Source organism: Physcomitrium patens, chromosome 24 (assembly GCF_059467195.1).
Source record: "Physcomitrium patens ecotype Gransden chromosome 24, ASM5946719v1, whole genome shotgun sequence".
Lineage (NCBI taxonomy): Eukaryota > Viridiplantae > Streptophyta > Bryopsida > Funariales > Funariaceae > Physcomitrium > Physcomitrium patens.
In genome coordinates this window covers 9,545,821-9,689,290 of record NC_143433.1, presented here as the reverse complement: position 1 = coordinate 9,689,290, position 143,470 = coordinate 9,545,821, and the positions used below count along the sequence as shown (strand labels likewise).

Sequence of the window (143,470 nt, the reverse complement as noted above, 5' to 3'; positions counted from 1 at the left end):
ACCATGACTCCTTCGATCTCTGTTGTCCTATGTGACAACGAGGCAAGAGCATTTATGATGGCGTCTAGTTTGGATTCCAAACTTTCAGCCATTTTAACGTCTTAACCTTCGGCTAACCTTCAGAAAGAAGAAAAAAGAGTTTTGACAAGAGGACAATATTGGTTCAGAGGAGAGTACTCCGCAACCTCTAAAACGCCTTAAGACTCCAAGATGAGGGGTAATCCACTCTCTCCAAGAAGAATAAAGCTCCAATATTGAGAAAGAAGAGATATCAGTTTAAAGGAGGGTAATCCGCAACCTCTAAAACACTAGCACACCTTCAAGAAGAGGGGTAATCCACTCTCTAACAAGAAGGAACTAGCTCTGATACCAGTGAAAATGTAGTCTCGACAAACTGTCACGGACACAAAATACAGACTTGAAATCTAACAAGAAGTTCAAGAAGAAGTGGCAGAACTAGATTAAACAGATGAGTACAAGAACAACACCAGAAAGGTGAACTAGAACTCCAAGAGATGTGTTGTCGAGACTGAAGAACCCTTCAGCCTCGGCTCCTATATATACTACTGAATAGGAAGCTTCTCGAGCTACTTCCGCTAACTAGGACGCTTCTCCAACAACTTCTACTAATTAGGAAACTTCTCGAGCAACTTCTTAGAATCTATCAGAATATTCTAGAACCTTCTAAGAATATTCTAGAACCTTCTAAGAATATTCTAGAACCTTCTAACAGAATCTTTAGGGAATATTCTAAGAATCTTCTAGAACCTTCTAAAGGAATCTTTAGAGAATCTTTAGATAATATTCTAGAAGAATATTCGAAGAATCTTCCAATGTATGTCCATGACACTATGGTCTTCCATTCCTATGGATTTTATCATAGATCTTCTAATCTCAGGTTTGTATGATTCTATATTTGTAGTAGTAGATCATTTTATCAAGATGGCATATTTTATACCATGTACAAAATTTATTATAGGTGAAGAAATGATTAAGCTTTTTTTAATATCCATTGCTATCATAGATTGCGTAAAGATATTATATTAGGTATAGAGACTTAATTTATATCAAGATTTTAGAGAACCCTTTTTAAGATTTTAAAGATGAATATAAAGCTCTTTTAGCTTTTCATCCTCAAACTAATGAGCAAATAGAATAGGTGAATCAAGTTTTGGAGTAGTACTTGAGGTATACCATCAATTATCATTAAGATGATTGGACAATTCTTTTACAATTGGCAAACTTTACGTATAATAATTTGATATATTCTTCTAGTCAATAAATACCTTTTTTACTAATTATGGTTATTATCTATGACTTGATACTTTAATTTTTCAAAAATTAATAATCTTACGGTAGAAGATTTAGCAAATCGTTTGTCAAAGCTACATGCAACAATGAAAGCACAATTAAAGAGATCTTAAGAATGACAAAAGCTTAATGCAGATACCTATTGCAAGGAATAACCACAATTCAATGTAAGTGACAAGATATGATTACTTTGCTAAAATATCAAGATTACTTATTCTTGTGAAATATTATAAGCTTGGATCTTTTTTATTAATAAATATATCAATCTTATTGCTTATTTATTACATTTATTGGAGTCTATAAAGATCTATTCTATATTTTAAGTCTCTCTACTTGAGCCATATAAGATAGTGAATATCTTGGAAAGAAGATAAATGCCATCTCTTCTTATAAAAATAGATAATAATCAAGAATCCAAAGTAGAAGAAGTCTTAAATTTAAGGCAGCACCAAAATAGGTTAGAATATATTCTTCATTGGTAAAAATATGATATTAATAAATGCACATAGGAATCAACATAGAATCTTATAATTGCAGCAAAGAGAGTTGAAGCTTTTCATCAATGACATCCATCAAAACCAAAATAAAGAATAGCAAAACTTTGCTATTAAAGAAATAAGATCAAAAGAAGATAATACTCTACCTTCTATTTTTTTTATAGCTTTTGCATATTTGTGATGCTAAAGAGATGGAAAACCAATAACCAACAAATTCAACTCAAGAACTTTCATTTACTGCCTTATTAAATGAGATATTGTAATTGTCACAACCTTCAAAATCATGTAATGAAGATGAAGATCTTCAAGAATGACATGTACTTTCTTGAATAGATGACGAGATATAATGTGTTTGTTATCACAACCATAGAAGAAACTCTCAATGTTTGGTGATTTTATTAGAAGTAAGAACAACTCTTGATGGTGTTCGAAATATTTTCTTTGAAGGAAGTTATGAAGTTTATTTGTTGTGATTGATCTTGTTTCATTTATTAAATGAAAAATTTAAGTAGCTCTTCTTCATTGGTAAGTATTTTACATCTCTTTTTTATTAGTGTAGACAAAAAATTTCTATTTCTTAAATTATAAGATAGTCCAAATTTTATTATTAAATTGAATAATGATTTATTCTTGAATTTTTATTAATTAATTTTTATATATTATATATTTTAAATTAAAACTTTTTGAAGTTATATATCTTGATGTTAGCTTTTTGAAAAGTTATTTCATATTCAATTTGAAATTGATTTGAATTTTTAGTGAGTTTTAGATCAAAAAGGGATTCATTACCTTGGTAGTTTCATGTATTGAAGAAAATGAACTTTGAAGTTACAGCACATAGTATGAGCAAGGTTGCTCATAAAGAGAGTATAGAATAAGATAACTCTCACTTCTAATATCTATTACTTATAAGTAGTGGTTGTTATCTTAATAGACAACTTCTATCCTTTGATGAATATATCCATTCAACATTCTATTGATACTATCTATTGATATCCTATCTATTATGTGAATATATCTTTAGCATATTTTTTATACTCTTAAGATCTTTTATCCATTCATTTATCTTATTTTTTGGTCTTTTAATGTATCAAGAATCAATTCTTTGACTAATAGTGATCTATTTAAAGTAATATCCTCTATAATTTATTTTATTCTACTTTCACTTTTATTTACTTACTTTAACACTCTCACTTTGCTATTAGTCAAAAAGATTTTAATTCTATACTTTTGTCAACATGTGATGTCTATCTTTTACTAATATTGTTGTCAATAAATCCTTGAAGTTGATCTATATAGATGTCTACTTCTAATCTTCCATTTAAAAAAGCCATCTTCATATCCATTTGATCCATCTTCAAGTCCATTTCTGCCCTAATTGCCATAATGATTCTAATAGTGTTGAATTTGGCTACGAGAAAAAATGTCTCAATGAAATCAACACTAGCAACTTGTAAGTAGCCTTTGACAATCAATCTAACCTTATAACTCAAAATACTATCCATTATATCTTTCTTGATTTTAAACACCCACTTACAACCAATTGAAGATTGATGTAGTAGAAGTTGAATCAATTTCCATATTCCAATATTTATGAATGATTTTTATTCTTCTTCCATGGTCTTCTTCCACTTCATAGCATCCGTGGATTTTATTGCATCATACAAATTCAAGGGATCTATAAGAAGTATAATATTGATATGTTCTTTACTTATTTGAGGAAAAATGTGGTTCTTCCATCATTTATCATGTCGTCTTGTTTTTTTCAAAAGATATCTCCTTTTACTTGATGAAGATTCACCTTCTTGCATTCCAAGGTCTCTTGCAATCTTCTTCTCTCATGAAGCTTGTCTCTTTACAGTTAATGGTTGATATTCCTTATCATCATCATCTTCAACATCTTGATTTTTTTCATTGTTGGTTCTAGCAATTATAGACATACTTTGATCTACTTTCTTTGGCTCTTCATCTTCACTTATACCTCCACTATCTTCATTGTCATCATCTTTTTCTTCTTTTTTTATCGAAATTGAAGATGTATCCACAAACACACCATTATGCCTATTTATGCATATCTCCAAGTGCTCATAAGCACTCTTATTCTTCAAAAATTCTATATCACAACTCTTAATGATCTTCCTAGTTTTTAAACATACAAAATATGTGTTTGTTAGATATTATGAAGGTACCAAGTCATATTGTAAAGGTACCTTTACAATATCCAACAAACACATATTTTGTACTTTTGGCATCAATTTTGGATTGCTTATAATCTAGTACCTTTGCGTAAGCAATGCATGCAAAAAAATTTATGTATGAAACACAAGGTTTTTTACCACTTCAAGCTTTTTGTGGAGTCATTAATGTTAGTATACTTATAGAGTATCTATTTTTTATATACATTGCTATAATCATGGCTTCTACTCAATATTCATGCCCAAGATTTTGTGCATGAAGTATACTCCTTGTTATCTTTATAATGGTACAATTTGCTCTTTCAGCAACTCTATTTTGTTGTAGAATGTAAGGGATAGAGGTTTATCTTATAATGCCTTGAATCTTCAAAAATTCATCAAAATACTTTAATATATACTCACCTCCATTTTTGTGTACAATACTTTGATCTTGCACTCACATTGCTTCTCCATAAATGCCTTAAACTCCTTAAACCTTGAAAAACATTCATTCTTGGCTTTAATGATGTAAATCCATATCTTTCTTAAAAAAATCATTAATACATGTGACAAAGTATCTTGTTCCTTCAATTGATGGCATCTTCTTTGGTCTACAAATATCAAAATACATAATTTCCAATAATTTGCGAGTACATATTGCAACTCCTCTTGAAAATAAAGCACTTTGTTGTTTGCCTTGGATACAATCTTTACAAACAAGTGGCATGGCATTATAGTTGAATTGACCAAAGATTCAAGCCACTTACCATGATTTGGAGCTCTTTCATACTTTTGACATTCAAATGATTAAGTTGTTGATGTCAAATTCCAAACTTGTTTTGATTTTGTGGAAATTAAGCAAATGCCGCCACTTCAATCTCATTCACCTTCTTACAATTTATAAAGTAGAAGTTACCATCTTTTAGACCTTTGGCAATAAGTTGTCTATCTAATGTCTTCACAAAATATCTATTTATATCAAATTGAATCTTACAACTATGTGATATAAGTTTATTTATCGAAAGTAGATTCTTCTACATTTTTGGTATATGTAAGACTTCTTTCAATCTAATCTTCTTTATTTGGTCCTTCACAATAATCTCTACCACAATAGAACCAATTCCAATAGCTTACACTATGCCATTATTTTTCAACCAATTATAGTATTATGTGCTTAGTAACACTTAAATCTATAATCTACTTTGACATGGTAGCTATAAAAGCTCTTTCACTTGCCATGAAAGCACAGTCATTCCTATCAAAGTTATCGAGTATTGTTTCCATTCTTCTTATCTCATCTTTTAATTTGTAGCAATTCTTAATAAAATGACTTGATTTTCTATAAATATAGTAATTTTTCATGTTGCTTTTTGAATTATCACATTGATGAAAATATCTACCTTTGTCTTATCATGAAAATAGAACCAAATCATCACTTTGAAGCTTTTATTCTTTCCTCTTAGTCACTTTATGTCCAAGTCCTGATGTGACATAACTCATGATAAGCTCTTTTATATTGATAGACTCTAATGCCATAATGAGATAGTTGTAGGACTTTGAAAGGCTCAAAAGGAATGTCAATACAATGTCCTTATCATCAACTAACTTGTCAACAAGTACTAGTTGGTTTGCAAGTACTTTTACCTTATTGATATAAGCCATGAGGTCATTTTCTTCTTCCATCTTTACTATTAAGAAATTCCTCCTTATCTATAGAATATTAATAAGGTTTTTATTCTCATAGATGTTATAAAGAGTCTTCTATACTGCTACTAGTCTATTACAAGTAATTATATGTAAAAAATTGGCACCATCCAAATTTGATGTAATCATACAAAAAGACTTCTTTTCATGACATTTACTCTTTTACTTCACCTTGACATCAATATCATCACTTGGAGGTTCTTCTTTTTTATCAACAATGTATCAAAGGTCTAATAAAGCCAAAAAAGCTTCATTTTTTTCTTCCAATGGTAGAAATTTTTACTTCTAAATTTTTCAATCAATCTCAAGCTCTCATCTTTATTTGAAGCTATGTCTAATGAAGAGGTGCATCAAAGAAAATCAAGTAAAAAGAAGATAAAGCTTTCTAAATAAACAAGAAGGTTTTACTACCTCAGAAACCTAAAATACCTTTTTTGTGAATTAAGTAGTATAGAATAGATATTAATTTTTTTTTGAAAGATATTAATAAAATATATTAATAGTCCATATAATAAGAAATTCAAGAGGATGGATGAGTGATTTAGTTATTAAAAATGGTTAATTATAGAATTACGATTAGAATCTGGAGAATCAGGAGAAAATATATAGGAGTTGTAGAAGTTAATTAAGGTGCCATCGCTGTGATAGTTGTGAGCCGTGGTAAGCTTAGTACTACCTCTTTTCTTTTGTTTGTTATTTTCTTTGAATAAGAGGATTGAAAGTTTCTAAATATTGTGAAGTGAATTATGGAATGGAAATGTGATTGGTATTATTTGAGAAAAAGAAAGATTGATTGCTGAAATCTGATTGTAGTTCAGCAGAGAAAATGAGTCTGTGTTTGTGTGAAACATCGCAATATGAATGACAGTTCTGTGTGAAGAATTCCAGTGATTGGAATCAGGATAATTGTGTGCTGAAAGCTGTGAGGGCACAGTATTATAGTTAGAGATTATGAGGGTGAATATATTGGTGGAAATAGCAGTTATTGGTATGATTGAATTGCTGTAAAGAAGAGATCGATAAGGTGAAGGAGGAGATTATAGTTTCCTTATGTGTTCAGATATTAAAAATAGAGACGATACATTCAGAAGGTAATTGATTGTGTGACCCTAACGTGAACGCTTAAGCAACTAGTCATTCCCCATATTCGAATCTCCCTATATAGGTTTATTTCCATTAGATTAATTTGGAATAAGTAAAATGAGTAACCACAAGTAGTAATTTCACTATTTAATCACTTTCAATTCTTACAAGAATCCTTCTAATCTCACAAATATCTACTTATCACTATAAGAAGAATTCTTAAGAAATTTAGTATACAAAAAAAAATACAATACTAATACACAAATAATCTAAGTCAACAAAGAAACACAACATTAGTATTTTGTAACATCATTCTAAGGTGATTGATACCTTCTAAGATAATGAATGCACTCAAAAAAAAGTAAGAGCAATACTATATCAACAATTAGATGCAAAAAGGGATTTAAAAGATATCAAATCCTAACATCAGCAATAACAATAAGATCTATTGTTCACAATAAGAAAGACTTTAAAGAACTTCAAAACTCACAGCTAAAAGTAAGTGGATCCATAACCTATTGAAGAAAATAAAATTTAAAGTCATAACACATAGTATCTATAAGATTCTTCACAAAGAGAATATGAAATAAGATACCTCTCACTTCCAATATCTATTATTTATAGATAGTGGCTACTATTCTAATAGGAAACTTCCATCTTTTAATAAATACATCCATCCAACATTCTACCAAGACTATCCATTGATAAACCTTGCTTATAATGTAGATTAAAATGATAAAGTCCTTATCAATCAATTTTGATATGGATAAAAAAATAATTTTAAATATTTATTATTAAAAATATAAGACACAAACTTATTAGAATAATTTACTACTTAAGCCATTTCATGTAACAATGGATTCTTTGAAAGGTGTCAAGAATAAAGATTTAATTAACGATGAATAAATCAAGTCACAATAACTTTCAAGTTTTTAAAATTTTATTTATTAAGGCCAAAATCTATACAAATTGATACAATTAAATTCTAGTGGTTAATACAAAAAAAACAAACAAACAAATATTGTTAGAAAAACTTATGTTTACATTATAAAAAGAACATATTGTAAGATACAAGACTATTACATCAAATTTAGAACAATGAACATAAATTTGAATTTTAAAAAATTTGAAAGATAAAAATATCTAATTGTAATAGGAACTTTGTATTTAGATAACTATAAACCATTAAATATAAGTCTCATACTATCTATAGATCTTATATTCTATTTTAATTTTTTATAGTTATTATAACTTCAAATCATAAATTTTAAACTCGAGGACTTTTGGATAATAGAATCTTAGCATGTTCTATGGATAAAAGCTTTACATTATAAGAAGAATTAATAGTTTTAAAAAAAATTAGATTGTTTCCAATAGAGGTTATTAATAGGTAACCATTTACATCTTAAAAATTCATAAAAAAAACCAAAATATTAAAAATATCATTAAAAAATCAAGTATCTAATATTGTCTCTAATATCATTAAGTGTCTTTAAAATCTACTAGTACTTGGCCTCTTTTTTTTAATTTTAATTATATAATTTTGATATTTATTAAAATTTATAAAAGGTCACTTCTAAATCTAATTTCAATAATATCAAATCATCTTGACCTTATAGGAATCAAGATATTTATGTAAGTTACAAAAGATAAAAACATATTTGTTATTTTTGCAACATCAAGTCTTTATTCAAATGACAATTGCAATAGAATTTTGAAGTAGTAAAAAAAATGCTAAGATATGTTTAAAAAGAAGAATAATTATGTATTGCCAAAATATCAATTTTATTATTTTAAAATTGATCTTTAAATAAAAGCTTAATCACTATTAGAACCAATTTATAATTTTTTGTAAAATAAACTTTCTATTTAAAGAAATAAATTGATAAAAATCTTGTAAATAATTTTATCCAATATTAAAAATTTCTTAAAAATGTGTCAATTCTCTTTGTGAAGAAAAAAATGGATACTTAAAAATGTGTATTGATTATTGTGAAATTAATAAAAAAAAACATCAAAAATTATTATTTTTTGTTTTTAAAACTATGATTTTTTAACCAAATAAATAAAATTAAGTTTTATACTAAAATAGATCTATAATAAGAATATATTATAATATTTATTAAAAAAGAGATGAATAGAATACTATGTTTTTGATTAGGTATGGCCAATGCATAAATAATATTATGCCTTTTGAACTTACTAATACTCCAATTTCTTTCTAATATTTAATAACTAATATATTTTAAAAATATCTAAATAAATTTATTATATGATATATAAAATAAATTCTTATTAATTTTAAAAATATGAAAGAACATAAACAACATATCTATCTTATACTAAAAAAATTAAGAAATATAAGATTCTATGCTAAGATTAAAAAAAATATGTGTCTTTCATTCAATTCAAGTAAATTTTTTGAAATAAGTGCAATCATGCAATTACATAGTACAAAATCAATCACAATTTTTTCATTAAATTTTTATTTAATAAAAATTTAAAATGATATATTTAGATAGATAATTTTTTATATTTTTAATAAAATTAAAAATATATAAATTTAATTTATTATAAATATGTTATGATAGTTTAAAGATAAAATATAATTAATAAAAAAAATTAAATAGATAGTGTTCATCTTAAGAATAACTTGCTTAAGATATCATAATTTTTAGCCTCACTAAGGCTCACAAGTAGTGTGTAAGAGTGTCCCAGAGAGGTCTTAATGCCTTAGTCTTACCCTCTTACTTACAATTAAGGTGCTATTATCTATACAAGACTTGTGCACTTTTCTTTTAACAAGGACCAAATGAGCTATTGGTCCTCATATTTTCTACCAATAAAATTAATATTTTTTATTCTTAAATTTACAATGGCATTTAAAAACACTCAATTAGCCTAAGAATCTTGTATGACCTTCAAATCTTACTCCATTTCTTTATAGTGGCCTTCCAAAGTGGTAAATATTATTATATATTAAAATCTTAAAAATTTCTCTAAGATTCTAAATTAATTCTAAATAAGTCTAAAAAATCCTATAATATTTTTATAATACTAATATCAAATTAAGGCTAATTTTTTCTACCTTAATTATTTTATAGTATTATTAATTTAAATAAACTAAAAAACTTATTTCTTATAAAAATAACTAAAAAGACATAAAATTATTTTTTATGATTTTTTTAATTATTAAATGATATTCATAGGTTTTTTTATAAGTAATAAATATAGATAGAAGGCCAATCTAGATATTAGTCTCAATAACCAAATATTAATAATTAATAATAAGTAAAAATACTAAATCTCTTAATAAGTCTTAATTTAGCTTTTAATACTTACTGAGGTTATATTTTTATAATTATTTTTTTAATAAAAATATTTTAACTTTTAAATCCTTCTACATTCTAATAAATAATTGAATAATCAAATAAAACTCTCTAATCTTAATATTTTATATTTAAATAAGTTAAAATTATATTTTTAATAATTTTTTTGATTAAGATGCATTGGTAGGATGCACAATATTTATCAAGAACTTCTCATGAGTGGCCCCTCCAATTACTTGATTGATTTTTAAGGAAAAATTAAAATATAGTAAAGATGTTGATATAATATCCTATGGTTTGAAAATGGCTTTTACTTCAATTCCTATTTTATGGCATCCAAAGTTTTTAAAGATATTTTTTATCAAAATAAACACATCATATTTTGCAATGAATAAAAATTTATAACAAATAGACTCTATTCTATTAATTTTAATTTAAGAAAATTTTTAGCAACAAAAAAAATTATGAGGTTCACAACAAAGAACTTCTTGCTATTGCGGATTTATTCAAAGAATGGTGTCACTATATAAAAGATGTTTTTCATCCCATGTGAGTCCTACCAATAGATTTTGATTAATAGAATTAATAAAAAAAAATAAATAAATAAATTTTTAGGCACAAAAATATTAAGATTAGAGATTATATTTGATTATTTAAGTATTTATTAGAATTTATAAGGATTTATAAGTTAGAAGAGTCTTAATAGAAAAAAAAATCATAAAAATGAAGTCTTAATAAGTCTTAGAGGCAATTATCTTAATTGATTTGATATTTTTTCTTAATTCTTAAGAATTAGTTTCCATTTACTGAGACCAATATTTATATTGGTATTCTATCTAAATATGTTACTCAATCATAATATATAAATTATTATTTAGTAGGTCAAAGAAGAATAAAAAAGAATCTCATGTCTTTTTGGTTATTTATATAAAAAAATAAGATTTTAAGTTGATTTAAATCAATTTAATTTCTATAAAAAATCATCAAGATAAGAAAAATTAATCTTAAATTAATTTTTTAATTATAAAATTATTATATGTAATTTAAAGTTTATTTTAAAATTTATAATAGTTTTTAAAATATATTTTTAAGATCTTAATAAAAATAATTCTATCACATTAGAAGGCCATACAAGGTTTCTAAGATAATTAGATGTTTTTAAACATGATAATAAAGTTAAAAATATAAAAAAATAGTTTTATTAATAAAAAATATAAAGATTAATAGCTAATACAATACTTGTAGAAAAAGAGATGCACATGTCTCATATAGGTTTTAACACCTTAAATGTAGGTCAAAAGATTAGACTAAGGCCTTGTGGCCTCTTTGGATCATCCATATATACTACTTTTAAGCCTTGGTGAGGCTCAAGTCTTTAAAATCTTAAGCAAATTATCTTTAATATAATACATATTCACTTAATTTTATTCATTGTTATCTTCTATCTTTAAATTATCATAACTTAATCATAGTTACTTGGATTTTAATGTTTGTTACGCCATTAGAAAAAAATATCTACCTAAAAATATATTTTTTAATTTTAATTTTAGTTTTTTGTTAGATAAAAGTTTAATAATAGATTGTAATAGTTTTTTGATTAAAGAAGGTCAAAAGATTACAAAGAAATATAATCAAAGAAATATAATCAAAGAAAAAGTGACATTCTTTGATTATATTTCTTTCACTTGTTTTGTGCTTTTTTTAATGAATTATATTTCTTACTTTATACTACCAATTAAAAGTAATTTTTAATTAAGGTTATCTTATAATTTATATTAATAGGTAAATTTTGCCTTCACAATTATATGCCATGTTTTCATAGATGTTATTTAAAGATGACTAAATGGTCCTACTTCAATATCACAATTTGGCTTTAGCCTTTCTACCTTTAATCTTTATAATCTTAATGGAATAGTTTGATTTTTATTATATAGAACAAAAAGGAGTTTCAATTTGGACTAAATTTTTATCTTAAAAATTTATGAGACTTATTCCTTTTAATAAATTTAATTATCTTATTTATTTAATTTAACTATATATCTAACTTTTCTATTTCTTATATTTATTTTATACTTAATTACTCTCTTAATTTTGATTTTATTAGCTTTTAATAAGTTAATTATAATATTATATTCTCATACTACTACTACTCTATCCTATAACTAATTTTTTTTAATAACATCCAATGTCCTATTTTATTGCTTAATTATGCTTTCTTGACTAATTATTTGATGGCCATATAATCAACAAATAAAATAATATAATTTAAGAAAAATATCATATATATCCTTGAAATATGTTGAAATATTAAGAATATCCATATATTCTTAATAATAGAAAATTTATCTTCTCAACTAAAACCTGGTTTGTAAACAAGAATTTTGATAACATTAAATCTACATTCACATAATTCTAAGCTAGTAAATTCAATGGCAAAAAATTAATAATTTTGAAAGTAGAACTCCAAGCATTTTTGAAGAGCATAGTTGTTTAAACTTTTGGTGATGAATTATAGATAAGATAATACTCAAAACCTTTGATACAATTATCATAAAAATAATTTTAACATAAAAATTGTAATAAAAAAAAAAAAACTTATATAACCTTCAATTGTAGGCCATGAAGCAAGAATACATGAATAAGTGAATGAGATGAATCAAAGATAACGGAATTAGAAAAAATAAAAAAATAAAAAAATAATGGCTAAAGAAACATTCACTTGAAGATCAAAAAATTAAAAGAAGATAAAATTTAATATAGATGTGAATTAAATTAGTTTAGTAAGATCTTTAATATAGATGTGAGTTAGATAATTAATTCAGTAATTTTTTTTTAAGCTCTTTGAATCAAGTTGCCTATGCATTGGCCTAAAGATTAGCCTCAATTCTTATTTGAATTGTGGTAGTTTTTAATTTAAAAAATAAATAAATAAATAAATAAATAAATTATAATGCATTTTTATTTTTAAGAACCTCCGTTGCTTTTAACAATTTATAGAATTAAGTGAAATCTTTAGATATGCTAACTAATATAGCCATTTTAGTTATTATTCCTAATAATTCAAAGTAATTTTCTTGTAATTGGTCTAAGATGACCTATGCAACATTAAATAATTTAATTGGCTTTGATTTTTTTTAAATTTGAAGATATTTGTTTCTTTCCTTTTTAGTCTTAGATAGCAAGCTAGCTACTTGTATCCATTATAAAGAAGGTTTAATCTCATTAATTGTCCTTCATTATTTTTGTATTTTGCTATCTTTATTGTTAGATTCTCCAACCTATTAATTTACATGATAAGTAGAAGATCTCATTCATTTAGTTTTCCTTATATTATGTTCTCTATCATGATTCATACTACCTTATTGAAGAGTTCTTTGACTATAGCTTCATTTCAAAATTACCATGATAAGTTATATAAATGGCCATATATAAATACAATCAAATTTTTCTACAACTATGTCTTTCTTGCATTGTTTTTTAGATTAAGCAAATTGATTTTTTACAACTTAATTGTGTAGTATATTTCTTTATTGTCTAAAGCATGGTTGTCTCAAAGTACTTTCTACTTTGTTCAATTCTAATCTTCATATGTTTCAAATACTAAATATACTTAATATCACAACATCTTAAATATCTTGTTTAATTGTAATATTCTTTGACTACATAAGTCTAATAAATCATAAGTCTTGTCTTAATAGATGTTACCAAAGAGTGATATTATAGTCATATTTTCAAAGTGCAAGTTAGTCTTTTAATATTTAAACTTCTTATTTTTGATTTTATATTTTTTTATTATCAAGTAGAATAATATTGGAGCTAAAATGTCTCTTAATTCAAAAGTATTCTAATAATAATCCAAGTTCTTGTAATGACAATTCACATATTATCTAAGCTAATCCATTGTAATATTCTATAATTTTTGATTTTATAATTGGATTCTTTTTAATTAAATTATGCTAATAGATTTTAATTTCTACTATCTAAATAATTAATCTAAATTAATCTAAATTTATAATTAATCTAAATTTATAATTTTTATTTCAATATAATTATATTTTTCTTTATTTAGTCAATATTTTAATTTTGGTCTAAATAATTTTTAATCTAAGTTAATCACAAAAATTATATTTTTTCACTTGCCTTTCATTTCTCTTTAAATACAAGAGTTCTTCAAAAATGAATTTTTCTTAATTAATTAATATCTAATTTAAATATTTTAGTTAAAGATATTATCTATATGATCTCTATTAATTTAAGATCTATTAATTTGAGTATTTAGCCAAATTCTCTAAATCTCTTTTAGTCAAAGAATATGTTAACAAAAACTTTTACTGGACTATATGGTACAATCTAGTAAGTATAGAATTTATCCAAAACTTTAATATGTTGGTTTTTATACAGAATCATAAGCTCACATTCTCTTACCTTGTTATGTGAGGATAGCTTGTCATTGTATATTACTTTTTTCTTTCTTAAAGCTTCCTTGTTCTTATCTAATATTGCTTCTTTGTCCTTTTCTAACTCATCAATAGCATCTTTTATTGCATTTGGTCTAATTTTTCTCCCTTTGTGTATAATTGCTAATACTTAGTGTAATTTTATTTTTGGCTCAATGCTTTGTGATCTTTCTTGATTGTAGACTAAAAAGTACAAGATATGATATGTGGTTATTTTATAGATTTTATTATTAGTATATATCACTAAGGTTGACTTCTTACTCTAATCTTCTTTATGAGCAATCATTCCATTTGTCAATATCCTCTTTATTTTTTAATTAAATATTTTGGTAAGTTTATTTAGGTTTGAGTTATGAAAAGAGGCCTCATTAAACTTTAATCACTTATTTATTTGGTATATAAATAAGTTATTGTTAGTAAAAGTAAGTATGGTGTTGTTTAAAAAGTACAAGTCTATTAATTTTTTATTATTAAAATAAAACCTCATAGACATATATAAAAATAATAAGATAATAAACTAATAAACTAATAAAAAATACTTTTTACTACTTCTTTTGCTATTAAAAGCTTTAATGAAACTTTTTACTACTTTATTTATTTGGAAAGACAAAGTCAAGTTATATTAATTTTTTATTTTTTTTAATACATTGAAAGTTCAAACATGAGACATACATACAAATAATATTATATTATATGTTACATATTATTTACTTGCATCAAATTAATCTATATTATTAGTGATTTTAAAATAAAAATAAAATAGTAAAATTTAACATTTAACCATTAGTGTATTTATTGTTGTTATAAGTTTATTGTTGATATAAGTTGCATAGTTTTAAAGTTTGGGTTTCAAAATACTAAATATATGCCAATATATTTCGGCATTACTGAAAGATAAAAATAAGCTAAAAAATATTCTAAAATTCAATGTTAATGAAGCAAAATTTCAAATATTGTTTCACTCATAATAATTTTAATTAAATGCAAAAATATTATTGAGAAGAATTTTTGTTTGAAAATTTGAAAATTTTATGTATCACATATTAATCAGTAACTTATGTTAAGTTTCATTAATTTTTATATTACTTCTATAATTTGGTAGATTTGTTTTGTTCACAACTCAATGTTTGTAGAAACCTGTGTACACATTTCTTCATTTGTAAATAAAAAAACAGTGGTTTGCTCATGTTAAATGAAATGATTAATTAATATAACAACAAAAAAAATGTCTATCTACTATTGATTTGTAAACTCTTGAAAACACAATTTCAATAAAAAATTATCCATTTTTCAATTTACCATAAACTTCATGAAATAATAAATTACTTGTTCAAACTCAATAATCTTGGACTGTCAATTCGAAGATATTTAAATTTGCATTCACATTAATGTTTTTGAGTGTTGAATTCTTGGTATTAAACTGCAAATATTATGGGAATGGTTGAAGCAATTTTAATACCTTTTTCACAATTTATTTGATGGTACATATTTATTAAGTACTCCATTAATACAACTTTTTTCACTGAAATATATACAAATGTACCACGAATGTTAAAATTTATTTCAAAATGCATTTTCTGATTTCTTATTGCATATCAACGTATAAAAAAATATTTTGAAATATTTTTGTACGTTTTAAAGTATTTATATGATTGGTTCATTAAATCTATCAATAACATAAATTTATTATTTTGAAAAACTAAAACTAAAAATTATTTGTTTAAAATTCGTGCTATCAAAAATCAAAATTCATAAACAACCTATAATGAGAATTATATAATATAAGATAAGAAATAATAATGATATATAAATTTATATGAAAAGAAATTACATTGATTGACAATATTTATTTATTTATTTATTTATTTCGAATCATATTAACTTTTAAACCAAGGATTCAGAAAAAAATCAATTGAATCAAAAACATGAATGAATGAATAACATTCACACATTAGCAGAGCCACATTACCAACTTTTCTCTTCACAAAAAATCAAATTATTAGTTTCAATGTACAAACATTGTTTGTGGTAAACATAAAGAAAAAGAGAATTAAAATTATTATTATATTTTTTTACAAATACACACATATTGTTATTATTTTCTACAAATATATTCTAAAGCACCTTTTTATAAATTTCTTTACATGCACTCACTCTCTTTCTCTCACGAGAGACGGTAAAAAGGCCCTCAACGCGGTAACGGAGGCAACACCGATCCGGACCTAACGCCGCGAAGGGACACTGAACGAAAGCCGCGGGGTCATGAACGAACGAATTCTGTCAACTTATCCGTCCGTCAGCCCGATCCTTTTTCTTTCTCTTTATTTCTTTCTTCCTTTCATCTTGTTCTGCTTCGTTTGTTTTGTTTTCGATTGTTCGTATTTGTTTTGTACGTTTTTTATATTTCCCCTTTATTTCTACCAAAACGCGCGCCGACTTCCAGTCGATCGATCGCTTGCCATCGAGGCTGATGCCAAGCGCGGTGGCCATGGTCCTCATCGTCGTCGTTGTTGTCGACAGGGCCAGAATTTCCCTTTTCGAGTTCCGGGTAAATTCGTGTTTCTTCATCCTTTTGTGTACATTGACAGGGAGTGAGCATTGTTGATGGTAGAGTCTTCGTGGCTGGCTGGCTCGCTCCACTCTGAGCCCCATCCTCCCCAGGAACTCTGTGACGCGGCCAACGCTTAGCAGGAATCTGTTGAATCGTGCAAGCGCTGGACTTCTCTTTTATCGTTTTGGTTTTTTGATTTTCTGGTCCTTGCCATACGAAACGGTGCGGTTGCAGAGGGGGAAGGGGAATTGTATTGCTGCGTGTACCGGTGGAATATCCATCGGAGGTCTGGTGGATTGCGGGAGTGGATGCGAGATATTGGTAGTAGTGCCGCTTAGTTGTTTGTTTTTTATTTTTTTTTAAAATTGGCTTCTGAAGATTGTTGCGGACGTGATGAAGTGATTTTTGTTGGTGGTTGTTGCGATGTTCATTTTGCTTGCAGTGAGAGGATGGTCGTGGAGTGGAAGTTTTCCTTTGCTCTTTTGCTGTTAGGGAAGGAGGGGTGTAGTGCAGGGAGAGGTTTGTTGTTTCAGTTTTGAATTTGTTGGTGAGAATTGCGGAGTTTTGATTGTAGGCAGCATGACATGGCAGGATGTCTACTTCTTAATGCCAGAGTCGAGGCAGATTGGCGGTTATATCTCTGCTTTTTGACAGTGACACCGGAGGCTGGATTGAAGCGTTGTTCGGAGTGCAGAGAGCGCAAAGGATATGAAAACGCCGCGTTAGTCGCAGTAGGGGGAATAAGAAACCTCACGGTTCTTGGGCGAGTATGTTTGCTGTGGCTACTTCGAATGCTGGAAGATAAAGTTGAGCTAGCATCTGGATATTTGTGGATTGGATGCCAGGAGATGGGAGTGTCATCGTTAGGGTGCGGATTTGCTGATTCGTGGAATTTCTTGTAGTTTCACTAGAGGATTGAGCACAGTATTGGAAACATGAAGAAACGAGAAAGAGGGGAAGATGAAAGTATCCTTCCGCAAGGGAAGCGCATTGCTGGACCACGGGTGGGCGAGGCTTCTGAAGCCGCCGCCTCCAACAACCTAGCGCCTAATGGACAGCGGCTGACAACTGATGATGCGCTTGCGTACTTGAAAGCTGTGAAGGAGAAATTCAAGGATGACAAGGCCAAGTACGACGAGTTTTTGGAGGTAATGAAAGACTTCAAAGCGCAGAAGGTGGACACTGCCGGCGTGATCAGCCGCGTGAAGCAGCTGTTCAAGGGGCATCCTCAATTGATTTTCGGGTTCAATGCGTTTCTCCCTAGAGGGTACGAGATCACGCAACCTGAGGAGGAGAAGCCTGCGGTAGAGTTTGATCAAGCGATTAATTACGTTAACAAGATCAAGGCTAGGTTTGCAACGAACGAGAGTGTGTACAAGCAATTTTTGGAGATTCTGAACTACTACCGGAAGGGTAACAAAACCATTAATGAGGTGTATCAAGAGGTCGCTAAGTTATTTGCCGACCATCCCGATCTGCTGGAGGAGTTCACATACTTCTTGCCTGGGACGAATGGTGCGTCGATGGGAAATAGTCATCCCAGTGCCAAACACGTGCCTCAAAATGCACGCCAACGAGATGAGAAAGGGTTTGGAGGAAGCGGGAAGCCACCCAACGAAAGGCCAATTTCTCTGAAGAAGGACAAATTTGTAGCTATGCCAGGAGAACGAAGTCGAGAACGTGAGCCAGAGAGGCGAGTGGAAAAAAATCGCAAAAAGCTGGACAAGGACAAGAAGGATGTTGGGTATGTTTCTAACCACATCGTCATCTGACTTTCTATCGAAATTCAAAAGTTATCAGATGTGTCATTGTGGTTCTTAGATGTGACGAAGATGTCCTATGCAGGTGGCTGTATGTAGCGATTCTGAATTTGTTTCGTGAAATGTGAGGACAGGGACAGGAAGGACAGGGCAGACAGGGAAGGAGGGGGGGATAGGGAGAAGGATTTTGTGGAACAGAAGCCTGCAAAGAGGGCGTCTGCTCGCAATGCGAGCGATGCCATCAGGAGGCAGTCCCAGGCCGCGGAAAGAGCTGAGGGATATTCTGAACCTGCCCCTCAAGCGTCGATGGAGGATAAGAAGATGTTTAAGGGTGCTGTCGGCGTGCAGTACCCATTTTTTGACAAGGTCAAGGCTCGGCTGCGTAGCCGGGACACATACCAGGAGTTTCTGAAATGTCTGAACATCTTCAGCCAGGAGATCATCAGCCGCGAGGAGCTGCAGAGCCTGGTGGGTGACATTCTTGGGAATCATGCGGACTTGATGGAGGGATTCACCGAGTTTCTGACGCACTGCGAGAATGTGGAGGGGTATCTGGCCGGGGTGTTTAGCGGGCGCAAGCTGGGAGATTTTGCGGAAGGTGTACCGCTGAAAGCCGTGAAGACGGAGAGGGATGGTGAGCGGGAGAGAAACCGAGAGAAGGACAAGGAGCGTGAGAGGGAGAAGGACAATGAGAAGGATAGGGACAGAGAGCAAGACGCTAAGGAGAGGGAGCGGCATGTGAAGCCATCGCAGGCAGCGAAGGAGGGAAGCCACAAGGTAGCGTCTAACAGTGACAAGTACTTGAACAAGCCGATATCAGAGCTGGATCTATCGAGTTGCGATCGGTGTACTCCTAGCTACCGACTGCTGCCGAAGCAACATCTTCGGCCGGTGTCGAGTCATCGCACGGCGCTGGGGAACTCGGTGCTGAATGACAGCTGGGTGTCGGTGACGTCAGGGAGTGAGGACTACTCGTTCAAGCACATGCGGAAGAACCAGTACGAGGAGAGCTTGTTCCGGTGCGAGGACGATCGGTATGAATTGGACATGCTCCTGGAGGGGACGGCAGTGACGGCGAAGGTGGTCGGTGAATTTACCGCGAAGCAAGAGGAGCAGAACGGGAAAATGGAGCCATTGCCTCCGGTGGATGAGTTCTTGTCAGCGATCAATTTGAGGTGCATTGAGCGGATATACGGGGATCACGGTCTGGACATGTTGGAGGCTCTTCGCAAGAACACCAGCAGAGCGATGCCTGTGATACACTCGCGTCTGGTGCAGAAGGAAGAGGAGTGGACTCGATGTCGGGAGGAGATGAACAAGGTATGGTCGGAGGTGTACGCGAAGAACTGTTACAAGGCTCTGGACCATCGCAGCTTCTACTTCAGGTCGCAGGACAAGAAGGCACTGAGCACGAAGGGGCTGCTGGCAGAGATAAAGGAGGTGAGCGAGAAGAGGAGGAATGAAGACGACACGGTGCTGGCGATCGCAGGCATCAATCGGGGGCCTTCGCTGCCGGATATGCGGTATGAGTTCAGCGACCTGTCGATCCATGACGATATATACCAGACTATAAAGTATTCCTCGGAGGAGATTAGCAGCTCGCTGGATTACACGGAGAAGACGCTACGAACGTGGAGGATGTTCGTAGAGCCGGTCCTGGGCATATCGTCTCGTTCGCAGGGGGTAGAAGACGTGGAGGAGGGTGTGATGGTGAAGCCATTGGAGGGCAAAGGGGTTGATGGGAATGGTGGAGAGAGCGGTGGCAGTCAAGGAGATGAAGCGAGCAACCCGGAAGATGGGGACATGGCTTCGCATCGGGAGGGCACTGTGAATAAAGGTGTGGTGGTGGTGGGCGTGGAGGGGTCCGAGGGTCGGGTGACGGCAGGAGCGACGAATGAAGAGACCCTGCGAGCAGCGAGTGGCGGGGAGAGAAATATAGAGGAGAATGCGGGAGCAGAAGCGGTTGATCGAGGCAGTAATGGAGCAAGAGAAGCCTTCGTTAGAGGTATGGCAGAGGCGGGTGGGGAAGGCACGGCTGCACGGACGGAAGGGTCTGGATGGTTACATGATGGGAACAGAACGACAAAGCGGAGCTGCAGGGCAGCGGAACGAGGCGAAGTGGGAGGTCGGGCAAAAGTGGGGCTTGGTGAGAACTTGGGTAGCAGATCGGTGGCCGATATTGGCCCTTTGGTAGTTGATAGTAATGGCGGCGGCGGTCATGGGGCAATGGATAGAGAGGAAGGAGAGCTATCGTCTTATTCAGAGCAAGAGGACCGAAAGAAGTCGAAGTACAGCCCGCGGCAGGGAGAGGGGCACGGTGTCGTGAAGTCACTCGGTCGTGAAGAGAATGTAGAAGGCGTGGGTAGAGAGATGGAGCACGAGCAAGGTACGTGTGGTTTGTGTGCGTAGCTCATGAGTCGGAAGGTTAATGTTTAGGTTTCTGATGAAGCGATTATTGTGCAGGAGGTTATGGTATGCATTTATTTCGCCAAGTTGTGAAATGCGAACCATGGCGGGTATAAGACGTCATTGATTGAGGTGGTGGTTAAGCGGTGGTTGATGTGGTATCGGTTTGTGTGACTGAGCATGTGAATCAGTGCTTTGCAGTGGTTTGGGATGTGTAATGATCTTTATGAAGTTTTGGCAGCAAGAAAACTGATGTTGGGCTGCAATTTACAATGTTGGGTTGTTTTGTTGTATGTCTAGATGCAGACGATGAAGGGGAGGAAAGTGTTCAGAAGTCGAGTGAGGACAGTGACACTCCATCTGAAGCCGGGGAAGAAGTTTCGGCAAGCGAGCAGTCTGGGGAAGAGCATTCGGAACATGAGGAAGAGGAGGAGCAAGAAGAGAAGGCTGAGAGTGAAGGGGAGGCGGAGGGCATGACGGATGTGGAGGATGGAGACGTTGATGGGAATTCGTTACTGGCAGATTCGGAACACCCTTTTGCACACTGCCAGCCGCTGGCAGCGTATCCTGGGTCCGGTGTAGGGTTGGTGGGGGCGTCGCATTCAAAGAAAGTCGGAAGTATATTCTATGGAAATGATACTATTTATGTTTTGTTCAGGTTGGGCTCGGAATCCTTTGTTTGATTGTTTGGTACTGGTAGAGTGCGAACAGATTTTAGATATGCAGAGCTCTCGATTCTAGCGGGTGGCTTTGATTTGGGTAGTGTGGAATGGAGTGGGGATTGTTAAGTGGGCTGCTGGCTGTTGCGCACGGTGGCGGACTAGGGAGTTATGCGGATGTTGTTGTGATCTTTGTTGTAAGGATTGGAGTAGAATGTGTGGTGAGGAGGTATTGCATATGTAGATGTATTTGACGGGGATATTGTGTATGCACAGGCTATACCAAACTCTGTACGAGCGTCTGCTTTCGGCGAAAGTGAACGCAGAATTGGCATCTAAAAAAAAGGGCGGCGGCGATGGCGGCGCTCCTCCGAACTTGTATTCTCGGTTCATCCAGGTCCTGTACGGATTGCTAGACGGTTCTGTGGACAATTCGAAGTTTGAGGACGAGTGTAGGGCAATCATAGGCACGCAATCGTATATATTGTTCACGCTGGACAAGCTGATTTTCAAGTTGGTGAAGCAGCTGCAAGCGGCAGCGACGGACGATGTGGTACAGAAGCTGCTGGCACTGAACGCATACGAGCAAGGTCGGGAAACTGTGGATGCAGTTTACTATGCGGACGCTTGCGTGGTTCTGCACGACGAGAGCATATATCGTTTGGAAAAGAGGTCGAACCCGAACGAGTTGCTGATACAGCTGATGGAGAATTTGGATATTCCTGGGAATAGTTTCGAGAGCTCATTTCAGAAGTACTTGGATGGATTTCTAAAGTCCTTATCATCCGACAAGCGGGGGCAGGTGTTTTGTGCGCGAAATTTGAAGCGGATGCGTATTGAAGAGAATGCAGATTATGGGAAAGATGTGAACATAATGAACGGGCTGGAGATTAAGATGTCATGTCGGACGTCGAAAGTGTCGTACGTGCTCGACACGGAAGACGTGTTTTGGAGGTCATTGTCTGGGAGCAAGAGACGGAAGGAGAAGGCGGAGTCGAAGAGGTGGTGCCAGTTTCACAAGTGGATGCAAGAAATGGAGGGTTTGAAGGATGAGTAAGTGCTTTGGATTGAATCTTAGTGGTGAATGTGGTTAGGAATTTGGTGGCAGTTTTGGTTGGAATTGGGGCGTGGCCGCGAGTTGGTGATGACAAATCAAGGTTTTTCCTTATTGGTTCTTTTAACACTTCAAAGGTCTAATTGTTTTAGGAGTCGTTTGTGATTGTGAAAGGCCTTAAGTTCTTGCAGTCGATTTTGACTTTAAGGTTGATAGCTCCCGTTGTATTCCAGCCACGTTTCTACTACTCCTGCAATGTGCAGACATGTTCGATGTTTGTCCTACTTGGATTTTGTCCTCAGTTCGCTCCGTATAGTGCCGAGAGGGTATGTTTGTAAGGATTTGATTGAATTCGGTGAGCATCAATGGTCGTACGTGACGAGACTAACAGAGGTTTACTATTGTGGTTTCAGTGCATTGGGACACTTGAGAGTAATTCAGCAGCTTTAAGCGTTCGGAGCAGAGGTATAGTTTTTCGCCTTAGGTGTTTCTTTGTTTGAAGACACTGTGATGGAGGATGTGTTGGCGATACGTTGTTATTGGGTGTCAGTGAATTATGCATTGGGAGGGAGCTGTATGTAATGATTATGTGTTGGCAGATTTATGGTCGACACCGAAGGCTCTTTCTTGGATCTCTTTCTGCCGTTATGCAGAAGAGGGTTATCAACTCGGAGTATTGTGTTTTTTATAAGACGGGTATCGTGCCGAAGGATAGAGTTATTGGTTGTTTTCAGGGTCGTCAGGTATATTCATTACGCTGGGGAAGGTGTTTTGTGTTACTATTGGTTTGAATCGTACAGGGTTAGATTATGGATAGTTGCTACATGTCAGATGAAAATGAAGGGTAAACGTAGGAGCTTACCACCAAAATTGTTGGATGTTAAGAATCTTCTATCTGATCTTTACCATGTGTTTTCTGGGATGTGTAGGTTGAGTTGATCTAAAAATCTGGACCTGATTTATGTCCATTACTTTGCGATTTTGTGAATTTGGAGAACAGCTTCTGCTGGTTTCACAAGATTAAGTGCTATGCTTGTAATCAAATCATTTTCTTGCATCTAAACCTGGGCTTTTTTTTTCAGAAGCCCAATCGCATAGCGCATATGTCCTCTCAATATATAACACTTGGTATGAGCCCATTTTGAGGTTGATGTATTTCATTTAAGAACCGTATGTTTCTCTCATCAGAAACTTTGCCTGCTGCTATGGTTACAGGGAATCGAAACCGAGTCCATGTTTGACGCTTTTATGTTTAGAGATAGAAGCCAGGAAGTAAATTACAACATGCCATTAGCAACCTTGTTAATTGGTATCTCAGCCTCAGTAAGACATTACTTCTTGAATGTAATAGTAAAAAGTAGATCAACTTGGGAAAGTGATGGAATATGCATTATGCTATGTTCAACCATTCTATATAAATGTCAATTATATCCAACTAAATTCATTCGTCTGTAGATGTCATTCTAATACACCAAATCACTGCATGTGCTATTAGAACACATATTTATTATACAAATATCATGAGAAAAAGTAGGTTGAGCTCCACAATTCGATTGAATTGTTTGGTAAAAGTAAGATTGAGGTTGACTGCTTGGGTGCAATGTAAAGAAAACAAGTACCAAATAGTTTTAAAATTGGAAGAACTTGGTTTAGAAAATCAACTTGAGTCATATAAAATACACACATCTTTATTTTAACATATAATCTACAAACATTTGTAGTAATCTATAATTTATTTTTATTTTTTTACTAACAAGATAAGAGCTCATATTAGAGATTTTAAGTAGAGTATGAAATTCTTGGCTAAGTTTTCATCAATATATTCTTAGAGTGAAGCCAATTCATTTTGTAATAAATTATAGATTGATTTAAATAATAATTTCATTCTTTCTTATAGATCAATTGATTAATCATAAAAGAAATGCTATAGAGGAATATCTACATTCTTCTTCTAAAATACATCTTGATAATCCTTATATTGGATTAGAATGTTGTTTGAAGTTTTTACATTATTTAAATTAAATGTGGCATATATAACAAACAAAGTTACATCTTTTGTAGCATGTATAAAAATTCTTGCTCCTAAAAATAAATATTTGATTGTACTAAGATTATGTCTCATCTTTTAATTAAAAAAAGTTTTAATGATATTATGGAAAAGATTAAGATTATAAGAAATTTATTATATTTGAAGATTATATGTTTTTTTTGCCACAATGAACCTAAAATAACTAGATTAAAAGATAGAGTTTTAATAGTATTATATACCACTAAGTTATTTTGACCATTAGTTGTTACAATTTAAAAAAATAGTTTAATAGGTAACATCTCTAAAAATTAAAAGACAACCATCTATGATTTGTACATGCATGGATTTAGAATTATTCACTAAAGATATGTTATGTTTTATAATAAAGCCTTCATTTAAAAGATTAGTTGAAGCTTTTAAATCTAATAAGACAAAGGCTTTGTAAGTTTTAGATTGTAAATAAAAATCTATTACAAGGAGAGAGTTCTAAAGAGAAAATATGACCTTTATTAGATGTTGTATAAGATTCCAACGACATGGTTTTTCAAAAAGTTGCATAGGTTCTATATAATACAAGCACAATCATTCTTAACGATAATGAGATTTGTCTTGCTTGGTGAAAGATTTAAGATATATTGTATTAATTAGTATGTCTTTCATTGTCAAATGTTGTATTGATAAGATGTCGATATTACTGTTAAATTGTAAAGACATTGAAGTATACTTATGCGGCTCTTAAATTAAAAGTCAAAAAGCAAATTGTTATACTTTAGAGCAAAATCAATTCCTTGATTCAATGTTTGAAGGTCATTGTATGAGATGATATTGATATTGAACTTACATCAATATCATCTCATATTGCAATCTTTAGAAAAGTTGGTTGATAAATGCACCATCATTTTACTTGATATTAGGTGCAATTTGTCAAAATTGTAAAACATACAATGATGCTAAAAAATTGCTTTGATGGAAAATAAAAATCTTATTTGTTGCAATACAAATTACATAATATTTTCTATACATAGAATAGATTTTTTTTTTCAAAAAAAATCTTCCAAACCACTTAATAATTGATTGCAACTTTCAATAAAAATAAAACCTAAAAACAATATTCTAATAAACTTGACTTGTGATTTGGAAATTAAATATGCCATTGATGATTTAATTTGAGTATAGTATTTGTATAAGTTTGAATAATAAAAATCTTTATTTTCTTTTTTCATGCATGAACATCTTTTCTTTAGATTCATCTTATGATACTTTTAAAGTTTTTAAGTAGTTTTTTTCTTAATCTTAGTATTGTTATGAATCTTTCTTTATTTGGTTTTATCTTTTTGTTAATCTTAAAGATTAATAATTCTTCATAAAAAAAGAAATTACATCTTAATATTTGAATTTAACAAGTAATTAATTTTTATCTATAAAACATATGATTTTTATCAATAATAAGATTAAACTAATATATTAATTTTATTTCTTTTATTTAGAATTTCAATTCCAATATTTATCTTTGTATCAAATAGTTTGGATTACTTTCTATTTTATCAATTAGGTCTTCAATATTTATTACATTTAATAAGGTTAGTTTATAGAATTTTTAATTTCTTTTTTTAGTATAATCCAAGTTGATTTTTAAAGATAAATAAACTAGATGGATGATAAATAAACTTGATTAAAAAGAAAATATGTATAGTTGTGGTTGTACCTTTTTAGAAGGCTTTAATGTAGTGTATCTTTTGTTGGATTTAAAATGCTTCTTTTATATTATTAGGCCCTTGCTTGAATTAACTCCTTGATAAAGTATTGTAATCATAGGGTCATATTAGAAATCCAACCTAAATTAGAAATAATATAATTTAAAACAAGTCAATAAATTTATATTGAAGTTCTTTCTAAGTTTATTTATAAAAGAAAATAATTTATGTTCTCCACCTTGAATTAGTTACCATTCTTATTAAATAGATCTAAATATAGTAAAATATATTTTAAATAAAAAATTGCTAGATTATTATATTTAAAATTTTCTTATCACAAATTTCTTATTTATTTGCTAAGTTTCAATATTTATAAATGAAAAAATTAAATTAAATTAAATTAAATGCTTGAGATTATTAAGATTGTTGGCAAGATCTTCTTAGAAAGAGGTTAGAAAAGAATAAAATTAAAATTAAAATTAAAAAAACAAATCAAAATAATACAAAAATCTATTTATATTAAAAGAGGTATGTACAACATTAATACTCAAATCCTAAATATTGTATTATACTGCATGTTAACAATTTATTATTGGCATAAAATACATGAGATCCTAAAATACAATAAAATTTATTATTAGAATTTGATGATATTATGTTCTTATAAATATATCTATATATATATATATATATATATATTATTTATTAAATAAAAATATGACTTCAAATTTTAATTTGTTTCAAATGTAGTAAAAATAGTTTTGATTGATTATTAGAAATTACAATAATGACAAAAATTTATAAAGATTTATTTTTTAACAAAAAAACAATACGGTAGATTCTATACAATTTATTTAAGCCTCAAATTACATACATGTGAGTGTTTATACGTATGTGTATATATATATATATATATAAACTTCCTATACCTAGAGGTGGTTTTTTGGTATGTTTTTTGGTATGAAAAATAGGACTAAAGGAGTAATACAATTTCCTGTTTACAATAGTAGAATATTGAGAAGAAAAAAGAAATATATATCACCTATCCTGGTGTGTAACATGTCTTTTGTATAACATATAAAAATTAGTCGTTGCAGTGATGCTAAACCACATACTCTGCACAACTACACTTCATGGTCGATTACTTTAATGGTGCTTTTTTCAATGGTATCGCAGTTATAGAAAAAATAGCATTTCAGGGTTGAAGGTATGCTCTATGTTTTGAACTAGCAGACTTTTGGTACCTGACAATCAAGTAGATGCAACTCCCACAACTATATGTATTGTCTCAGAAGGTATGAAGGGAATTCATGCTATAGGTGTGTGTATATATATATTAAAATTTTCTATCATGTAGAGTTCGAATACATGAAAGAATACAAGGAATCATGGCATCCCTTAGTCCCTGATGGGTTAAATCACAATTTACTGGCAATGCGTATGAAGACAATTAGGATAATGTATCTGCTCAACATGAGATCGACTACATTACAAGAGACGCATTAGAGAGGATAGGTGAATCATATAAGGGGAGGGGGAAACGAACTTGAATCACTTACAAGCTACCAGCTCAGAGGTCTGAATCCTTTTACAAAACGAGAGTGCTCTGGGTTTAATTTTGTATAGAGCTCAACATGACTATGACATAATAGGATCAACTAAAAATATAAAAATGACAATATACAACTTCTATAGTACAAGATGAAAATTAGGTTTATCTACCATGACATGTCGCCTACAAGAGTAAAGCTTCGGTATGGCTCATTTGAGGTGGCAAAAAAACCCGCACTTCTCTCTCCTCCGAGAGTATGTTGTGCTTCGGGACCATGATCTCTAGTCCAGCGCACGCTTCCGCATAGAAAGCCTTCAGATCTGCATTCTCAGGAATTCTCGTAGCCAGTCCTATCTCTCGCACAAAATCGCCTGGCCCGCAATGTTCTGGATTGGGGTCAGTCAACTTGAAAGTCCTGTCTCCTCTGACCACTGTTGGAGTCCTGGCCGTGCTGGTACAATGAATCTTCAGAACACCATGAGTAGCAGTGTTACGCCATGACACCCTGAGCCTTTGCATGTCAATAAAAGGTAGGCTTACCATGACAAGGTAACCTTTATCATCCTCATAAATACTCTTGGCTCCAGTAACAGGCCCACAAGCATCGGTCATCACTCCTGAGAAGCTTGAGAGCCAGCAGGGTTCCGTTCCTGTGTGGAAGTTCTCTAGGCCCGCATAGCTCACTACAGGCACACATGAATCAGCCTCGTTGCCGCAGGGTAGGAGCCCAACAGGGAGAAAAGAATTGATCTTCTTTCTCTTACCTCCTGGACTCAGGCTGTTTGGACTACCGCTACTGGCAGGGCTTGGCAGCTGGCTCACAGCATTCACATTGTGATTACCCTCATTCATTCGTCCTGATCGCGCTGATGCTTGCTTCTTGGTGTATCCATTTGGAGGTTTGCTAGGAGAAGGAGAGCATGTACGCTCTAAATCAAAGTCTGTATTTGGAAGACTACGCCATTCAGAGAACCCTTCAGCGTCTGGGGGCATTGTAAAATTGATCTCCCTTCCCGTCAATTCCATCCACCGTTTTAAGTCATCCTCACTGACATTCAGCAAGTTCGGAGCTCTTACAACTTCGACACCATGCACACATTGGGGATTAGACAAGCCTCTATAATGCTTCCTTTGCATTCTGTGGGATCTGGCAAATCCTTTGTCCGCGCTGAAAGGAAACTGTGGCTCACCAAACCTTGCATGTCCATTCATGTAACTACGAAGTTGCATCTTCCCAAGCGCATTTTCGGGCCTCTCCTTAAAAGCCCACATATACATGTTTTCCATGTCATGCTGAACTAGGAAAAGGTCCAATCGCAGATCAGACTTGTCCAAGGGGGGTGCCAGAATGCCATCTCGCAGAAGCTTACCCTGACGTTCATCATTCAATGCAGGTCTGAAGTAATGATTAAAGAAAAACCAAGCACCCCAAATCGTATCACCACGTCGCACCCACCGGCGCCCTTTAGAGGACGTCACAGTTCCCAACTCAAGATTTTGAGCTGGTGCCAAGCTAGTATGCAGTAAATCCGAGGGCTTTAGACCCCATGGGTCTGGACAGATCTCTATTGATAGCGGCAGATTTATATCGGGTGGTCCTCCCAATAGCGTTTGATCTCCATCCTCACATTCCTTGTGGCCATTAGAATCCATGGGCAGCAATGTCAGCAACGAAATGATTCGGATGTTCTGTTATCCTCTTTTCTTGGGCGTGTTCCCCCTCAAAGCCCTGCATACGAATTAAATGAAGAATGCTCACTCAGTATATCAGCTGAGGTGATCCATAACTCCATTCATGCCTCATCTTAATCGGTTCTCCTCCAGAAAATAAGTCAAGCAACCTTTACAAAAGAAAATATAGCTCTTCACACAATGCCTATAAACTGTAATGCCTACCTATGATCTAAAATAGATGAAAGAGTTTGACTGATATCATAATAATCGTTGAGTGCGTGACAGAAGATGCAAGAGTGAATGTCTCACAACGGAGGAACTCGCAGACTTGGAGAGCCAGGTCACCCAAGCAATAAAAACATGTTCATCTACGTAGACTTCTGTGACATGGAAAAATATTCTTAATTTAAAACACGACTGGAGGAAAGTGAAATACTTACAGAGGCCATGGATTTCTGAGATTTGATTTAACTTTTGCTTCCAGATAACCACTTGATCCAATATTTGAATGTCATTACCCATGCGCAGGACGACTGCTATCGATTTTGCAATGCAATCTGCAAGAGAGTAAACCACCTGGAGTCCCCCTTCTTGCAGAAGCCGCACACAGAGTGTTCTTGTGGAAGATGCACCAAGGCACTCGGTGATCGACCTTGAATGAAAAGGTTACTCAGCTGTCCGAATGTCTCAAAACTCAGTCTGATGAGAACAGAGAAAGACAAGTTTAGTGTACACAAGCGAAAATAGAACATATTAGGGATAAAACTAACCTGCAAAAAGAATTTCATGAAAACTAGACGACTTACTGAGCAGTAAGAATGTGCAAGAAAGTGCATTGGCTATGAAAAAAGTAAACACAATGCATCATAACTGAGGCGTTAACATGAGGACATTACAGAACTGTTACAAGAAACTGGTACTGAAACCCCTATCATACAGTACAGCCGTTGACATTACAACGCGAAAGTGATGCAAACCCGCGCCACAAGCATGGATACGCCTCAAAGGCCATATGACAATCAGGAATCCATTCCAGGTCACCCCCTAAGTATGGTGTAAAACCGAACATGCGGAGGTTTGTATCAGAATTTCATCAAGTTCGATAATAGCCAAACATGTAAGGAATTCTCCACACTTAGGATTCGGAAAGATACCAATCGTTGAATAAAAAAGAAAGGTACCCCAGGGATAATCATTTCATTCGAACAGTACTGAAGCCTAAGTCTTGTGGCAGCGAGAGATAGAGGGAAGATGGACGCACAGGTACCACAAATACAATTCACGACTCACACCACCGAGATTAAAGTCTCGCAAAAAATCTAAAAGAAGGCAAGGTAAAACGCGAATAGCGACACAATCGTAAAACTACTTCCACTTTCAATTGAGAAGTTAACATGCACAACTCGTTAACGTGTTCAATTCAATTTCCTCGACAGTTTTCCTCATCTAACAGCCTGAACCAACGAAAATACTGTGATTACATCTTAACCACTGTGGACTACATAATCGTGGCCCCTCGAGCATGATCCTGACTTAGGTCTCGACAGCCGCCAGCAGAAAGTTGTGAACTTAGGTTCTAGAACCAATAAGGATAACATTTTAAAAATTAAAAATTAAAAAGAAATAAAAACGATACTTACAGAGGCCATGGATGCCTGTTGTCTCTATCCAGCGTCGTTGCCAGCTATCTCCTCGCTCCAGTCTCACGATACGCAAAGCTCGCCCATCACCAACGACAAAGCATGAGCCCGTTGAAGACTGGCACAAGCTATGCCCCCTTCCACAGCTGCCAAAGCCATAGAAAATGCCTTTCAAGCACCTCAACAAGTATGCAAGCTAATTATCTCTGTCGGTGTCGCCGCATTCAAACTGTTACCTTACTCACAACTGAATAACCTCTCTCACTCACACATAACGAGCATCGATCCAACCCTCTCGTGGAGTACGAACACTGGGATCGCTCAGACCGCAGACATGTACGTGTACACTAAGATTGCACACTTCAACCAGACCTTTTCAATCTCTCACGTCATGAAAAAACAGTGAAAAAAAAAAAAAAAAAAAAAAAAAAAAAACACACGTGCACATACGCAATCAGAAGGGCTAATTGAAAGTGCATCACAATGGGGTCTACAAACGCTGAAAAGTGCGGCAACGGCGTGTGAAATCACCGCTTCCCAAGCCCTGCAAAGCTCCCCGCAACCTTGTAACCCGTCGGTCAGCAATTGCCGAGCCCTCACTCAAAGAAAAACCGCACGAAGAATCTCGTTCGACACAGGACCTCGCTCTGCAACTAACACCAACGCAAGCGACTGCGACGGGGATGTGAAGGCGTAGCGTAGCGTCCGCAATCAGAAAAAGAAAAAAGAAAAAGAAAAAAAAAAGTATGAGTGCTCCAGCGAGACGGCCAAGGTCCGCCATAGCCTTGGCCTTGGCCGCAAGTCAGATTCTCCGAATCTGCTCGGCCCCTCTATATCTACGGTTGTTGCAGGATCCTCGTAAGATCTGTGGCGGACGGATGATACAGCTCCGTCGGCTGGCCAGACTCTCGTCTACTTTTCGTCGATCCTGATAAGACCCCATTCGGGCCGTCGTTACTTCGTTCGTCAATCTCGTCCTCAAACGAACGAACGAACGAACGAACGAACGAACGAACGCACTCAACACCAGCGTTTAGTTGCCTGTGAATTTATATGCGGAGTGGTATCCTTGAGCTAATCCTAATGTCTCCTCTTTGAGGCCAATTGTGTGCCTCTGGGTGATGCCTCCTTCCTTCAATTTCCTCACGACTTCTGTTTATTATATCCAGGCCACTTTTCCGAGTGTACGTTGGTTATGGAGCCTGTCCAGTCAGTGAAGAAAGCCGATTCTGTTTCAGCGGCTGGGTTGCGGTACAAAACGCGCTGGAATCCGGCAGGTCAGCGTTCGTTGATTGAGAGATTTCCTCAAGGATCTTCACACGGTTTGTTGTTGTCTTCTTCTTCTTCTTCTTCTTCTTCTTCTGCGCATCGCTTACCCAAATCGAAGGGGTCGCATGTATTACGCACGTCTTGCAGAGCTGATTGAGATTTTTCCTTCGTGATCGAAATTAGCGTTTGGCGCCCAACACATTGTGTTCAGTGCTTCTGGTTGAGTTTGGTTTTATTTTTGGAGATTTTTTCTTTTGATCATGTTGTTTGAATATTCTTGCAGAAATCGAGGGTAGGCGGATGGGATTCAGTGTGTCTGAGATGAGTTTATTTGGCTTCAAAAACTAAGAATACTATCATATCTTCAATTTAATTTGACGAATGTTAATGCTCCGTTCAAAAGTAAGGGAGTCTAAATTGCGTCATGAATGGTGAGTTTAACTTCAAATTGGTTATGATAGAGGATTTTAAGTGTTGTGCAACCCTCCAATTTTTGAAATTTAGTATAATTTGTATTAATAACATGGTTTTCTATGGTACTATATTTGAATAAATATAATGTTGATAAACATTAGTTTGTAATTTTCAATTTATATCATGCTGTAATTTATTTCACTTATATTTTTTTGAAGTACATGTAATGTTTGAATAAAAAAATATAAGTATATAAATAATACAATCAAATAAATTGAATAAAGCATATTCAAAGAATATTTTTGAATTATTACTATTTTATTTTTATTTTAAAAAAGACAATATGTACATGTATCATTGAGATGGAAGAAGAAAAATAAATAAAAGATATAAATATAAGGTAGGAATAAAGTAAATTAACTATAGTCAAATACAAAGAAATTAAAGAAACTTTAATTAAAATTCAAAGATAAGAAAAGCATTGATAAAACTTAAAATAATCTTAGTTATACATCCAAATACACTAGCTAACAAAAATGCCAAGTATTAGCATTTTAAATCCTCAAGCCTTGTGAGTTGTAGTTGGTTTTTCTAGCAACTTCCTAAATATAAGATATTTCTAGGAATAGTTTTTAAAGCCATATAAAATATTTAAATATAATTTATGTTTGTGAAATCTCTTTAATATTTCTTAATAAAAATACTATCTAATTAACATATTTAAGTTTGTTTCAAATTTATTTTTAATTGCTTCTATTTAATATATATTTTCTTTTTATTTAAGTAATATATGCATCTACTACTTTACTTCTTTTTCTACTAAATACTTCTATAAAAATTACTCAAATAGCTAAATGAATTTACAAAATTAAATATTTATCAAATGGTATTTTTAACAAACTTTGATCTTTTAAAAGATACTCAATAGATAGTTTCAATTATTAATAATATCTTATACCAAACAAGAAGACCATCCATTAAATTTGTTATTATAGAATCCCTTATAATTATACAAAATACAAATTAGAAATACTGATTATAAAATTTAACACAACCTAAGTTGTTTAGTTGTAAATTTTTCAAATGATAGTTCTTAAGATATATTTTGGGTGTTGATTTTATTAAAACAAAAACCAAAAAGAAGTTTAAGGTGGATATTAAAAACAATTTGATCCTTAAACTTGTTAATTCCTATTTTACACTATCTTATTGTCAATGGTTGGTCTTTGATTTGGATGTATGTTGTTGATAAAAAAAAAAATAATAATAATTCACTCATATTTACAAGATTTTCAAAAGACTCACATAAATATTTATGAATATGATATTCATATAAATATATAAGACATTATAGTTTATTGTTTAACTACATCAAATTAAAACAAATTATCTACTAAAAACTCTTAATTGTTATTTATTTTGACCTAAGGTGGTGTTAATTGATTCTTTTCTACTATATTCAGTATATTGTATGGCTATATAAGTTAGATTCAAAAAGTAGATGAACTTTTTTTTTATTTTTGTAATTATTAGCAATATGCAAATGGATAAATTAGTTTTTGGATAACAAGGGATCTAAACCTTTATTAATCTAATTTTGTCCCAAGATCAAATAGTCTTTATGTTATATTGAAGTGATCATATCTTATCACTGATTTTGAATATATTTATTCTTCTCTATAAATATTTATATTAGCTTTTGTTGTTCTTAAAATATTTTGAAATGTGCAGGGGTTAAGGGAGTCTTTATAATCAATGGTGTAGAGTTTTTGTTTATGAATAATAAACAACAGAAATAATACATTAATATAATTTTAAAATATTTTTTAATAAATCTAAAATATAAATTAAAAGTTACAATAGGAATTATTCTTAATTTTAATAATGCTCTTTTAGCATCTATATTCTATTCTAGTTTGTCTAAACAATTTAATTATGTGCTTATTGCAACAATTTGACAAAATGCTTGATGAATATTTAATAGCAAATTGCAAATTCTAAAATGTATTAAACATCATATATAGTTAGAGTTGTCAAATTCATAATAGTCCATGCATTCTGAAAACCTATTTTCTAACTATTATTCAAGATATTATACTCCAAGAGTTTTTCTTGAATTTTGTATTATATATATATATATATATATATATATATATATATATAGTTTTATAACTTCAAGTTTTTATAATAAAATACAATTATTTATTTATTTATTATTCTCTCATACTTTTAGAATATATAATAATATTTCCCAAATAACACAAAAAAAAAAACCTAAAAAATAATAAGTTATATTATTTATCAAATCATGGAAAGTAGCAAAAAAAAAAATTCCAAAAGACATGAAATTAAATATTAATTGGCCATATTTAATTTTTTAAAATCACCAATTCATTATATTTTGAATTATATACTAGATTATAAGCTTATTGTAAATTTATTTTAGTATTATTTATACTTAACTTATTTGATAAAAAAATCCTTGATATTAAGAACAAAGACTAAAATTTATTAATGACTAATGTGTTTAGCTCTCGTTAATTCTTATTTATATATCTGAAGATAATATTTAAAATTTAAACATAAATTTTTAATGAAGGTAAATTTATAAGTGTGTGTGTGTATATATATATATATACTCACATATCTCTATATATATTTGAACATTTTGATATTTTTTCCAAAAATTAAACTAAGATAATTATGTATAATTCGAATAATATGATGAAAAATTCACGAAATATTAACACATATACCAAACATGAGAATGAATAAAAAAATGTAACGAAGATGGTTTAATTCATACACAACTTATCGCTTGCTTACGAATGCTGGATGTTCCTCATCCAATGGATGGAAGCATCCAGATCAGTACGTCAAACCGAACCAGCTGTCGACGACGAACGTCTCTCGCGCACAACCACGGGGTCAATGGATGGATGAAATGTGGCGCGCGGTCGCGGGTGCCCGGGGGTGTTCATCACTTAGTCACCGTGGAAGAAGGGGTGCATCATCAGTAGGCAGCCATCGACGGAGGCGATATCGAAGACGAAGACGAAGCTTTGCTTGGAGGGGCGGAAGCAAGAGCAGTGTCGCCCTCGTCCCCTTTGTGATTTTGTTGCTGACCTAGTATAGTTCAGCTACATGTTATGTTGTCGGATTTGTAAGTGTTAGGATTGAAAGTTAGAGGAGAAGGGAGGAGACGGGATAGACAGAGGAGGGAGAGAGAGAGAGAGAGAGAGAGAGAGAGAGAGGGGTTGCGTGCGGGAGAATTGGAGAAAGGGTTGAGAGATTAGTGCGCGAAGAGATTGAGCAAGATGGCGGCACAGCATGGACAGATCAACGTGATGCTGGCGATACATGCGAAGAGAACGACGGCAGTGGATATGCAGAAGCCGCTGCGGAATTATATCGTGCAGCACTACTCGGAGCGGGAGGCACAGGATATGGAGGAGGATATTGAGGAAGTGAATAGGATGCGGAGCGAGGTGGAGCGATCAACGGATGCTCTTGAGGCGAGGCGGGACTTGTTGCAGCGTTACTTTCGAGCGTTGTCAGTGATGGAGTCGAGGTTTCCGATCAGCAGTGAGCGGGAGCACATAAACACGCTCCATTTTACGTGGTATGATGCGTTTAGGCAAGGGAGGAAAGGAACGCAGCAGAACATCCATTTTGAGAAGGCCGCAATTGCATTTAATCTTGGTGCTGTGCAGTCGCAGATCGCCTTGTCCGCGGACCGGACAACGCCGACGGGCTTGAAGCAGGCGTGTGGCGCTTTCCAGGCCGCCGCTGGCGTGTTTGCATTTCTTAGGGATAATATATCTATGAAGGCTGCGGGGACAGGGAACAATTCGACCATTGATATTTCAGTGGAGTGTGCTGGTATGCTTGAGCGGCTCATGCTGGCTCAAGCTCAGGAATGTTTTTTTGAAAAGGTCGTGGCAGATAACAAACCCTCCCTCTGCTCGAAGGTAGCGAAGCAGGTTGGGTCTTTCTACGAAGAGGCATATGCTGCCTTGGTGCTTCCTCCTTTGAATCAGCACATGGACAGGACGTGGGTTGCTCATGTCCAGCTGAAGGCAGCTCAATTCAATGCGGAAGCATGCTACCGAGCTGCCCTTGATTTACATGAAAAAGAGAATATACCGGAGGAGATTGCGCGATTGAAAGCGGGAAGCAGTCTCATTGCAGAAGCTCGGAAGCAGTCAAAGGGTGCTGCGGTGGGCCCTCTTCAGGATGTAGTTGCGAAACTGGAAACAAACATTATTCGCAATCTCGAGCGGGCAAACAAAGAGAATGATAGAGTGTACCTTATGCGTGTGCCTACCCCTGACAGCCTTCCTCCACTGACTGGCGCTGCACTCGCTAAATCAACTCCTGCAGCAGATGTTTTGGACGCTAGTAAGGAGAAGATGTTTGCTGGGCTTGTACCTGACTCGAGTGCCAAGGCGCTCTCGAAGTATACAGAAATGGTTGATGACATTATTAGAACGCAAGCGGAGAAGCTGCAGCAAGAGAGTGAGATTATGCGGGTGAGACTGAAAGAGATGGACTTGCCTGATTCCCTACGTTCATTGGAAGGGTCGGCTACTCTTCCAGATGATCTTCGGGATGATGTAGAGGCTGTTCAGATAGATGGTGGCCCTTCCGGCCTCGAAGCCGAAATGAGGCAGTTACGAGACTTGCGCCGCGTGAATGAGGAATTGCTGGCTCAAACTGAGGACCAATTGGAGAAAGAGGCTAGAGAGGATGCTCAAATTAGGGCACAATTTGGAACCAGATGGACGCGACCGCAGTCTAGTACACTCACAAAGACGTTGCATGATCGGGCTAATGGGTTTGCTGCCAATTTAAAACAGGCAATTCATCGGGATATTGCGTTTTTTTTTTTTTTTTTTTTTTTTTTTTTTGTGTCTTGACTTGGTTTTCTTGATGCTTCCAGGGTTGGTTATTCAGAATACGCTAGCCACCTTAGTTTTGATTGACCTCTTACTCCTGCCGTGATGTGTATGTGTTATGTACATGATCATTTTAGAGGTATTTGAGAAATTTTTGTTTTGTTTATTTACTTTCTATAGAGAATTCCCTGGACTTATTTATTTCTTATTATTACTGATTTAGTTGTGGGTGCACGTAACAGGCGGGTGATAGTGACGCTCGAATTGAGCGCACGATTCGTGACAACATGCAGATCATGAGCATTCTGGATGCGAAGCCGATTGAGTCCGCCTTACCTACTTTGGGTCGACCAATGTTGTCTCTGGATGGGAATGAGGATCAGATTGTTGGAGCATTGCGACAGAGGCTGACGGAGCTGGAACAGTGTGCGTCACAAAGAGCTGGATTAGAAGATATGCTCAAAGAAATGAGGAGAAAGGATAATATCCTTCCAAAGTTGATGACTACGTCTGGATCCTATGAAGATCTTTTCAAGAAAGAGCTTAGTAAATATGACTTAGTTTCTCAAGAAGTTTTCCGAAATATTGAGAATCAAGAGCGCTTATTTCAGCAAATCAAAATGCATAATGAAGCTTTTTCTGCTATTTTTAACCTCGAAGATTTTAAATCTCAAAAAGAAAAGGCTTACCACCAAGTTCAAGCAGCAGTTCAGAAGTACAGGGAAATTCGTGAAAACATCAATGAGGGGTTGAAATTCTATGTGACCTTGCAGGTTGATTCTTCTTTTCACCTTCATTGGCCTCCTTTTGTCAAGGTTGACTCAAAGCAGGCACTTTCTGCTGTCGTTATGTATGAAGCAGTTTTGGTCTTAATATGCTACAGAAAACCTATTGATTGTTTTCTATTGTGTGGTGTTTACTTACAGGATGCAATCACGAATTTGAAACAACAGTGCAGTGACTATGTGATGACCCGGAGCATACAGTGTCGTGAGATGATGGATGACCTGCAACGGCAAATTGCAGGGCTTTCGTTCACGAACGATAATAGACCTGCCCGCACATATCCGTCTGTAGGAGCATCTGCTCCAGCACCACCCGCTTCACATGGCCAAGATTCTTCTTACTATCATCCTGCTCCCACCGGCTCTGCTCCAGGTTACGCCGGACAGCTGCCAGCACGACCTCCTTACTATGCAGGGCAAAATCAGCCTGGAATGCCCCCTCCTCCATATTATTCGCAGCCCCCTGCTCCTCCACAACCCCCACATCAAGCACATATTTACAGTCAACCTCCATATCCAGGTTGGCAGGGGCAGTACTACAATGGGCCACCTGCACCACAGGCTCCTCCCGGTTCTCAACCTGCGGCTTCATCCCAGCCGCCATACCATGCTCCTCCGGCTGGAGGATTTTTTAGTCATTTTTACAAGCAGTGAGGAATCTAAAGTTCCTGTGAATAGAAGGTGTGTACTGAGATTTACGGTTCACAGATAGTACGTTTACTTTCATTTTAATCGGTGTTTTAACTTAGAACATTATTCGGAATCTTGAACATAGTTAGCTCGTGTGTCTTTCGCTTTCACATTTTAGGCTGTTTTGCAGTATCATACTTGAGAACGTGTTGTGTGATGTGACCTGCGCCAAACCTTACATTGCTGTACTGTAGATTTGACAAGTTTTTGGAAACACGTGCAGAAAGAGTTTTGTTTGGCGTCAATGAGACATCGCATGCTGGTGCGGGTTTTCTTCGATCAGCTATTCTTTATGCCAAGAGGCCCTTTGAGGTTTTGTGAAGGAATCATGCTGTTGTCGTCTGCGGTTTCCGCACTCTTTCAAGTGCAACATGGGGTGCGTGCTTAGTGATAAAAAGAAACACAATGTATATCTGTGTGAATTGCTTTGTTATTCATTCTTAGTCCAGCTGCTTTGAGTGTTTAAAATCATGTAAAGGAAAGGAGTAGGGTTTAAGGCATCTGGTTACAGAGGGCAACACAACGCAACCCATGAATGAATTGTGGTATATGTTGTCAAAGTGGGATGTCAAATTTTTAATTAAATTGCCGTCTGCACACAATTATCTATCTTATGAAATTGTGATGTGTCGTAATAAAGACTTGTCATCATGTCTAATTATTATATTACAAAAAATAATGTGTGGCAAAAAGTCTTTATGGTAAAACGTTTGCCATTGCACAAAACCTTTATAATATTGTGGAGTATCCTAGTAGGTGCTAAAACCTTCAATACAAAGCAAAAAGAGATATTTTATTTATATATGGTTGTTTTTATCTTTGGTGTAAACAAAATCAATAGAAATAAATTTATCTTCTTCTCTAGTAATTGTTTTAAATATATAACACTTAATTGATAATTAAATATGAATATGTTATAATTTGTTCACTCTTATCTATGACTAATCTTAATGTTGTTACACACCTTTTTAGTCAAGTTCAATTTTTTTGGCATTTTAATTCAAGTTAGTATATTATATTAATTTTTTACTTTTCTTGGCATATAGGTCATTTCTTTGCTCTACATAGAGCAAACATTGTGCATAATGCATATTTTTATTTTTCTTTGATTCATTGCCTCGCCTAAATCTTATACTTATGGTTAGATTGATTTAAAAGAAAAGAAAAGAAAAAAAAAAAAAAAAAAAAAAAAAAAAAGGCCATAAGCATGAAGATTTGATAGTTGCATTACAATTTGAATCCTTATCTTGTCTTATCTACTAACAAAATTTAACAAAAATCATTGCCCAAATTTAAAACATGCCTTTAAAAGATTTCGTAATATTAAATATATTTCAAAGCATCCAATTTACAATTCTTAATAGAATTTATTTGTCTAATTTTTTCAATATTATAAGAATGATAAATAAAAAGAAATGGGCCTAAGAATTCTTTTATTATGCTAAAAGCAATTATATCATTTAATAAAGCCAAGCTATGAAATTCATTTAAATATTTTATTTTATTTTATTTCTATTTTCGTATAATATATATATATATATATATATATATATTTGTACATCTAATAATGCTTTACTAATAATAAAATTATTACTAGTGCTATGTGTTGGCTCAAACAATTGAAGTTGATAAAATGAGTCTTTAACCATTGTGATAATATTGGCCTGCTACAAAGCAATAATATTTATAGGATTGCAATAGACCAAAATTTGTGCAAACAACAATCTCAATAAAATTGATTCTTTTGTTTTTTTTTTTTTTTGTTTTTTGTTTTTTTTTTTTTTTTTTTTTTTTTTTTTTTTTTTTTTTTGCAATATATTTCATTGTACAGAGCTTTTGACATCCATTCTTTAAATATTTTTATTCTTGGACATCATTTCAAAATAAATAATAGATGAAGTCATTGTATGTTTTAAGGCTATTAAAAAAAATAGAATTGTGAATATAAAGCAAAAATAAAAACAATAACATAAATAATACTCTTTTTGTAACTATCAAAGTTGACCAATTTTGGCTTCTGATATATATATTTTTAATGTTGATTGAAATTATAGTTGACCAAATACTAAATTTGGATATAAAATTTAATTATTACATAATATAGTTCGTTTCTTAAAGATTCAAAAACAATATCTAACACACTTATTGTTCAAAAATATAGTGTAAAAATAAATACTATGAGATTTTATTTAAGAAATTTATATTGGTACATTTGAATCTATGATTTTTTTTCAAATTTAGCTATATGGTCATGGCCTTATTAGACATATTTGAAGCAATATTTGATAGTTTTTTCTAATAGAAAAACTTTAATGTTAATATGACAATCAAAAAATTGACCAAAAATAAGATAATATAGAACCATCTACATATTATATATTGTTCTTTCTTATACTTTAATAACCCTTTCTAATTTATGCTTTAGTAGAAGGTGTATGTATTTTTATTTTTACAGCTTTATTTTTAGAAAATTATAAAAACATATATATATATATATATATATATCCATGCATAATCTAGCTACTTTAAAATGTCAATATCGGCTATAAATCATACAAGTTGTGATTTAAATATAAAAATGCAGTTGAGCCTCAAATTTAAGAAGCATAATTAAAATACTAATAATAGTAATAATAATATATTCATCAAGTTACAACAATTTATTTTTTTCATTTATTAGCTAAGAAGTTATCTCAAAATAATAATAATTTATTCATCGAGATGCCTTGAATTACATCATGTAATTTTTGAATTGGTAATAAAATATATATATATATATATATATATATATATATATTTAAAATATAATAACATAAATTTCCATAATATTTTAGCTAAAAGTTTCTTCATCTATCGTCTATGATTTTAATGCAGAATTTTTTTGATTAAAAGCTTTTTTTCTTTATTCTTTAAAAAAATATTCTTTTTCACCTTTGCAAGCTTCACCTGCATGTACTAACTAGTGTGCTTCTTAATTGTGCACATATTCTACTTTTTTGCAACAACCTTGATAATAAACTATTCTTCATCTTTTCTATTATTATATATATTCTTTTTTTATTCTTATTTTTTTAACAATAATGGTAAATATTAGTATGTCTAGTAGTAAAGTGTATATATTAGGGGAGCATACATGTTTTTTTTTATTATAGATTAGAATATTAAGAGTATTATTTTTTACATCTATAAAATAATAATTATATACTTTCAATTATTTAAATTTATTATATTATTTTAATAAATAATAATTTTATGTATTAAATAAACATACTTCAAAAAATCTTATAAATTTATACATAATAAAATTTGTCATTAAATTAATAATTAATGATTAATGTTAATTTATTAGAATTGTGATTTTAAATGCACAAGGTTGGTCTTTGTCTTAGTATGTTTATTTTTGTGCATTTAAAATTAAATGATAAACATCTTTGGTTTCATTTTTCTATGATGAGTTAAGATCTATGGGAAAAAATAAAAAATAAATAAAAAAAAGGAGGAAAAAAAAACAAGTATTAAACAACAAAGAAAACATTGTCATTTAAGGATTTTGCCACATATGTGTCCAATTTTTTAAATTCTAAGCATTAAAAAATATAACTTAATTACTATTTATTTATATTTAATAATACTATTTTATATTATTATTATTTTTAAATTAGAAAATTCTTTAAATAATCACTTCTTACTTTGTAATTTTTTTAATATTAAATAAAAAATATATTAACTTGCTAATATTTTTAAATATAATAATGGTGTTATTTTTAAATATTCTTCTAAAACTACAAGTAATTAAATATATATGAAATAATGTATTTTATATTTTAAAAATAATAGGACTATTTTGCCACCCTCTCTACTCTCTATGGTTGTTGCTTTTGAGAGTACTATTGAAAACTTATTTCCAAGTTTTGAAGTTTTTAGATCTAAAAAGGGGTACCAAAATATTTGTATCCTTTATAAGAAACTTACATATGTATGTACTACAATGTATGGCACAATTTATTAGCTTTTATTAAGATTTACAATTCAAACACTCAAAATGTAACAAATTCAACCTTTGCCCTTGAAAGTTTTCATACGAAATTGTGGGCTTTTGTTCTATCCATCATTTTAGAGTTTATTCTTGGTTGTTACTATTAAAATTTCAATCTTATAACATACATATATCAACAATTCATTCTATCACCAGTGTAATTAACTAAGACCAAGTTGCAGACAAGATTGTTGGTTCTATAACGTTGTGGTTGCAGCTAATGGATCAGTTTGTGTAAATAGCAACTAATTATACATTGTTTGAATACATCCTATCGGATTTTAGCTAAAGAGATTAGGAATTCCTCATTCGGAAATGCCGTCTCCGCAGAAGTCTAAAGATAATTGGAGATGCAGATGTGGTCAACTCTGGAAGAAATTGGCCTCCAAATCATCCCAACGAATGCATAGAAGTGCGTTTTGATCTAGAAAAGATTGATGCCGATATCATATTCATATTCTCATCATGCGAAGTATACAATGCTAGTTTCCCACAGTTGGAAATCATTGGAATGATTCCCCCCTCCTAATCTTACTACTAAATTAAGACTAAGCCCACCAAGTAGGCCTTTCTTTGAACATAATGTACAGACCTTAACTAGTGCTGATTCACTAGTCGTGCATCATAGCTAGTTCCACCTTTTCTCTCTCAAAACTGGAAGAGCCTGCGCCTTAACAGGGGCCACAACTCTATTAGAACCTGCAGCAGAACTCCGGGAGGATGGCTTGGCAGGGAGCGTGGTTCTTCTTGCTGTCTTGGTTGCAAGCACATTGCTGGTTGTTGGGGGCCTGTTATTCTCAGACTCCTGGACAGGGGAGTTGCCGTCTCTCATTTCCAGATCTTTACGGGGAGGGAGGAGGAGAGGGGATCTGAAGTGCACGGATTTCGGCTGTGGGAACCGGCTGCTGGGTCCTTTGTTAATAGGAGTAGATTCCAGGACTTGGGCTAAAGTCTGAAGACTGGCATCGAATGTAGACGTGTTGCTTGTAGCTATCAAGTCAAGCCCCCCACAGAGTCTCTGGAGCTCCTCTTCAGTGAAAGAGGCCGAGAGTGAGTTGCAGCTGCTTGAAACCGAGTCATGAGAGCGTCTAACTAAGGAGTTGACCTGCACTGCAGGTTTGACGGCAAATCCGGACCTTCGAGATCGGCCAGGTACACGTTTAGGTGGATTGTTAGGTGATACGTACTTCGTGTTGGAGGTCTTCAGAATACCTTTAACCCTTACCTGAACATCTGAAACGTCAGTATTTTGTGTAGGATATGCGTTCTCATTCGCGAAAACCTCTCCAGTGCAGCTGTTCCTCATCACCTCGCTTATGTTAGGGGGTTTGACCACGTATTCGACAGTTGGTGTTCTATCTATTGCATGCGAACCTGAACCGGCCTCGACTAGTGCGGGTCTTCGGAGTAAGGCCTCGACTTGTGTTTGAAGGCCCTGAGGTAGTTACAAAAGAGCCATTAGAGGACAAAAATTATGAACGATAACTTTTGAAGAGTAATCAATTTGTTTTTAAAAACGCAGATGAGAACTTACATTTACTCTGGTTGATTCCTGCATTGGTGTGGTACAAATCGCATTTGCTTTTAGTTGTTGCATTAATCTAGAGACCTCCTTCGCATGTGTAGCTGATGCAGAGTGAAGAGCTTCCTTGACTTCCTTCAATTCCATTTCGAGTGCTTCTTTAGATTGTACTAACTCAAGAGCCTCTCTTGCTTGCCTTGCTTCAGCTGCCGATGCATCTTTAGCGTGTCTCGATTCAGATGCTAATTTCTCAGCAAGTTTATCCAGAGATAGTTTCGACTCGACTACCAACTTTTCCATCGTTGCCTTCTGATCACGACATGAAGCATCAGCTACTAGGCGCGCACGTCTCTCGTTCAAGAGCTGCGCATCGAGATCTCCCATCTCTTTCAGCTGATAAAAAATAAAAAAGAGTTGATCAGCTTATAATCTAGGGAAGAAGTCAGATAGCGAAGGAGAACGAGATATCTACAGAAGTATGTGAGATAGTTCACAGTGACATGCCTTCTCAGAGAGAGCTTGGCACATCTGGTCTTTCGCCTTCAACTTCGTATCAGTAGTTTGCAGTTTTTCCTCGAGTTTTCTGATTAACTCATCCTTCAATCTACTCTCTTGCTTGCTCTTCTCAGCCTGCAGAACTCAGAAGTCTCGATTGTAAGTCCTACGTAGGACTTAACTGCGAGTCAATTCATGAAATGTAACAAGAAATTGAAGTAGATCTGGGAATCAGTCTTAAGATAGAGCGTAGCTAACCAGTTGCTTGTATTTAAATAGCTCATTTGAGTCTAAATGCTTTCTTGCAGGGCCCAGCTCAACTCCTCGCACTCGACTTGCGAAATTCAATGAACAAAGAGTCTCACTTAAATCAGCTTCATTAGGACTAATTTGTACAAACATCAGTGTCTTAGAGTCCCCTCCTGTAAAACCAAGAAAAACTGTTACATCGAGCACAAACAATGGTAATGAAAAGCCTTGAATATAGCAGCATATGGTCTGAGATCCGCCAGCGAGGAGTAGAAAGTAAGATACCTAAAGAGTCTTGCAGCAGGTGCGTAAGTTTCGAGTTCCTGCAAACACAAAGTAAAGCTTAAGAGATATTTTAACAGTAATTAAAATAACAAGTGACATTAATCATCAGTTGATCCAGAGGACATATCTGAACCGTAAACTAGATATTAAATAAAAGAAAAAAGAAGATAGAACCCAGTTTCCGCCCACACGGAGCCTACATTTCAGCACTGTTGGAGGATACCGCTAATTGGAAGGTGTGAGCACCTGAAGGGCACATGGCTGCTTTTCATTGCAAGAGCTTGGATCACGTCTCCCAAGGCTGACAGAGACTTGTTGATGTTCTGAGCCTCCTTGAGACGATCACCCTGGGCGTCGCTCTTCGCCACTCTTTCGCTTCCAGCCAGATCCACCAGCCACAGTTTGCTCTTAGTTACTTCGCCGGTTATCGTATTCTCACCTCTGACCATTACACAAAGCATGCTGTCCCAGGGAGAACACATTTTTATTAACATTGAGTTGTAAAAGCTTGTTAAAACCGAGTCTGTATTCATTGGGAGACATCAACAAGTTACTTTCATATGATCCGGTGAAAAACACACCAGTGGGATCGGCTGCTGTGATCGTTAGCACGGGTCGAACCCACAGTTCGGGAGTTACTACCCGCTTGAAGAACGCTCCAAACTTCTGCCATGCTGGTCACTCGAGCTTCTACTATACCCGGAACGTGGTGACCTCCTTCGGCAGCTTGTTTGATCTCCAATCTGCGGTTATTCAAAGACAATGGTAAATTCTTAGGCAGTTACGTACGACATGGAGGATGCCGAAGGGTGTCGTAGTCAAAATGCTGAAAATATTGGTGGTTCAATCGTGACTTATCCGTACTTCTTTGTGGGTTGATCCTGAGCAGCAACAGGAACCAAGAGATCCCGAATCTGCTCATTATAAACCTCCATTACGCTCACGGAAATATCGTAGTTGATTTCACCTTTGCGTTGCGCAGCTATAGTAAACAGTTCCTCAAGTGTTCTATAATTCACGCCTCGGTTTCCGGTAGAACCTTCCATGGTCCAGGTTTTTCCAGTCCCCGTCTGCCCATAGGCGAAAATACATACGTTGTAGCCATCAAGAACAGATACTACCACCGGTGCTGTGTCTGCAAAAACATCGGCTGTGAAGGGCAGCGTGTCAGAAATAAGGATAAGGTGAAGGCATTTGACAGCGAGCGTACAAGAACGGGCTCTTAATGCGACAGGCTTACATTGGTCATCTTGAGGCGAGAACACACGATCAAACTTGAATAACTTCTTCCCGGCCGCCCCGTGACGGACGACAATATCACCGCTACTCGCAGATTCGTATTCTGTTACAGAGACAGAATTTGCCAACAGCTCTGCTTGACTTAATGGCCTACACCTACAGAACACACGGATATTTCCTGCACATCAATTCGATGTGGAAAGTAAAGTCAGAAGTACATCATGGCAGCCGATCATGATATTGACACGGTACAGTGGCCGCACCAGTGAGTTGCTGATAACTCAGACGTGTCTATGAATGCATTGAGATTTCACCTTTCAACTCGAGGACTTTATTATATAGTTGCTTTCGTTCGTAGCTTTCGTTCGCATATTTCCTTCGCAAGTCTTGGTGTTCGGTTACTGCATACGATAGGCGATAGATGAGTATTCACATCATGGACGGAGTCGCTGAGTTAAAAGTCCAAAAAACGAAGTGAAAAACAGTTCTTGAGAGATGAACAATTGCGTGACAAGAGCTCGAATGTAGAGCAGTAGAAGGCTTACAGAGGGACTGAACAGATCTTGTAACAATCGAGGGGTCAGGGAAGGAGGCAACCCATTCATTGGCATTATTTAGTAGTAGTTGTTGCTCTTTCTTCAAAGCAACAATCTCCTCGTAAGCTGCGGCTACTTGAGTGAACCATCTCTGACGTTCTTGACAAGTACGTTCTTTAATTGCGTTCATCTCGCTGAGTTGATTCTCCACCGCAGTAGCTGCTCAATAAAAACAAGAACGCCAGAGATGTGTCCTTAGCTACTAACGTAAAAAGATTACAGAATAGGAATGTGTGTAAATGACCTACTGCACATAGAAAAATCGTACCTAAAGAATCAACACAAAGCGATTTCGCGCACAAATCTTCACGCAGCGTATCATTAACGCGATTCGAGTGTTGCAGAGATATCCAAGCTTCTTGACACTCGTTCGTCAGCTCCTTCACCCTGGCTTCGTAATCAGATTTTCGTGTTTCATTGTTGCACTGCAAACAATGGATGCGTCAGAACACGTACAAACTGCCAAAGTGTGTTACATCGTAATCACATCAAATTGGTAACAAAACAAACCTCATGATGGGGAGCCGTATGTTTGGTGATATGGCACAGCTCCTTCTCCTTTAAAAGGAACTCGTGCTCACAACCAAGGGGTTTCGTATTTGGTGGGGTTTTCCCAGTGCCTACAATTAACTTTTTTACCACAGCGGAATTCCGAGAAAGTCGCGTGCAACCTGTTGCAGCAATAGTAATATGTGAAGAGACAACGAGACGTATGAGACCTCTTCACATAAAATGAAAAATTGCAGCGATACAATTAGAAATCCTACATTCGTATCAACATTAGCGAGCAAAACGAAAGAAAATAGAGGTTCATGGCACTCACTCGGAGGAAGTGCAGAGTGGATACAAATGGCGCTTATGGTCGGACTCCCGGTCAGTCCCTCAAATGTGATAGAGAGAGTTCCATCGGTCGTTGAAGTGCAAACACTAAGGATCAAGGCATTGTTTGACCCGACTTCTTCGTACACGTCCAATTCTGAGATGACCTGCGCGAAGAGGTCGTGAATATCCAATCACAAGTGCAAGCTCAATGAAGTCAAAAGAGAATCATACTAAAAGAGAATACCTGCGGTGCATACCTTCTCCTCTTGAACGGCAACATTGAACACCCGCATTCCTGGCGGTCCATCTCTGAACGTGATTTCGGCAAAATGAAGATCCACCAAGTAGTTGCCGTTGGGAAGATCTCTGAACGAATAAGAAAAATTCCCGTAACGAGAGGACTGGTAAAGACGTGCATCAGGAACTCCGGAAATCTCCTTCTCAGTTTTCAGGGCTTCACCGCCAGTATAATAGTCATCTTTGCTGTATGAAATTCCATGCGGCTCACTATCGAGGGGCAACCCCCCACAGTTGATGGCAAGGATCACATCATCTGCAGGTAGGTACACGTACTCGTGAGAGAAGATGAAAGAAAGTGATTTACATGTTAACTATCCTATGAATACAACACATGATGCGACTCCGTGCCAAACGTTACAAAATTTCCAGAACGAAGAACGAATACAAAAGGTCGAGAGGGATGTAAACCTGCAGAGAACGTACGCATGTCCGTTCCCTCTTCGAAAGAGAAACTTTCCCTCTTCATTGCGCTAGCCAAAACCACCACATCCTCGGCTTCGACATCTACACTTGACTGTGACAATTCTTGTTGATCACTGCACTCTTTGGTTGGAGTGAAGTACTGATCTGCAATATCATACTCCTCAGACTTTGAGTTTACCAACATGACTCTACCTTTTGATGTTTCAGCGCCATTGTAGAGGATCGAAGCAACCTCTTGCACGTCGTCACTAGCTATGGCTTCTAATCCAGCCGCAAAAGGATTCTTGTAGAAGGCGTTGGGATGGCCATTCTGAACCTGAGAGGATGAAGTAGGTAGGGAAGTATTGTCATCCTTGCATTCACCAAAATTGTTGGCACGATTATTGACACCAAGCGGCATACGGGTGTCATCTGCTCCGGAGGCAGTTGCTACAACTTCGGAAACCAGAGACTGTGGGCGAAGAGAGCCGATATCATTGATGGCTTGTAGTTCCAGACTGTCACACCTATCATTTTCAAAACTGAACGAAGAACGTGGATCCATTACTGGAACCGCTTGGGCGCTCGTTGCCGCCGCATCGAAACTATCTTCAAGGGCGAAGGCAAACGGACTTTCCCTAGTAGTCGGTGCCTGACGATTTTCTGCTGCAATGTCGGATTTACTGCCATCCTTCTGCATGGTATTTCCGATCGACGATGCCATATGTGACTCCATATCTTCATGGAAATTGGAGCCTGACTTCTTGGGGGACAAGAGCCATTTCAACTCGCCCTCACTGAAAAAGGGCCAGCGATTGCGCAGCTCTCGGATGGGTGGGTCTGGCTGAACTCCATTCATGGGCGAGGGAGGAAGAGAGAGACAAAGAGGACTTGGCTTGGCCATTTCGGGAATTTGGGATACCTTTAAAATGGTCTTCCACTGTTCAGTCCATCACATCACAGATGCCCATGCACAGTTCCTGCAGACATTGGTGAAACACATTCTCAGTCACACGTCCCATAACCAATTACCTTTCGCTTAAAATCGTACACCTGGCCCTCCAAAATTGCGACACTGTGGTAAAAAGAACCATGTCTGCAAATAATACGCACACAGGAGCTCACATAGTGCGGACGCCTGGTTACATGACTGACTACTAAATCGAAACATATAAAACCCATCCTGGCGAACTGGATTGGCTATTCAATTAAAGGACCACGAAGTCCGCAATACCTGTCGAAAAACAGGTCAAGGTAATCGAGTAACTCGAAGTGCGATCACATCACACGAAGAGATTGCACACTGGGCAGCTACTGGAAGCACGATGAGAAATGGCGAGTCACGACGCATGGTTCAATGACAGAAACTAATAAGTATTGCTCAGGTGTCCTCGACCAGAACAACTATCTCATCAAGGCCAACCAGGCATCGAAAAACATAGCCTGCATCCTCAGATTTAGCGATGCTCGCTTAAGTGTTCGATACGCAATGATGCGCCTTTCCACTCATTGCCTCCACGTGCATCAAGACTCACACTCTTGAATAACCCAGATTACAGTTGCCACCCAAGCCAATTCAAAGACTGCGCAATGTCTCAGGTACGACAACAAAACGCACACACGCGTCACTCCACAAAACTACGACTCACAATCAAGCAAACGGATCCACTAACTTCCAGATTGATCTGAACCCACCTCTGGACAGAAAAGGCGGAGCAAGGTGGAGGCGGTCGGAAGAGACACAGTTGCACGGGGGCGAGAGAGACATAGATTGCCGGACTGGCTAACATCTGAGGCGAACAAAAAGAAGGAGTGGGGGTGTGGAGGGGAGGGGGAGTCGAACAAGACAAACCCGCCGGCAAATCGAAGCAGAAGGGCGAGATGCTTGAAAGTGCAAGAATGTGGCACCACAGCGTCAGCGTTCCGCAACGGCCTCTGACTGCACAATTCAATTTCAAACCAGGAGGGAAGGAAGGAGCCGTTACCTCGCCCCCGCCATTCGCCAATTCGTCCGCGCTCTGTTTCTCACGCACGTTCTCTCCGTTCTCTCCCAGGTCCCCTTCGCCATCCTCCGTTTCCAACGACACAGAAAAAGGATGTGATTGGTTTGTCTTTTTTCGGTTCGTTATAAATATGCAGTATCAGTAGCTGTGTCGTTGGTTGCGTAGCTTCGGAGGCGAATTACACCCCGATTCGTAAATCTTTGATAAGAAGGCCGCATTCTTCTGAGGTGTAAAGAATCATTATAATTCCAGGTTGGACCTATTTTTATATTTTTTTGTCAGCTGGAAGCTTGTATCCTAGATTAGAAACTTGCTGGCTATCACTGCATAATAACTCACCAGTGCAGTGTCCGGCGGAAACTTAGCAAATGTCGCAGTGAATCTCCAATATAAGCCCCATTGGACGCTATTAATTGCCACTTGTCGTTGCCACAGTGCCAATGCGGAGCTTCGTAGACTCGCGTCCCCGGCATGAGGACATCTCATCCTTCTCCTCCTTGAGACATGTACTTATGAGCGCAAGCTTCGCAATAAACCATGTTTAGTTTTTTTTTCTAGCTACGCGTCAAATGGATCATGATCCATCATGTAAGATGTTCTAAACCTGGACGCACTGTAGCCTCATAGGAAAGGAACGTCCTTACAAACCGCAACGCTCTCATCTATCCGCTCCACAGACGTAGAAATGAGATGTTTCCGAAACTAGTGCTAGAGTTATTTGCCTTTCACTTCTGCCAATCCCGATCGGGCCACGAGAGACACAGAGTGAATGTATAAGATCAGAAAATTCAACTGAAAAGTGCTCAAGTACCAAAAAATTAAAAATCAAGAGAAGAGAGGACGAAATGTGAGCGCGACGGCAGAGTCCAAAAGCCGCAAATTGTCCAAAATCTCAGGAGGCCATGAAAATAAATGTAAAAAAACAAAGGGACAATTCCTCCATGGTCTCATTAAAACCTAAAGGGAGCTCTTTCTCGTAGTCAAAGTGCAAGGAAGAAATAAGTGCAGCCTGTGGGTCCAGGAGCAGCACAGGTCAGGGAGTTTGGTACCAATGCAAGAAATAAAAGCTCCATTTATATTCATAAATATGTGTATAATCATAAACATTAATATGTCAATTCTTTCCAACTGTTGTTTATTACAACACCCACACGAACGGGTAGAAGACGATGAGCGTGACCTCCATCGAGTAGTTCGACTGTAGTCACGCTCCTCATGGGTGAGTAGTGCCCCTTGCACAGCACGGGTGAATAACTTTGATAAAATCCTAAAAGTTATTCAACCCTAAAACTTAAACCTGGTTGGTGTAGGGTTTAGGGTACCTATCGATGGCATTGCTCAGGCCCTAGACGTGGTGGGGTTTCTATCACGAGAAGATGAAAGGCAAGCCTAACATTTGGCATCTTTATTGGCATTCCATTAAAGCAATAAGGAATGGACTCTTACATTGTATTGTGTATCTTTGCAATAATATGTAACAAACTCTAAGCTAATATGCAAGTGAATGTATACTCACCCTCACATGAGTTGAGGAAAAGGTACACGAGTCAAATAAATTATGTTTTTTTACTTATTTTGTTGAGTATCTAGTTTAGGAATAAAATAGTACAAATTCTAAAATATCAAACAACAAATCCATTTGGTTGGATATAGACAATGTGAATTGAAGTGAGTTGACTTTTGAAAATGTCATTTTAAAAAATAATAATTATAGAATATTTTTAATACTTTTAATTAATATAATTCAACTGGAGTTGGATTTTTCATACTTGATAAATTGAAATATTAAGAATTAAAAAAATATTCTTATAAATATGATATTATGATATCTATAGTCTCTTAATAATATTTAGTGAAGGTTTGTTAAAACAATCCAGAAAATAAAAACTTTAATAAGAAGTTTTTATTGAAAAAGTTGTTAATTCTAATCTAATACCATTATGGTTTAGAAAGTCTATTGCAAGTCTAAACAAATAAAGATTAGAAAATCATCAATACAAAAGATGCTACAATAATTTATCTAATTTAATATGTATCTATAGTTCTTTAACAAAATTAGTCCATGATATATTTAATTAGTACATATTAATAAACAAGATGGTATGTTGTAGTGTAGACTTTCTCTATACATCAATACTAACAAATACTATTTAAATATTAATCAAGGATTAATTGAATATAAAAAAATTGATAAAATATTTATGTATTTGTTTTTTATGATATTTTTTATTATTTCACATATGATATTATTAAAATAAGTCGAAGACTACTTGTATATCCAAAAATATGTATAATATATCTAAGTATATTTTACAAATCCAAACTATAATAGAAGAAATAATAATATTTTTAATTCATAAACTCATTAATTCTATAATGGAACAAACTTTTGAGAGGTTTTTTTCTTTTATTATTTTAAACTATAGTTGTAATTTTTTTTTCTAAATAATATTTATTTATAATAAATATGTATATTATAAATATGAGATGGTTTGTGAAACCAACTTTCTTTATTTCAATATGTTTATAGAATATATATAGTTTATATATTCTATTAAAAAGGTTACAAATAGTTTTAGTAATTTAATTGAATTATACCTTATGTACATGATTATGATAGTTTTTGGAATCTTTTATTTTATCCATCACAATATTTTGATACTTTCTAAACATATATTAAAAATTATAAATATTATCTATGTATTTTATTTTTGAAAAAATATAATTATTTCTTAAATTTTTATTTGTGCCAAATTTTATTATAATCATATTAAAATAGAATGAATTATAGATTAGCATAATTTGAAGTTATTTTTTAAAATAACATTAATATTAATGTTTTTAGATAATAAATTCTTTCAAATGCAAGAAAGAGTACAAATACATCCAAATCATATTGATATGTGAGTAATTGTCATTCTAAGAATTATACTAATAATTTTTATTGTTCTTCTACTTCATCATTGTTTTAGTCACTTTTGATATGTGTGCTTCTAGTCATTGTTATTTTTATATCTTATGTAGTTTTAAATTTTTTTTTTAGGAAGTTGTGAAGGCCACATCTCTCATTGCCAATTGATAAATGATTCCATCTATTTTTGGTCTCCATCTCTTATTTCCCTTGTTCATTCCTCATCTCCCATCTCAATCTCCTTCTCATCCCCATTCCCATCCTCATTCTTGTCCTTCATTTCTTATTGTTAAGTATTCATTGCAAGTAATCAATATAAACTAGCATACCTTGATTCTTCCAAGTGTTCTAAACCATTATAAATTGACCAATTCTATTTTCACATTTTGATATGAAATGTTGTGATTCCTCAATCCAAATTTCAAATGCATTCCATACCTCATCCAATTTTTTCAAGAATTTTACATGAGCTTGCAATAGGAATTGAATGTAGTAGTGATCACAATGGTGGTTGACTAGATAGAGCTTAAACAGCCTTAGAAAATACTTCTCTCCCTCCTTCCCTCCCTCATAATATATTTCGAAAAATGATAGAATGGCTTAGTAATATTGAAGCCATCACCCCTTGCCAAAAATGGTTACTCGCTCTAAGAATTCATTGCATTGTTATATGTATTGGTATAAGACCAACCATCTTTTCTAGTTGCCCGCCACCAAAAATTGGTAGCTAGACTCCTTAGCTATCTTCAATCATGCCATAGATTTAGGTTTTCAAAAGTATTTAAGTCCTGAAATTTGATAGTAATGTGAATTGAATAAGTGTAACAATCATTTTTTTGTTTGTAAAGGAAATTATTAATTCTTTTAAGATATATAGATATTTTTTAAAATATCCTTCAAATATTATTTAATAATTATAGATTTTTAAAAATATATGTATATTTCAAATTTCTATTAAATAAAAAACTAATTAATTATATGTATAATTTTGAAGGTTTGTTCCAAAAATATTTTGCATGATAGTTTGAGCATGAATGATTTTTTCATTTAGAAACTTTGTTGATTTAAGTGTACCAAACCAAATATATGCATTCATTTGATTGATGGAATTATTTTAGGAATAAAAAATATAAATTTATATTTTACAATAAATTTTGATGGTTTTTGGACTTATATCATAATACTTTTATTTCTTATAAACTAAAACTACTAAAACTAAGAAGAAAAGGTTGTGACATAACAAAATTAATTTGAATTTAAAATATAAAAATAATTTATTTTATGTTATTGTAAATAAATATAAAAAGTATGTTGATTTAGGCAGTTGACTTTGATGAAATTTTTAAAAATAATATATATTATCATGTTTGATTGATCATATGATATTTAGCTAACTTGTTAATATTTAATAGTTATTCTATTGTATTTTATTTCAGACAAATCAAATATATAAATAATATATTAATTTTATGATTGGTTTTAATATTTAAAAAAATAGAAAAAATTTTGTGATTGTTAATCCATTTTAATATTGTACAATTAATATTTATATTAAATAATAACTTTTGATAAAAATTGATGTTGCGTTCTTATTATTATTTTTTTTGGTTTGAATAGCATAGTATAAAACATATTTTTTCATGTATGAATAAATATCAAGTAACATACATTGAAGTAGACAAGTGTGATTGGATTGAAATAAGTAATTGTTGTAAAGAATGAATGAAAGAATACATCAGATCTTTCCTAACATAACACATGGTTTATATTCAAACAATTATTTTAATAACTTTTATCCTTTATTACTACTAAGGACTTGAAGAATAAACTCTAACATTTTTATGTATCTAAATGGTTTCATGGTGCCAGAAAGTACAACTTGTACCTCAAAGAGATGCATTGATCATTGATTTTTTAAAATTTATTTATTTATTTTAGTTATTTTAAAGTATTGTTACTAACATTTCCTTATTTGAATTTACACAACAAATCTGAAGAATAACTATTTTAAATAAATTTAATCAGGTGACTCTTAAGGATATAAGAGACTCCAATTACTCTTAAATGTTATCCTACAAGTATTGCAACTTACAAATTTCAGATGAAATAAATCCAAATAACTTCAAAATAAACAATGATTGAGTTCAAACCAATCATCTGTAATATAAAGTAGAAAAATCTTTGGGCAAGATTCAGGGATTTTTTAAAACAAAGTATATATATCCACGTAAACACATTCAAAACATGTGTTGTTGATTCCATTACACACATTTGTGTACATAATTAATTCATTTATTTTTTGTTTCTACACATCATAGAAAAATAAGTTTCGTATTTAGAAGCTCATTTTCACACCAACCAAAAGCTTTGGTGGGGCCCAAAAATATCATCCAACAAAGCCCACATTCATTCTAGGCTGTTGCAATTTCATTCAGTCCGCTTCTTGAAAAGAAACTCCCCGAACTCATCCAACAAACGAACGAATATCAATCACAAACACATTTCGATACGCATTCATCCACTTCATCCAAATCACGAAGGAGTTTCATTCACATTTCGACTCCGATCGACATTCATCCACCACATCCAAATATTTAAAGATCATGCATCCGAAATCAAACTCCAATCTGCATTCATTCGTCCAAAAACAGCCTCGTCTTCGTCTTCTTCAGCGTGGGGATTGTTTTTCGAAGGGGGAGAAGAGAGACGAAGAGCAGCTATCTGCTCCGTCTATTTATTTTTTCAACGTCTATTCCGTTAATTCGTGAGGACGCTATCACTCAGGCTATTTTTGTTGCCGAAATCGCAGTTCTCGCAGTTCTTGCATCGAGGATATATTGTTCTTAGTTGAAGGCCTCGAGGAGGATTTGCGCGATGAGCAAGGGCGTGTCCAAGGTGGGAAGGGCCATCGACTGGGACTACCTGAACAAGGTGGTGGTGTCGGCGGACGGGAAGCGCCACCTCCAGGCGCTGCGTCGTGCTTACGACGACGTTGCTATCACCATTGTCGATAAGTTCAGCATGGTGAGGATTATTTATGTATACCATATGTTCCTTTCTGTAATTCAAGTGACAATCGAGGCTGGTGTTGTGCAAGTGCTTCTTTGTGAAGTTTCTTTGTGTGTGTGCGCATTTGTGTTCTTGGCTTTGGAACCCGTGAGCTGCATTAACGAGGCTCAGGATTGATGAAAGATCCACGGTTTTCTCATGATTTTGTACTTATCTGGCGATGTCTTTTGTGTCTTGGGTGTCTTGAGTGTCTTGAGGTTGTTGGAATGTGCGTGTTCGACCCTGCAATTGCAGCGTTCTTTTCATGATTTTGCGATACTACATATTTAAACATGAGCAGGGAGCAACGTCTTGCTTTCTCATATGAGACGCCTCTTAAGTTGTTCTACACGAGTTCTTTTCTTGTGCCATTCGATTTGCCGCAAAAGTTTCTGCGCAAATTGAAATTTGAAGGGGCTATGGTCGTGACGTTGAAGATCGGGACTGGGTCTCGCTTTGCACGAGTCCGAGTAAGATGAATGATTCTTGATTTTTTATTGCAGAAACCTCCATGCATCAATTGGGACCTCTACAAGGAAAAGCTGGGCCCACGCATCGTGGACGTTTTTGAGAAGTCGATCAACTGTGAGTCTCATAGCACGGACTTCGGTTTGCATGTTCAAACATTTTCATCGTAGGTCGTCCAAACAGTGGTCATTGCCTCAAGACCGACGAAACCGAAGCCAATCTTATGTTTGTAACTTATTCGTTTCTTAATTGACTCGTTATTTTTTTGTTTAATTTTGTTTCATTGTTAAACCTGTAGTTCGATACAGAATCTCTTCTAAACATGGTGAAAATTTCGAGGTCTAAACTGATTAGCGAGTGTCCGTAGGTCAAAACCTTGTTCAACTTGGCGTTGCCAGCCTCATCTTTACGGGAAATTTTGGGGACAGATTTACTTACAACGAAAACGTCTGATCTGAAATGCCTCAGCTCTTGATAAGGAGGTGCCCAATTATGAGTGCGACTACACCAGTGACTATCAAGTAACGCACCGAAAATTGGTATATCTTCTAAACATGTTGAGTGCAGTCGAAGTGGTTCTGTATTTCTATTTTATCATGAATCAAATCAGATTTCTGGAACAAAGTCTTCGGAACATACAAAGGAGATCCTGGTCCCTACAGCTGCACAAAGAGACTGCAAGAGAATGCTCGATTATCTCAACCGTGACAGCCTTCAACAGCTTCCGGGATTTCCCTTGTCTTGGTTTTCCGAATTTTGATGAATCGGTACTTTCAGATGTGCCACTACCACCGCCGTGAAGACTGAGGATTTATATCCATCTCAAAGGAACCACTACAGTAGTCATAATGTGCACAAAAAGCTCTGTCTTGACTTATCTGCAACTCGTAGAAAATCGCCCATTCCAACAGCAATTTCACGCTTTTTTTCTCTGGAAACTTTGCATTTTCCGTGTGTCCGTCATTTTGCTCACGTAACAGAACTTGTGTTCTTTACATTCAGCTAATAAAGGCTTGCGAAATGGAAGCCCAATCGAAGAAGAAGATCATTACTATTGACGAGGAACTTGCCAGGATTCGAGACGAGAAGGTATGCACAAGCATGTCAGTCGCATTTAGTAACTAGAAACTACTGAAACATAAGGTCGCAGCCATGAGCCTCATCGTCATTTGGTGGTGAATAATAAGACACGATGCTGGGAGCAGTCTCAGGCAGTGAACTTTGTTGGTATATTTTGTTCATTAAATGATTCAAAAATCCCTTTTTCCAGATCTCAGTGCACGGAATCAGTAACTGACACAGAACATGCTCACTTTTGCAGGAGGGACTGGCCACAGTTACAGTGGATGAGTACCTGCTCAATTATCCAGCACTGCAGAAGAAAATAGACGACGAGATCAGGAACCACAGTTGGGGCTGATTTCTCATGGAACTGCAGGAGTGACAAATTTAACGCAGATAGAGAATAACAAATGTGAATGTGCTGGTGGCTGTCTGGAAGAGTGTGATACGCATGCTTGGCAGTGGGAGTTAAAGAAGACAGTGATTCACTTAGACCATGGATTCTTAGGACCTAAGCTTCAGCTTTATTTTCAATACAATTGTTCAAAAATTTATTAAATAGACTTGTACACTTCTACAATATAAAATAGAGCAACAAACAAAGATTAAATTTGCAATTCACATGGATTAAAAAAACTACAGTCATTCATGTTTGCAAAATTGAAGAATTCATACATTGATGAATTTCATCAACCAATTTCTTTTTTAACTATGTCACTAGCTTCATAACTACGTAACTACAAGGAGTAAAATTGGAGAACGCAAAACCGTGTTCATAAATTCATTTTCAAACCACAATCATTGTGATTGTTATTTTGTTTTTGATTTTTTTTTATTGGGTGTGTGTAATGAAATCTCTTTTGGGTTAAAACTTAGACCAAAGTGAATAATAAGGTAAAAAAAACCGCTTAGGAAATGGTTGTAATTGAAGGTTGAAAATGCTTACAAACTAGAATTTGTGCAGTTGTGAATTTGATTTGGTAGATTACTCGAGAGAGGGAAAAACCAACAAAAAGAAAAAAAGTAAAAAGCACAAAAGAAAAAATGTGTCTAATAAAGTATAATGTGTAATTTGTACGCCACTTTTAGCTAGGGCTTTATTTTGAAATACCTAATTTTCCTGATCCCAGAGTTGCACCATGTTTTATTTTCGGTCAACTATAAAGGGATGAAATTCATCTACGGAGCTGACTAAATCATCCATCCTCGTCAAATTAAACAGACCTTGTTGAACTGCTTCGAATGCAAAATACTCGTGAGCGAGAGGTCTGCAAGGCACTGCCAATAATCACCTCCCCGTTGAAGCCTTAATTTACAGCATCTTCCAAACCTTCTCCTGGGGAATTTAGGGCTTCTTGTCGACAAATTCTAATTTACAGTGGCTGGGTAATGTGTAGGACACGACAACATCATACTATGCAGTCCACATATTATTGTGACCAGAATTCTGCTGGTGTGCTGCTGGTGTGAAATGAAGCAAACGTGAGCCGAAACACCACAGAATCAGTTCCTTTGTTGATTTTTGGATGAACGACGTCCAACCTTGATCGACGTCTTCTCATCAACCGAGCCGGAGTCGGGCACATTTTTTCTGTTTCGCAGGACGGAGACTGTGTTCGACAGGACCCTTCCTTTCTTCAGCGACCCTGAGCTTGTGAAACCCTAGTCGGCGTTTGGAAACGTGGAATGATCGCCAGTGGCCGGCGTTGGTGGAGTCCCGCGCGATCATATCACAGAAGAGAAGCACGAGTGCTGTGCATCGACAAGCTCCGTAGAGTTCCCTGTTGAGTTTCGTTGGGTATCTGCTTCGGTTAGTATGGAACGAGAGCGAGTAGCGGGGGTTTGTGCGAGGTTGCCGTGGAGACGTGTGAAGTAATGCGAATTGGGAGAAGCAGATCATCGGGCTCCACGGGTAGGTTCGACAGCAAGGTGCAACGAGAGGAGCCCGTCGGCAAAGTTCAAGGTGCGCGGATGTTTTGTTGAGGTATAGTGCAGCTCCATTGTCGTGGTCCACAGTAAGAAGTGTGTATGATGTGCTGAAGCTGTGCCGTCCTGTCTGATGTTTCGTGATGTTCGTGAAACGGTTGAAAGTGTTATTGTACATGTGGGCAGATGAGTTGTGCGAGGTTTCGCCGCGAAGGCTCTTCTCTTTCTGTTGATGCTGTTATATTGTGGGAGAACGATGGATGATGTGATCAGTCGTGTCCAGCTCGAAGTTGGCATTGCTCATTGCCAGTGCAATCGCTGGTTGAATGAGTGGCGAATTCGTACACTATTCACCTGGATAGTGTACCATACCATGGACGATGGCGGTATTACGATTTTTGTTTTTAAATATTATTTCCATCTGATAGCAGCCATCCAAAGCATAACCCCTCTGTCGTTGTAGTATAGTGGTAAGTATTCCCGCCTGTCACGCGGGTGACCCGGGTTCGATCCCCGGCAGCGGCGAAGGCTTCATTTTTGTGTCTGTCTGTCGCTTGGGCGTTCTTAGTGTTTGCACAATTCCAGCTATCTCACAATAAACTTGTGTGTGTAAGAGGAATTTCCAAGCAGCTGGAATAGCTCAGTTGGTTAGAGCGTGTGGCTGTTAACCACAAGGTCGGAGGTTCGACCCCTCCTTCTAGCGCTCGTGGCCGAATCTTCGTTTAGCATCGAGCTTGCACCTGACAGTACTTCTGCAGAAGCTGGACGCCTTTTGTCCATGTCAATCTGCAGTTTGAAACATGAACCCCTAAATTATATATATATAATCTACCTTTTATGTTTTTTGAGACCAATTTTCATATCAATAGTGGTTTACATCTAATATAAGTTACTGCCAATTTGAGAGACTAATCTATATCACCTCAAGATTATTGTTGATATCCTTCATCATTATAAATTTTTAACATTTTAAATTTCAAACATAGCCTTATATCCATCTGCAATCTCACTGCAGACAGAGATCGTCTTTAAGTTTTTCTAAATTGAGTTTTTTTGTTGAATTGTTGGAAAATGATTGTTGTAGGGATTCATTTGATGCACATTGAAAGTTGGTTGTTTTGCAACCAAGTCTTTTATTCACATCATCATGCCTTTTGCAGAACATTGTTCATGGAAAGCACATTATGATCAAATTTTAGGGTTTTCAATGTTTACCACACTTTAGAGCCACCACCACTCTTAAACCTAGCTCTACCAATAAATATGTAAGTTAAAGCAAAAGAGAGCATTATACCATCTTGACATTAGGATTTTATTGTCATCTCTATTTTATACCAAGAAAGTGTAAAATTACTTGTTAAGGGGTTGTGTTGTCTATTCTAATAATCACACACATCTTCAATACTAACTTGTTAAGGGGTTGTGTTGTCTATTCTAATAATCACACACATCTTCAATACTAACTTGTTAAGGGGTTGTGTTGTCTATTCTAATAATCACACACATCTTCAATACTGACTTGTTAAGGGGTTGTGTTGCCTATTCTAATAATCACACACATCTTCAATACTGACTTGTTAAGGGGTTGTGTTGCCTATTCTAATAATCACACACATCTTCAATACTGACTTGTTAAGGGGTTGTGTTGCCTATTCTAATAATCACACACATCTTCAATACTGACTTGTTAAGGGGTTGTGTTGCCTATTCTAATAATCACACACATCTTCAATACTGACTTGTTAAGGGGTTGTGTTGCCTATTCTAATAATCACACACATCTTCAATACTGACTTGTTAAGGGGTTGTGTTGCCTATTCTAATAATCACACACATCTCCAATACTGACTTGTTAAGGGGTTGTATTGCCTATTCTAATAATCACACACATCTCTAATACTGACTTGTTAAAGGGTTGTGTTGCCTATTCTAATAATCACACACATCTTCAATACTGACTTGTTAAGGGATTGTGTTGCCTATTCTAATAATCACACACATCTTCAATATTGATTTTATAGGCAGTAATCCAATTTGAGTTTAAGATTGATTTCTATAATATATTGCTACCATATATTCCTTTTAGATTTTATTTTCTAGAGTTTTTTATAAGGTAACATTTTAAAAAATATACAATATCTTGTGGGATACATCATAGGTTATTAATACTAAACAAAAGTCCTTAAATATTTCAAAATATTGGCCATTTGTGTTCTCTGATTCATACTTTATATAATGTGGTTGTGTTCATGTCCAAGGTCTTTTCTTTCTTTCTTATGCAACTTGAGCAAGTTGCATATAGAGACTTTGCAAAGGTGATATCAAATCTTTAAGTAGCTTTGGAAGAAGATAGCTTTGGCAAGCAAGAATGCTTTATAGACCTTGATTGTGCTATTTTGAAAATTGTAGCAAATGGCGATGCTCTTGTCTCTCATTCTCCAATTTTGGTACTTGTAGATGCTTACTCCAATCGTTTCTAAGTAATGGCCATAGAATTTTTTACAACATTATAATTTTACATTAAACAACAAGCAAATTGTTTCAACACTGCTATGCATAATCCACTCATTCATATGGTCATGCCATAATAAGATATCTTTTGATATAAGAAGTAGATACTTAATAGAGAGTTGCTAAAACAACACCTCTATATTGTAAATGTGACACCCTTACTTATGTTTTCAAAATAAATTTACATGGTTGTTATACCAAATCTAGTTATGATATAAAAAAATCATGATAAATTTATATGGTAGATATTTAATATTTCAAAAAATTAAAAGTTGTCATTGGAAGCATGTTAAAATTTTATTTCTTTGCTGATCTAACATTGCTTGGAATAATCAATTAATACACAAATCTCATAGGCTAGTTAGTACCTATATTGAATTGATCTTTTGATTTCTATTTGTATAGATAAAGATATGTTAAAATCAATGATCTTAACAATGTGATAGAGAATTATGCAAAGACAAATATATTATTCAATACTACTTAAAATGATAATACCTACACGAGGCTTATAAAGACTTCAATCTAAATTCCATCTAATCTAATAAAAGAAAAAGATCTAAAATTTTACCAAAGAGCTTCATACTAATGAATATCAATACATCTTCATCATCCACCTTGATGCAACCTTCTATCAAAGACATGAAACAAACAAGAATCTTAAAATATTCTTATGAAACTCAAAAAGAATAAATATTTATTCTAAAAGTAATATAGTATTAAAATTAGAATGGCTATTACCAAAGACAAGAAGAGTATAGACTCTCGATACTAGATTAAAATGAAAAAGATATTAACAAGAGTGAAGAAGACTTCACTCTTGCCTCTATTTATACTATCAACCTAGGAGCTACGTGGTAACATTCTATAGGACCTCTGACATGTATTCAAATTGCAAGATACATTTCTAAACTTGCAAGGCAAGTTTTCTATATGTGTGCCATATAGTTAGCTTGTTCCAAAAGCTACCAACATATATGATACATGGTTAATTTATTAATTAAGTTTGTAATCTATAAACTTGTGTAAAGTCAAAGCCGCATCTATGAAGCCTCTAGAAGTTTTTTTAGAATATATTATAAACTTAATTTACTTTTATTTATTTCTACTTAATCATATAAATAATTATTAGAATAAATATGTATGTTTGAGATATTACCTCTTCTTCTAAAGATGAGTTCTTTCAAGAGCAGTCATAATATGTTGACAAAGTTCAAGATTTGACAAATTATATTTGTCACATACTCTAATCTTTGTTTTCTTCAAAGATGGTTGATAGGTCTTTTCATCCATCGATAGTATCTCATACTAATGTAAAAAGACCACTTTATTATTTAATTATTGTTGAAGCCTTCATAACCCTCTTTAACAAAACATTTGAAACACTGTTAGGAATTGTTCTTATCTCTAATAAAATTACCAAATACTAGGAGTCTCTTCAAAGCTTGTAATACCAAATGCATTATATTTTGCCATTTATTTGAAGAAAATATGTCATTCCTTAGGATTTCCATCTTGCTTATATGTCAAAGACATGAATCTTAAAAAATTGAAAGATCAAAAAACTCTCATATCATTCAAAAAGACTAAATAATTATTCAAAGATGATATAATATTAAACTAAAATAACTATTGCCAAAGACAAAAAGACTAGAAAGTCTTGTAAGAAGACTAAAGACTAAAAAGCTATTGATAAGAGTGAAGAAGGTCTTTTTCTTGCTTCCCTATATACTATTTAATAAAGAGCTATATGGCCATATTCTATAGATCTTCGAATACATGTTGATTTTTTAAGATATATATCTTAACTTATTAGGCTAGTTTTTTATGTATGCACCATGTAGTTAGCTTGTTTTACAAGCCACCAGTACATGTAGTATGTGGTTATCTTGTTAACGAAGTTTGTTACTCACTTTTTAACTATAAATATGTGTAAAGTCAAAATCACATCTATAAATCTTCTAGGAAGCTATTTTGAAATATATTATGAAATTAATGTACTTTTACATACTTCTATCTAATTATATAGGTAATTATTGGAATAAATATTTATATCTATGATATTACCTTCTGTTCTAGAGATAAGTTCTACAAAAAGTAATCATCATCTTTTATAAATCTTGCTATAATTCATCTAGATATTGATGGATGTTATTGACAAATAGCCTCAATCATCTTTGCTGTATTAGTAAGATTCTTTGTTAGCTTCCAAGTACATTCATTAATATCATATGTACGCTTATGAATAAGATATGTTAACTTATTATATTGTTGCCTTAAATTTAAGACTTCTTTCACTTCAAAGCTTTGATTATTTTTCACTTCAATGAGAAAAAGTAGCATTTGTCTTTTTCTTGAGATATTCATTGTCTTATGTGGCTCAAAAAGAGATATGTAGAATACAAGATGGATCTTTATAGACTTCACTAGATATAATTGATAAGCACTAGAATTGACTTATTTATAAATAAAAAATAGTCCAATTCTATGATAATCTAACTTGTTATAAAGGTGACTAGTCTTGATATTGTGATAAAATAACTATACTTTATTTCAAACATAGAATTGAGGTTATTCCTTTTGATAGGTATCTATATTGCTCTTTTGTCCTTCTTGATTTTTTTTGAATTGTGCCTTTTTTATTGTATGTATCTCAAATAAAAAATTTGCCAAATCTTTTATTATAGGATTATCAATTTTTGAGAAGTCAAAAGTATCAAGACATAAAAAATAATTATAATTGATAAAAAAAATTATTACATAAAAAAATGTATCATATTATTATAAGCAAATTTTATCAATGGGAAAAGAATTGTTCAAAAATCTTATTAGTAGGTGATGGTACACCTTAAATACTATTTCAAAACAAAGTTTTATTCTTTGTCTGTCCATCAATTTAAGAATAAAAGGTCAAAGATAGTTAGCTATATATCTATCTTTAGAATTTTAAAAATAATTTTGTAAAATCTTGATATAAATTGAATCTCCTTATTTGATATAATATCTTTAAGCAATCTATGATAGCAATAGATTTTGACAAGAAAAAGCTTAGCTATTATTTCATTTGTTATAGATTTTGTACATAGTACAAAATATGCCATTTCAATAAAAAATTTACTATCACAAATATAGAATCATACAACCTTGAAATTGAAAGATTCATATTAAAATCCATAGAAATAAAAGATAATTATTTTTCCAAAATAAATAATAGCTATAAAAGTCCATAAGATCATTGAAAATAAATCATTAATCTTGAATAAATGTCATATGATTATACAAAGTCTTTAACTACCTTTTATATTTGAAGCCACTAAAAATTTCTAAATATTAGCTTCAAAGTCTTATTATATCTAAAATCTCTAGCTACAAGAAAGTCATGACGAGTTTGGAAAACATATAATTGTATTTTATCTTTTAGAATATATAATTGATCCTTGAAATAGAGTAGATTATTCTTAGATTTAAACTTAGATGTATCATAAGATTTAAAATTCAAGTTCTTCATATTGGCATATATTTGAATCATCACCAAACATGATGGAGCATGTCTTTTTTAAAATTTGATTTTAAGATCACTTATCAACTTGAAAAATAATAAGATTTTTCAAATGCCTTTTTTCGGCATTCTTATCTTACACTAAAAGAAAGGATTTTGCTTTTAATGAACAAAGAAAAATTCTCTTGAAGCTAGAATATCTTTTATTTATTTTGAGAGCTTTCAATCAATGATAATTTGGACTTTTTTTGTTTGTATTATAAAATCATTGTTTAAAATAATACATCCTAAAAAGTCAACTTGAGTAGTATAGAATATATACTTTTCCATCGTAGCATATAATCTTGCATCTCTTAGTTTTGTAAGACATGACAAACATAAATTTAATGTTTTTTTATATTCTTTGATTAAATTAAGATAGTGTCTGAATAATAGATGATAAAGTCATGTATTTTTATATAGATATTTAAGTTGGTCAAGAAGTCATAAAATCAGACGTAGAAGATACCTATTTTTTGATAGTGATCTTATTGACTCTTTAATAGATCTCATACATCTACAGAGAATTGTTTTTTTTTTTTTTTTACAAATAAGATAGGAGCTCTTGGTGGAAATTTAGAATGACATATTAAAATCTTATCCAAATTTTTTATCAATGTAATTTTTGAATGCAACCAACTTATTTTATAATAGACTATAGATTGGTCCAAATGATAGAGTTTCTTCTTGAAGATCAATGGAACAATCATAAAGACAATGCTTTGGAAGAATATCTTCAGATTTTTAAAGGAACATCTTCATAATCTTAGTATTGGCTTGAGATGCTACTTAAAATCTTTTTTCTATTAATAATAGATATGATATATATAACAAAAGTTGATCTTTCTTTTGTAGTATGGATAGAAGTTCTTATACCTACCAATAATAGTTTAAATGAATTGATCTCATAGAATTTTACTTGCTTAGTAAAATCTTGGACTAAACTATAGAAAAATTTAAGATTACAAGAAATCCAATCTATGTGAAGATTATACTTTTTTAATCATGATAATTTTAAAATAATTAAATTAGAAGAAGATTTAATTAAATTAAATAGTACTAAATTATTATGACCACTATTTGCTATATATATATTATATAAGATTTTAACTACAAGATTCCTATTATAGCTAAAATATTATTTTTTAATACCTCATATTTATTGATAACTATGTTTTTTATTTTATAATTATATAATTTTTTTGGATAACATTAATCATTGTGCTTGGATTTTCTACAATATAGGTACAAACTTTCTTGACAATAATGAAACTTTTATACTTAGTAAGAAATTTAATGCATATCATGTCAAATTGTTTTCGCTTTGGCTTAAACAAGTAAGATTTCAAAAATTTAGAAGATGTTACTATAGCTTGATTTATACTTCTCAAACCAAATTTTTATTCTTAGCATATTTTAAAGAGTTAATTATCACATACAATGGCTTTAGCAAAACATTGCTTTAATGAATATGCTCTCAACATTGTCAAAAATAAATCTTTGATAATATTTTTTAATCCATTTTTAAATTGATAGTTAAAGGCTTTGTTATTTCAATTCACGTCACAAGCAAGATTTTGGAATTCAAGAGTATATACAATTGTTGAACATGATTGTTATAGAGATACAAGCTTGGTATCTACTATCTTTTTTTGATCAATTTTTCTAAATGTAATTGTAAATACTTTTAAAAATGAATTCAAATCATAGAATAGTTGTAAATTTTTTTCTATCAAAGGTACAAACTAGGAAAGAGCACTTCCAGATAGAAGTGCATCTATAAATCTCAATTGAAGTAAATCCATTATGATATTGGAAAGGATACAATCTTAAATAGAACTTTATATATAACAAAAATCTTCAAAATTTTGGCTTTGTACCATCAAAATTTACAAGTATACTAATTTATGCCTTTCTTGTGCTTGTAGAAGGGACACTTCCTAAATTTGGTTGTGAAGTTGATCTACTTACTCTTTTCAATTGTACAACTTCTTGATATAGACTATAGACTTCTTCTATAGGCATAGGAATACTACTTCCATAATTCACGTTGGAAATATGCACAATTTTCATTCTTAAACTATTGATAAGCTTGTGAAGATGTGCAATAGTTGCAAATCTATTCTCACTTTTGTTGATAGTAGTATCTATAATTTTTCATTCTATAAATAATTCAAATAAAATCAAAAAATTAAATGAAAAGAGGTAATTTATAATCTTTGATATTAAATAAAAATTTCTTCAAATTTTATTACTTACTAATTTAGGTTACCTTGTTGACCAAGTTTTTGACTTATCAATCAACTACAAATACGTTTAAATTCAAAATTATATCTATAAAGCTTCTAAGAAGCTTTTTTTAATGATATAATAAAATTAATCTATTTTTATGTATTCCAATGTAATTATTTAGATAATTATTGGAATGAATATACATATCTATAAGACTTTTTTGACTTTTTTTTACTAAAAGTTCAATTCATATTTAACAACAAAGATGTGCAACTTCTTCAAGAAGATATCCTATAATAAACTATAGATAGACAATAACAAACTATCTAACTTTTGCAATAGAAATCAATATTTTTCCATTCTAGGAAATTTGGTATTATTTGCCAACAAAAATTACATCAATAAAAATAAATAAATATGCAGTTTGTAGAAAGAGCTACTTTCTTTGATGATTACTTTTATAAAATTTATTACTTTAGAAAATACATCAAAATTGGCAATAGATGGAATCCAATGATTATAAAATAATAAAATATTGTCTATGACTACAATATTGGAAATCTTTACGTCTTATTTGAATAGAAGGCTTTGACAACTATGACATATAAGTAACCATTTTTTTTTCTCAAAATTAATACTAATAGACTAAAATTAATATCCAAAGAATTGATTCTACAATGAAGAAATCTTAAATAACATTTGCCAAAAAAAAGACCACATCTTTTACTTAGATAATTGCATTTGGTAAGTCTTTTCATACCATAGTCTTTAGCAAAATGTTTGTAGACAAAAGTATGGACCATGAAATGGAAGTGCACAATGAACTATCAACATTTGTATAGTACTTTGCTAAGAGGTCTTTCCATGCATGATCTCTTATTGGATGTGTCATGATTGACAACTATGCCTTTGTATAAAGATTGATGTTACAAGATATCAAGCAATTAAGAGTTTTTTACTCATCCAACTTTGCAATTATCAAAAACAACCAAATTTCATCATAGAAGTAGCTCAATTATAACCAGAAGTTGTCTTGTCTTTAAATTTTAGAATTAAACATTATAATGGATTGAAACTTTGAGATAAACTAGCATACCAACAAACTTAGACTTGCATTGCAATAAATATGACTCTAAATTGTATTAGGTTTAAGACTTTTTTTGTGAATATATACATAGCTTAGAGCAAATATTTTGTTTACAACAAGACCATAAAGCTGTAGATTGCATGCAATGAAGAATATTACTAAATCTTAAATCCATATACAAATTATGGAACTCCATTGTAAGCATGGCTTGTATAAATTTGCTTCTTTTTTGTAATGACTCATAATTATTAAATTTATGAAATAAACATCTATCATATAAATAAATCATAGTATTTTTTTTGTACTATAATTGGATTTGATGGATGATGTAGCTAAATCTGATGTAACAACTATATAAATTAATCATAAGAATCCAAGTAGAGCATTGCATTAACAATATGGAAGCAACATTTTTATAATAAGTACTTACAACTTTATTAATATAAAAAAGTGGATATCAAATATCTATTATTTATTATAGATATTATTTTATAAATATGCACAATCTAATACTTTTAAATACCTTGAATTTATATTCAAAGAAATGATAAAAATATATTGATTAATATGCTAATATAATAATGAAGATAAAATACAAAACAAAAATTGAGCAATACATGCTAGAAAGAGAGATCAAACCTCCGATCTTATGGTTAATAACCACATGCTTTAACTAACTAAAAAAAATATTTCATTGAAATTAAAGTCAAAGTAGAAACAACATACTTGAGCACTAAGAATGAGTAGTATTACAATAAAAATATTGCAAATAGGTAATTTTATTGCTCACTATTATAAAAAATTGTACTTTTTTAGGAAAGCTATTTCTTGGAGTTTATGCCTATTCTATAGTATGGGATTGTTCTTTTGAAGAATATTAGATTCTTTATCTGGCTTTGTTTCTAATGATTATATATTTATATTATATTTGTCTTATTCTAGCTTATTACTTTATTTTTATTTAATTTAATAAGAATTCTCAATTAGTCTAAAAATATCTTTATTAGTGATGTCTATGGCCGCTATGTTAATATATATATATATATATATATATGAAGTTGCAACTCAAGTGTAATACTAGCATGATGGCACTATATGTATTGAAGGAATTGTTATCAAAGTAAAGGGGTTGCTATTGAAGTACTCGACACGGTTCTATTATTTGTTGATTACGTTTGTACTCATTTATTTTCTATGTCTACAAAGAATTGTTGAATGTTTTAATCTAGAATCTCAATTATATTAGTGTCTTTGTTATCTTTGTATTGCAGGGTGGGATTGGACTTGTTGAGGTTTGTGTGTGGTGAATTACTTGAGTTATTTTGGCATAGGTATGAAGTTTTGTTTTCTTCATCTCTTAGATAGAAAACTAGGTCTTTGATAAGAAGATGTTGCAGAGGGATTATTCTCCAAAAAAAAATTAATGATATTTCTATTGCAAAAATTATCTATGCCATCCATATTTTATTGAAGGTATGGTTCTTTTAGGCATATTGTTCCGATGTTCTTTTGTGCCTTTGTAAATCCCTCCAAGTCTCCATTTCTATTTGTATTGTGATTTTTTATACTTTATATAATACTATCTTGGTATAGTATTATGTACAATTTTTATTAAGTATATATTTATTGCACCAAATGTTTCAAAAAATGACTTTTTGAAGGAATAACTATGATGTGTCTTTTGAGATTGTTATTGTTGATGTAAAATTAATCAAGGTGATAGTACTTATGATTAAAGTGTTGTAAAGTATGTCATGCTAACTTATTAGAAGGAAGAAGGTTGCTATCAATAAGAGAGAGTTGTACCATATTTAAATTATATTTATATAAAAGTAATTCTAAAAAGAGTGCATGACTATTTTCAGTATTTTGTTGTTGCATAGAGTGCAGTGTCTTTCTTGTTGCATTATTCTTCTCCATGCACTCAATTATATGCCATCAACTAAGACTAATCACTGCATTGCAATTACTTTTTGAAAAAGCTATGGATGCCATAAGATGCAGTAGAAGTTCTTACATTCTTTGTTGGCAAAGTGGAATTTTTGGAAGATAGCTTCTCCTTTTAAGAAGATAGAGATGCATTGATATTGGTGCCAATAGCCTCTCTTTGATGAATAATTAAAGATGGTAGTATTAAATAATCTTTTTAATTATTGCTATATCTATTTAACAAGGTGTATTGCAAAGTGTTGAATTTGCTAGGCACCAATTAAGCAGATTGTTGTATCACGGTTAGATTTTTATAGCAGATTAAATTAATGAATGGCCTTCAGTGCATGTTCTTAATATGAATCAAATTCATTTGACTTCTCTTTTACTTAGTTATATTGATTCAGAACTAATAAGTGCTAATTCTTCCCTCTATAAAATTATATATTTTTCTTTGTAAAGAAGTTCGCTTTTAAAGCTTAAGATGTGGAATGTTTCAATTATGAGTCCTTGAATGTCGATTTTCTACCACTTTGTTATAGCATAGGGTTTAGCTTCTCCAAGGTATAAGGAAATTTTCTATAGTATATTAAATCATTGGATTTTTGTTGATCTATTATTTGATATCCATTTGAGTATTTTTATGATATACTACTTTTCAAAGAAATTATTCCATAGATCTGCATAAGTCCGTATGTCCTTCCGCAACCACTAGTGATAGTGATCTATAATATGATGACCTCCTAATATATCATCTTGGGATTGAATTAGTATGTTATGGAAAAAGAATTATTGCATAATTTTGTCGAAGTACTTAGATATATATTGTTATAAACTTTTTTGTATTTTTTACCAAGCTTATCGTGTATTGTACCAAAAGAGTGATCTTTTGCTTACCATTGGGATTTTTTTTTATCTAAGATCTAGTGAAGGTTATAGTACTAAGTTTCTTTCTTTTGAAATTATGTCTTTAAAATTCTATATCTTAGCATGATTTTTTATAGTTCAATCCTTGATGATAGGCCTTTGGCCATCAACTTGGCTATGAATGATCTTCTTGGTATTTTTAGATCTAATATCTTGAGGCTTTCATGTGTTATACGTTAGATGATTATATTACATTAAAATTTTGCTTATGTCATCCTTGTTGTGATGTCAAACCAAAGGTAATTCCTTCTCTAATGCTTTACTTTGTTTAGAAATCTTAGTTTTAATGCTTATACAAAAAGTGATATACTAGATTGAGGCTAGTACTACTTGATTTATAATCATAATTTAGCCTGCTAGCAATAAATGCTTGAGGTCATATTTGATTAACTGAAATATGATTTATAATGGTGCTTTGGCTTTGTTTTTTATAAGTGGCATATAAAAGCCTATCAAAAATCTCAAATATCATATTGTGGCTCTTTTATTGATCCATATAAGTTCTTCTTATCTTTTCCATATAAAATTACATAGATGTTATCAAGCCCAAATAGCTGATGTCTAATGCCAATTTATTGTAGCTCTTAAGGCTTTACAATATATATCTAATACTATTATAATTCTTTATAAATTATCAAGATTTCCTATTAAATATAAAAAAGTATTATTAGTAAACATTGAATTAGTGTATTATACTTAGTTAGATAGAAGGATTCCTTGAATGTCATGTTAATTATCATTTAACATGTATCCTAATATATCTCTTATAAAGAAAAACAAATAGGATTGTAAAGATTATATTTATCTAATTGACTTCTTTAGTTTGAATAGGTCACCATATTTTCTATTTGAAACAAAACCAGTCTATTTCAAGTATCTAAGAACCTTCTAACTCATAATAACATAAAACCTCATCTCAAAGTAGGACAAATTAGATCAGAACAAAACTTAATAGAATTAAACAAAAAGAGATACAAAAGACAAAACTAAGCAATCAAAATTAAGATAAAATAGAGCAACAAAATAAAATAGAAAGATGCAAAATTCAATTATATTAGGAAAAAAGGTCCAATGCCATACTTGACTTAATGCCCTAAAAGGCCCCGATCAGTCTTATTTATACTTTGTTCTACCACCTTGGACTTTCTAAAATGTTCTTAGGTAGTAGACTTTATTTAGAAAACTGATTTAAATTCTTTTTAAAAAGTTTTGTAATAGATTCTACCTAAATAACCACCGTAAGCTTTCTTCTAGAAGGTTCTTTAGTAGGTTCAATGTAAATAATTACCCTAAATTCTTTCTAGAATGTTCTACAATGGATCTTATTTGATCCACTAATTTAACTCCAATTCTAAAAACTTCCATGGTTCTAACTATCTATATTTATATGTCAATAATGTAAATATCTTACTTATACCCTATTATAGTTCATCCTCCTATATTGTGGAACGTCCTTATTTCACTCTCAATGGAATCTCTAAGTTGTCTCTTGACAATGGATGAAGTTTTGTGTAGGTTTTTACATTACATCATGAATGGAATAACCTTTCCAAAAAAACTTTGTAGTGAAGTTGTAGATGTCTACTACCATGGCAAAGGTAATAATGTTCTAAAATGCTATCCACTTGATATTCTTATGAATCATCAACTATAACTATTAATGATGGTAATAGATGTCAATCCAGAAAGCACTTTAGCTCAGTATAAAATTCCTTCAATTGTAAAATATAGAAGACTAGATGATTTCAAATATGTAGCAAAAATTCAAGGCAGTATGCAATATCAAAAATTATTACAAAAATATAGAAAAGAATATGCTACCAAGCTACTAGTTTACGAATTTGGATTGATGTACCAAATGGCAAGTTGGCATTAAAAAGCAACACCTAATCAATCTTCTAGAAGAACTTATATTGTCAATAGTTATCTATATACTACTTCAATCAATTTTGTGCAATAAAAAGGTGGTGCCACCTTTCTTGTAAGGCTATTGTAAGCCGTTGTATAAATTCTTCTATAGTCAGATTGTTGGTATCAATGGAACGATGAAGAGTTGCTAGTGTAATCGGATGCTAATTGATATGAAGAAAAAATGATGAATGACTAATACTTGCTTGAATACTATCATTGTAAACAAACTCCAAAGGGGTCAAGTATTCATCTCAATCTTTATAATGAACCACGACAATTGTATGTAGCATATCTTCCAAGGTTTGACTTGCATACTCTATTTGTCTACCTATTTGAAGATAGAAGATTGTAGACATGGTAAGTCATGTGCCTAGTAGCTTAAATAAGGCTTACAAAAACTTCTTCTAAAGCATGGATCCCAATTTCAAACAATGATATGAGACAATCCATGGTTACAAAATATTGTATCAAAGAAGATTCGTACAATCACTGAGGCATCAATATTTGAGCATACCACAACCAAGTAAAGTTACTTTGAGAGTCGATCCACAAAGACGGTAACTGTAATATGATTATGAAGTATTTACGGCAAATATGTAATGAGATCCATAGTCACTTGCTTCAAACATGTTATAGATAGCAAAATCAGTTGCAATAGTCTATGAGATGTTAGATTGCATGCTTTATTATATTGACATGACTCATAGGAGCATATAAAGGCTTGAATATCACAATCCAAATATGTCCAAAACTAGGTCCTTGAGATCCATTTTAGAGTCTTTTCTCATCTCAATTGTTTAGATATTGAAATATCATGTTCTTTTTGAAATATGTCCATTCAAAGTATAGTATTATCAAGTATATAAATTTATTTCTTAAAATAGAAAAAACTATCATTAAAACTATAATCTTAATATTATATATTTTTTATTTTCAATCGATTGCTAACCATCTTGAAATAAGCATCTTAATACATAGTTTCCTTCCATTCTGCCTCTTTGATTAGATTTGAAATGGCACTACTAATAGTAGCGATTTTTGCCTTCTCTCCTAATTTGTCCTTTAAGTCTACTCTCTATAATAAGTTGTCTAACATAGTGTGTTGTTGCCCTCGCTTGTACTCAAGCTAGATATCAAAAATTTACAATTATTCTTTTCAACAATGATGTCATAATTTCATATTTTTTAGATACAAATTGTGTAGCAAGGTTCAATGGTCAGTCCAAACAACCACTAGCTTTTCCAACAAATAGTTTTGCTACACCTTTGTAGCATGTACAATTGTTAATTGATCTTAATTACATGCAAAGTAATTGTACTCTACTCTTTTGAGCTTATATGATTGATACACCATAGATTGAAGGCCACTACCAAAGTCTTCTTGAATGATCGCTCTTATAGCAAAGTTAGAGGTATTAATGTCAAGGATACAAGGAAGGTTATGATTATACAGGTGCAATACTGGAGTAGTAATGAATGCATCTTTTAATCTATCAAAGGCGCTTTGCTACTCCAATTTTCATTCAAATAGATCAACCTTTTCTAATAGATTTGTCAATGATGTAGGAATGTAAGTAAATCGTCAGATAAAATGGCAATAATATCCAAATAAGGCCTAAAAATGAGTAGACTTCAAAAGCATCCTTGAAGATTGGCCAATCTTTCACTACTTTCACCTTATTTTGCTCCATATGTATACCTTCAAAAGACACCACATGTCTCAAAAAGGTGACTTTCGACTTTTAAAATTCACATTTTCATTGCTTTCAATAGAAGTGACTATCTTGTAGCCAACACAATACTTTGTATAGGTGTTTTTCATGCTATTAACGAATTTTATTATATATGAGGATATCATCAATGAAAATGAATACATACTTGTCCAAAAAGACTCAAAACAATCAGTTCATGTGATCTATAAAATAAGCTAGAATATTGGTGAGGCCAAAAGGTAAAACCAACCATTCAAAATGTCCATAGTATGAAAAAAATACTATCTTTATTGCATCCTCTCTTGCAATAGGTATTTGCTTATAGCCATTCTTAAGATCTAATTTGCTAAAGATGGTCACATCTTAAAGTTGGTTAAGAAGATCATCCACATATCAAAGTTATTATGCATTCTTAATAGTTTGCTTATTGAAGCCTTGATAGTTGATGCAAAGGCAAAGTCCACCATCCTTTTAGAGTACAAAGAGTATATGTGCTTTCTATGGTGATGTGTTTTCTTGAATGAGGTTTTTTTCTAAAAGTTCATCCAATATCTTCTGTAGCTCTTCGAATTCTTTTGGTATTAAGCAAAAAATTGATTGATTTATTGGTTTGGCTCCAAATAATAGTTCTACTTGAAAAGGGGCACCTCAATCAAGAAGTACGCCACTAGATAGGTTGGTTGGAAAGATATTTCAATATTTCCATATGAATTGATTTGCATGTTCTATTCTTTTGATTGTCTTTTCTACCATTGATGCAAGATTTAGAACCACCATATATATCAGTTGCTTATGCTATATTTACTTCTTCATAAAAGTCGTCCCTATGAATAAGTCTTTAGTTATAAATTATCTTTTCTCTTCACTTGATGTGGAGGTGCAAAGATTCACCTTGTGTCCACCATCTTTAAAAAAAATTGTCTTTACTATTCAATTAATTTGTTTATATCTCATTTCTAGCTATGGAATATCAAAGATAATATTATATCTTAGCTTTGTTACCTTAAATCTCTCTCTTAAGATGTAGGTGCCAGTCAACATCAAGGTTTCTTCTTCATATGTTTCACTCAATACGTTCTCTCAACCATCTAAAAAATATATACTTTATTCCTTGATTACCTTTTTTTTTTTAATTCTAAATTAGTCGAAAATTTTAATTGAGATGCAATTTTTTGTAGAGCCACAATCTACAAGCACTTGACATGGTTGTCTTCTTTGTAGTCTCGTTAGATGCACTAATTAATTTTTTATATAATTATTTGAGGCCATAACAATTTATCTCTAATAGACAGTAGCTATTTCCAATATTGGCCCTCGACGCCTTTACTAAGGAGCCCTATTTTTCTACTCTGTCTTATTATCAACTTGGTGAGTTTTGAGATTGTGAATCCACCTTGTTTTGTTGGTGCTTGAATTTTGACATTTTGGACAACCTCTGATCTGATGGCATGGCTTTCGACAATAAAAATACAATTCTTTTTACACTAATATTTATCATCTTTGTAGTATCAATGATCTTTGTAGGGCATCAATTTCCTTTGACATTGCTTGTTGTATCATAATATTAGATAGTAGCATATGACTTCGTGCTATAGGTCATACTCTACAATTTTTAAAATCTATAGTATCGACCTTCTCTACAATCCAAATTCCCTATTTGAATGTTTGTTGATCCCTTAGCTCCACCTCTTGTTGGACCCAAGTTTCAAACCTCATAGGAATCAATCTATTATCTCTCCCTCTAAACATTGCCAATTTTGAAACATAGAGACTTAAATTGGGAGACATAACCTTATACCAACTTAGCTTATGTAAGATTTGCCAACTAATCACGTGTTATCTTTTCTGCATTGATAGGCCAAAATTCATTCTTAAACTTGGTCTCAAACTCTTCTAAATCACAAAATCCACCTTGAGTTCTATAGCTTTGAACTCGATGTCACCACCAAATGGTTGCCGCATCTCTGAAATAACTAGCCGCATATATAATTTTTTCAATGGTATTTATCCTAGATAGTTGGAGGTATTTTTGCATGTTGAAGAGCCATTGACATACATCTTCTTCCCTTAAAGTCTCAGAGTATGTATTAGGCTTATTCAATTTTCCTCAGCATATATCAACTTCCTTATCTTCAAGGCTTCTATTTGCCCTTGCAAAGTAGTTATCTCACCTAAAAAATATTCTATTTGAGCCTCCAATTGAAATTACTCTGTCATATCTTCCATATTGTAATTTCATTACTAGATTCCACTATTGTAATGCCTTCTCATCTCTAGGTTGATTTTTTAAGAATAGCTTATGATAGCATCAATAAAATATCTAATAAGACCACAACAATTGACCTTGGATTAGATGATGACTATTGATATACTACCAAAAGAAAATAATTTAATACTCACTCTGATACCAATGAAATAGGTCCAGTCTATCCCAAGTGTCTAAGATCCTTCTAATCCATAGTAGCATAAAACTTCAACCCAAGATAGGACAAATTGGACTAGAACACAATTGAACAGAACTAAACAAAATAGGACACAAAAGACAAAAATGAAGAACTGAAACTAAGAGAAAAAATAGCAACAAAATAAAATAGGAAAATACAAAATTCAATTGTATTAGGAAAAAAGGTCCAAAGCCATACTTGATCAAATGCCCCAAAAAGCCCTGACTAGTCCTATTTATACTTTGTTCTATTACCCTGGACTTTTTAGAATGTTCCTAAGTAGTTGATCCTATTTGAATAACTACCTTAAATTCTTACTAGAAGATTCTATAGTAGGCCCCATCTAGATAAACATCCTAAGCTTTCTTCTAGAAAGTTTCATTGTAGATCCCATGTAAATAACAGTCCTAAATTTGATTTAGAATATTCCACTGTGGATCCTATTTGGTCCATTAACCTAACTCCAAGACTAAAAACTTCCATGGTTCTAACTATCTATCTCTATGTGCCAATAATATAGATATCTTATCTATACCTTATTACATTACTTATCACAATTGATGATGCACCTTTTATATTTAGTGTCATAATTCATTTTTTCAACTTGAAAGAGAAGCGAAGTTGTTTTATTGTGTCTTACAAAAAAATCTAGTTTATTCGATAGTAGGATTTTTTAAAGTCTAATAACATGAAAACTAAATCTTCATTGATCTTTTTTGCCTAGGTTAAAGATTCCATTACTAGAAACTTATTGTCAAAAAAGCATCTTCTTTAAACAAAGTCTCTTTGACCTTTGCATCATTAGAGTAGAGAGAATTTATCTTAAAAAAGTGTTAGACTTCAGGTTGTCCTTGATTGCTCAATCAAGTCAAAAAATAGAAAAGTACAAAGTTTATATATAAAATTTTTCCTATAAAGGCAATAACTTCAATAAACAAGCACTAAGTACCAAAAATGACTCAAAATGTGATAAAAATATTCTAAAACCTTACATATCCTTAAGATAAAAGCTTTTTGAATTTCAATAGTTCATATCTCATGATTAGACTAACTTAACAAACTAAAATTTTATATGGAGTATTGATGTACTTTTAACAACTACAACAACAAATTTCAACTATACATTTATTATAGATCATGAAATATTTCCAAAATCATAATAATAGCTTTAATCCTTGCTTAGATATACTTATATGTAAATTTCTTCAAATCACACAAATTAAAAATTCAAATACCATAAAATTTTCATATATAGCTTTTTAAGCTAATAATATATATATTAAGAAATTTTGAGCCAAAAAATCATCCAAAATTTCAAGACATAGCTCCAACCATTACAATCAAGAAAACGACTGACATAATGCTTTTGAATTAGATGATACATCTAAGTTTAAATCTAAGAATAATCTACTCTATTTCAAGGATCAATTATATATTCTAAAAGATAAAATACAATTACATGTTTTCCAAACTCGTCATGACTTTCTTGTAGCTAGAGATTTTAGATATAATAAGACTTTGAAGCTAATATTTAGAAATTTTTAGTGGCTTCAAATATAAAAGATAGTTAAAGACTTTGTATAATCATATGACATTTATTCAAGATTAATGATTTATTTTCAATGATCTTATGGACTTTTATAGCTATTATTTATTTTGGAAAAATAATTATCTTTTATTTCTATGGATTTTAATATGAATCTTTCAATTTCAAGGTTGTATGATTCTATATTTGTGATAGTAAATTTTTTATTGAAATGGCATATTTTGTACTATGTACAAAATCTATAACAAATGAAATAATAGCTAAGCTTTTTCTTGTCAAAATCTATTGCTATCATAGATTGCTTAAAGATATTATATCAAATAAGGAGATTCAATTTATATCAAGATTTTACAAAATTATTTTTAAAATTCTAAAGATAGATATATAGCTAACTATCTTTGACCTTTTATTCTTAAATTGATGGACAGACAAAGAATAAAACTTTGTTTTGAAATAGTATTTAAGGTGTACCATCACCTACTAATAAGATTTTTGAACAATTCTTTTCCCATTGATAAAATTTGCTTATAATAATATGATACATTTTTTTATGTAATAATTTTTTTTATCAATTATAATTATTTTTTATGTCTTGATACTTTTGACTTCTCAAAAATTGATAATCCTATAATAAAAGATTTGGCAAATTTTTTATTTGAGATACATACAATAAAAAAGGCACAATTCAAAAAAAATCAAGAAGGACAAAAGAGCAATATAGATACCTATCAAAAGGAATAACCTCAATTCTATGTTTGAAATAAAGTATAGTTATTTTATCACAATATCAAGACTAGTCACCTTTATAACAAGTTAGATTATCATAGAATTGGACTATTTTTTATTTATAAATAAGTCAATTCTAGTGCTTATCAATTATATCTAGTGAAGTCTATAAAGATCCATCTTGTATTCTACATATCTCTTTTTGAGCCACATAAGACAATGAATATCTCAAGAAAAAGACAAATGCTACTTTTTCTCATTGAAGTGAAAAATAATCAAAGCTTTGAAGTGAAAGAAGTCTTAAATTTAAGGCAACAATATAATAAGTTAACATATCTTATTCATAAGCGTACATATGATATTAATGAATGTACTTGGAAGCTAACAAAGAATCTTACTAATACAGCAAAGATGATTGAGGCTATTTGTCAATAACATCCATCAATATCTAGATGAATTATAGCAAGATTTATAAAAGATGATGATTACTTTTTGTAGAACTTATCTCTAGAACAGAAGGTAATATCATAGATATAAATATTTATTCCAATAATTACCTATATAATTAGATAGAAGTATGTAAAAGTACATTAATTTCATAATATATTTCAAAATAGCTTCCTAGAAGATTTATAGATGTGATTTTGACTTTACACATATTTATAGTTAAAAAGTGAGTAACAAACTTCGTTAACAAGATAACCACATACTACATGTACTGGTGGCTTGTAAAACAAGCTAACTACATGGTGCATACATAAAAAACTAGCCTAATAAGTTAAGATATATATCTTAAAAAATCAACATGTATTCGAAGATCTATAGAATATGGCCATATAGCTCTTTATTAAATAGTATATAGGGAAGCAAGAAAAAGACCTTCTTCACTCTTATCAATAGCTTTTTAGTCTTTAGTCTTCTTACAAGACTTTCTAGTCTTTTTGTCTTTGGCAATAGTTATTTTAGTTTAATATTATATCATCTTTGAATAATTATTTAGTCTTTTTGAATGATATGAGAGTTTTTTGATCTTTCAATTTTTTAAGATTCATGTCTTTGACATATAAGCAAGATGGAAATCCTAAGGAATGACATATTTTCTTCAAATAAATGGCAAAATATAATGCATTTGGTATTACAAGCTTTGAAGAGACTCCTAGTATTTGGTAATTTTATTAGAGATAAGAACAATTCCTAACAGTGTTTCAAATGTTTTGTTAAAGAGGGTTATGAAGGCTTCAACAATAATTAAATAATAAAGTGGTCTTTTTACATTAGTATGAGATACTATCGATGGATGAAAAGACCTATCAACCATCTTTGAAGAAAACAAAGATTAGAGTATGTGACAAATATAATTTGTCAAATCTTGAACTTTGTCAACATATTATGACTGCTCTTGAAAGAACTCATCTTTAGAAGAAGAGGTAATATCTCAAACATACATATTTATTCTAATAATTATTTATATGATTAAGTAGAAATAAATAAAAGTAAATTAAGTTTATAATATATTCTAAAAAAACTTCTAGAGGCTTCATAGATGCGGCTTTGACTTTACACAAGTTTATAGATTACAAACTTAATTAATAAATTAACCATGTATCATATATGTTGGTAGCTTTTGGAACAAGCTAACTATATGGCACACATATAGAAAACTTGCCTTGCAAGTTTAGAAATGTATCTTGCAATTTGAATACATGTCAGAGGTCCTATAGAATGTTACCACGTAGCTCCTAGGTTGATAGTATAAATAGAGGCAAGAGTGAAGTCTTCTTCACTCTTGTTAATATCTTTTTCATTTTAATCTAGTATCGAGAGTCTATACTCTTCTTGTCTTTGGTAATAGCCATTCTAATTTTAATACTATATTACTTTTAGAATAAATATTTATTCTTTTTGAGTTTCATAAGAATATTTTAAGATTCTTGTTTGTTTCATGTCTTTGATAGAAGGTTGCATCAAGGTGGATGATGAAGATGTATTGATATTCATTAGTATGAAGCTCTTTGGTAAAATTTTAGATCTTTTTCTTTTATTAGATTAGATGGAATTTAGATTGAAGTCTTTATAAGCCTCGTGTAGGTATTATCATTTTAAGTAGTATTGAATAATATATTTGTCTTTGCATAATTCTCTATCACATTGTTAAGATCATTGATTTTAACATATCTTTATCTATACAAATAGAAATCAAAAGATCAATTCAATATAGGTACTAACTAGCCTATGAGATTTGTGTATTAATTGATTATTCCAAGCAATGTTAGATCAGCAAAGAAATAAAATTTTAACATGCTTCCAATGACAACTTTTAATTTTTTGAAATATTAAATATCTACCATATAAATTTATCATGATTTTTTTATATCATAACTAGATTTGGTATAACAACCATGTAAATTTATTTTGAAAACATAAGTAAGGGTGTCACATTTACAATATAGAGGTGTTGTTTTAGCAACTCTCTATTAAGTATCTACTTCTTATATCAAAAGATATCTTATTATGGCATGACCATATGAATGAGTGGATTATGCATAGCAGTGTTGAAACAATTTGCTTGTTGTTTAATGTAAAATTATAATGTTGTAAAAAATTCTATGGCCATTACTTAGAAACGATTGGAGTAAGCATCTACAAGTACCAAAATTGGAGAATGAGAGACAAGAGCATCGCCATTTGCTACAATTTTCAAAATAGCACAATCAAGGTCTATAAAGCATTCTTGCTTGCCAAAGCTATCTTCTTCCAAAGCTACTTAAAGATTTGATATCACCTTTGCAAAGTCTCTATATGCAACTTGCTCAAGTTGCATAAGAAAGAAAGAAAAGACCTTGGACATGAACACAACCACATTATATAAAGTATGAATCAGAGAACACAAATGGTCAATATTTTGAAATATTTAAGGACTTTTGTTTAGTATTAATAACCTATGATGTATCCCACAAGATATTGTATATTTTTTAAAATGTTACCTTATAAAAAACTCTAGAAAATAAAATCTAAAAAGAATATATGGTAGCAATATATTATAGAAATCAATCTTAAACTCAAATTGGATTACTGCCTATAAAATCAATATTGAAGATGTGTGTGATTATTAGAATAGGCAACACAATCCCTTAACAAGTCAGTATTGAAGATGTGTGTGATTATTAGAATAGGCAACACAACCCTTTAACAAGTCAGTATTAGAGATGTGTGTGATTATTAGAATAGGCAATACAACCCCTTAACAAGTCAGTATTGGAGATGTGTGTGATTATTAGAATAGGCAACACAACCCCTTAACAAGTCAGTATTGAAGATGTGTGTGATTATTAGAATAGGCAACACAACCCCTTAACAAGTCAGTATTGAAGATGTGTGTGATTATTAGAATAGGCAACACAACCCCTTAACAAGTCAGTATTGAAGATGTGTGTGATTATTAGAATAGGCAACACAACCCCTTAACAAGTCAGTATTGAAGATGTGTGTGATTATTAGAATAGGCAACACAACCCCTTAACAAGTCAGTATTGAAGATGTGTGTGATTATTAGAATAGGCAACACAACCCCTTAACAAGTCAGTATTGAAGATGTGTGTGATTATTAGAATAGACAACACAACCCCTTAACAAGTTAGTATTGAAGATGTGTGTGATTATTAGAATAGACAACACAACCCCTTAACAAGTTAGTATTGAAGATGTGTGTGATTATTAGAATAGACAACACAACCCCTTAACAAGTAATTTTACACTTTCTTGGTATAAAATAGAGATGACAATAAAATCCTAATGTCAAGATGGTATAATGCTCTCTTTTGCTTTAACTTACATATTTATTGGTAGAGCTAGGTTTAAGAGTGGTGGTGGCTCTAAAGTGTGGTAAACATTGAAAACCCTAAAATTTGATCATAATGTGCTTTCCATGAACAATGTTCTGCAAAAGGCATGATGATGTGAATAAAAGACTTGGTTGCAAAACAACCAACTTTCAATGTGCATCAAATGAATCCCTACAACAATCATTTTCCAACAATTCAACAAAAAAACTCAATTTAGAAAAACTTAAAGACGATCTCTGTCTGCAGTGAGATTGCAGATGGATATAAGGCTATGTTTGAAATTTAAAATGTTAAAAATTTATAATGATGAAGGATATCAACAATAATCTTGAGGTGATATAGATTAGTCTCTCAAATTGGCAGTAACTTATATTAGATGTAAACCACTATTGATATGAAAATTGGTCTCAAAAAACATAAAAGGTAGATTATATATATATAATTTAGGGGTTCATGTTTCAAACTGCAGATTGACATGGACAAAAGGCGTCCAGCTTCTGCAGAAGTACTGTCAGGTGCAAGCTCGATGCTAAACGAAGATTCGGCCACGAGCGCTAGAAGGAGGGGTCGAACCTCCGACCTTGTGGTTAACAGCCACACGCTCTAACCAACTGAGCTATTCCAGCTGCTTGGAAATTCCTCTTACACACACAAGTTTATTGTGAGATAGCTGGAATTGTGCAAACACTAAGAACGCCCAAGCGACAGACAGACACAAAAATGAAGCCTTCGCCGCTGCCGGGGATCGAACCCGGGTCACCCGCGTGACAGGCGGGAATACTTACCACTATACTACAACGACAGAGGGGTTATGCTTTGGATGGCTGCTATCAGATGGAAATAATATTTAAAAACAAAAATCGTAATACCGCCATCGTCCATGGTATGGTACACTATCCAGGTGAATAGTGTACGAATTCGCCACTCATTCAACCAGCGATTGCACTGGCAATGAGCAATGCCAACTTCGAGCTGGACACGACTGATCACATCATCCATCGTTCTCCCACAATATAACAGCATCAACAGAAAGAGAAGAGCCTTCGCGGCGAAACCTCGCACAACTCATCTGCCCACATGTACAATAACACTTTCAACCGTTTCACGAACATCACGAAACATCAGACAGGACGGCACAGCTTCAGCACATCATACACACTTCTTACTGTGGACCACGACAATGGAGCTGCACTATACCTCAACAAAACATCCGCGCACCTTGAACTTTGCCGACGGGCTCCTCTCGTTGCACCTTGCTGTCGAACCTACCCGTGGAGCCCGATGATCTGCTTCTCCCAATTCGCATTACTTCACACGTCTCCACGGCAACCTCGCACAAACCCCCGCTACTCGCTCTCGTTCCATACTAACCGAAGCAGATACCCAACGAAACTCAACAGGGAACTCTACGGAGCTTGTCGATGCACAGCACTCGTGCTTCTCTTCTGTGATATGATCGCGCGGGACTCCACCAACGCCGGCCACTGGCGATCATTCCACGTTTCCAAACGCCGACTAGGGTTTCACAAGCTCAGGGTCGCTGAAGAAAGGAAGGGTCCTGTCGAACACAGTCTCCGTCCTGCGAAACAGAAAAAATGTGCCCGACTCCGGCTCGGTTGATGAGAAGACGTCGATCAAGGTTGGACGTCGTTCATCCAAAAATCAACAAAGGAACTGATTCTGTGGTGTTTCGGCTCACGTTTGCTTCATTTCACACCAGCAGCACACCAGCAGAATTCTGGTCACAATAATATGTGGACTGCATAGTATGATGTTGTCGTGTCCTACACATTTAAACCTAAGGACAGAAACAAGTTAACATTGATACATTTAAACATAATATTTTTTTTAAATTGGTGATACATCACCAATTGTATCAAGTTTTGTAAAAGAGAAGTAATTTTGAAAATTCCATAGACATCTAGCTATTTATGACTTCATTCAATTTTCATCAATCCAATTAATCAAGGCGAATATTTTGGCTTTTGTTGAAGTAAAGTAGAAAGATGAAAAAAATATTTATTGTTAGATTTTTTTCTAATTAATAATATTATTATTTTATAATGAAAGAAATGGAGAAGTATAAAATAAATTTGCTTAATGATGGAATCACCATATCTAATCTGTTATTAAATATAGATGAATGTTGATAATAATTACTTATTAAATTCAAAATTTGAATGGAAAGGAGCTTTCTTAATTAATCCACCTAACTTTATAGTCCAAGGATTATAAGGTAGCATAAAAATACACCCTGAATATGGAGCCTAAAAACTATGAGTTTGAGTGTATATATATTACCTCTAAATCTTTTAAAATCTAATCATTGAATGAATAGGAAAAATTCAGTAAATTCATTGACACGTGGGTTTAATCTCAAGACTACACACCTTCCCAAAGCCTCAATTACCACACTCATGGAAAAACTCTTAATTATTCTTCATATCAAAAAATCTAAAAATACACATTAAGATGAGGAATTTGCCTTGCTTTACCAATACATCCTTTAAGTAAACATTGTGGATGAATAATCAAACAATAGGATTTCATGCATAGTCACCATTGGAATTGTGACTAATTTGTGGATAGGAAGCAAGATCGACAAATACAATTCTACATAAATATTACAACCTTTACTTGGGCTACCACTAGTTGGAATGGTTGGCTGAAGTAGCATATTCGAACATCAAAGCCTTAGGTTCGCATCTTGGTGGCTGTGGAAGCTAGTGAAAGTTTTACTCCTCGTGAATTTATGACCTCCATTCTGCCCTTGTCCGCTGCCCATCAAACTGAGAAGCGAAAGATCAAAACCCACTACTCAATTTGATAATAATAATTGTTGAAATGATTAAATGTAGCTGACGCTCTCCATAATATTTATTGTAGACTATAGTAATTACTGTAGCTACAGTATTTAGAGTCTAGTGGAGAAGTACTATTCATCCTCTTATCTTCTATCTTCTTGTGTACGAGACACAACCAGATCAATAGATTTTGTGTGTGTGAAGCTCTCTCTCCTTAGAAACCCTTGTGTGTGTATGACTTACTATTACTCTTGTGTCTTTCTAAACATCCTCAACACGTTATCATCATGATTCTCTTCTACACACTATCGCAATTTCTTTTGCTCTAGTCTATGACTCTTCAAACCTGTTGCTACCCTTGCTTAGTGTGTGGGTCAGGATCATATTCTTCTTGCTGGCCCCTCACATATTAGCTGCTTGTTTAGAGCACTTGTTCCACTCTCTGCATTGCTTGCTCTGAATACTTGATCCAGCCCAACTCAACCCTCTGCTTGCTCCCTGCTCCATGCTGCGCCCCAAACTGCCGTCAAACAGACGCCGAACAGACGTCAAACAGACATCAAATCCATTTCTGCCACTGCCGCCCATCGTTGTCGCCGCCGTCGCTGCTGCCCGTCACTGCCGCCCACCATTGCTCGCCGTTGCCAGCCGCTGCTGTCCGCCACTGCCACCCTGCCGTCCTATCGCTATCTGTTGCCGCCATTTTATTGCTGTTCTGCTGCCTTAATCTACAACTCTTTCTCATTAAAATATATATATATTTTAGTTTTTTCAAGTTCAATTTTATTATTTTATTTGACTTTATATTTTAAGATATGTTTTACTCAACTTTTCTATTTGATCTTGTATTTTCTTTATAGATTTATTTATAATGAGTGCTTCAACATTTTCAACTGCTTCTACTATAGTTCTTACTATTACTAGTGCATCTCAACATTTTCAAGCTCTTTTGTTTCCACCATTGACTGTGGATGGAAACAATTATCTATTATGGACAAAAATGGCAAAAGCAAATTTATTTGCAGAATAACTCTCCGATGCCATTATGTTTGAAGAATCTCCTACAATAAGTATTTCTATATCTCCTGCTATTCGTTGAAAAGCACTTCTTTTCTTTTGTCGTTATCTTGTACCCGCATTACAACATCAATATTTAAAAATGGAAGACCCTGCAGAACTTTAGAAGAATCTTAAATTTAGGTTTGATCATCAAAAGACCATTTTTCTTCCATGTGCACATCATAATTGGACACATTTATGTGTCTTGGATTTTCCAAATTTAAATGCTTTCAATAGTGAAATGTATAATATTGTCTCATAATTACGATTATGAGGACAAAGCATTTCTGAAGAAGAAATGATTGAGAAAAATCTCTCTACATTTCCTCCTACATCTGCTGTGCTTGCACAACAATACAGGAACATGAAATTTCAAAGTCATTCTGATCTCATATCCTATCTACTTCTTGCGGAGAAGCAAAATGAGCTACTCTTGCGCAATGCGGAAGCTCGTCCTATTAGAACTATAGTTCCTGAATCTCATGCACTTAATATTTCAAAGTCTAAAAAGAAATTATATAAACATGGAAAACGTGCTCATAAGTATCAAGGTAGTCATAGTCAAGACCATTTCTATCTATATGGAAAGAATAAACATTCTACTATTAATTATAGTAGAAAACAAAAATCAGAGATGTGTTCTTGCGGTAAGTGTGGAATGATTGGACATTTAGCACATGCGTACTGTACTTCAGAATGTTTTATTAAAATGTTCCAAGAAAATAAGAAATTACGAGCTGAGGCTCGTGAAGTTCATATCATGGATGCATCCATGGATTCAATTGGTGTTGATGACTTAGAGGCTTATATGACTAGTAGAGCCTCTAATGATGAATCAAATGATGCACTCATTGATTCTGCAACAACACATACTATCTTGCGAGATAGACGATTTTTTATTGAAAAATCTTCAACTTGGCAAACTAAAAATATGATGACCATGGCTGGAGCAAATGTGTTCTGTTTCCAAGAAGGCACAACGTTGGTAAAATTACCTGCGGGTTCCATCATAAAATATAAACATGCGATGTTTGCACCCTCAGCACCTCGGAGTTTGATCAGCTAACAAGATGTGTGTATTAATGGTTATCACCTCTCGACCGCCACTTTAAATAAAAAAGAAGTTTTGATTCTTGCGAAGAACCATAAAGTTGTTGAAAAAGCTTTTGCTATAAAAAATGGTTTATATCGAATTACGATTTGGCCTCCCATTATATTTAATTTTGCATCATCTATCTCAGAGAGTCGTGTTTCTCTCTGGCATGGACGATTGGGACATCCAGGATCCACATTATTTAGAAAGATCATTCCATGTATAACTAGGCATAATTTAAAACCTACAGATGTAGACTTTATAGAATTATGTCGTGCATGTGTGCAAGGTAAAATGATTATTCGACCTTCAATTTGGAAACTTCTACAAGAATTACCACTAATGCTTGAAAGATTGCATGGTGATATTTGTGGTCCTATTAATCCAACATCAGGACCATTTCGTTATTTTTTAGTCCTTGTTGATGCATCAGGTAAACAATCACATGTTTCATTATCATCAACTCGAAACATGGTGTTTGCCAATCTTATATCTATGCTTATTTGCTTTCGGGCACATTTTCCTGATTATCCTATAAAAACATTGCGTATGGATAATGCAAAAGAATTTGCATCAAAGTCTTTTGAAGACTATTGTACTACAACAGGAATCAAATTGACATATTGTGTTCCATATGAACATGCTCAAAATAGACTTGTACAGTCATTTATAAAGCGTATACAACTCATTACGCGGCCACTCCTCCTTCACGCAAATCTACCTACATCTATGTGGGATCATGGAGTTTTATATGCTACAGCATTAATACACCTCCGCCCTTCTTCTCTTAAAATTGTTTCACCACATGAGCTCATTTCAAGTCGTGTTCCAAATGTATCTCACTTACGAGTATTTGGTTGCCGTGCTTGGATTCCAATACTAGAACCTCAATGACGTACCATTGGAGCTCATCGATTAGAAGGCATATATGTGTGGTTTTGATTCACCAAGCATTATTCGTATTGTTGATCCATCAACTAGCACATTATTACGTGCACGTCTGTAAAATTGTCGTTTTGAAGAAATTGTATTCTCATCTCTTCAAGGAGGAGTATCCAATCAACAAAGAAATAAAGTACTCATATTTGAAGCACCAGAAACATTTACAATGAATCCCGATCCTAGGACATCTTTGGCAGAAACTGAAGTTGCTAAGATTTTGCATTTAAAACGGATTGCGGATGAAACACCTGATGGCTTCAATGATGCACCTAGAATTACAAGAGTTCCTATTAATGAGGCTCAGAATGTACCTGCTCAGATTACAGTGCCATTGACTACAATACCTCAAGTTATAATAACAACAACTAAAAGAACTTGTGGACCAGATAAGCAACCACGTAAGAAGAAAGCTATAAAATTAAGTAATCTTGGTATTATTTCTCAAGAAATTGCCACTCATCTTGCAGGACTACCAATTCATGATGATATATCCATGCATAATGTATCTTCAATTCCTATGAAAAACAATCTTGGAACTGGAAGGAATAAGAACAAGTTGAGTAAAGAATTATCTATTATGTATTGTGCTACAGATGATATTTGGGACAGACTATCTATTACGGTAGATGAATCATTTGCATATATGATTATAGAAGCCCTTTCTTGCAAGGAAGACGATCCTGAACCTCAAACCATCAAAGAGGCGATGCGTCGCTCTGATTGGTTAAAATGGAAAATTGCTATTGAGGAAGAGTATGCCTCTTTGTGTAAGAGGAAAGTCTTTGGTCCAATTGTAGATACTCTTACATCTCGCCGTGTGGGATATAAAATGGTATTAATATGCAAGCAAGATGCTCAAGGCCAAATAATCCGCTATAAAGCTCATCTTGTTGCTCAAAGATTTTCTCAACAATTTGGCATTGATTATGAATCCACCTATTCTCTAGTCATGGATTCAATTACATTTCGATATATTATTGGAATGACAGTTCATGCCACCCTTGAGATGCATCTGATGGATGTAGCTACTGCATATCTATATGGTTCTCTTGATGCAAATATTTTTATGAAAGTTCCACCTGACTTAGAAACAGGAACTCCAAATCAACCCGCTCTACGAAAATATCGTGGTATTAAATTATGTAAGGCCTTGTATGGTTTAAAACAATCTGGACGAATGTGGTATCAACGTCTTCGAGATTATTTAATTAAAAATAATTTTATAAGTGATCTACTAATACCTTGTTAGTTTATCAAACGAGATAAAACTGGTTTTGTGATCATCGCTGTATATGTTGATGATCTTAACCTAGTGGGTACTACATCTGCATGTGTTACAGCTACAAACCTACTTATACATGAATTTGAGATGAAAATGCTAGGAAAAACAACTTTCTGCATTGGTCTTCAAATTATGCATCTTACAGATGGTAGCATTTTTCTCTACCAACTAACGTATATTAGACGAATTTTACAAAGATTTAATATGAATGATGCTTATCCATTGTCCACACCAATGGTTGGATGTGGTCGTGATGGTCATGATCCATACCGTCCATGCGAGGAGGAGGAAATATTGAGAGACCAATATCCATACCTCGCAACGTTTGGAGCACTTTTGTATTTAGCTACATCTACAAGACCAGATATTGCATTTGCAGTTAGTGTTCTTGCAAGACATAGTACACGTCTAACACTACGACATTGGAATGGCATCAAATATTTATTACGTTATTTAAAAGGTACTGAAGACTTGGGATTATATTACACAAAATCTGCAGACCCAAAATTGGTTGGATATTGTGATGCAGGATATAAATATGATATTGCAACAGCTAAATCTCAAACAGGATATGTATTTTTAAGACATAGAGCTACAATATCATGGAAATCAATGAAACAAACAATAACTACAACTTCATCTAACCATGCAAAAATTATTGCCTTACATGAAGCATCCCGAGAATATATTTGGTTGCGATCAATTGATAGATTCATTCAAACAACCTGTGGATTTTCATATGATGATTCTCCAACTATCTTGCATGAAGATAATAGTGCTTGTATTACACAGATGCAAGTTGGTTTCATTAAAGGCGACAGGACAAAGCATATTGATCCAAAGTTTTTTAGTTATACTCATGACTTGATTACTGATAAAGCACTTATAATTAAGAAAATTGAATCTATAAATAACCTTGCTGATCTCTTCACCAAAGCTCTCCCATTAAGTAATCATTGTCGACTTACTTATGGCATTGGTATGCGACGACTTGCTTTTCTTGAATAAGAAAGTTAATAAGCTCTTTAAATAATTAAAGAAAATGATGTTGTACTCTTTTTCCTTCATCTATGGTTTTGTCCTTAAATAAAATAAGGTTTTCCTAGATAAGGTTTTAATGAGGCAACAATTCTTGATCTTACAAGATCACAGAAAAGTATAAATTATAAATCTATATAAATTTTATATTATGTAAATATTATGATGAGCGAGGAGGAGTATTGAGATCATTAAATATAGCCAACGCTCTCCATAATATTTACTGTAGACTATAGTAATTACTGTAGCTATAGTATTTAGAGTCTAGTGGAGAAGTACTGTTCATCCTCTTATCTTCTATCTTCTTGTATACGAGACACAACCAGATCAATAGATTTTTGTGCGTGTGAAGCTCTCTCTCCTTAGAAACCCATGTGTGTGTATGACTTACTACTACTCTTGTGTGTGTATGACTTACTACTACTCTTGTGTGTGTATGACTTACTACTACTCTTGTGTGTGTATGACTTAATACTACTCTTGTGTGTGTATGACTTACTACTACTCTTGTGTGTGTATGACTTACTACTACTCTTGTGTGTGTATGACTTACTACTACTCTTGTGTGTGTATGACTTACTACTACTCTTGTGTCTTTCTAAACATCCTCAACAATAATAACAAGGGTATCCAACCCCTTAACGAAAGGGGATATTCTGCCAAACCCACTGAACAACTTCGGACAATATTCTCAGACACTTCCTAGAAGGTGAGAAGTTCCAGCTCAGCCTGCTATTCGTGAACCACCCCTCACAGCAACCAACCTCTGCGTCACAGCTCAGCATTTGACGTGGACATCAACACATCACCCCTGACTCAGTCATCAGAACGGCAGACCCTGGCGTCTCCGCTGGCTGCATCCGCTTATGGCTATCAATCGAGATGGGATATATGGTAAGGGTTGCTTGGCGGACGTTGCGGGATTCTATGGTGTTGATATGGAAGGTGCGGGGGCGAGGCGAAGCTAATTTCTACTTCCGCTGGTTGTCAGGTTGTGGTTTTGTTTTTGTTTTTACCGAAGCGGAACGTGCAGCGTGAGAGGCAGCTGGTAAATTCTTGCGACCAGTTTTGAGGTGGACTTGGTTGATAGCTGCAGAAGAAGAATAAGCATGTAGGTGCAGTGTCGCTGGTGGTGGTCGAGTTCATCGCATTTAAGCGAATTGGTGTTCTGGTGGTTTGAGTTTGGTGAGTTGAACGAAGATTGCTTGGATTACCAGTTGCGTTCGTGTTCCTGCCTGTACTCATTATATTATTGTTGATTTTGTTTTTGTTGTTATTTTGCCTGTTGTTTTGCGCATGAACAGGAAGTCTTTATTTGATCTCTGAACTTGCTCTTGAGTGTCTCCCCTGCTCATGGAATGCGTTTCGTGGACCGTCCTCTTTGTAACGATGTTCCTCCAAATTCTCACAGTTGCAGAATTTTTGAACGAATTTGCCTTCGAATGTTTTAGCACTTTCAATTCTATTCGTCTCCAGAGATCTCACTCCATCGCGCTTGGCTAATAAGTGGTAGGGTTAGGGTTAGGTCACCTGCTGGTTTCTTCGTTTTTTCTGTTTTATTTTTGTTTATTTATTCATGTCCTGTTTAGTGTGCGGTTCGTCCCTGAATTTAATTTTTTCTTCTTTGGATTAAGCAGTGTTGGGAGGAGATTTTTCCTATAATTTCAGGGATGGTGAGTGAGATGGAGTATTATAATGTGCTTGGAGTGCTACCTGAGGCCACTCCAGCCGAAATCAAGAAGGCATATTATATGAAGGTTGGTTTCATCGACCGTGTTATTTGTAGTTTACGGGTTGATTTTGTTTTCGTGTGCATTCAATGTGGAAATTAGTGTTCCTTGTGAAGCTCATTCTTTTGTTTCAAGGTGATATTCAAAGGGACGGAGTTGACGTCTCTGTCGAAAATTTATCGTTTCTGCTGTTAATGCAGGCAAGACTCGTGCATCCGGATAAGAACCCCAATGACCCTGAAGCTGCCAATAACTTCCAGGTATTGACTGAAAGGTGGCATAAACAAGCTGATTGTTCCTGTATGAGAATTGCTAAATTTGTAGATTGTATTAAAATCAAAGATTAAAAATTACACTTGGGATTGAAACCATTAGCTGTGTTGCCTGTCGGAATATGGAAATGTGGACGATTTAACAAATAGTTTTGTAGCACTCATGGCTGCGATGAAATTTCATACCATGAGTATTTATTTATTGAATCTCTTCCGCATCAGGAACTTGATTGAATCGTTGGTTCTTGTAATGCCAATTAACGGCTGGGGCGAGATTTTGGGACCTCACAGGTCTTGGGTGAGGCGTACCAAATTCTCAGTGACCCACAGAAAAGAGAGGCCTATGATAAGTTTGGAAAACCGGGCGTTTCTCAGTGCGTTCCTTCCCTCACTTTCCTGTAAAAATAGCTGCTTTAAGATAAGTACAAACTTCTGAGCTTAATTCTTCAATAAGGATTTGAATTCTTTCTTGGTGTGCACCCAGTTGTATGTGACCCGAACGCGATCTTTCGCTCGGAGTTGACTCATGCCCTTGTTACTGAGTTGAAATATGGGTCAAAGTTGGAGCTAATAGAGGCTTTTGTCGTGGTGCAGAGAAGCGATGGTCGATCCGTCTGCTGTTTTTGGGATGTTGTTTGGTAGTGATGCCTTTGAAGATTATATTGGTCAGGTGCGATTCTAGTTCACCGAAATATTAGTTTTTATTAATAAGGTATAGATCGTCTGGAAAATTCTGATCTCACGGCACGGTCAATGTGTACTACGATCAATGCTTTTTGGACCTTATTCCAAATTTGGAACTTTACAATAGCTAATGTGGTGTGACAAGTTTCTGATGTAGCTAAATTTTCTGTAATAAATTGGATAGTTGCATCAGTTGTAGGTTAATTGTCATCTTAAGTTCTATTGTCTGAGTTAAAGCATCCACTGTAAATATATACAGTTCAGGTCTCTTTCTTCATCTGTTCATTCTAGTGGATAATTCTTATGCCAGATGTCTATCCTTGGTGGCTTTGCTTGCTTTGGCAGTTGGCAATGGCGTCAATGGCTGGAATGGACACTGGTGTTGAAGCTCAAAACATCGACTTAGGGCAAGTGCGGACGGAAATGAAGGTGATCATAACTTTCCAAGTTGCTCAGCTATGCGTAGGTAATCCACGGCAGTGGCTTTAATTTGTGATAGTCTATCACTTCGACAGTAGCTAAGTCACTAAGAAACATATATTTCAATCGTCTCTATTGCAGGAGGTTCAAAAAGAGAGGGAGGAGAAACTTGCTAAGCTTTTGCTTGATCGAATCGCGCCCTACGTTACAGGCGATAAGGATGACTTCGTCAATTGGGCCAGAAATGAGAGGGAAACTCTGAAGGATGCTGGTAAGCTTTAGAATTCGTTTTTTTTGTCATTCAGATTGCTTATTTGATGGAACCTGCAGTACTTCTGCAATTCGACTGAATGAAGATGCGTGTAGAATGGTTGTTATATGCATAGATTATGTGATAAAGCGCATAAACCAGTTGATGATCATAGATGGCTGAAAACGTGGAGAGCATATCAGTACCACAAGTATTGCTGTATTACTATAGTCACAGGTTAAGCGGAATTACTGACTGGGATGCCGGTGTCGTATCGCAACCATATCGCTTGGCTGCAGCTTTTGGAGAACCAATGCTGCACACCATTGGGTACATTTATCAGCGACAGGCTGCAAAACAGCTTGGAAAGAAGCTGTGCTTTTTGGGAGTGCCGTTTGTAACAGAGTGGTTGCGCAGCAAAGGCCATTATATAAAATCTCAAGTGTCTGCTGCTGTAGGTATAATGTCACAACTGCAGTTGAGATTACAGAATTTGCGCTGATGTGGTACTAGCGTGAGTCTCAAAAAATTGTCCTACATCAATGAAATAAGTTTGATTCAAAGTGTCATCCTGAAGTAATCCTTGCTTATTTCTGCAAATCTTTCAAATCTGCTCTCATCCTAGCACTATTATCGGGGGACTGTGTAGTGTAGTCAGAGTGTGGGTTAGATTAAGGTTTTTTTGTTACCTAGCAGGGGTATTAAACGTCTACTTGATCTCTTTCACATTGATTTGCTGACAAAGTCGGTGCATTCCAAGTAACAATAGAAGTTAAAAATTTTGCTTGGAAGTTTGGCTTGGTAGGACTAGAGACTTAAAGTAGGCTTTTTAAATTGTGTTCGTAGACATCAAGAATTAACCAAACATGGTGCGGTTTGGGTGCAGGTGTACTTCAAATAATGCAGATGCAAGAAGACTTAAAAAAGCAGATTGAGGCTGGTCAGGTGGAAGAGCAAGGAGTAGAGGCCTATCTAGCGTCAAAACAAGAAATGATGCTTGGGAATCTGTGGAAGCTCAACGTAGCCGATATTGAGTTCACGCTTACAAATGTCTGCCAAAGGGTACATACTCTCATATTTTAACTCAGTGCTTATCAACTTTGCACACACGATGTTCTTCGTCCAATTTTTCAATGGAGCATGTGTATTTAACTGCATATTTCTGTAAATAATCTAATTAATGGCTTTGGCACCACGTGGAGGACTCATTTCTTGTGATTGAACACAGATCCTAAATGATCCAAAGGTATCCAAGGATGAACTCACGACCCGTGCCAAGGCTCTCAAGAAGCTGGGTCAAGTTTTTCAGGTTTGCAAACAATCCTGAAGTTCAGACTTAGATGAAGGGTTCCTTACGATGAATTCAGAAAAATTGTCTCAATCTAATTTCAGGAATGTGCAGCTGTTCAAATTCCTTTTCAAAAAGATTAATCATTCTTTTTGTTCTTTTGTTCTTTTTGTATAATATATAATAATTAATTAATTTTTGGTGAAACTTTGATGAGTGATAATAAAACACTCTAAAAAAAACATAGGCTGCTTCTAAGCGACTCAACTTTTCTGATGCTCGTGTTTGTCCTGACTGAATTTTCTTCTTGATCAGGGGTCTAAGCCTCCAAAAACTGTACATCAAACGCTGGGAACGGGATCTGAGACCCATCCAAAGACTCTATAGAGCTCTCCCATGTTCCGCGGTACGGCTCCAAGTGACGATGCATTTGCAAGTCTGACATTGCAGCATTTTGATTTGAAGCTCAAATCAACCTAAGTTTTCATTCTATCAGTGACTCTTGGTTTACCAGATCATGCAATGACAGAAACTTCTTTTACTTTCTGTGCTATAGCAGCCTCCCCTTAGATCTTGACGAGAGGCTGCAAGATCGTCTGCATTGGAGGTAGCGTTTCGTGGGTAAATTCTTGGCGTGGATGAAATGAATCTACTAGTTTGTTCGTAAAAATTCTGTGAATAATCCCAAGGTCCTTCGTAATTGAGCTATTTCCTTAAAACCAACTGTAAGCGTGTATTTTAAAGTGGATATTCCATAAACATATACAGTTCTATGCACCCTCATTTGTAATGATATAGGTAAAACCCTTATTTGGAGCATGCATAAATCTGTTGCTGTTGACAGGCACTTCGGGCCGTTTTAGAATAGGGGTTGAAATGATAAAAAGTTTGGAGCCGAAGAGGAGCGTATATCAAGTGTCAACCCAGAAGTACCTTCACTGCCGTCAAACCCATTGGTTTCAGAGGTGTCACCTTGACTTCCCAACATGGGTGGAGTTCTTGGGGTTTATTGTAGAGTTATAGTAGCTCAATTAGAAAGCCTCTAGTGTTCATTCGGATGGCTAAATTAAAGTGAAAATTTGGTTTCAGTTGTTCATCATTCTTAAGTTTTGATCTGAGGCGATCCTTTTGAAAATCATGAGCATCTTTGAATAAATTTACAATTTAATTCTTGTTTGTTTTGGATATTACATTGGATTATTTAGATTTTTATTTTATTTTAGTATTAATTGTAATTAATTAACTGTTATTTAATCACAGCAATTTAGAATTATTTTTGGCAACTAAAGTATAGACTAATGTATAGAGTAGGTACTTGAAATCTAGAAATTATTACCAAATGAATGTCTTTTGCCATTATTTTTTGTGCGAGGTAGGATCTTGCCTTTCTAATGGATAAGATATTCAAAGTTCAAAGCGTAAGTATCACTATTTTCTAAGACATCTAAATACTTTCCATGATAACTTAAATTTAGTATAACCAATGGTTTAGGAGTTTCCAAAACCTTTTTTAATATGTTTTTATTTTAAATACTTATTCTGAAATACAAAGAGATTTTTTAGAAAAATCAAAACCACATCTTAGTACAAACCATATTAGGTCCATCAAAAATTTGATGTTGTCTCCTCTCCTTTCTATTAGAAAATAGAACTTACTTAAATTTAATAAACTAATCTTATTGCTCATTTAACAATCAAGTTAAATAGATCTGTTTAATAACAGATATAATGCCAATGCAACTTACTATTTGGCTAAATAATTCTCTAAGTTAAATTTAAAGGTCCTAATAATAAAAAAAAAAAGTAAGCTTTTAGAATAATTATAGGTCATTTTGGAAGACAAGTAAAGCTTTAATAATCACATGGCATACTTCATAAAAACAAGTGAAGTATCATAAATTATCCTCAAACATTGCATTTATTGATTAAAACATAGGCCTTCAAAATACTCCCTCTAAAAGTGTTTGCTAGATTATATTTTTGAATTATGTAAGATTATTATTATTATTATTATTACTTTTTTATTTTTAATATACAATTGATGTTAAAGAAAAACAAGCACATAGACAAATAAATTGTATAGAGAATCTAATCCATTTTAATTTAATATTTGAGTAGAATTTATTATATATATTCTCATTTTGATATTTTCATTACTTAAAAAAAAAATCTACTAAATCTTCTAGTATTGGTTTATTATCTAAATAGATATTAATATTCAGATTAATTCTCTTTTGATGTTTTAAGTTCTTTAAACTTATATTTAGTTTAGAAGAAGAAAGAATGAAAAAAAAAAAAAAAAAAAAAAAAAAAAAAAACAACAAAACAACAAAACAAAAACAAAAACAAAGTATTGTTGTAAATACGTGAAAAAATATTTTAATAAATAAATATAATAAATATATGAAAAAAATGTATCAATAATTTTTATTATATGTAATTTATTCTTCAAAGATAAACTATTTGTATTTTGTAATAACTTGTAAATTGGTATAAATGGTGGTTTTTGTTAAATTTAATGACATTATTATAAAGAAAATGTTTTAAATAATATATATATATATATATATATATATATATATACACACACACACATACACATATATATCTCATTAATCTTTATAATTCTTTAAAAATTAATTTTTATAAGTAAAATTTCTACTAACAACTAAAGTTTTTATCTTAATAATTGATACAAACATCTTTGCTCTAAAAAGTAAAATAATTTATTTTTTTAGACTTTAAATATATTTTTTATTTTTAAAATTAAATTATAAAAAATTACATAATTATATATCTAATTTCTTTAACTATTATGATTTTTTAAATTTAATTCAAATATAATAAACCAATCAATTAAAATTAAATAATATTAAAAGTTATTTTATTTTTATAATTAGGTATAAAAAAACTTATATTGAAAAAAATTAAATAGAGATTATTTTTGAAATGTGATATTAGAAAAAATAAATCTATTTAAAAGTTAAAGATTTTTTACTTAAATTTCATATATATTTTTAATTATTTTTTTTTTATTTTTTTTAAAAAAAATAAAATATTGAATGTGCTTACTAATGTTCACTATATTTTTTGCATGAAAAAAAAAATAAAGATATGAAATCTAAGTATATTCACATTTATTGAAGAAATATTGCAAAGTAATTACAAATAGGAGGAGAAATCAAATTCTTTATAATGAATGAGGGACTTTGAGCAAATAATTACAAATGAAGAAGAAACTTCAATAGCATGCATAAGACAGAAACTTACCTATAAATTTCTTTAGAATTTTTGTGGTTAAAAATGACAAATTTTTTCCTTAGCTTCTTAGTTTTCTAATGTTGGTTGTATATCATGGATTAACTTTATATTAACAAAGTTTTTAAAGCTTTTGTGTAGTCCAATTTTAGTGGCATTGAATCACAAGTATCCATGCATGACAAATAATACAAAAGAAGACAATCTTTGTGTATTTTTAATAATAATTTTTTTAGTATTTTTAGTTTTTTAATCTAAGTTTAAAATTTAGAATTTATTTATTTTAGCATAGCTATTTGAAGGATGTGCGTAGTAGTAGAGATAATTCACAAAAACAATCAAACAAGAAGGTGGAGAAAAGACAAGAGGGAGTGGAGCAATTAGCTATTGATGGTTGTCTTGGTGGTTGTAAGTAGCTTTGTTGTAGTCTTTTTTTTGGATACTTTAAATAAGTGTTCTAATTTTTAAAAACTGTCTCTTTATGACTATGTAAACAAATCTTCCATAGATATTTGACTTGCTTAATTTCCACTAAAATAAGAGTTGTTACATCCAAGGCAATTGTTGTTGCTTCTATTGGGAACACCACACTTTCATGTACCTTGCAAAACATTTTCATGGTGAAGTTGGCATAGAAAAATTGATCTACATCTTGCCCCACCTTCAGCATTCCAAGATAAACATGGATACAAAAGAACTATTCTTATTAAAAGACATCATAAGAGGATGTGAAGGACATAAATCTTAAAGAACTAAAATGTCAATATACTCTTATGTCACTCAAAAAGACTAAAAAAGACTAAAGATGATATAATATTAAACGAGAATGGCTATTGTCAAAGACAAGAAGACTAGAAAGTCTTGAAATAAGACTAAAGACTTGAAAGGCATTGACAAGAGTAAAGAAGGCTTCACTCCTCCTTCTATATATATACTCTTAATTAGTAGCTATATGGCAATGTCTTATATGACCTCCAAAATGTTTGACTTTGCAAGATCCATATCTTAACTTGCAAGGCAAGTTTTTTATATATGTGCTACATATTTAGCTTATTCTGCAAACTACTAACACATGGTTAACTTGTTGATCAAGTTTCTAACCTATTAATCAACTACAAATACATGTAAAGTCAAATCATTGTTTATGAAATTTCTAAGTAGTTTCTTTAAAAAATAATATGAAATGAATCGATTTTTATCTACTTCTATTTAATCATATAGGTAAATATTAGAATAAATATGTATTTTTGTGACATCACCCCTCCCTTCTATGAACAAGTTTGACAAGGAGCAATCATCATATATTAAGAAAATCTAAGATACAGCAAATTATATTTGTTACTTATTCTGATCTTTGTTCTCTTCAAAGATAATTGATAGGTCCTCTTAACCATTTATAGTATTCCATACCAGGGCATGAAAACCACCCTATTATTTGATTTTTGTTGAGGCCTTTGTAACTCTCTTTAAATAAAATATTTGAAACATCATCAGGAATTATTCTTACCTCTAATAAAATAACCAAATATTAAAAGTCTCTTTAAAGGTCATGATACCAAACTCGTTATATCTTGCTATCTATTTCAAGAAGGACATGTTATTCTTGAGGATCTTCATCTTGATTATGTCAACTTGAAGGTTGTAACAATCACAATGTCTCATTTAATAAATCAGTAAGAAATAGTTCTTGAGTTGAATCTATTGGTTGTTGGTTTTCCACCTCTTTAGCATCACAAATACACAAAATTTACAAGCAAGAATAGAAAGTAGAATGCTATCTTTCCTAGATCTTGTTTCTATTATAATAAAGATTTGCTATTCTTCATCTTGATTTTGATAGATATCGTCAATGAAAAGCTTCAATCTTTTTTGTTGCATTTATAAGATTCTTTATTGGTTCTCATGTGCATTCATTAATATCATATCTATGCCAATAAATAAGATATTTTAATCTATTTTGGCACTACCTTGAATCTAAAACCTCTTCCACCTTGAACTTTTGATTATTATCTACTTTTATAGGAAGAGGTGGTATTTGTCTTCTTCTTGAGATATTCACTATCTTTTACGGCTCAAAAAAAGATACATGGAATACAAGATGGATCTTCATAAACTTTGGTAGATGTCATAAAAAGTAATAAGATTGGCTTGTTCTCTTATAGAAAAAGGTCCAAGCTTACAATAGTCTAACTTATCACAAAGGCAAATAGTCTTGATATTGCGACAAAGTAGCCATACCTTGTTACTCACATTGGATTATAATTGTTCTTTGCAATAGGCATATGCATTAATCTTTTGTTATTTTGAGCTTCCTTTAACTACACCTTCATTGTTGTATGTAGCTTTGATAACTGATTTGTCAAATCTTTTGTCATAAATTTATCAACTTTTAAAAAATAAAAAGTATCAAATTATTGATTATAACTATAATTGGTAAAAAAGAGAATTTATTGAGTAGAAAAATGTATCAAATTATTATATGCAAACTTTATCAATGACAAAAGAGTTATCCAATTATCTTGATGATAATTGATGGTATACCTCAAATACTACTCCAAAATCTTGATATAAATTAATTTTTTTTATTTAATATAATATTTTTGAATAATCTATGATAGCAATAGATATTGTTAAGAAAAAGCTTAGTTATTTTTTTCACTTATGATAGATTTTGTACATGGTACAAAATGTACCATCTTAATAAAATGATCTACTATTATAAATATAGAATCATACAAACTTGAGATTAGAAGATCTATGATAAAATCCATAAAAATAAAAAAATATGATTGTTTCAAAATAGATAATGATTGCAAAAGTCTATAAAATTGATGCCAAGGAGTTTGTATTTTTAACAAATATCATAAGATTGTACAAAGTCTTTGATTGCTTTTTGTATTTGGGGCCACCAAAAATCTCTAGATATTAGCTCCAAAGTCTTATTATATCTAAAATGTATGACTGCTAAAAAGTCATGATGAGCTTAAAAAACACGTAGTCGTGCTTTGTCTTTTGGAATGTATAATTATCTCTTAAAGTAGAGTAGATTATTTTTAAATTCAAACTTGAAAGTATCATGAAAATTAAAAGAATTATTCTTAATATGATGAATAAGGGAATCAAAAGACATATTTGATTGAATTTGCTAGATAAAGGTTGAATTAACAATCAATGTTGATTTTATTATTCAAAGATGAAAATGCTTTGACTTGAAGAGAGTCATTCTTTGTTGATAAAAAGCTACATTTCTTTCTTTTGGTACAAGATAAGAATATCTAAAAAAAAAAATCTAATAAACCTTGTTATTTTTTTAATTCTATATGTGATTTTGAAATCAAATCTTAATGAAGATGTACTTAAACGAGCTTGACAATGATTCAAAATATGTATCAATATGAAATATTTGAGATTCTTATAATTTATATATACAGTAATTGGACTATAAGTACCTTGTAGATAATGATGCCATTCTTAAAATGAATCCTTAATTGCAAGAAGCTCTTTGTTGTAGATCTTATAGTTAATCTTGATTATTAAAAATTTCTTAGAATGAAAAGTTATCGGATGGAGCTTATTATTTGTTCTTATTTGTGATAAAATAGAATTCATAGCAAAGTCTAATGAGTTTGTTTGTATAAAGAATGCTTTAGAAAAATTGACACGATATAAAATTAGTGCAAAAATAATTGGCAAATCTCAAAAAATATTATATATCTTTGATTTTTTTTGGAACCTTTCAATACATAATAATTTGGACCTTCTTAGGATTTATCATTAATGTCACGGACACAGAAATATAGGCTCGAGATCTAACAAGAAGTTCAAGAAGAACTGACAAGAACTAGATTAATCAGATGAATACAAGAACAATACCAGAGAAGTGAGCTAGAGCTCCAAGAGATGTGTTGTCGAGACTGAAGAACTCTTCAATCTCGATTCCAATATATAGTCCTATTTAGGAAGCTTCTCAAGCAACTTCTACCAACTAGGAAGCTTCTCAAGCGACTTCCACCAATTAAGAAGCTTCTCAAGCAACTTCCACCAACTAAGAAGCTTCTCAAGCAACTTCTACCAACTAGGAAGCTTTTCAAGCAACTTCCACTAACTAGGAAGCTTCTCAAGCAACTTCCACTAACTAAAAAGCTTTTAGAAGGTTCCAGAGACTTGCTTCTAGAAGGTTCTAGAAACTTGTCTCTAGAAGGTTCTAAGGACTATATCCCTAACATCACCCCCTCCTTTAGCTTCGAGGTCTCTGAGAAGCAATATTATTGTTAATCAATACCAACGCAAGAAAATGAAGATCTGTCACATAACGTCTGCTATGAACTCCAACTGTTGTTCATGAGGCAAGTGATTTATCGGTCCTTGAAGCCAATGGTAGAAGCCGACGCCTTCGACTTGTGGCCAAGTATGAACTTCCGTGTCTTCATTATGAAATTGTCTTACAAACATGCCTTCTGGCTGACCATCGTAAGCAGGCTCGAATTCAAATACAATCACCAGTGATCGGTTACTTGCTATCTTCCGTCGTCGTCGTGGTATAGGCGGTTCTTTATCTCGGGGTCACCTTCGTGAGCTAGTCGATTGAGATAATGTGACTGGCATAGTATCTATCTCTTGGCTATCCTTATCAGAAGGCTATTGAAAAAATTCTACTTTATCAACTACGAGTTTTGGTGGTGCTCTCCCCCTTTCTTATATTCTTGGATGAGCAAGCTTCAGAAGGAAGCTATCGTCGAACCGGCTTAGGTTTATGACGATGTTGTTGATAAAATTCTTATACCTTTTGTGGCGCATTGGCAAGATTTTTAGCTTGTTTCCACTTTCGCTCATTGATATCATAGCCACACCAATGAACAAGATACTCCAACTTATCCCATCTTTGCCATGAATCCAACACCTTTTCAACCTCGTATTCCTCGTGGTTCTCGATTTCAATACTAAGTGGCAGACATTACACTCTTCCATGAAAGGATGACTCTCGATAAGGCTCCAATAGAGAAACATGAAAGACTGCATGTACCTTCATAGAAGCCGGTAATTCCAGACGGTATGCCATTGGATTGATTTGCTTTTGCATGATAAATGGTCCCAATCTTCGATAGTCCAACTTATCACATGGTCGCTTGGTCTTGATATTCTATCGAAGAAGCCATGCTTTATCTCCAATTTTGAAAGTAGGTGCTTGATTCCGAAATCTATCTGCAAACGCATTGTAGGATTCTTGAGCGGATTGTAATTGAAGCTTCAATGTAGTTTGAAGCTCTAATAGTTGCTTCGCAAATTTTTTAGCTGTTGAATTGTTATTTATTGACGGACTCAATAAATCAAGCTTCGGATGATACCTATAGTTTGCAAAGAATGGTGTGTATTGAATCGACGCATGGAGGGTGTTGTTATATACAAACTTGGCTAGCGACAGATATGCGGTCCAATCGTCTTGCTGACAGTTGATGCTGCATCATAAGTATTGTTCCAAGACTTGGTTCACATGTTCTGTTTGGCCGTCAGTTTGAGGATGAAAAGCCAAAGAAAGCTTGATATCCACCTTCAGTATCTCAAAAAGAGATCTCCAAAACTTTGATACGAACTGGGTTCTTGGATCTGATACGATATCATCTGGTAGTCCATGATATCGATACACATTATCGAGAAAGAGCCTTGATGTGACTTCACTGAATGATGTCTTCTTGCAAAGAACAAAGTGTGCCATCTTTGTAAGCCGATCTACCACGACAAAGATGCTATCAAATGAGTTCGATGATGACAGGTCCATGATGAAGTCCATGGAAACTGAAGACCATGGTCGAGATGGAATCGATAATGGTTGTAGAAGTCCATAAGGGCGATGTCGAGGATTCTTAGATCTTGAACAAATATCGCAAGAGAGGACAAAATCTTTCACATCCTTCTACATTTGGGGCCACTAAAAATCTCGAGAAATAAGCTCCAAGGTCTTGTTGAATCAAAATGTCCCGCAGCTCGAAAATCGTGGCGAGATTGAAGAACTCCAAGTCTTGCTAGTCCTTTTGGAATATACAATCACTCCTCAAAGTATAAAAGATCTCCCTCCACCTTGAACTTGTCGTCATTGGTACGCTGCTTAATATCAATGGCTATTGAATCTCCAATGGTTACGGCACGTACCTCGTTCACGAAGTCAGCATCAATTGGCACAATAGTAGTGCAAAGCTGAAATTGCTTTGGCTTCAACAACGTTGTACATTATTGATCAAACGCTGCTTCTCTAGCCTTTAATACAAGATACGATCTCCTCGATAAGGCATCAGATAGTCCTTGTTGCTTTCCAAGTCGATAAGTGATAATAAAATCAAATCTAGATAGCAACATACTCCACCGAGCTTGACGTCAATTTAGAACTCGAGTCGACATGAAATACTCCAAATTCTTGTGATCAGTGTATACGGTCACTGGATGTGTAGCTTCTTCAAGAAAGAAATGCCATTCTTGGAAAGAATCCACTATAGCAAGAAGTTCCTTATCATGGATCTCATAATTGATTTCAGCAGCAGAAAACTTTCGAGAATGAAATGCAACCGGATGGAGCTTCTTGTCTTCTCTCATTTGTGAAAGTACAGCTCCCAAAGCAAAATCCGAAGCATCAGTTTCTAAATAGAAGGCCTTTGTAAAATCTAGATGTACCAAGATTGGAGTCGTAGTAAATGCCGTCTTCAGGTCTTGAAACGCCTTCTCCGCTAGAGGTCCCCATTCTAGCTTATCCTTGCATGTCAATCGAGTGAGAGGAGCAGCAACTTGAGAGTAATTCTTGATGAAGATTCGATAGAAGTTAGCAAAGCCAAGAAAGCATTGTACGTCTCTAACCGTCTTCAAAACCTCCCAGGACACGATTGCTTCCACCTTCTTGAGGTCCATCTTCAAGCCTTCCGTAGTCGCAACAAATCCCAAAAATTCCATCTCCATTTGATGAAATAAACACTTTTCTAATTTGGCATATAGTCCTCGCTTGCATAGTTTCTCCAAGACCAAACGAACGTGCTTTTCATGCTCTTCCTCATTTTTGGAGAATATCAGAATATCATCCAAGCAAATGACAACAAAATCATCAAGGTGCTCCCGAAAAATGTTCATCATATGTTGGAAGACTGCTGGAGAATTGGTAAGACCAAAGGGCATGACATTATATTCAAAATGGCCATACCTTGTACGGAACGCTGTCTTCCACTCATCTCCTTCCTTGATTCGTACGAGGTTATAAGCTTCCCTTAGATCAATTTTTGTAAAGATCCTTGCACGTCCAAGTTGTTCTAAGAGACCAGAAATCAAGGGTAACAGGTAACGATTCTTCTTTGTTATCTTGTTGAGGCCTCGATAGTCCACGCACATCCACAACGAGCCATCTTTCTTCTTCACAAATAAGATAGGTGCTCCAGCTGACGATTTTGAATGACGGATGAAGTTCTTGGCTAGATTCTTATCGATGTACTTCCGCAACTCCGCCAATTCCATCTGCAATAGATTGTAGATTCTGTCTGTGATAGATTGTAGATTCCGTCTACGATAGATTGGGCCAAAAGACGGTTGTGCTCCTTCTTGCAAGTCTATGGCGCAATCATATGGTCGGTGTTCCGATAGCATGTCAGCATTCTTCTTTTGAAACATGTCTTTAAAATCCTTATATTGCTCTGGTATACTTGCTGTCGAGATCTTCTCTCCGATAGTTGGAGCCGCATAAATGACAAATGGTGTGCCTTCCTTGGACGATCTTATAAACGCTCTTGTTCCAATAAATAAGGATTTCTCTATTCGGGGTTTTCTACTAGGCTTGCTCTTGGATGATTTTGTGGAAAAGGTCATCTTCCGCAATCTCCAATCTATAGATGGATTATGCTTTTTCAATCAGGAAAGACCAAGAATAATAGAAATTGATGGAGTTCTAATAATATTAAAAATATTATGACTACTATGGCCCTTAAACGTCACTTCTATAGGTTCTGATTCATGGGTGACACTACGAGACAATAAAGGTCGCCCATCTATGACCTCAACATGAACAGGTTTGGATTTTTGTACTAAAAGGATCTTATGATGCTTCACAAATTCTTCGTCTAAGAAACAAGCAGATGCTCTTGAATCTAATAATGCTAAGGTTCTGAGTTTCTGAGGGCCAATAAGCAAAGGGATTGTAAAACAAAGGGCAAGTTGAGCGGAAAGAAAGGAACCTGGTTGTTGTTGCGATATTTCACTGTCCAGCCGCACTGTTCCTATTGTGGCTGGGCATCCTTGTTTTCCTGAACAAACGTGCCCCTAGTCCTGACAATGCGTTGATTTTGCTTCTTGCGGCAGTTTCCAACTTTGTGGCCTTCTTCACCACAATATAAGCATAGACCTTCCTCCATACGCCGCTTTTTTTCTTCTAGAGTAAGGGATTTGACACATACCGCATCAATTTACATGTCTTCTACCTTTGAATGTGAATTCACGCTGCTTGCCGATATAGTTGGGGCGTGACGAACCATATGTTGTCTTGAGTGTTGGTCTTGGTAACATTGGAATAGGCGATTATCATACTTCACAGCTTAACTAATAGCTTCGTTGAGCATTTGTGGATCAGGAAGAGTTAGCAGCAAATCCTTCACATCGTCCTTTAAATCCCAATAGAATTGACTCATCAATGCTTCTTCATCCCAATTGATGTCGCATACTAGTTGCTTGAAATCTGATGTATAGACTGATGTAGAGCACATCCCTTGTCGTAGTGACCGGATCTTTGTTGTAGCCCATCGAACCTTGTCGTGTTCACCAAATGCTTGTGCAAACGCCTCTAAGAAGGTTTCAAAGTTGTTTAGTATGGATGATCGTTTCTCAAACAAAAGAGCAAACCATAATAGAGCTTGCCTTGTATGTAAGGTTCCAATAAGTCCAACACGTGACTCCTCCGTTGGATAGCGTTCAGGCTGTAAAACCGTTATCAATCTGATTTGATTGACAAATCCTCGAAACTTGGAACGCGTACCATCGAACTTGTTCGGAAGGCTAACTCGAGGCTCCTTATGTTGTAGAACTAATGGTGTTTGTCGAACTTGAGGCAAAGTTACTTCTCCAAGTGTTGAAGTTTGAGGCTGGTGCAACCTAGATTGTGCCATCCCAGATGCTCCATCATTATGAAGCCTTGCCACGACTCCTTCAATTTTTGCAGTTCTTTGTGATAACGTATCGAAGGCATTCATGATAGCATCCAACTTAGACTCCAAACTTTCTGTCATACTAATGTCTTGGCCTCCTGTCATTCTAAGAGAAGGACAGAAATGACTCTACAAGAAGACAATATTGGTTTAGAAGAGGGTACTCCGCAACCTCTAAAACGTCTTAAGATCTTCAAGAAAAGAGGTTATTCACTCTGTCCAAGAAGAATAAGACTCCAATATTATAACAAAAGAAGTATCAGTTTAGAGGAGGGTAATCCGCAACCTCTAAAATGCTAGTACACCTTCAAGCAGAGAGGTAATCCACACTCTAACGAGGAAGAAACTAGCTCTGATATTTGAGGTGAGTTCAGTCTCGACAAACTGTCACAGACACAGAAATATAGGCTCGAGATCTAACAAGAAGTTCAAGAAGAATTGGCAAGAACTAGATTAATCAGATGAATACAAGAACAACACCAGAGAGGTGAGCTAGAGCTCCAAGAGATGTGTTGTTGAGACTGAAGAACTCTTCAACCTCGATTCCAATATATATTCCTATTTAGGAAGCTTCTCAAGCAACTTCTACCAACTAGGAAGCTTCTCAAGCGACTTCTACCAACTAGAAAGCTTCTCAAGCAACTTCTACCAACTAAGAAGCTTCTCAAGCAACTTCTACCAACTATGAAGCTTCTCAAGCAACTTCTACTAACCAGGAAGCTTCTCAAGCAACTTCCATCAACTAGGAAGCTTCTAAAAAATTCCAGAGACTTACTTCTAGAAGGTTCTAGAAAGTTGTTTCTAGAAGGTTCTAGATACTTGTCTCTAGAAGGTTCTAAGGACTATCTCTCTAACAATTAAACTAAAGTATTTGTGAGTCCAAAAAGGCATGACATTATATATAAAATATCTATATCTAGTTCAAAAAAGAAGTCTTCTATTCATCTCTTTTTTTGATGCAAACTAGCTTGTATACTCTTTATAAAATTATTTTTGTATAGATCTTTGTTTAATTGAGTTAGTCAAAAAATCCTAAAATCAAAGATAGGAAATACCCATTTTTGATCTTCATCTTGTTAAGTCTTTGATAGTCTATACACATCTATAAAGATCCATCTTTTTTCTTTTCAAATAAGATAGAAGCTCCTTTTAAAAATTTCAAATGGCATATGAAATTCTTAGCAAATTTTTTATCAATGTACTCTTTTAGTGCAACCAACTCATTTTGCAATAAGCTGTACATTAGTTCAAATGGTGGTTGAGCTCATTCTTGTAGATCAATTGTACAATCATAAGATCAATGCTTTCGAAGAATGTTTTCACTTTTCTTTTCAAAAACGTCTTGAAAATCTTAATACTCATTAGGAATAGCACTTGAAGTCTTTCTAACATCAAAAATAAGTGTAGCATATGAAGAGAAAGATGACATTTTTTTTGCCATATATATGAAAGTTGTACCTACTATTAAGAATTTGGATGTACTAGGTTAAGCTATTTGTACTTCACTATTGAAAATTTAGATTAAACTACAAGAAAAATTTAAGGTTACAAGAAATCCAATCAATCTGAGAGTTACAAAAAATCCAATCTTAATCAATCAATCTAATTAAACTACAAGAAAAGTTAAGACTATGATAATCCTAAAATAATTAGATTAAAAAAAAATCTTATTACATTAAATATTACTATACTATTATGATCTTTAATTGCTACATCTAAACGAATAATTTCATGAGTAACATCTCTAAAAAAATAATGAACAATCATCTATGACTTCTACATGTATAAATTTAATTTTTTTGAATAAAGATATTTCTTATTTCTTGACAAAATCTTTGTTTATAAAACAAGTTGAGGCTCTTGAATCTAATAATGCAAAGATTTTATGATTTTTAAGTCCTGAATACACATCTATTCTAAAACAAGATGTAGGATTTAAAAAGAGAATATGACCTTTATTAGATGTTGCATATAAATTTAGCTACACGATTCCTATTATAGCTATAAAAATTTATTTTTTCACACATTGTTTACTTTGGCAATTGTATTCCTCATTTTATGATTGCATTGCTACTTTTTTAATTAATAAAGAGTTTAAAATGTATCGTATCAATTTGCATTGGTTTTGGCCTTGATAAATAAGTTTTTGAAAACTTGAAAGTTGTTATAATTACTTGGCTTATTCCTCTCCAACAAAGCCTTTGTTCTTGAAGTTTTTTAAATAATCGATTGTTACATACAATGGCTTGAGCAATAAATTGTTTCAAAGATTTTACTTTTGGCATTGTCAATAAAAAAAATATTTGAGGTTATCCTTCAATCCATATTAAAATTGATTGATGAGGGCTTTGTCATTCCAATCTACGTTGTTGTATTACATGTTGTCTTGCTTGGAAATGCACCAGGCATCTAGCTATGAAAGATTAGGTTGTATTTTACAAACATCCAAGAAACCCTAATAGGTTTCTTCCTTATGAGAAGAATATAATCCAAATTTCAATTCAAAAGTAGTAAAAAGCACTCTTCTAAGTAGCTTCAATGATACATAAACCTCAATTACCTTGTTACTTTCATATTTAAGCAATTTAGATTTTTCTTGTAAGCTCCAACCTTAATTAGTGAGCTTTGACAAGCTGTAACTTCTAATCTAACCATCCACTTGATGTGAAATTTTGCATGCAATTATCGATGTAAGTCTTCTATACGTTCAAGTATTTTCAGCCCAATCCAACTTATAGATTGTGTGAAAACCTCCAAAAACTGCACTGATGTCACTTGACTACCAACTTGAAACGTGAAGCAAAAGTTTCAATAGTGATTTTTCCTTCTTCAACAATTAACTTTGAGTCAAAATTGGTGTGTACCTTAATCTTTAAGTATTTCAACACCATGCCAAATTTCATCTTGATCCGACTAATAGATCTCTAGATATCATAGAAATCCTATCCAACTCCAAACTACCAACTTCTGATATGTACTTGTATCAAAACCTAAATATCTCTGAATTGCATTGTTGAATTACTACAAAATTTTACATATACTTAGAAGACTTAATTATCCAATCACTATTAAAATTTGAATCTTAGATGTGACACTAATTTTATGAATTAGCTAAGAGTGCTAGCCCTAATTTTATTGCATAAATCTCAAGTTGCCAATACAAACCTTTACTTCCAACAATTGCTAACTCTCCTCAAATCCTACCAAAACCAATCTTATGTCTCTAGAACAAGCTCTAACCTAGCTCTCCAACCTTAATCTCCGATCTTTAAATTAATACCTATTTTTCCCTAAGTAGTCATTTTAGTGGACAGAGGTCTAATATTAACCTTGTCTCACAAATGGTCGACCCCTTGATATCAATCTAACCTATCCTAAGGATTTTTTAGCCCAATCCTATCCTCAATTTAATCCTAGTATCAACTATACTAACTATTTATCTCTTTTAACTTGATTTTATCAATTTATGGTCTTTCTAAGGTAGTAAAAGAGTCTCTACAACTAGAAGGTAAAATTATTAATTAACTTTCAACTTACTAACTATTAAGATAAAAAATAACCTCAGAAGCTTTTATAAAAGCCATTTTTAGATATCTTGAATTATTATTGAATCAAGATAATTAGATATTAATTAGAAATTCAATTTTGATTGTAGTTTCACTATATAGTTGTATTACATCATGACAACATTGCAAGTGAGGTTTTGGAATTTAACAGCATATATAGTGGTTGATTGTGATTCTTATTATAAACATAAGAGCTTAGTCTCTATTATTCTTTTTCAATTATTTTCTTTGAATGTGGCTGTAAACACTTTGAAGAATGAATTTAAATAAAAAAAGAATCATGAATCTTTTTCCATCAAAGGTACAAACTAAGAGAGAGCACTTCCAGATAAAACTACGCCTATGAACCCAACTTGAGTAAATCCATTAGAGTATTGGAAGAGATACAACCTTAGATAGAGCCTGGCTTGTTGCAAAAATCTTCAAAGTTTTGATCTTCTTCCATCAGAATTCTCGGGCATACTAATCATTCTCTTTGTTGTACTTATAAAGACAAAACTTCCTAGATTTAGTTGTAAGGTTGATTTATTTGCTTCCTTCAACTGCACAAATTTTTGACATAGACTCTAAGCTTCTTCTATAGGCATAAGATTAATATTTCTATGGTTGGCACTTGTAATGCATGAAATTTCTACTCTAAGAATATTGACAAGTTTGTCAAGATCAACAATAGTTGCAAATCTATTCTCACTTCTGCCAAGTATAGCATCTCTAATTTTTCCTACCATTTCAAATAACTTAATAAATCCACAAGTCAAATTAGAAGATGATAATCTTTAATTTCTAATATCAAATAAAATTTCTACAAAAAAGGTTAATCTGCTCTCTTTAAGGAAAAAAAATTGGTGTTAGAAAATTAAACAGTTTGTTTAAAAGTGGATAATCTCCAATCTTCAAAATACAACAATAAAAGTGGGATCACCTACTCACTTCTAAAACAAGACAAGAATAATGAATTAACATTCTTGTCAAATTGTCAAAGACATGAACTTCAAAGAACTAAAATATCAATATACTCTTATATCACTTAAAAAGACTAGAAAATCATTCAAAGATGGCTATTATCAAAGACAAAAAGACTAAAAAGACTTGAAACAAGATTAAGGACTAGAAAGGCATTGGCAAGTGTGAAGAAGGCTTCACTCTTGCCACAATATATACTCTTAATTAGGGGCTATATGATGATATTCTATATGACCTCTAAAATATGTAGACTTTGCAAAACACGTATTTTAACTTGCAAGCAAGTTTTTTTATATATGCACCACACAGTAAGCTTGTTCTATAGGCTACCAACACATAGTTAACTTATTGACCAAGTTTCTAACCTACCAACCAACTACAAATACATGTAAAGTCAAAGCAATGTCTATGAAACTTCTAAGAAGCATCTTTAGAAAATATTATGAAATAAATCTACTTTTACCTACTTCTACTTAAGTAAATATTAGAATAAATATGTATGTTTGTGATAGAAGACATACATTGAATAAGATCATCAACATGGAATGTCCTATGATTTACAATGTTGACTTCTATGATGGTGGTATTTATATAAAATATTTGTTAATTCCAAATAATTAACATATATATATGAAGTTGGAAAGACATAGAACATAGGAGGTATAAGTAAACCTTGTCATATATCAATTGTTCCTTTTTTGCACATAAATAAGAACTTCAAAATACAACTAATAGTACAATGTAACTAGTAATTTTTTTCAAGTCATCTTTTTCATATGCCATTTTTTAATAATAAATATGAAATGTAAATATATAATAAAATTCAAAATCCAAAAACAATAATACATGATTCTAAAAATCCAATTTACTTCCAAAAAAAAAAAAACAAACAAACAAACAAAAACAAAACAAAACAAAACAAAAAAAACAAAAAAATCAATTATTCAAAGAAAATAATATCCTCCTTCTTCATAACATTCTCCCAACATTTCGTCAACTCCATTCTCCTCTTCTTCATCCAATTAACACATCGACAAGCCGTGAACGGATAACGACCTTCCACCACCGACAACACAATCCTGCAATGAAATCCACCGTCACTGTCGCCGCCGCTGAAGAAGAAGCCATCATCCGACTGATTCGGAGTAAGAAATGTACCGACAGCCCTATCAAGGCCTCGACACAGACAGAGGGCTCAACAAACACGCGAGCAAACAATCCAAATACCTTACAAAGCTGATCGTGAGTGAGAGAATGCTTCCTCGAGTCCAACTGAGATTGACAAGCAATGGTGGCGATCAGCTCCAGTTGTGATCGATGTGGTGCATCGGAGCAGTTTTTCCACAAGCTCTCACAGTTTTCACGAACCCATCACGTCAATTTGTGCCACTGTATGGAATGCACAGACCAGACTTGCACCGCCAGTCGCTCAACGCCGCAGAATCCCAACCTCCAGGTTTGCCGTTATGAATGCGTCGTAGGGGGTTATCATGCTCGCCGGTGTTGCGGACGTTGGACCGTGTTGCATGGCGGTTATGTACGACGGAAGGACGACAGACGGACCCAGTGAGGCCGGCGATGGAATAAGCACTGGGATCCTGCTCTTGGGTTCGCTTGGAATCGACTTCCTTGACAAAGGTTTTGCTCGGTTTGTGGGTTTTGCGAAGCCGATGAGAATGAGGAGGTCCACGGATTTTAAGAAAGTGGGTGTGGTAAATGAGGTCGGCGTCTACGTGTGGAATACACTCTGCTGTTTCGCTAGTCGCCGCCCTTGCTCTGTTTAGTTCACAATTGGTGCATGTAACTCGGTTCTCGTTTAAGCACTCACGGTGAGTTTGGAAAATGCTGAGAGTTCATCGTGATGAAGTCTTGAAGTTCCCCTCTTTTTCACATTGCGCAGATGAGTTGTGGTAATTTCTGCTTTCCCCAACGGCTTTGTGTATTCAGCAGAACATTTCAGTGATGAAGTTGGAACCCAAGTCGTTTCTTGTAACTGCGGCTTTGTCGTAAGTTTGTCCTGATCGAAGGACCAATAGAACAAACAGCCTGCTCTGCATATATTTCTTGCTGTTACCGACCACGTCTTCTCCCATCCTCTCATCTGCTTTTAAGTAGACATTCTCCCACCGATTGAGTACAGCAGTAGACACTTCAATGGTAATCATTTTCCGCTATTTTCGTTATTAATGTGTCAAATTATGACGCATACACGATAGCGGTGGCAAATAGTGGCGTTCATCATTTCGGGCGTTGGTTTGTGTTAGAGATATGATGAGTTGTACACGTTGTTAACGTCGCTGTAGCCTTTGTCGAGGTGCTTTCATCAGTTCTTCGCTCTACTCTTCGTCGGCCTTCATCTTAGGGGGAGGCGGTGGTATTTCTCTCCGGCTTTGCTAATGCTCAAACACAATGCAGCTATTTCTCCACAACAGAGACAGAATGCTGGAATACAGAGGCTGTTTGCTGCAAACTCAGTGCGGTATCAGGTGGACACCCGGAAGGTTCAATGTGAGGATTCTTCTGTTGCTGCTCTCGTCTCTTCTTCCGACCGAACCATTCAAAGTTGAGTTCGATTCGGATTTCACCCAGGCCTGCACTTACCAAGCTTGTATGGATTCCCTTGAATCAGAAACTCGGCGCTTACAATCGTTGAATGACGAAGCCAACTTGAGGTCTGTGGAAACAATGAGGGAACTAGAATTTTTGGGCAAAGATGGTTCCATATCAATTCCTAACTTCTTTGTGTGGAATGGATCTAACGCCGCCGCGGAGCTTCTTCCTTCAGAAGCCGAATCCACAGCTTCAGATTCATACGTAAGGAATGCGATCAAAGAGAAGTTCAAGGAAGTAGTACCATGTAAGGATAGTATGCAGGATTATATTCCACCCAGGGAACTAAAGCAAGGAATGAAGCTCTGTGTGGTGATGGTACCTCCACACTACCTGCGCCCATTCAAGTGGCCTCAATCCCAAAACAAGGTCACCAATTTCATTCTCTTAGACATGAAGTTTTCTGTTAAAGCATTGGGTTTTAGATTCACGTTATACACGCAAGCTTAAACTATGTGTGGCCTCAGATCATGAATAATAGACCTTCAACTTGTTTGCAACGATTAGGCAAGTGTTGAGAACTTTTAAGTCTCCGTTGTCTCCACAGGCACGAGTGCAAAATGTTGCAAACTCTCCACTGCTCAAAGCCAAGCAATCTCGAGCGTGGGTGCACGTTAACGCCTCTACAGTTTTTTTCCTGCCAGGTGGACCAAATTATTTAAACGGGGTGGATTCTTATCTGGACCATATATCAAAGGTGCTGTCTCTTCATCTCTTGAATTGAGCACTATCTCCTCACTCATCTCGACTGCATAGAGCCTTTGGTCTGAGAATGTGAAGGCTTTCTTGTCAGCTGGTTCCAGAGCTAGGAATCGGATCCATCATCAGAGTGGCACTGGATTTCAACTGCGGCACAGGGAGCTTCAGTTGGGCGTTGGGAAAGAGAGGAGTGACCAGTCTCTGTCTTGCTGCGTATGGCTCGTCTGAAGAGGGAGTCCAGTTGGTGATGGAGCGAGGATACCCCGCCATGCTTACTCACAGCTTCGTGTCCCGCTTTCGTCTTCCTTATCCGTGTCAAGCTTTTGACTTACTACACTGCGCTGCCTGCAACATCTCTTGGCTCTCCAATGGTTTTCCCCGTCCCCACTTCTTCAACCTTTCTATTCATTGAGAGTGAATAGTTTTCAGGAATCTGAGGGGCAATAAATTCTGGTAAAACTGGCGATTGATGGCTTCATGTTTGCAGATGGAGCACTGCTATTTGAGGCTGATCGCATCTTGCGTCAGGGTGGTTTTTTTGTGTGGATCATGGACGCATCAAATCACGGAATCACATGGTCAGGTACATATTTGAATTGCCTTGATGCTGCATTAACTTGTCTAGGATCGAACAGTTTAAGTGCCGCTTCAATTTCACCGGCTGCAGACAACGATGGTCATTCTAACCTATTAATTTTTTTGCATTTACTTGTTACTTTCTGATGTTGAAGTATGCTTTATAATTTCCCTGATGATGTAAATCTCATTTATATATATATATATATATATGAATGTTACAGACATGGCAACCCAGACTGAGAAGCTGTGCTGGAATCTAATTACACGAAATAATCAACTAGCTGTGTGGCGAAAACCTGGCTATATGACTTCCGCAAGCTGCAAACTCCATACACATGTTCCTTGTTGTCTTTCACCTCCAATATCCAACTCTACTTGGTGGGAGTGGTCACCCTTCCTCTGAATCCCTCATTAGTTTTCTTTCCATTTAATCCACACGTTCTAGTGTGAAAATTCGGCTATATGTAACTATCTTCACTAACTTAAAGTTCCTCTCAACTAAAACTCTCATTGCCCACATAGGGAAGTTGTGATGAAGCCATGTCTGGAAACAACAAGAAGTGCGTTGCTTACAGCCAATGTTCATTGGAAATCGCGCCTAATCAATCCACCGAAGCGTCTGGAGTTTGTGCCTACTGCTGGCCTCCACAGAGCTAAAAAGGAAGTATTTCTATCGGATTTCAACTACTGGGCTTACTTGACAGACATCTACGTCCGGATCTTCGGCGTGTCAAGAGTGCTTGAGATTCGTAACGTCCTGGATGCTAACGCTGGCTATGGAAGGTCTGGTAATTGCACCATCAACTATCTGTTCAGCTGCTGAGCTTGTATTGATTTGTGAACAAATAAACTTCAGGCTGTCGAATGTTGGCATGTTTTAAATTGTGTGAAGTTGTTCATGAAATAGTTTTGCAGCAGCGATGGCATTGAAGATGCCTCCAGTACCTTGGGTGGTGTTAAACGTAATGCCGGTGGATCAACCAGATCGGCTGCCTGTCATTTTTGATCGAGGTCTTCTAGGAGTTTATCATGACTGGTATGGATAGCATCGTCATTCTACATACTTTTCTGTCTGGAGTGACCGGAAATGTGCAATTCAAATGGCGATTATAATTGGATACATGCATTCAGGTCAATATTTTGCAATACAACATGCCACCGCTTCACGAACAGCCTCTTCAGCACTTTCTAAAGCTAACCAACTTAATGCATTATATGAACCTAACAGGTGTGAGCCGTTTGATTCATACCCACGGACGTTTGACTTAATTCATGCTTCAAGATTATTTTCCTCACAGAACAGGTGGGCACTTTCACAGATGATTTACTACACAATCGTGTGTAAACATTGACGGACGTTAGCAATTGGGGTGCCAAAGCTTTTACTCATCTAGTGAAGTGGTAGTTTAGTAATCTTCGGTATCACGGTGTTGGTGCTTGTGTTGAATCCATACCTGAAACGAAATGAAGAATTGGAGTTATTTGAAGCACAATGAGCAGTTTCGTTGTAGTGGATAGTAGTGCTTGACGTGAGTCTATGAAACTAACTGTCATTCAACTGGGTGGATTACACAACACAACAGGTGCTCTATGCAAGTGATCCTGCAAGAGATGGACCGCCTCTTACGACCCGGTGGTTTCGCCCTCTTCCGTGATCACAAGAAGGTGCTGCTTCCGCTGCAAAAAGTTGCTCAGGCTTTGCACTGGAAGGCTCACATTGAGGACACCGAGAGTGGCACTTGGGGTACTGAAAAATTCTTGCATTGCCAAAAGACAAGATGGACGATTGCCACAAAAACCATTCACTGAATGTCAAGTTTAGATAGAAAGTACCAGGTTTACGGATTTTACTTCTCTTCTCAGGTATCTGATAAACTTCCTTGACAGAAACTAAAATTTCTGTTTTCTGAGCTGAGTTTGCAGTTACTTCTAAAAATATTGCCGAAAGAAATTATCAGTACAGCAAACACGTATGAACTGATTTTGTAATTCTCAAAAATGTAAAAGACAGAACTGCTTGAAGTGAGCCTTGATATTGAAGTATAATGGCAAAAATCTATGGTTCACTCACATAAACTTTTTAGAGCAAATATACTAACAACTTATTTATTTGAAATATTTTATTTTACAATTGACTTTTGTTTTGTTACATAACACTACGGTTTGGCAGGCTGTTGCAATTGTAGCTTAGTTTTCAGCATATATAAAAAGTATAAATTACAAATTCAAATTTGTCCTCCAGATTTCTTTTTTAAAATATTCAAACAAAGCCAAAGTGACATATTAAATTTATAATTAATCACTGATTTTTTGAACATTTATGAACATTTTGAAGTTCATTTACCATCTCTTTTTCCCACAATACCCATCAAATGGGATTTCAATGATCAACTCAAGTTTTAAAATCACATTCTTTTTATGCTTTTCATTAGTACCTTAATTCATATATTTAAATGTATGAGGGTTTCTGTCTGATAAAAACCAATATCATCAGCATCATTTTCGACTCTGGAAACTATCTAAAATCATCTCAGATTTATAAAAATTAAATTATTGCCACTGGAATTTTCATGTAGTTATAACTTCATATGGGTTCAGACAATTTAGAAACAAGAGCAAGAGTTACCGACATGGCAGCCGCCAAGCTCAATGCGCCACCCATACCGCCGACTCAATGTCGGTGGATGATCGCCTCACATCAAATCCAACTGTTGCCGAATCTGTATTAACCCTGGGAACTGTAACTGCAGCATCCAGCCACACTTCATCTGATTCGTGCTTACCAGGACGTCCTTTCCTCTAGAAACCGAGCCGCCGCTTTACCCAGTTCATCGATGCGAAGTCCTTCACCAATCTTCACAGGAACTCCACTGTTACATCCAGACACGAAGAAGTTCAGTGGAGTGTTTTTTTCTAAGAGAATTGATTCCATGAGATGCATTTTGTAAGCCCGAATGAGTGCTACCCAATTGAATGACATCACTGTGCCTACCGCAATCAGATGAGAACCCACCTCAGCGAAGTTTGTTATCAATGAAGGATGCCAGTAAAGGGCATTGCTGCATAAGAGCAGGCATGGTTGTTGTTGTTGTTGTTGTTGTCTTTGTTGTTGTTGTTGTTGTCTTTGTTGTTGTTGTTGTTGTTGTCTTTGTTGTTGTTGTTGTTGTTGTCTTTGTTGTTGTTGTTGTTGTCTTTGTTGTTGTTGTTGTTGTTGTCTTTGTTGTTGTTGTTGTTGTTGTCTTTGTTGTTGTTGTTGTTGTCTTTGTTGTTGTTGTTGTTGTTGTCTTTGTTGTTGTTGTTGTTGTTGTCTTTGTTGTTGTTGTTGTTGTCTTTGTTGTTGTTGTTGTTGTCTTTGTTGTTGTTGTTGTTGTTGTTGTCTTTGTTGTTGTTGTGGTTGAAAAGTTTACATCTGAGTTCTTAGTAAAGTGGCTTCATGGACGGTCATTCAACATGCCCGCGTGGATTCGGACAACGGAAATACTCTTGCTTCGAGACAGGTACAGTTTGCTGAAAGGCAGCAGCAATAATGAGAGCAGTGCAAGCTGTCATGGTCATTGAGTGTTTGCGTACGAATTCAGGGTAGTTGCTTCAGTACTCAACCAGTGCAGATCGCCCAAGTACATGCTTACGGACCAGGTTATTTGGAATCGGGTGACTAGTACATATTATACTCCTAATCCACATTACCGTTCTTAATAATTGAGAGAGCATTGTGCATGATTGTGACCACCTTGTGCGGAACAAGGCTCAGTGTTTGCAGCTCGGATAATTTGACGTGGACACAGCTAGTATCTTGGAGTATTAGAAAAGGCTAGTCTGTGATTGCACGACTGCGTCGAGCTGTATGTCGCCTACCACGGATTCTTGGACGATCTCCGGCGCTGGACCTGTCCACAGGTTCTCTCGAGAGGTAGGATGTTGTGATTGAACAATTCGAATCCTGACATCCATACATTGCTGGGAGGTTTGAGTTCATTCTACTGGCAGGAATGTTTGGACAGATGAATGGAGAACCATGCTATTTCCACTGTCTTGAGAGTTATATATCTGATCGCAAGTGATCCTGGATATGTTTCTGAAGGGGGCAAGAACTTGTCCAACATACTGCATTTCCTTGTCAATGAGTTTCTTTGTTGAGACAAGTAGTCGGGTTTGGGCCTCCGGCAAAGCATGATCCACAGAATTCACAATACAAAGATGGAAAGTAATGGAATGATCTGGAGACTGAGCAGTGACCGAACAATACGAGATGACCATACTGGATTCTTGGTATGGTGAGAAGTGCCGAGGTCATTCTGGTGTAGTGCACAGTCTGTGCGTCATGCATGATTCATGATCTGTTAAGTCATGATTCATAATTCCCGACTTTCCAGTCAAATTGACATCAGTCAACAAGACTGAGCATGCTGTGGATGGAAAAAACATTTGTCCCTTAATTGAGCATGGCAATAAACGAGTATCATGGGAAGCACCAGTTAGTCTAATTAATCACTTTTTTGAAGTTTATGTGCTGTGTTCTTGTCGTAGAGCAAATTTCAAAACCATCATCGGCGGTCACAGCTTCCAGCGACGATGGGCCTTAAGCGTATGTCACCGACGAATGTTTGACGATTATCGCCGACCGAGGGACTCGAACCCTCGACCACGTGGTTAAAAGCCACGCGCTCTACCAACTGAGCTAGGTCGGCTCGATGATCACTTAGATCCAAATAGCAATTTCAAAATATCTAGATATTCTTATTCCAGTCAATTATTGATTTATGGAAAGGCACATCCACTTCATGTCTTATTATTCTTTTTTCAGGAAATCTTGTATGTTTTCCGACATCGATGAGCATGCCTATCAGGAAACTGAGTTTGTTTTTTTTTCATGCTACCATTGGATGTTATCTTGTTATGGTCCTGTTGAATAACCACAATCAGGACTTTATGAAGAAATGCATGTTGAGTGAGGAAGACTGGGAGAAGAAGAATGGAGAAGAAAGGAAGGTTGTGATTAGTAAGTTAATAACTAGCATTCAAATGGTTTTGCTGGGTTGTTGTTGTTGTTGTTGTTGTTCATGACAGTTGTGAAGTGAAGCCTTTCAGAATACTATCAAACTGGGTACTGGGTCATCCCCACCAGAGGATGCCAATATCTTAGGGGAACATGTTCTCCATGTCAGAAGCAGCAGCACCTATCCCCCCCCCCCTCTTGGGTCATGATTTTAGGGTTTCATTGAAAAGGACCAAGTTGGTGGACTATGGCTGGTTCTCACTTTAGTCAATAAAAGTCCAAATTCATATCTCTCATTCATTGATTGACAAAGAAGTAGAGGTTTGCCTCAATGCTTTTTCACAAGGACTTGAAGCCTAACATATATATATATATATATATATACTTGTGTATATTGTAACTATGAAAAAGTGTACAATACAACAAAGGTTATGAAGATTTATCATTTTTTAAAATTTATAAATGTAATGGTGTACTTGCTGCCATATTAAATTCACTTTTCTCTAAGGCTCGTGTCTTGAATTAGTTGTAAATTGTTCAGCATTGACCTCTATCAGAATGTGGCTTAAAAAACTATTTCAAAAACACTTGTAAAGTACTTAAAATTATTTTTAAAAATGCCCCTTCTTCATGATGTGGATACATTATATTATACAAGGTCATGCCAGCTTGCAGAATTCTTATCAATCTTGTCTTGGTATCATTTTCCAGTATCTTGTCCCCTCATCAATTTGGAATATTACCTCACTTGTGTATGTTTTTTGAGCCTCTTACAGTTGCATTTACAACAAATAAAGATAAAGTTTTCATTTTTTCATTTTTTTTTCTTATTTGTAAATATTTAGAGGTGGAAATAAGATTTGATACGGAACACTTTTTAGAGGAAAGAGAGTTTGAAACTTTTGTTGATTTTCTGCATCTGAATCCCAAGCATAAAAATTAAGAAAGAAAGAAAGAAAGAATGGATAGCATACAAATAATCATTAGATGGTCTTATTAAATTCATCAATAAAACAAGGTCGAGAATTTAAAGATGTATCAGCTAATTTTGATTCATCATTAAATTCAATCACAAAATTACTTATTTCAATCATCTCAAATTGACTTCATTATAAATTCATTCTTGACACACTAATTACCATGAATTTGTGCTTATTTTGAGACACCAAGAATCATTTCATACCACCATGAATGCATTATTTGGAACTTGTTTTTATGATACAATGTAATTTGTTTGGCAACCAGTAATGTCTATGCTTTGTAATACATTAATATTTGATTAAGTATGTATGTATGTATGTATGTATGGTATTTGACAAGTTAGATGATTACATCAGAAAAAAGATGAAGCTCCCTTGCTTCTTCTTTTTTAACAAATACGTATAATAACAAATAATCCATTTTGAATTTACTTAATTTTCAAGCACAATCAAAATAACAAGTTATTTTCCCTTTCTATCCCCTAATTTGTACAATTTACACCTAAGTAGAAAGAGAAAAAGGAAACCCCCATGATGACAAAATTCTCATAGTGACCTCCACAAGTACTATTTGTAAATGTTAAAGAGAACAATCTACAATTGATCTAACACACAGTGAATCTCATTACTGTAGTTAATAATAAATTTAATGACTTATAGAGTACCACCAAGTATGCAACCCCAATGGTCAAGTAATGCCATCCATCCCTCCATGTCAAAGTGTGTACAAAAATACATACATACATACACAAGGTTGCTCTCATAGAGCATAAGTGCCCACACAACATTCTAGAATCAATGTGTCTTCTTAGGTCAATTTCCTCACACGTTCACTCACTCACTCATTCATTCCCACACTCTTTTTATTGGTTTTGTCACCCATCCATATCATCAACCTCCCCCCCCCACTCCCCACAAGCCATTGAAGCAACCCATTAAAGGCTTCAGAATCTAGTGCGAAGCATAGAAATTCTCTCTTTGGTGGGACGGGAGCCCTAAAAGTGAAAAGTAGTAAAGTAAAAGGTTGGAGCGTGTCTTGACTCAGTGAAGAGGATGGCAGAGGATCCAGGTTGAAGCCCAGTCTTGGCTGGGACCCTATTCCCCCAACATCCGTTACGAGATATTATTGATAAGGAATATCCAATCCAGTTATTCAATCAGGTACTAACTATCACGCTACTAAATTAGAAAAGGGCATATATCTATGTTGTTGCTATTTTACTTTATTTTTATCCCTTTCCTTTCCTTTCCTTTCCCACGGGCAGACGCTGCCCGTGACGAGGTGGAGTGGGGTCCACGAGACGAACGTCGTCATCCATCCAACGAGCACAGATTCAATCCGTTTGAGGCGATCCAAGATGGACAGTTACGGAACGACCACCTCTTGATTCTCGGTCATCACCCCCCCCTCCCCCAATCATCACTCTCCACTTGCATGCGTCCAACTCAGCCACAATCCCACGGAATTAGTCCACATGGCAAGTACATGTGGGCAAAACACACACCCCATTTTCCCAAGGCAGGGCTCAACTCTTGACGCATTCAAACCAGGAATAACAAGCAAATTCATGAATGTACAGGTACATTCATCCTTATAACACGGTCCAAGACCCCCTGCGGACGCCGTCTCTGACCAAGGAGTTGCGCTGCGGGGTAGAGATGAGTGAGTCTGCGGAGTGTGGAATTGGGGGGTTGTTGGGAGCTGAGAGTTGTGGTGGTGTTGGCAGCAGCGTCGTCTTTGAGGCATGGATTCTGGGACCGAGGAGGGCTCGGAATCTGTGGAATGAAGAAGGGCTAAATAGATGGATGAAGGCTCCCGGTGGTGGGCCTGCCCGGGAGAGTTGAGGCTTGTCGTGAGGTGCTTTGTTGAATACTTAGCGAAGGTTTACTGTTTCGGAGAAATGGTATGGTGCTGCATGGAAATGAGGTGAAGGGAAACAAATTTTTGCAGTGGAGTAGAAGTAAGAGGTCGCAAAATCCAGAGAGAGACAGAGACAGGGAGAGAGTGAAAGAGAGAGAGAGAGAAGGAGACGGGAAGAGGAGACCTGGAATAAGGCAGTGAGACAAGGTTCCACTGGCTTTTTGCTTCCTTGAGCTTCCATTTCTCGGAGACTCGTGGAGAAACCTCTCTCGATTGTGCATTCTACTCAACCCCGTTTTGTTTTTTTCTTACGACTTTGCTGCGTCCTCGCTTCCTTGTAAACCAAGTCTCACGAATTTAGGCCCACTGTCTCAATTTCTAGGATTTATTTTATTATTTCAAAAAAAATCGCTGCTTATGCACACGGAAGTGCCTTATTTGCCTTCCCTGGAGCCACTGACACCTCACACGGTTGCCAAAACCCTTGCAATTCATTCTCCTACCCGCGGACGGGGAAGAACTCGGCACTGGAGAATCTCCGGTGATTTTTGTCACCATAGCTTTTGGTAATTGGGGTTTTTTTTTTTTTTTTTTTTTTTTTTTTTTCTCCCCCTTCTATACAGCCTTGTGGAGGTGTCGGAGCTGGGCTCTCCGGAAGCTGGTGTTAGTCTTCTTGCCAGGGTTTCTCTTGCTCGCGCTGTCTCGAAATTGAGAACAGAGATTTACAGGAACTGCAACTTGAGGACTTCTGAGGAAGGACACGAGGTTTTTAGCCTACTCTTGCTTACATTTATTCTTGTGAGTTCCCTCTTAACGCTGCATCGTGGTCATCACTTCCATTACTTAATTTCTGCTTTTGTATGTGCATCATTCGTTTTCTTCTTTCTTGTTGTGTATGTTGTGATAAATGTTGTTTGGGAAGGGATTGCTCTGCTGCTTGACTGGGTCGTCTACAGCAAGAACATCGAGTCTTGTCATGTGTTCGATAACGTCCTCATGTTTGCACGTGCAATGTAGGTCGGTGCGTGATCCTTTGTCACATTGGATCCGTAGTTTCAATTTTGTTGTTCTATATGTGTAATCTGCCCATTGTCTTATTCAACAAACCTTCTTCTCCGTGAATTATTTATGTGCTTGGTCCCGTCTGTCGGCTTTTACCCCAACTGTGCATTGACTTTGGCTCCAACTTCATTGTACCATGTCCAGCATTGCTTTGAGTAGCACTAAGACAGAGATTTTTTTTTTCTCTCTCTATATTTCGTCGTAATTGATCACTCACGACTCAAAATCGTGTCATCGAGCCTTCGTGTCTGTTAAGCTTTCTAGTCTTATAATTAATCACACCAAGCTGGGACTGCTTGAAGACTTGAGAGAATGTTGTATACCTGGCAATTAGATAGCACGTGGTGATTGTAATTGACCTCAACAGGTTAATTTCACAGTGTAGACGAAAAATGTTTGAGGCCTGTTGTGTTTTCTTTTTTTATGGCTCTACAGCTCGTTGCTCACTGGTTCGCTTCAAGAACTCTTTTTAGGGCTTACAGTACACATGAGAAGTTAGGGCTTATGCTATTTTTTAATCGAACCCTCACACATATTCAGTTACATTGTCAATTGTTGTCACCAAGTTCTTTATGGTAATTCGTCATTTCCTTTATCTGGCGGGCTTCCATCGTTGATTGTTTGATTGACCTGAGATTGATCATTAACCCGAAAGCCTAGATTTGTGCTTCATCAATCTCTGAATGGTCACAATAACCGTATTTTGGTGAAATTCATCTAAGTTGGGGTTATTTATTCAAGTTTGGAAATTTCTCTAAAGCGTGCATCTCTGGGGCTGGACTGCCCGATAGTTGACCTATTACAAAGGCTGTTTTCATCGCTTAAGTCTTTCCTAGATGCCACCAATTTTCTCTTTTAACTTGGGACACCAATGCCAGGCAATCGGGGCACAGTGCTTACTTCACCAGGGCTGTGCCGAGCTGGAGATGTCTTTTGGGGAGGTGGTGGATCACGAAGATATCAATTCCTAGTTAGAGCGCATGCGAACTGACTTTTACCAAGGCTCCTACCTCATCAGTATATGTGGTTGTTTGGTGTCGCCGTCTCGGTATTTCTCTGGCACCATCGTGGAAGGGCAGGGTATACGTAGATGGGTAGGGTTTTGGTCAAGGCTTGAGCGGGCAATTGATCTTTGCTGAGCCAATTGAGGACATAGACCTTGTTCTAAGTTAACAGTTAGAAGTATACAACTGAGGATCTTCTGCACATGTAGTTTTCAAGATCTAAAGTTGGCATACCAATTCATGACATGCTTAAAGTAAGAGGCTTTCGTTCTCTTACTGTTATCGAACGACATGTCCTTTTGAAATGCATGCTGTTTGCTGTTTTCTTCTCTGTCTTTTTTTTCTCCCCCTCTCTTTATTCATTCTTTCTATCTCTGCTTACTCTTGGTGCCATTATTTTCAGTTTGGGCACAACATTGGAACCTGAAACTGGCAGCAGCGAATGACGAGAGACTGCATGGTGCTTGAAAACATAGGCTTTTGTACATAGGCTGACTGTCAACGAAGTCCATGGGAAAACAAGGACCTTGTGGCCATTGTGGCATTGCCAGTATGTTTTTAGCTCATTCTTTCTTTGATATTTGTTGTTAGTTTCTCTTCCTACTTTCTAGTATATAAGCTTTTGCAACTGTGGGTACTTATTCCCGAGTGGGTTTGCGCAGCGACTCCTTTGTGGAGAAATGGGCCTCCAGAGAAGCCTGTCCTGTGCAACGCCTGTGGCTCCAGATGGCGTACGAAAGGAACTCTGTCCAACTATATGCCTATGCATTCTGGTGGATTTGGAGGCTCTGCGATTCCTGAGGGGTCAGCACTAGTGCGTGGGAGAAGGAACAGTAAGAAGTTATTTTCTGAGCCCCGTTCACACAAGAGAAAAGAGCCATGTGAGGGACACCGAGAGACCAGGGCTCCACTTCGTTTACAAAAGCGGTCCTTGAAAGCTGCTGGAAATGACTCAATCTCAACCTCAAGTTTAAGTTCCAACGTGTCAGGATTAGACGACGCTGCCAATATCACCAGCTCAAACACTCACCTTGATGTCGCAGGTTTCTAGCTTTCTAATTTTCTCAAGTTACTATGTTCCATTCTTGTTCACCTGTATTTTTCGACTCAGGCATCTTGATATCTATTGAAATGTGGTTTATCTTTAACATGTAAAATGGCTATATCATTCTGTGCAACCTCTTGCGCCAGTAATTTCGATGAGTCATCCATAACATGGCGAATCAGCTTGCCCTGGAAGGCGAGGGGTTTATTTATTGTTTCTTGAAATTTCAAAACGACTATCATCTTCATTTTTTCTAATCCAGAGTATTTGGCTGCAGTCTCGAGTCCATTCTGGGAAGGCCATATTCCCACAAGGCGACGGACATCCACGTCAAGAGTGTGCACTTCAGTCGACAGGCTTAGCCAGCAGTTCCAGCAGGTTGTGTGTGATGTTCCAACAACCAGCTCTACAATGATGCATGATTTTGCAGATGATCTACTGGTGGATAGCAAGCCCTCCACAATGGCTGATGAGATAGGCTTGGGCAGTGTATTTATTCGGCAAACTACATTAGGTGTGGATAAAACTGAGAGTCGCTCACACTCAGTTGAGGACCCATATCACACTCGTGTTCAAAATAATGGTGCTCCACTTCAGCAGCTCCCTAATGGTACTGAACGTCTGACATCTGTACGTGGGAAGGAGAAGGCAAAGGAGTACAAGAAGGTGGATAGTGGACACCTCAAAGCTACTAATACACTCTTGTAAGTGTCTGTTATTAACCATTTTGGATTTGTTTGTAATTTTTGAATGTATGCCAATGTATAGGTTGTGAAGTCATTGAAGAGTACTTGAATTTATTCCTTTCGTTTCGTAGTTCAATAATGAATTCTTATTCTAAAAGTATCAACTTTTACGCAGAGAGAATTACCCTTACAACAAGCGAGATGTTCTCCAAAGCTGTCAGTCACCACTGGCATTTCTTGAATTGAAGGCACGTATTAACATCTTACGTGTAGTGATTTTGTGAAGAGCAGTAATATCATGGTTTTAGCTTTTCGAGATAGCTTGGATTCCGGATGGATTCATAATAGTTTCCTTCTTTTGTTGATGGTACCGTAGCAGTTAAGTTCTTATGTCAAGCATTTTCTCTTTACAGGACATACTTAATTTTGACACATTTACTGGACTCCTCACGGAGCAAGAGCAGGGACAGCTTATGAGATTTCTGTCCTCTGTGGATGTTCCTGAAGCTTCAGAAAGGTATATGATCTAGGCATGGAATGGTTTATAATTTAGTAAACGAGACGATCTCCATGTTGGAATCTTTTCACATGGCAGCTGAGTATACTTCGAAAAGTAAACACTTTTTATTGATCATGCTTTGTGGCTTACAGTTTGAAGGAAATGTTTACAAGTGCCGAGTTTGAAGGATCCTTGAACAATTTTCAACATTTGCTGGAAGAGGGCATGTTTGAGGTGTCCATGCTGGGAGTGAATTCGCGCATCCTTCAGCATTTCCAGCAGCTTCTTATTCAGACGGACCTCACAAGCTCTGGCTGGATGGAACAATTCTTGCAACTGCAAAACCGTAGTAGACGGCGGGGTGGATCAGTTGATCTCAATAAGGTAACTAACACACCAAAAGAATAAAGTACTTACATACTAAGTTTTTTTTGGATCAAGAAAGATCCTTCTTTTGCTTTTGAAGTGGTTTACCCAGTTTAACTAGTGGCGTATTTATTCTCATAATTGTTGTCTCATTGGCAAATCCTATTTGTGTGTATATTGTGCGTATCCTACCCATTTCCGACGGGTGAAATTTCAGCTTTTAGATATTTTTTTCGCCGTAACGGCTTAACAATAATGTCATGTGACAACATGGCTTGCAGATTAAGGAACTCAACAAAGAGAAAGTGAAGGGCTCTTGGTTATCTCATACGAAGAATACCCCTGCAAACAACAAGCAGTCTCCAGGTAGGTTGCCGAGCCAATCTGGAATAAGTGTACAAAGTGGAGGCCTCATGAATGCCAGCGTTTCTTCTGGGATAATCTTGGAAACTCTGAACGTCGCACCAGATTTAGGAAACTCTTCAAACGACAGAGGTTATGGGTTTGAGGGAGGCGGAGATTGCTTCCCCAGCATCAGTCTCTTGTCGACAGAGCAAATGTCAGCAAACGATCTGCCGAATCTTCAACCCCCTGGACCAGATGAAACCGAAACCGATCTGCTCTTCAACATGCCCACTAACATGATGACCTTCCAGGACACGGCCCTTCTTCAGCAGCCTGTGTGGTCAAAAGCCAAAGAGATCGACACCTACCAGGTACTAATTATTCTAGCTTTATCTAAAACTTCGCAACTCACAAGGCTCGGCGGGACATAAATTGTTCTATACATACACAATTTTTGTTTGTCATACTTATTTTAGAAAGAATGCAGAAGGGAATTTTCAAGTTGAATGTATCAGTTAAGCGTCAAGTAGGTAGAATGGACGCAACACGCAGTAGTTGCGTGAGGTCGCTTCCATTGATTGATCAACTTCAGGAATAACTTAATATCAAACCAAAATTATGAACTAGTTATGGAATCAAATTTCATTTATGAGAAGGAAAGAGAAGTCTACTACCTCTACTCTCACCTTTACTACATGACTTGGAAAATACAGCTTGATGGTTATGCAGTTGCAAAGTATATCACATGAACTATGTATCCTTTTTGCGGGCTTGAAGCTCGATGAAGTCCCTGGTTGGGGAATTGATATCACAGTGCCTATTTGATAGTAATTCCAACCATCTTTTTTGTTGCTTCAGGTGGACATGGGTAGCCCTCTCACCAGTAACATGTGGCACATGGAAAGCACCCCTGCCGAGCTTTTTTGGACTTGATTTGTACCGGACTCTCCCCAGTGGCTGTGTTTTTAAATCCAGAACCCCATGCTTCCATGAAGAAGATGTTTCATTGAAGACCAGAAAGAAGAATTAAAAAGAAAAACAATACAAAAACAAACTATACTGTAAAACAAAAAATCATAACAAAAAAAAAAAAAAAAAAAAAAAAGTCTTACTGTTTTGTGGCTTTATCTGCATTAACTTCTCCCGGTTCCTTTAAAAAAATCAGTTTTTTTAATTTATTATTTTAAAATTCATTTTTTTTTTTAAAATCTTTGAAAACCCTGTAAGAAGAGGGGGCTTATACTCCATACATGAATTCCCCTTCGAGAGTGTACTTTAGTCATCAGATCAGGTGTACAGTTATCTTTTGGGTTTGTTTTGATCACCTCGAGTGTTGGCGATTTTCCCCTATTGGACAATTATTTGAGTCTTAGTTCCTGTCAATGACTCAAGTGTTGCAATCATACACTGATTTTTCCCCATTTGCAGAATTGGTTCTTTAAGGTGTAGTTCTGATGTTATGAATTCCATTTGTGTAATTTTTATGAATACATGATTTCTCTGGTTTCGAAAAGCACACTTTATTCTTGTAGGAAAAACAATGCACATTGCACAGGTTTACATTTGTTTTAAGGCATAAACTATTAGAAATTCGACAATAAAGAAACAAGCATCTAGGATGATAGGTCAGTTGTGACAAAATTGCGGTGATTTGATCGTCAGGGAGATGGATATTAGTGAACACACAAGTTTTTAGTTAATCCAACTGCAACCATGATATTTATGACACAAGTGATGTCTTTCTTTTTAATACAAATTACATTTTTACTTACATAAATAATAATAATATTATTTTGAAATTTTATAGTGTTGCATTTTGAAGGAAAATAAAGTCTGTATATATATATGTATATAGGGTACATATGTATTGGCCATGTGACCTTTGCTAATTATCTTTTTTAATTAATAAAGTCAATAAAAGTAATTAATTATTAGAAATTAGAGATTATTAATTTTTTTAGGATTGGTTAATGGAAATAACATTGCAAATAGCTTTTGTGCATTAAATGTTTGCATTTGTATCTAGTAGGATTGGTTTTATATTTTTTTATGATGATTATAAAAAAAAAAAAAAGAAAGAAAAGAAGTGAAGATATATATTATTAAGTTGAATGTTTATGTTTATGTTATGAGATATTAATGATTTTTATTTTTTAAAGACTCATAAAATAAACACAATTAGGATTGAATACAAGATTTTAAGTGTAATTGAGTTGTTTTCAAGCAACACATTATTTAAATAATTTCTATCATATTATAAGATAACATTAGTAGTAGTAAACAAAACAACAATCTATTATGAACATGTTTAATCAAATTTATTATTTGTTAAAAATAAATAAATAAATAAAATACCATCTATTATTTTGTTAAATTTTGGACCAGTATTATAGATTTAGTTTTTTTCCCCTTGTTCTTCATTTCTATTAATTTTTTGTACTTGTCTATTTGTTTAACTTATTTTCCCATAGTTTAATCCACCAACCAATGATTGAAGAGTTAAGATTTATACTGACTAGATGCTTATTTTATCAATTAATTTCTATCCACGTTCTAAAAATGCAATTTCCACACTTTAAAAATAATAATAACAAATAATCTATACTTAACACATAGTTGCTCATACTATTGGAAGGTTCCATAGATACTTCTGATTAACATTGTTAAGGCTAAACATGAAGATCAATCTTCTGATCAACGCCAAATTTAGTGACACCATAGTGCAGGTTTCAATCCAGTCGGAGTTTTAGATTCATCAACTCATTGAAAAATTCATGGATTCAAAGGTACAGTAAAAATAAATAAAACTATAACATCCTAAGATTCGGCTTCTTTTTGAATTGATGAAAAAGATTCCAAACTTCAGTACTCTAAAATAGGTGGAAAGAACAGATTCTTCGCCTTGGGTGTGGGCAATATTCTTTAAGAGACCCAAGAGGAATACCATGTCAGCTGAATAACTCTCGAGCTTGATCGCTTAAGAGCTCCTGTTAATTTATCAAATAGGTCATGATAATGAATCTCTCTACTCGTAAACGGTGAAACCAGACAGGACATACTCTCAAATTACACTTCAGAACCTACTAAGACATGAGTGCCAGACAACAGGTAAGCACTTATTGATGGCCTATTTATTGTCATGATCTCGACAACTTCATTGCCCAAGTTCTTACAATGGTAGTCCTTGCAGTTTACAATTGTCTACTTTTGCATGTATTTTCTTACATCGAGGGCATTTCCTATGTCTGTACAACTTATTATGCCTTTCGATATGACATCTGGACATGTGGGTAGTTATCAGCGACACTGTTCTTGTACTCTACAAGTTTCACCTCTAAGAAAAACTCAACGAAACCACCTCCGCACCAGTTGTTTTAACAGTTAACTGTGTGACATGTCATCTAGGAATATTCATAAGGAAAGAGTTGTGTTAAGCATCTCTCAACTCAAAACTTATAAAATTTTGAATCTGGGAACCGTACTTGCTAAATCTGAAGCTGGAAGGAAAATTAAATCAAGTTCAAAAAATCAAAAAATCAAAATGAACTGGACCGATGAAACCAAGAATCTTGGTTAGTGCTTGCAAAGTGGGTAATAAACGTGAACTTGTTTTAGATTTATCGTACAGAGTGGAAGAGCTCATCAGCCATATGATCATCTTGAATTGAAGAAGGTTACCGTTAAGCACTACCTTTCCAATCTTCAGGAAGTTTCCACTTCTCAGCCCAAGGGATCTGAACTTGTTTGCACTGTGGAAACTTGAAGCTGAACTCTGCGTCATCAATGGGTACAGCTGATGCACCCATTGTCAAAACCAGCCAAACATAGCGCGAATCTGCAAGATTTGCTGGTCGCCACCTGCAATCCAAGTTAAAGCTGTTAAAGTAGACCCAATTGGAGAATGGGATAAATCTGATGCCGGCGTATCTCATTCAAATACACAACTTCCAACTGCTCTCCTCAGCACAAAGTCATTATAACAGGGAATGATTTGCGGTCCCATTTGCTCTGAAATTGAAGTCTCTCCAGATTTTGGATGGACGGCAATCGGAAATCCAGAAACCCGACAAATGTGAAAAAGAATTCTGTGCCAATCCATGTTCATAAAATTTGAGGCAATCTTCGTGAACATGTTACAAGAAAACGGCGAAAACAGAACCGACCCTACTGAAAGCATAGAAGGTTCTAAAATATCAGATACTTGCACCTTCTGAGACGCTTTCAAATATTAGAATCCGAAAATTAGGCGCTTGAGAGGACTAATACCAAGTTAAGGGGCAAACCTGTCCGCCATAAATAGGAAAGAATCCGTTAAACCAGGAAGGGGTAGTACAAATGATCCTTGTGAGAAAAATGTATGAGATCGAAATTCCTCATCTTCTCCTCCAATGCATGGATCTCCCAGCGTTGCCCAAGGCCCTAGCATTGACTCAGCAACATGAACTAAAGCACCATTTGGATTCCATCCTGTACAGCCCGAAGTCACCATATAGTAAATATTGCGGTGCTTGAATACAGCCGGTGCTTCTCGATGTTGGCTGACTAATGCCTTCTTCATTCCTCTTTCCACTATATCCGTGTAGTCTTCTGTCAACATCCCTGCAATTTTCGACCCAAAGAATGCTTAATTCCAAGCATACATGCAAGAGCATAAATCAAACAGAACACCTGTGCAGTTGTAAAACGTACGATAATGACAAATAACATATCTTGTTTACAAATTACAAAAAAAACGCTAGAAAAATGCTGCAAAACGAATAATCTGCTTCACAATGTTCACGTTGGTCACTTCAGTCCTCACTGGATGAGGCTTCAGTGCAGTTATATACGAACGTCATCAAGCAATCTCCAACAACCATTCCATACCTATGTGCAACTCGCTGTTCGTTAAAGATGAATAGATGATGTAAGCATCTCCATTGTCATCTTTGAAAATCGTCATGTCTCGACTGTCACAGCCATGGGGTCTCTTACTGCCCATATACTCAAAGGGACCCTCCGGTTGTGTGCTAATGGCCACACCAACAGCAGCTTTAGAATAATTTCCGTTGTCGATGTGCATCCACATTATATAATTTTTGGTCCTCGCATTGTATATAACCTTTGGTCGCTCCACCACATTTCGGAAATACAAATCACTAGACTTGTCCACCCTTTCACCCCGCAAGGCCATTCCTTCAAATTTCCATGCCCACAAATCCTTAGATGAATAGCAGCTTATACCCAATACGTCTACCTGTGAAATATACGAGATATGCCAGATGGCACGTGATTAATAAACATTGAAACCAAGTTACGCGTTTTGACGAGCAGACATAACAAGACATGCAATGCGAGATCCTATCTTCCTGGAAGATTTGAAGCCGCTCTGCATATACTAGTAACGGTGATGAGAAACTGACAACACAAAGTGTTACAGATAGTTCTCATCTATACCCATTTACTGATTAGGAATCCAGCAAAACTGCCATGTGAACACGTAGCTAGCCGGCTATGAAAAGAGAGAAACATGAGTACAGAGAGTCCTCATAGCTACCTATGAATCATGCCAATGCCGAAACGAGAGGCCAATGATCGAAGGACTTACTCTAGCTAGCCCATGCTTGCCAGCATGATATGTGGGCCCGTCTTTATTCTCTCCATACCAATAAAATGTTTGAGTTCCTTCGACATATAGTATGCCTCCACCATGAGCTTGAATGGTCTTACCATCCGTGTCGCGCCATTGTCTGCCTGGATAAAAATACCCTACATTACCGCTCGAAGTCTTCGACGGATCGATTGCATATTTTCTTCCTGGGAATAGCACAGCTAGCTTTTGAAGAGCCGCCTGCTCCCTCGCTTCCTCAATTCTATCCCCGCCCTTATTTTTGAATGGGATGGTAATAGGGAACCTACCTTTCTTCCTAGGTGGGTGTTTTGTCCCAACATCAGCAGTTCTATCACTTTTGTGGACCCGCTGGTAAACCTCTAGGTCAGCATATATATCCATCCCCTTGCTCCATGGATTACGTGGTTCCGGAAGGAGTGTGCCGGAGGGAAATAAGGTGTTATAAATGTGAAGAAATAGAATCCAGGCTGCTAGAGACCAAAGTAGGGTGGACAAACGGCACTTGTTTCCCACATTACAGCTTTTCAGCAACCTATAGAGCATCGTTATCATTTCATCTACGGCTGACCGATCCACGTCAACTTATCCTAGCCAAATAATATCGAGTTTCTCTTGCACCATCAATGCGGACCTTGGCTGTTTGCAGCGAAATGACATAAATTGAACAGATAAAACTTCTGACATGGATGTGCGCTGCTCGTGTCGGTATCTGCACAAAAACACATCCCACCATTCAAACGAGAACAAAACACAGAAAAAAATTGGCATTCATTTCAAGCAGGCGAAGTTCAGTGAGTAATGAAGGGAAAATAGACTAGATGTTTAGCACGTCCGGTAAACATACGGAGAAGTTTAATCAATTCCTTAAAAGAATCACCCACTGCTGGAAATTGACAAATCCTAACATAGAGAGAGATCCTGACACTCGGGATCACTGGAGTGAAAATGCGCCTTGCATGCACCATCTCGAGCAAGGTGCAGCGCTTCAGAATAGTATTGCTGAGAAAGTAACAAGGCAAAAGCTGCAGCTACCCCTCTACATTGCGGATGGTACCTACTTTAGAAACAAAAATAAAAATCGACACCACAGGAACTGGATGGACATGTTAAGAGGATATGTGATGGATGTTGTACTAGGCTGCTTCACCAGACCACAATTAGTTATGGTCAATGTTTCTGTACTCTTTGTGTATTGCGGTGAGTTGCAGAACTGTAATGTTGCTGATAGAAACAGGCTATTCGAGTATCTCATATCCAGTATTACAATCATTTCAATTTGTAATAATGAATCCTCGGCCATGCTGAGTTTCTCTTGTATCGCTTTGCCCCGACCCTCTAAGATTAACATCAATGAGAGAATGACCCTAGAATACATAAAATAGACAATAAGAGTGCCCTCACTGATTTATTTCAGAATGGTTTCTGAATGTCCAATCTAAAACTTTGATAATCGAACAAATGTACAATATTCACAAAGATTTTAAAGAGATTCAAAGCAGAGCTTCAGAAGATTGATGCATATCTAAGTATTTGAAAAGAACAATGCGTAAAAGAATTCTCTGAGCCAACTGCTAGAAGGAAAAATTTGCAACATACTAAGACTCAAGCTAAATCTAGTTTGAAGAACATGCTCCAAAAATTTATACCTCCCGCAACCTATTCAAACTTTGAGAAGAAACTTAAATTCCGATGGTGCCAGTAATCTACAGTAGATCACAAGCTTTTGTAAACGACTCGAAACACATACGATTTCACTTCTCATTCCACTCTCTTCCTTGATTCAGTAGTACTACCATCGCAAGGTATATTTCTGAGAAACGCCAGAAACAGACGGCATATTTACACGAAGACAGCATAAAGTTGAAATTAAAACTTACGGCAATACGCTCATAATCACTGCCCTCACCACAACGAAGATCAAAGAGTAGAACATCTAAACGACACCCAAGTGTGTGTGTATGTGTGTGTGTATTTATATATATATGAAAAACAGAAAATCAACACAAACATAGAAGAAAGAAACGGAGGGAAATACCGCAATACGCTCGCCCGCATTAACCTTGATAACGGCGTCCGCCAACGACTTTTCCAGCAAACGCCCTGCCGTAGAACTATAAGGCGTAAGTTCCAAAGCAATGGCGTCAGCTTCAACCACCTCTGCCAAGCTAAAACTTCGAAAACACAACTGTTCAAACATCAAAAGCAACCTCTCTGCCCGTCTGGTCACCACCAAAAACACTGACAGGCACAGAGCGTTTACCAGGTGAGGCGCTGAATGTTCACGGCGCGACGCGATAGCCCTACGCTCAGATTGCCTGCGTCATTAACCAGGGCGGACATTTCCAACCAAATAAAGCGCCTCCAAATTCACCAGGGCTGTTCGCGAAGATCAAACCAAAAAAGAAAAGACAAAAAAACAAACTTCGATTACTCCGTTTGGAATCGCGAAACACTTTTTGATCGTAGTGTACAATACCGTAACGCCAAACCGCCTCGCACGAGTCCAAAAAACCCGATGATACCGCACTAATATGTAGAGGCACCTCCGCTACTGCGCATGCTCACTCAAATTCACGCAAATCCGCTCGTCGCGAACGATCTTCGGAGGGCCAAAACATCAGACGCCGGAACAGCAGAAATATACATATCTAAGTCGGCTCTGTACAAAATTTAGCAAGACGAAACTCAAATGAAAGGGCTCGCAATCAGGAGTTCCTGCGCAATCAATAAAGCACTCGGCACTGGCGTGTCGAGGAGGGAAACGGGGATCCAAATCAGGCATGCGGAGGCGCCGGAGCAGCAGCAGCAGAATGAATGATTTGCAAAGCCTGGCCTCCTCGCCCCGCTGCCTCCTCATGCCCGATCCCGGTACTCATTCGCGGGCACTGGTCCCCGCTCATGGTGTGGTGTCACCGTCTCCTCTCGCGTCACCGCGTTCGGGATTTTCCGTACGTTTGTGGTCATTCCTCATTCATCCGTTTTGGATGGAATCGTCCTGCTCGTTGTCTTCCTCCTCTTGCTTCCAAACATATTTACTAATTGTTTTGGAGTTCGAGGGAACCATTTTAAATAATTTTGGTCTCTGTTTTCTTAAGAATCACATTTGTAATTGGATATTTTTTTCTTTCTCTCTCTCTCTCTCTCTCTCTCTCTTTTATTTCATTTTATTTTATTTTAAATAATTTTTTTTGATAGTTTCAGACAATAAGTTGTAATTATTTTAGGCAATGGTTTCAAAAGTGTATGAATAGTGAATTTCATGTGGTGGTTCTCTAAATTTTTTTCACATTTCTTTATTTATGGAGAGTACATTGAAAACAAAAAGAAAAAAGAAAAAAGAAAAAATCCAAAAATATAATACAAGTGATAGGTAAAAATCACAACAATAAATAAGTTATGGTTTTTTAATTATAATATATTACGAGAAAGAATATTTGAAGATAATAGGAAGAAAATGTAGGATCCCAAAGCAGATAACATCAATTTATAACATAATAACTATTTGTTTTAGAATTGTTAAAAAAGACATATAATTTTTTAAATTATAAATTAAACTACAAGTAGAAATTTAGATAAAATTTTGAATGAGGTAGAAAATATTTAATAATATGGTCAGATGTAAACCATGAAGGTAATAAAAAAATCTATTCTTATATTAATCAAATTTATTTATTCATTCATTAAAATTATTCATTGAAAATATTAAAAATTATTTTTTTACTCAAATCAGTTTTTAAATGTGATATATTTTTAATTACTAAATGAAACCATTTTTTTCTTTGTAATTCATTCTATACAAAAAAGAATAATCAAAATTAAAATTTAGTATTTATATATTATGAACATTGTTATCTTGATTAAAAATAAAAATAAAATAATGCATATCAGCATAAAAATTAAATAACTGGTAAATTTTCAATAAGTAGTTTACAAGTTTCATTTTATTTTAAATATTAAAAAAATATTTTCTAAAATAAATAGTTGTAAAATTTATATATATTATCTAAAAAATCTTAATTCAAATGAAATAGATAAATTTAAAGCCATTATGGTTATTTATTTATATGTACATATATACATATGTATACTTTCTAGCATGAACTTCGATTGTAAAATTATATGAAAAATACTAATTATTTCATTCTTAATAAATAAAAATTGTAATATAGTATTCTTATATTTGAAATTGTTTTAAATATGATAATTTTTTTAGATATGTAATAATTTTGATGTTGAAAACTTTGGAGTATAAAAAAAAAAATTAATTTTTTCAACACTACTATTGGTTTTAAAATTTTTTAACAATTACATGAAAAATTAATTTTTGACAATAAAAGTTTTTGACTCATAATCATTAGTCATTTATTATACATTGTAATATACTAAAATAGATTTATAATATAAAAATAAATATAAGATATCACAAAATATATATATACCAAGTTGTATCCAAATAAATGAGACTTTTTAAATTAAATGATTTATATCTAAAAGATATGAAATAAGTCAATCTTTAAAATGCAACACAAAAAAAATAAAAGAAAAAAAGAAAAAAGGGCTATAAAAAACATAAAAAAATATTTTTCAAAATAATAGATCCAAACATTATTGCAAAAGAATTCATAGGATGAATGTCATCAACCTAAGTAGACAAAAAGAAAAAATTAGTCTTCAAACTTTACAAACAGACATATATATATATATATATAAATAAACATTTATCGTAATATATATTAATATACACCAATACAAAAAAAAATTAACATACATTAATTGTCATATATATATATATATATATATATATATATCTATATATATATTATAATTATTACCTAGGTAAGATGAATAAATAGAAGTAGATAAATATAGATTAATTTTATAATATCTTCTAGAAAAGCTTCTTAAAAAAATTTTAGACATTGTTTTAATTTTACATGTATTTGTAGTTGATTGATAGGTTACAAACTTGGTCAACAAGCTAACTGGGTACCACATGTATTTATAACTTGGAAAACAAATTAAATATAAAGCGCCTATATAGAAAACTTGTCTTACAAATTAAGATATGTGTCATGCAAAACCAACATGATATTAGAGGTCCTATAGAATGTCACTACTTAGATCCTAGATATATAGTATATATAGAGACAAGAATGAAGCCTCTTCACTCTTGTCAATTCATTTTTTTTTTTAGTTTAGTTTTAAGAGTCTTTAGTTTCCTTGTCTTTAAGCAACATCCATTTGAGTTTTTTTTTAGTATACATACTTCTTTATTTCTATTTTATCATATTTTTTGAAAGAATCTTGCTTATTTATTTGTTTTTATTAAATTCCTCTCCTTAAAAAATTGACAAGAGTATACTTATAATATTAGAGCTTTGTCTTTTTCTTTTATTGATAAGACTTAAGTATATTAGGAGTTACAAATTATTCTCTTCTAAACTAATATTATTCTTAATATATATGTATATATATATTTTTTATTTTTAAGTCTTTTCTTCTATTTTTCTTTATTAATATTAGACATCTTTTATTTTTTAAATATTATCATGGTAAAGCTTCTTAAAATGAAGAGTGTAATGGCATAAATGTAAGAGTAATTAAAGGAGTTAAAGCTTGTAATGCATCAACTCAATTTATTGCGACAAGGAATAATAAGAATAGTAGGAAACAAAGTTATAGAGATGATTGGAGCTGCTTCAATATCTGCACTAAATTATGTTTCTTCTTCTATGATAGAACACCCTTTTAATGTTAGAGAATAAAGGATTGCATTGCTTGAAAAGTTTGATGGCATAAGATTCAAGTTTCAAAGATTTATCAATCAAGTACAGTTTGTAATTGAACTTCAACTCCAAATCTATCCAACTCCAGGATCACAAGTTAGATACATTGAAATACTTCTTTTAGATTCA

At 34.3% G+C, this 143,470-nt stretch overlaps 9 protein-coding genes, 4 long non-coding RNA genes and 5 other non-coding genes across 41 annotated transcripts; 10 read left to right on the top strand and 8 right to left on the bottom strand.

Moving 5' to 3' along the window:
* The first annotated feature begins 17,688 nt into the window (after positions 1-17,688).
* Positions 17,689-24,186, top strand: LOC112276718 (paired amphipathic helix protein Sin3-like 3). Of its 3 annotated transcripts, none has more exons than XR_002968140.3 (7): positions 17,689-18,850; positions 19,001-21,252; positions 21,579-21,930; positions 22,208-22,984; positions 23,399-23,450; positions 23,585-23,728; positions 23,915-24,186. XR_002968140.3 is itself a non-coding variant. In XM_024508332.3 (6 exons), the coding sequence occupies exons 1-5, from the start codon at positions 18,042-18,044 to the stop codon at positions 23,433-23,435; spliced, it is 4,233 nt and encodes a 1,410-aa protein (XP_024364100.1). In that variant the 5' UTR covers positions 17,689-18,041; the 3' UTR covers positions 23,436-23,450; positions 23,585-24,005. The 3 variants fall into 3 exon arrangements, 1 of the variants encoding a protein (XP_024364100.1); XR_002968139.3 differs by having other exon boundaries at positions 18,042-18,850; positions 21,573-21,930; XM_024508332.3 differs by having other exon boundaries at positions 21,573-21,930; positions 23,585-24,005.
* Positions 24,187-28,117: 3,931 nt separating this feature from the next.
* LOC141044332 (uncharacterized) lies at positions 28,118-32,253 on the bottom strand. Of its 2 annotated transcripts, XM_090247209.1 has the most exons (4): positions 32,106-32,253; positions 31,575-31,720; positions 30,375-30,633; positions 28,118-29,989 (listed from the first exon to the last, which is right to left on the bottom strand). In XM_090247209.1, exon 4 carries the CDS (start codon positions 29,911-29,913, stop codon positions 28,444-28,446), a length of 1,470 nt encoding a protein of 489 aa, XP_090103335.1. In that variant the 5' UTR covers positions 29,914-29,989; positions 30,375-30,633; positions 31,575-31,720; positions 32,106-32,253; the 3' UTR covers positions 28,118-28,443. The 2 variants fall into 2 exon arrangements, with proteins under 2 accessions (XP_090103335.1, XP_024363376.1); XM_024507608.3 differs by lacking the exon at positions 32,106-32,253 and having other exon boundaries at positions 31,575-32,006.
* Positions 32,254-32,408: 155 nt separating this feature from the next.
* LOC149986420 (uncharacterized) lies at positions 32,409-33,668 on the top strand. Its single transcript, XR_016500719.1, has 2 exons — positions 32,409-32,896; positions 33,127-33,668. It is a non-coding gene; the product is annotated as an uncharacterized LOC149986420 (long non-coding RNA).
* A 2,607-nt stretch (positions 33,669-36,275) lies between these two features.
* On the top strand, positions 36,276-40,239 carry LOC112276362 (vacuolar-sorting protein BRO1). Its single transcript, XM_024507607.3, has 4 exons — positions 36,276-38,116; positions 38,398-38,928; positions 39,082-39,621; positions 39,854-40,239. Exons 1-3 carry the CDS (start codon positions 36,575-36,577, stop codon positions 39,592-39,594), a joined length of 2,586 nt encoding a protein of 861 aa, XP_024363375.1. The 5' UTR covers positions 36,276-36,574; the 3' UTR covers positions 39,595-39,621; positions 39,854-40,239.
* A 3,844-nt stretch (positions 40,240-44,083) lies between these two features.
* On the bottom strand, positions 44,084-51,411 carry LOC112277046 (uncharacterized). Of its 2 annotated transcripts, none has more exons than XM_073531133.1 (17): positions 51,272-51,411; positions 49,589-50,556; positions 49,132-49,433; positions 48,876-49,038; positions 48,563-48,723; positions 48,321-48,477; positions 48,002-48,211; positions 47,771-47,857; positions 47,458-47,634; positions 47,082-47,367; positions 46,799-46,960; positions 46,464-46,679; positions 46,218-46,255; positions 45,942-46,105; positions 45,693-45,818; positions 45,201-45,581; positions 44,084-45,101 (listed from the first exon to the last, which is right to left on the bottom strand). In XM_073531133.1, the coding sequence occupies exons 2-17, from the start codon at positions 50,478-50,480 to the stop codon at positions 44,295-44,297; spliced, it is 4,329 nt and encodes a 1,442-aa protein (XP_073387234.1). In that variant the 5' UTR covers positions 50,481-50,556; positions 51,272-51,411; the 3' UTR covers positions 44,084-44,294. The 2 variants fall into 2 exon arrangements, with proteins under 2 accessions (XP_073387234.1, XP_073387235.1); XM_073531134.2 differs by lacking the exon at positions 51,272-51,411 and adding an exon at positions 50,811-50,950.
* A 5,701-nt stretch (positions 51,412-57,112) lies between these two features.
* On the top strand, positions 57,113-59,704 carry LOC112276530 (ATP synthase subunit d, mitochondrial). Its single transcript, XM_024507926.3, has 5 exons — positions 57,113-57,514; positions 58,042-58,123; positions 58,475-58,545; positions 59,009-59,095; positions 59,328-59,704. The coding sequence occupies exons 1-5, from the start codon at positions 57,365-57,367 to the stop codon at positions 59,424-59,426; spliced, it is 489 nt and encodes a 162-aa protein (XP_024363694.1). The 5' UTR covers positions 57,113-57,364; the 3' UTR covers positions 59,427-59,704.
* A 1,743-nt stretch (positions 59,705-61,447) lies between these two features.
* On the top strand, positions 61,448-61,519 carry TRNAD-GUC (transfer RNA aspartic acid (anticodon GUC)). Its single transcript has one exon. It is a non-coding gene; the product is annotated as a tRNA-Asp (tRNA).
* A 104-nt stretch (positions 61,520-61,623) lies between these two features.
* TRNAN-GUU (transfer RNA asparagine (anticodon GUU)) lies at positions 61,624-61,697 on the top strand. The gene has a single exon. It is a non-coding gene; the product is annotated as a tRNA-Asn (tRNA).
* Positions 61,698-85,742: 24,045 nt separating this feature from the next.
* Positions 85,743-86,974, bottom strand: LOC149986419 (uncharacterized). The gene is made up of 2 exons (XR_016500475.1): positions 86,618-86,974; positions 85,743-86,468 (listed from the first exon to the last, which is right to left on the bottom strand). It is a non-coding gene; the product is annotated as an uncharacterized LOC149986419 (long non-coding RNA).
* Positions 85,952-86,025, bottom strand: TRNAN-GUU (transfer RNA asparagine (anticodon GUU)). The gene has a single exon. It is a non-coding gene; the product is annotated as a tRNA-Asn (tRNA).
* Positions 86,130-86,201, bottom strand: TRNAD-GUC (transfer RNA aspartic acid (anticodon GUC)). Its single transcript has one exon. It is a non-coding gene; the product is annotated as a tRNA-Asp (tRNA).
* Positions 86,975-94,485: 7,511 nt separating the features above from the next.
* On the top strand, positions 94,486-99,437 carry LOC112276992 (chaperone protein dnaJ 10). 13 transcript variants are annotated; one of them, XR_002968214.3, is made up of 13 exons: positions 94,503-94,802; positions 95,255-95,374; positions 95,548-95,607; positions 95,911-95,993; positions 96,214-96,289; positions 96,649-96,732; positions 96,865-96,994; positions 97,273-97,431; positions 97,860-98,035; positions 98,202-98,282; positions 98,577-98,667; positions 98,821-98,868; positions 99,106-99,437. XR_002968214.3 is itself a non-coding variant. In XM_090246904.1 (12 exons), exons 2-11 carry the CDS (start codon positions 95,288-95,290, stop codon positions 98,646-98,648), a joined length of 1,008 nt encoding a protein of 335 aa, XP_090103030.1. In that variant the 5' UTR covers positions 94,509-94,802; positions 95,255-95,287; the 3' UTR covers positions 98,649-98,667; positions 99,106-99,437. The 13 variants fall into 13 exon arrangements, 7 of the variants coding, with proteins under 7 accessions (XP_024364648.1, XP_090103030.1, XP_024364654.1 ...); XR_002968215.3 differs by having other exon boundaries at positions 94,509-94,802; positions 98,818-98,868; XR_012216703.2 differs by having other exon boundaries at positions 94,509-94,802; positions 98,821-98,882; positions 99,106-99,349.
* Positions 99,438-116,285: 16,848 nt separating this feature from the next.
* On the top strand, positions 116,286-121,126 carry LOC112276558 (putative methyltransferase PMT12). Of its 4 annotated transcripts, XM_073530940.2 has the most exons (11): positions 116,286-117,041; positions 117,628-117,720; positions 117,842-118,191; positions 118,370-118,519; positions 118,616-118,892; positions 119,009-119,104; positions 119,322-119,478; positions 119,623-119,883; positions 120,008-120,136; positions 120,329-120,403; positions 120,684-121,126. In XM_073530940.2, exons 3-11 carry the CDS (start codon positions 117,898-117,900, stop codon positions 120,907-120,909), a joined length of 1,665 nt encoding a protein of 554 aa, XP_073387041.1. In that variant the 5' UTR covers positions 116,286-117,041; positions 117,628-117,720; positions 117,842-117,897; the 3' UTR covers positions 120,910-121,126. The 4 variants fall into 4 exon arrangements, with proteins under 4 accessions (XP_073387041.1, XP_073387040.1, XP_024363734.1 ...); XM_073530939.2 differs by having other exon boundaries at positions 117,628-118,191; XM_024507966.3 differs by having other exon boundaries at positions 116,286-117,720.
* Positions 121,127-122,759: 1,633 nt separating this feature from the next.
* Positions 122,760-123,923, top strand: LOC141044909 (uncharacterized). Its single transcript, XR_012216706.2, has 2 exons — positions 122,760-123,369; positions 123,628-123,923. It is a non-coding gene; the product is annotated as an uncharacterized LOC141044909 (long non-coding RNA).
* Positions 123,716-123,788, bottom strand: TRNAK-UUU (transfer RNA lysine (anticodon UUU)). The gene has a single exon. It is a non-coding gene; the product is annotated as a tRNA-Lys (tRNA).
* A 3,113-nt stretch (positions 123,924-127,036) lies between the features above and the next one.
* On the top strand, positions 127,037-133,366 carry LOC112276892 (GATA transcription factor 26). 4 transcript variants are annotated; one of them, XM_024508694.3, is made up of 10 exons: positions 127,037-127,735; positions 128,878-129,047; positions 129,407-129,553; positions 129,666-130,046; positions 130,326-130,752; positions 130,910-130,982; positions 131,148-131,251; positions 131,386-131,617; positions 131,881-132,315; positions 132,803-133,366. In XM_024508694.3, exons 3-10 carry the CDS (start codon positions 129,514-129,516, stop codon positions 132,875-132,877), a joined length of 1,767 nt encoding a protein of 588 aa, XP_024364462.1. In that variant the 5' UTR covers positions 127,037-127,735; positions 128,878-129,047; positions 129,407-129,513; the 3' UTR covers positions 132,878-133,366. The 4 variants fall into 4 exon arrangements, with proteins under 4 accessions (XP_024364462.1, XP_024364463.1, XP_073387184.1 ...); XM_073531083.2 differs by lacking the exon at positions 128,878-129,047 and having other exon boundaries at positions 127,611-127,735; XM_073531082.2 differs by lacking the exons at positions 127,037-127,735; positions 128,878-129,047 and adding an exon at positions 129,127-129,257.
* Positions 133,367-135,039: 1,673 nt separating this feature from the next.
* Positions 135,040-138,222, bottom strand: LOC112276942 (uncharacterized). The gene is made up of 4 exons (XM_024508771.3): positions 137,532-138,222; positions 136,811-137,180; positions 136,228-136,543; positions 135,040-135,802 (listed from the first exon to the last, which is right to left on the bottom strand). Exons 1-4 carry the CDS (start codon positions 138,105-138,107, stop codon positions 135,625-135,627), a joined length of 1,440 nt encoding a protein of 479 aa, XP_024364539.1. The 5' UTR covers positions 138,108-138,222; the 3' UTR covers positions 135,040-135,624.
* On the bottom strand, positions 138,123-140,047 carry LOC149986418 (uncharacterized). 2 transcript variants are annotated; one of them, XR_016500469.1, is made up of 3 exons: positions 139,816-140,047; positions 139,591-139,666; positions 138,123-138,264 (listed from the first exon to the last, which is right to left on the bottom strand). It is a non-coding gene; the product is annotated as an uncharacterized LOC149986418 (long non-coding RNA). The 2 variants fall into 2 exon arrangements; XR_016500470.1 differs by having other exon boundaries at positions 138,235-138,264; positions 139,591-139,655; positions 139,816-139,956.
* Positions 140,048-143,470: the final 3,423 nt, after the last annotated feature.

Coding starts and splice junctions, on each gene's coding strand:
- LOC112276992 (XM_024508880.3), top strand. CDS start 95,288: ATGGTGAGTGAGATGGAGTATTATAATGTGCTTGGAGTGCTACCTGAG. Junction 96,733..96,864: donor AAGTGCGGACGGAAATGAAG/GTGATCATAACT, acceptor TCTCTATTGCAG/GAGGTTCAAAAAGAGAGGGA. Junction 98,283..98,576: donor AGCTGGGTCAAGTTTTTCAG/GTTTGCAAACAA, acceptor CTTCTTGATCAG/GGGTCTAAGCCTCCAAAAAC.
- LOC112276558 (XM_024507965.3), top strand. CDS start 117,622: ATGCAGCTATTTCTCCACAACAGAGACAGAATGCTGGAATACAGAGGC. Junction 118,520..118,615: donor ATCTGGACCATATATCAAAG/GTGCTGTCTCTT, acceptor CTTTCTTGTCAG/CTGGTTCCAGAGCTAGGAAT. Junction 119,479..119,622: donor CCAATATCCAACTCTACTTG/GTGGGAGTGGTC, acceptor TTGCCCACATAG/GGAAGTTGTGATGAAGCCAT.
- LOC112276530 (XM_024507926.3), top strand. CDS start 57,365: ATGAGCAAGGGCGTGTCCAAGGTGGGAAGGGCCATCGACTGGGACTAC. Junction 58,546..59,008: donor AAGTAACGCACCGAAAATTG/GTATATCTTCTA, acceptor CTTTACATTCAG/CTAATAAAGGCTTGCGAAAT. Junction 59,096..59,327: donor CCAGGATTCGAGACGAGAAG/GTATGCACAAGC, acceptor TCACTTTTGCAG/GAGGGACTGGCCACAGTTAC.
- LOC112276718 (XM_024508332.3), top strand. CDS start 18,042: ATGAAGAAACGAGAAAGAGGGGAAGATGAAAGTATCCTTCCGCAAGGG. Junction 21,253..21,572: donor AGAGATGGAGCACGAGCAAG/GTACGTGTGGTT, acceptor TTGTATGTCTAG/ATGCAGACGATGAAGGGGAG. Junction 21,931..22,207: donor ACTATTTATGTTTTGTTCAG/GTTGGGCTCGGA, acceptor GTGTATGCACAG/GCTATACCAAACTCTGTACG.
- LOC112276892 (XM_024508694.3), top strand. CDS start 129,514: ATGGGAAAACAAGGACCTTGTGGCCATTGTGGCATTGCCA. Junction 130,047..130,325: donor CACTCACCTTGATGTCGCAG/GTTTCTAGCTTT, acceptor ATTTGGCTGCAG/TCTCGAGTCCATTCTGGGAA. Junction 131,252..131,385: donor GTTCCTGAAGCTTCAGAAAG/GTATATGATCTA, acceptor TGTGGCTTACAG/TTTGAAGGAAATGTTTACAA.
- LOC112276362 (XM_024507607.3), top strand. CDS start 36,575: ATGGCGGCACAGCATGGACAGATCAACGTGATGCTGGCGATACATGCG. Junction 38,117..38,397: donor TTGCTGCCAATTTAAAACAG/GCAATTCATCGG, acceptor TGCACGTAACAG/GCGGGTGATAGTGACGCTCG. Junction 38,929..39,081: donor AATTCTATGTGACCTTGCAG/GTTGATTCTTCT, acceptor GTTTACTTACAG/GATGCAATCACGAATTTGAA.
- LOC112276942 (XM_024508771.3), bottom strand. CDS start 138,107: ATGATAACGATGCTCTATAGGTTGCTGAAAAGCTGTAATGTGGGAAAC. Junction 136,544..136,810: donor GAACAGCGAGTTGCACATAG/GTATGGAATGGT, acceptor CGAAAATTGCAG/GGATGTTGACAGAAGACTAC. Junction 135,803..136,227: donor TTCCTATTTATGGCGGACAG/GTTTGCCCCTTA, acceptor CTTGGATTGCAG/GTGGCGACCAGCAAATCTTG.
- LOC141044332 (XM_090247209.1), bottom strand. CDS start 29,913: ATGGATTCTAATGGCCACAAGGAATGTGAGGATGGAGATCAAACGCTA.
- LOC112277046 (XM_073531133.1), bottom strand. CDS start 50,480: ATGGCCAAGCCAAGTCCTCTTTGTCTCTCTCTTCCTCCCTCGCCCATG. Junction 49,039..49,131: donor TTGCCGTTCAAGAGGAGAAG/GTATGCACCGCA, acceptor CTCTTCGCGCAG/GTCATCTCAGAATTGGACGT. Junction 47,635..47,770: donor TAAAGTCCTCGAGTTGAAAG/GTGAAATCTCAA, acceptor ATTGATGTGCAG/GAAATATCCGTGTGTTCTGT.